The sequence below is a fragment of the Orbicella faveolata genome, unplaced genomic scaffold (assembly GCF_042242905.1).
Source record: "Orbicella faveolata isolate gen_17 unplaced genomic scaffold, um_ofav_v1 contig_25, whole genome shotgun sequence".
In the NCBI taxonomy this organism is placed as follows: domain Eukaryota; kingdom Metazoa; phylum Cnidaria; class Anthozoa; order Scleractinia; family Merulinidae; genus Orbicella; species Orbicella faveolata.
The window spans coordinates 16,210,585-16,353,507 of record NW_028301553.1 but is presented as its reverse complement, the minus strand read 5'-3'; the positions used below and the strand labels follow the sequence as shown (position 1 = coordinate 16,353,507).

General features: G+C 39.7%; 9 protein-coding genes, 1 long non-coding RNA gene and 1 pseudogene across 15 annotated transcripts in view; 5 read left to right on the top strand and 6 right to left on the bottom strand.

Annotated features, from left to right (window-relative positions):
• The window catches only part of LOC110068884 (uncharacterized), an 8,141-nt gene extending 1,430 nt beyond the window's left edge, over window positions 1-6,711 (bottom strand). Inside the window, exons 1-2 of one of the 2 annotated variants that reach the window (XM_089293899.1) lie at window positions 6,401-6,711; window positions 1-1,740 (exon numbers count right to left, since the gene is read on the bottom strand). The exon at window positions 1-1,740 is cut by the window's left edge and continues 1,430 nt beyond it. In XM_089293899.1, coding sequence (XP_089150025.1) covers window positions 1-1,740; window positions 6,401-6,410 — 1,750 coding nt within the window. In that variant the 5' untranslated portion in view covers window positions 6,411-6,711. Of the gene's footprint in view, window positions 4,058-6,400 lie in introns of those variants that run through there. The other variant, XM_020776306.2, reaches the window with a different exon arrangement.
• An 854-nt stretch (window positions 6,712-7,565) lies between these two features.
• On the top strand, window positions 7,566-13,489 carry LOC110068936 (uncharacterized). The gene is made up of 2 exons (XM_020776359.2): window positions 7,566-8,172; window positions 11,122-13,489. The coding sequence occupies exons 1-2, from the start codon at window positions 7,694-7,696 to the stop codon at window positions 11,717-11,719; spliced, it is 1,077 nt and encodes a 358-aa protein (XP_020632018.2). The 5' UTR covers window positions 7,566-7,693; the 3' UTR covers window positions 11,720-13,489.
• Window positions 13,484-32,444, bottom strand: LOC110068926 (gamma-aminobutyric acid type B receptor subunit 2-like). The gene is made up of 17 exons (XM_020776348.2): window positions 32,004-32,444; window positions 30,564-30,701; window positions 22,222-22,392; window positions 21,622-21,723; window positions 21,317-21,382; window positions 20,701-20,898; window positions 19,910-20,146; window positions 19,049-19,112; window positions 18,783-18,866; window positions 18,452-18,602; window positions 17,496-17,736; window positions 17,258-17,380; window positions 16,613-16,939; window positions 15,863-16,033; window positions 15,161-15,303; window positions 14,639-14,724; window positions 13,484-14,173 (listed from the first exon to the last, which is right to left on the bottom strand). The coding sequence occupies exons 1-17, from the start codon at window positions 32,250-32,252 to the stop codon at window positions 13,608-13,610; spliced, it is 3,117 nt and encodes a 1,038-aa protein (XP_020632007.2). The 5' UTR covers window positions 32,253-32,444; the 3' UTR covers window positions 13,484-13,607.
• LOC110068947 (adrenocorticotropic hormone receptor-like) lies at window positions 24,196-30,557 on the bottom strand. Its single transcript, XM_020776370.2, has one exon. It carries the CDS (start codon window positions 26,987-26,989, stop codon window positions 25,964-25,966), a length of 1,026 nt encoding a protein of 341 aa, XP_020632029.2. The 5' UTR covers window positions 26,990-30,557; the 3' UTR covers window positions 24,196-25,963.
• Window positions 32,445-33,210: 766 nt separating the features above from the next.
• Window positions 33,211-45,895, bottom strand: LOC110069481 (uncharacterized). The gene is made up of 16 exons (XM_089293900.1): window positions 45,775-45,895; window positions 42,929-43,330; window positions 42,263-42,676; window positions 42,023-42,100; window positions 41,500-41,658; window positions 40,939-40,957; window positions 40,705-40,771; window positions 40,353-40,587; window positions 39,748-39,858; window positions 39,004-39,188; window positions 38,469-38,591; window positions 37,966-38,036; window positions 37,255-37,295; window positions 36,428-36,524; window positions 35,149-35,248; window positions 33,211-34,761 (listed from the first exon to the last, which is right to left on the bottom strand). Exons 1-16 carry the CDS (start codon window positions 45,839-45,841, stop codon window positions 34,669-34,671), a joined length of 2,262 nt encoding a protein of 753 aa, XP_089150026.1. The 5' UTR covers window positions 45,842-45,895; the 3' UTR covers window positions 33,211-34,668.
• Window positions 45,896-52,672: 6,777 nt separating this feature from the next.
• On the top strand, window positions 52,673-79,368 carry LOC110069268 (uncharacterized). 2 transcript variants are annotated; one of them, XR_016208808.1, is made up of 4 exons: window positions 52,673-53,349; window positions 69,179-69,235; window positions 73,842-77,934; window positions 78,490-79,368. It is a non-coding gene; the product is annotated as an uncharacterized LOC110069268 (long non-coding RNA). The 2 variants fall into 2 exon arrangements; XR_016208809.1 differs by having other exon boundaries at window positions 52,674-53,349; window positions 78,539-79,368.
• Window positions 54,971-85,779, bottom strand: LOC110069245 (uncharacterized). 4 transcript variants are annotated; one of them, XM_089294840.1, is made up of 23 exons: window positions 85,698-85,775; window positions 79,888-80,198; window positions 68,609-68,716; window positions 67,300-67,695; window positions 66,392-66,655; window positions 65,657-65,932; window positions 65,173-65,457; window positions 64,568-64,852; window positions 63,815-64,120; window positions 63,416-63,505; window positions 63,108-63,167; window positions 62,626-62,763; window positions 62,109-62,169; window positions 61,806-61,866; window positions 61,084-61,564; window positions 60,653-60,763; window positions 59,904-60,091; window positions 59,456-59,578; window positions 59,164-59,234; window positions 59,032-59,072; window positions 58,710-58,806; window positions 58,096-58,195; window positions 54,971-57,549 (listed from the first exon to the last, which is right to left on the bottom strand). In XM_089294840.1, the coding sequence occupies exons 3-23, from the start codon at window positions 68,676-68,678 to the stop codon at window positions 57,484-57,486; spliced, it is 3,570 nt and encodes a 1,189-aa protein (XP_089150966.1). In that variant the 5' UTR covers window positions 68,679-68,716; window positions 79,888-80,198; window positions 85,698-85,775; the 3' UTR covers window positions 54,971-57,483. The 4 variants fall into 4 exon arrangements, with proteins under 4 accessions (XP_089150966.1, XP_020632416.2, XP_020632408.2 ...); XM_020776757.2 differs by lacking the exon at window positions 79,888-80,198 and having other exon boundaries at window positions 85,698-85,779; XM_020776749.2 differs by lacking the exon at window positions 85,698-85,775 and having other exon boundaries at window positions 79,888-82,070.
• A 2,150-nt stretch (window positions 85,780-87,929) lies between these two features.
• On the bottom strand, window positions 87,930-109,881 carry LOC110069236 (uncharacterized). The gene is made up of 9 exons (XM_089294841.1): window positions 109,563-109,881; window positions 108,837-108,957; window positions 107,697-107,822; window positions 104,136-104,306; window positions 100,008-100,063; window positions 99,324-99,373; window positions 95,384-95,493; window positions 89,795-89,851; window positions 87,930-88,692 (listed from the first exon to the last, which is right to left on the bottom strand). Exons 1-9 carry the CDS (start codon window positions 109,860-109,862, stop codon window positions 88,613-88,615), a joined length of 1,071 nt encoding a protein of 356 aa, XP_089150967.1. The 5' UTR covers window positions 109,863-109,881; the 3' UTR covers window positions 87,930-88,612.
• A 7,364-nt stretch (window positions 109,882-117,245) lies between these two features.
• LOC149109156 (uncharacterized) lies at window positions 117,246-119,612 on the top strand (annotated as a pseudogene).
• Window positions 119,613-124,176: 4,564 nt separating this feature from the next.
• Window positions 124,177-126,334, top strand: LOC110069347 (uncharacterized). The gene is made up of 2 exons (XM_020776863.2): window positions 124,177-125,190; window positions 125,382-126,334. Exons 1-2 carry the CDS (start codon window positions 124,879-124,881, stop codon window positions 126,012-126,014), a joined length of 945 nt encoding a protein of 314 aa, XP_020632522.2. The 5' UTR covers window positions 124,177-124,878; the 3' UTR covers window positions 126,015-126,334.
• A 355-nt stretch (window positions 126,335-126,689) lies between these two features.
• On the top strand, window positions 126,690-141,887 carry LOC149109155 (uncharacterized). The gene is made up of 3 exons (XM_089294116.1): window positions 126,690-127,009; window positions 138,124-138,434; window positions 140,168-141,887. Exons 1-3 carry the CDS (start codon window positions 126,982-126,984, stop codon window positions 140,783-140,785), a joined length of 957 nt encoding a protein of 318 aa, XP_089150242.1. The 5' UTR covers window positions 126,690-126,981; the 3' UTR covers window positions 140,786-141,887.
• Window positions 141,888-142,923: the final 1,036 nt, after the last annotated feature.

Genomic DNA, 142,923 nt, shown 5'->3' with positions numbered 1-142,923 from the left:
TGCACACAGGATCATATAGAACGTCCACTCCACGGCCGTTTGGATCAAGCTGGTTACTGCAAACGGTTGCTCCAAGTTGGAGTGTTGAAAGGCAGTCGCAGTTGTCATCGTCAAGAAGCACAGACTTTACTTTGTTTGCACTTCGATACGTGAATGAATCCTGGTCAACAGCAGATGATTTTCCTTGGAGAACTTTGGGATTCCAAGGAATCTGGTTTAAAACTGCACCAGCCGCTGTCTCTGTGTGGCTATGAAACGCGTTCCATGCAGCGCTCGCTGTTGGATTAGAATCATTGAACTGCCACTGGTAGACGTTCTTTTGCGAGTCTTTCGCCAAGATCACAGTAGAATCCTCCTCGAGCCAAGCAGGAAGTCGCTGAAAGCAAAAGGGATCACCGCCCGAGCAAGTTCCATATGGGTGTTCTAGTACATCATCTTCTAATTTCTCAGACTCACAGGCGGACCACTCTACACCAGCATTCCACCACCAGAACGCTCTCCATTTTCCACCAAAATCGTGTAAATCTGGACGACGAGCGCGATAGTAAAGCGTTAGACCAATATTTGGCACTGGACCATGACAACCATTATCAAATAGGGCGTCAACACCAAAGACATTTGCTTTACTGAAGCTAGTAGAATGGCCATCGTTACACATACCATGACCAAGATTAAGGGATGAGTAACAGTCGCAGTTGTCGTCATCGAGTAACAGCGATTTCACACCGTTTTGTTCACGATACATGAAGGAGTCTTGATTTTTGGACGGTGCAGTTCCATTGAGCGCCACTGGATTCCAAGGGCTCGAGTTGAGGACATCTTTGTTTTGAGATTCTTGATGATCATGAAATGCAAGCCAAGTGGCATGTGACACTGGATTCTTGGGATTGAACGCCCATTTGTAAACTGTTCCCAACGAATCTACAGCTAGCAGCTCTGTGTCATTTTCCTTGAGCCACGAAGGAAGACGCTGGAAGCAATGGACATCAAACTCTTTGCAAGATCCATAAGGATTTCCAAGGATGTCTGTGACATGTCCTGGCCAAGTTGAGTCTTTCTCCCACCACCAGAAAGCCCTCCAACCTCCGCCAAAGTCCTCCATTGTGAGCTTTTTGACAGTTCGAAAGTAAAGGGAAAGCCCATAGCTTGGAGATGGTCCATGACAACCTGGGTCGTACAGTTTATCGACACCAAATACATTAACCGAGCTGTACTTGGTAGAGTGACCTGCTAGGCACATTCCATGACCCATACTCAAAGTAGACAAACAGTCACAGTTGTCGTCATCGAGGAGAAAGGACTTAACGCCATTCTGATCCCGATACATGAAAGAATCTTGAGTTGCTTTGGGCTTGGTTCCTTCCGTAACCAAAGGATCCCACGCCTTGCTGTTTACGATTTTTCCAACAGGTGTTTCCAGATGATCGTGAAGAGCTTGCCACACGGCATGGGCAGTTGGGTTCTTAGAGTCAAACTTCCACTGATAAACAGTTCCTTCAGAGTCGATGGCAAGCAGTTCAGTTGAATCTTCTTCAGCCCAAGAGGGAAGTCGCTGGAAACAGTACAGATCGCCGAGTTTACAAGTACCATGGGCGTTCTTCAGGACGTCGGTTTCACCTGATGGCCAGGTTTGTCCCGGTGACCACCACCAGAAACGTTGCCACGAGGACGTGTCAAAGGCGGAGGTCGATAACACAAAAGCAAACACCACCGTTTGGATGCATAACACTGAAAAGGCTCCTGTAGAAAAGACGACACGACAACTCATTATAAGAGGCTAGCTATTGTCAACACTGACAGGGTCGGGCTAATCTTTCTTTGTGCCATCCCCTCCACTTACAATTTCCCCCTCGTTTGTTTGTTTGTTTGTTTGTTTTTAGAAATATAAGCTGATCGTGGGAAAGTTAGTTAACAAAAAGCTGTCGTGTATAACCCTATCCGTATTAATTTATGCTGGTAATCGTGCAGTATTAGTTCAATGGTTGTCAGGGTAAGTTCTTTTTAAAAACTGGAACAAAAGAAAAATTTATTTTCTCACCCAGTTTCTGTCGAATTAGAAATCAGGTCAAGGTGGCAGTTAAAATTCTCACCTCGTTCATTGCAAGCCAGCTGCTAAGTTTCCCTACCTTAGTTTAGACCATTAATGATTCGCCGATCACACAACTTGGGGCTGCATAACCGTGAACTTCCCTTTTTATCAATGGTTTTTTTTTGTGTACGTGACATGCTTCGCCATAATCTGGTCATTGCACACTGTCTTGACTGCCTTATTGGCTCAAAAAGAACCGGAAATATCCGCGCATCAAATTAATCACGCACTGAGTTAGAAAAAGTGGCTGTGAGTCACTGAACTTGGAAAATAAATTATGAAAGGGTGTTATGAGGCATTGCTCAATAAGGAACTGCTTGTGATGTAAGGGCAGTCTAGCTTTCCAACAAGCACATAAAGCCTTTTTCCATTCAAAGGTGTGTTGTGATATTTGCAAAATGAAAAAGTTCAACGTTAAGAAACTGTTTGTTACTCAGGCCTGCCTACACGCTTTACACTACAGTAATAGCCCACGTATAAGAACCTGAATTTTTCAATTTAGCCTAAATAGGTTCTTATATAAATGGTACTTAAAGCAAATTTAGGCTACCAAGGTTCTTAAAATAGGTTCTTATATTTTCATATGAATTTCATCTGAATATACTATATATAATATAAATATCATCTCATAATACAGTACACTGTATAAATCATTTATTTGTACCATAGAGCAATGCCTATAGGCAGTTCAGTGCAGGTACAGTATATGTCCTTAACAAAACATAACAAAGAAACTCATGTTGATACCAAATTCATAATTTGATATTTTACATTTAATATTTTGTGATTCTCACAGAGTTGGAGATGGTCAGAAAGCTTTCCTTGATACTGTAGTAGAGTACAGTACTTGCAAATACTTCGGGAATTATTTGAATGGCAAACACAATCGACATACAACATGGTACTTAAGCTTGAAATAAAGTTATGTCAAGTTACTTTTAAATAGATGATCTTAATTCAGCAGTTTCTACCTATACACTTTTACAGCAACTGCACTGATAAGAACCTAACTTAAAATTTTAGCCTTAATAGGTTCTTATGTGGAGGGGGCTTAAAATTAAAATTTTAGCCTAACAGGTCCTTAAAACCCAGGTTCTTATACGTGGGCTATTACTGTACATTTATCTGTACATGTCTTCCTTGTGCTGTAGTCAAGAAAGGCAAGATCATTTTGTCTGGGCAAAAGTGAGGTATAGACTGAGCAAAACACTTGAGCCTGCGGTACGTAAATAAAATATTATTTAAGTGACTTCTGGTTATTTTTCCTTTTCTTCTTCATTGGTTTTTCTTTTTCTGTCAAGAAACCATTTACCGAAAGGTAGCGTTTGTCTTTCCGTTTCTTGTATTGTTTAAAAAATAATCGTCTGGAGCCTTTAATCATTCGCTTATATCGATTGCTTTCGAACTCACAATATAACGTAGGTTTGTGAAGGAAAAGCCACGAAGACTTTCCCTGAGTCGAATCGCTAAGGAAGAAGCATAAGTATTTCCTTTCAATGAAAAAATCGTTATACCTTCTACCTTTCGAAAATAACTAACTTGACACGGTGCAAGCGACTGTAAAACGGCTTTAGACGGCTGATGTTCGAAACCCGGGGGTGACTCTTATATGAAAAGGTCGGGGAAGCCGCCGTCTTGGGTACAAATCAAGGATTCTGGTCTCACTTAAGGTGTTGATGACGAAACGTCACCATTTTTTAGCGGTCAAAGTATCCTTTAGGGTGCATTCGAGGAAGTAAAAGAAACGCGCTCATTTAATTTCTGTTTTCAGGCTTGATTTCCGCTCTCTCGACTACACGAAATCCTTTCTTGAACAGTGTCTGATGATCGAACCTGTTCCGTTTTAAATGGTATCTTTTAGGGGTCTAATGAAGCTCAAGCAACGTCCACATTAGTCTCCCTTAGGAGTTCAATTCAAATTTTCCAACGAGCATCCCTTGCCTTTTCATATGGGAGTCCTCCCCCCCCCTCCCCCCTCAGGTTTCCGAATGTCTAACGGGAAGTGAAGGAGTGAAGGAGTGGTGGAGTGGTGGAGTGGTGGAGTGAAGGAGTGAAATCGTGCCACCACTACAACTTGGAAAACAAATATTTTCCAAGGTAAAAACGGTGACACTGCGGAATTTAACTGGGTGATTTTTATTTCCTTTGTATAATAGACACTTATGTACTTGTTTTCCTATCTCCGCAATTTTAGATCCACAACATTAGAGTTAATTAAATGCTAGGAAAGCAGGTAAAGATAAACTTCTCTCTGTTGCAAACGTATAAAACTAAACTAGTGATTAAAACTCCGCCTTTTCCCGCAACTTTTAAGCGCAACTGTACGCGTGGAATAAATAATTGACGCGTGCAGTACACGCGCCGGCGGCTTTGGAATGTGATCCGTACGTCTCACCATGCCAGATATTAATTACAAATGAAACTGAATGACTCGAAAATTATGGCGGAACAATCTTGGTCAATTAAAGGTAGATATCGTGATAATCAGACTTGATATCATAACCTGGCGGGCTACTGCGGTGGAATGTAGATATAAATCATGATATTTGCTTGATATTTAGGAGAAACGTTATATGTTATTTTGAACTGATTAACTAATGCCGAGTGACTAGACCTTTTAATATTCTTAAAATTGTGATGTCAATAATCTGAATTGACAGTTGAAAGACACTTCTTATTGATTTATTACCAAAGTCTCAGGGGTTGGTTGATCAATGGAAAGTTCATGAAACCTTCACGGGAGATATCATTATATTATTGTAAAGTTTCAATGCGGGGGGTTGTGTTTAAATGATTATGTCTGCCTCTGGAATGGGTTAAATATGTGCATAAATATAAGTCCAAGCGCAAATAATGAAGTGACAAGAAAAAGTGACAAATTAGATGTGTTTCTTGACGTCATTTCCGATGGCAGAGCTTGCTTTAATGCTTCTGGCAATTAATGCGTTGAAGTGTCGGTGAGTGTTATATGGCCACATAGTTCCGGACATATCATCTGAGTTCGTGTTTAAATGGCTGTGAGCATGAAGCTGACAAGCGAAAAATAATAAAGTGACAACGAAAAAAGAAACAATTCTAATAACACTTTTAAAATAGGTAAATAATAGTTCTGGTTTAAGTTCAATAACAATTATGGAAATAATTACTTAGACATACTTAGATAAACAATTTTGCTCTGATCGAGTCTTTTAAGCAGTGTTGGTTCACGTTCCGTGGTATAGAGCATTTCATATCAGGTAGTCTAGCTTACTCCTGCGTTTGGTTAGGATGGTGGACTGACTTTCACCAAATTAATTCTCGTAGCTAAAATTCAAGTCTTGTTTGCTAATGGATGGCAAGTGTTTAAATGTTAGTGATGTGTCTCATTCTGAAGAGTTGAGCAAAGCTTGCTAATGAACGTGTGAAAAAAAGTCTGTGATAACAGCTTGAAATCCCCCTCATGAGTTGATCAGGTGATCGCTGTATCGTTTGTTTCCTCGTAAAAAAAATTGTTTCAGGTTTTATTTTATTTTATGTATTTTTTGTTACTCGGTTCCTCAGTTGTCTTTAATATCTGCGCTGATTCCGACATTTCTGAACTCATTTGTGTTTCAATATTCTTCTACTTGCTGAAAAATAAATAAAAGCTTTAATTTTTCTCTTGTATTTCTTCCACGGCCATGAAAAAAGACAATTAATATTACTACTTTATTTCGTATCTCATCACGGTCATTCAATATAGAATAGACAGTTTGACTTATAGTGTGATTACGGTGAGAAATTTAAAGGTTCGTGTGAAGGGAAATGTCTTTACAAGTGGGTGTTACGAAATCAAATCTATGCACGTCTTGAAAAAAATAAAACAGCACCCCAGCACTAAAAGTGAAAAGGTTAGTCCGTGTTCCAGTCTGAGTTTATAACGCAGCATTCCATGTAATGTCGTAGCAAGTTACACGTTGCTGAAAAAGAACTAAACTTCTGGGAGAGAAAATTTATCTTCTTAAGTCCGGCGTCTAATGAGATTAGCGGATTTCATATCTAGGAGAATCACGTCTGTCGCTCTCAATACTTTCGCGGGGACGTTCGGCGTAGCAACGCAGCAATCAAAATGTGGAACCCGCGAAACTATTTTTTCGCCATTAGCATGATCATACACAAACTGGGAACTACTAGACAACATTCTAGAGATCCAGATCATACACGGACCTTCTGAAGTGTTGAAAACTTAGGTTATTTGTTTCTTATCCCGGGTTATGGCATAGCGTGAATTGAAAGCGAGCTCTCCGATTAATCTCAATTAGCCGATAGTCAAAATACAAGTTCTACACTCACCTTTCTGCATTATCGTTTAGTCACAATCGAGACAGAGATTAAAATACTGCTGTGTCCTTTCCAATGATGAGCTGCACGGAAAAACACGTACTCGCCCTTCAGGCTAATGCCTTTAGCACTGATTAATTAATTACACCGCAAGTTGATTGGTCTTTTGGAAAACCGGAATGACAATGGAAAACTGTGAGCTAATGACTATTAGTATCACCCAACTAGTGGACTAATGCAAATCCTGCATTTTAATTGGCTACGCTACTAGAGGTCTATTAGTAATAGTCCTCGAGTAGCGAAATTGGCGCAATCGAGCGTGACGCTTTTTCCAAATAAATATTTCTTCAACTTGCATTTGCTAACTTTATTATTGTCTTTTCTGTCCGACTAGTTGGGTGATACTAAAACAATTAGACCCTTCGCCCTCAAGGGCGCCCTCAAGGTTTAGATCTGTGATACTTTTATTTCTTATTTTAGATTTTAATACTTTTTGTTTTATAGAGGACCTCCCTGAAAACCACGTATTTACGTGACGGGCGCTTCCTCTTTAAAGATTGTTTTTATTATTATTATTATTATTATTATTATTATTATTATTATTACTATTATTATTATTATTATTATTATTATTATTATTATTATTATATAAGACGTAAAATTTAAATTAATAACCGGAAAATTAAATGTTTTAGAATGTAATCCTTCGCTGTATATAACCTTATATGTAAATATAGCTGTCCCATTTCTGTAGTCTTTTAAGAACAATGCTGTTATTGTTAGTCATTTCTATATTCCATGAGTTTGGACAGGATCGTGTTTTGGTCTTTCCCCAGCTGCACCCCGTTGCGTTTTAGTGCGTGTATTCCACGCGCCGGGTTATTACTTCGCTAAGCTTGCGATCTCGACGAACTCAAGGCAAAATAGAGGGTCTGTGGTCAGTCTAGGCGCACTCTACTTCCTCTTATAGAACGTTAAGCGTGAATAGAAAAAACAAACACAAGCGGAAAAAATGAACCCACGTACATAAAACTTTATAAATCTATAGTCCATGTTTCACAAGTCCTGTCCATTGTCAAAGAGTGAGATTATTGCATCATTTGTTTACCCAGTCAACTTCCTACTCCCATAGGAGTATTTTAACCAATTAAAACGTTTCATTTGTCGTTGCACGTGAAAATCAAGATGGACTATGAACTCGACGTGACTTCGCGTCTTGGCGAAACATAAATAAAGTTAGGCAATAGGCCATACATTTCGTCTTTTGTTTTCACGTTTGAACTGGTTGGATAGAATCAACTTATCATGGACGGCGAAGAAGAAAGAAATGGCAACGGCGCCGAGGCATTTGAAGAAACCGATCTCAATTTGGCTTACCGGTTTCTGGATTCACTTCCAAACGATGTTCATGTGTTAAATAACCTGCCTGATCCGCTGAAGATCATAAGGATAAATCTAGCTGGAAACCACATACCCGTGCTTCCTGACTCTATAGGGATGTTTCTTAACCTTAGAGAAATGGACATCTCAGCAAATGGCTTGGCTTACATAACTCCTCGAATCGGCGAACTGCGACATCTGAGAACCTTAATCGCAAAGAACAACAATCTGGTGGACTTGCCGAAAGAGTTTGCTCGACTGGTAGCACTAGAGAATCTCAACTTGAGTGGCAATGGATTCGAGTCATTTATGCCGCAAATGTTTGAACTAGTCTCTCTGAAAACTCTGTTCTTTGGAGGCAATAGGGTCGATGTAATTCCACCAGATATCCAGTCGCTACAAAGGTGGGTATTTTATGTTAACTGTAAGCGTATAAGCTTACCTCGTGTAAATTGGCTTTGTCGGACAAAATGTGCTACAATTTTCGCGAATCATTACATGGAAAAGATCAACAGGAAATTTGCTATTCGTGTTTTTTTCTTTTTTCTTTCGAAACAATCACTTAAGCTTATTTCTGTTAATATCGTGCCGTACGAAAAATATTTTCTTAGCGTGCGTTCTCATTATCTTGCAGATGCTTAGTCATGCAACCATTATTGTTTGAAATGAATCTCTTTATCTCAAAATCTAACGTTAATTTCGCTGACATGTGAAAGTTTGTAAGAGGAAAAGTGCTTAGACCACGTTAAAGTAGAGTGCCTGCTTGACATTTTTATGACCCAATGATTTACACTGTAAAAAACGCTTAGTCACAAGTAAGACTTCCATAAGCTTACATTCGAGAATGATTAATTCCAATATATTTTGTGCCAGTGATATATTGGCGGACTACCCAGAAGTTCTTTTCAATTTTTTTCAATATGATGTGAACAAAGTGTTATTTCTTTAACATTGGTACATGTATAAAAGTGATATTGAGCCAGCCGGTATTAGATATTAATCGTAGCTAGAACAAAATTCTCAATCTTGACTTAGGCCCAGGTCACACTAGAGCCAATTTTGTTTTTATAACTATTATCCAACTGCAGCAAATACCGTCCAAATAACAGTACAAATATACAACAATATTGTACAGTTATTTGTACAGTAGAAAACCTGTTTGCCGTACATGTGCTGCATGTACTCAAAACTGTCACACTCCAGACACTCTCCCTCCAGACACTCTCCCTCCAGACACTCTCCCTCCAGACACTCTCCCTCTTTCATTGATAAATTTAGTGATTACAGCAGCTGGATAATAAATGGCCGTTTTTATACTAAAGACGCATTATCCATCTGGACTAACTTGGGGAAACATTTGTAGTTCGTCTGGTTATGCGTCTCTAGTATAAAGATGGGCACAAGACGTATTATGCATCTAGAAGAACTATCTCTCCTAGTTCGTTGTTCAAGATGAATTTCAAAGTATAGTTTATCTAGACGCATAATACATCTTGTGCCCGTGTTTATACTAGAGACGCATAACCAGACAAACTACAAATGGTTCCCCAAGTTCGTCCAGACGGATAGTGCATCTTTAAAATAAAAACGGCAAGGACACATTATTCTTCTGGACAGATAATGCGTCCTCCAGTATAAAAATGGCCAATCACTTCTTAGATGTTTTGTTGTGTAGTATCGCTTTACATTGTTGCTCGTTGTTTGTATTTTGACTCACCCAACAGACTTGTGTGGATAAAATAATATTACGGCAAGAAAATAACTTTGACAGCTAGTACAGGTTGGCACGTGCGATGGCAGGACAAAATCCTTTTTTACCCAGTCCATCTGATGCTTTTTACAGTTATTTCAATGCAAATGAGGAATATATGGCGTTTTTATTCAAATTCTTATGACTCGTACCCTAGATCCATTTACTGGCAGCAATTTGAAGAGATGGCTTCAGTGGCGCAAGCAACAACACAAACCCAAGTTGAGCAAAATCTACTCTTCTAATTATGGGCCGAAAATCCCGAGGTCTTGTAGAGAAGAACATGCAGCGTGGAGAAAAATCTGTGAAGAGTTAAACTCTCACATGGAATCAAATAAAAATAATACTTAACTGAGAAACATAGATCTTGTGACATATATTTCAATCAGTAACGTATTGGTTCCAACATGTTGGTCTAATGAGACCACTGCCAAAATTTGGAACTTGCAAAATTTTTGCCAATTTTTTTCTTTGCCAAAAATCGGAAATATTTCAATTTCCTACAGTGCGACCCGGCCCATAATCAGCCTCTGGTCACATGGGTATCCAATTACAACAAGTGTAATTCGGTACCTACACCATTTGCATGTCAATTATGCATGCTTTAATGGCTTTATTAGGAATGTTTACTTCAGTTTCTAAAGCCTGTGGAAAGCGCTAACTACCGACTTTTTGGCTCAAAAGATCTCATAATAAGGCCTTTTTTAATTTTGAAATTTTTTATAGATACAACTAATTAGACGGACTTTGTGTCATACAATTCAGGGAATAAACATGCTTGTAATTTTAAAGCAGCCTCTTGCTGTGCACTCCTCCAATTTTGAAATTATTTGCCCTGTTATTCCCTGAATTGTACTCCACTCGGTCCAGTTACTATTGCATATTATTTAACAATTAAATTCCAGGAGCGTGCATTGAATATGATTTGGCTATAATAATTATCTCATATCCAACAAGTCTGAGTGGGTAATAACCTATGATGGCATTATCTAATAATCCAGTTTTTAATGAGAACAATTAGAAAATAGAGCAGTTTTCAATAATTTGAGTGTCATAAATTCAAAACCAAACCAACTGCTTACCAGTTAGACAACTTGGCCAATCTCAAACTGTAGTAAAACCAAAACCAAAACCAAGTAACTGCCTGATTACTTTCGACAGTCAATTGAAAACCGCAAGAAAATACATGCGCTCACTGGGTTAAAATTGTGTTTCTACATGTATGACTCGATAAACACAGAACTAGCACAAGCTGTTGACGTAATGATGGTGCAAGCAAAGAGAATTCACATTTTGATGATCAAAGTTATCAAGTTGTTTTCTTGTTTTCGAGGCAGAATTGTCTAAAATAAATACAAAATGCCCCAAAACCTGTACTCTTTTCATATTGGTAGAGCAGGGTTTAATTGCTTATATAGTCTATACATACCATGATGGCTAAGCCAAAGAAAGCACTTGAATCCAGTTTTTTAGTGATGACTATCTTGTCCACTCAAGCTGGCTTTTATCTTGGGTATTTGTTTGTTTGTTTTCTTGCACATCACATTTACATTGTAAAGATGAAACAGCCTTTTAACTGTGCTTTGAATCTTTTACATTGTAGGTTGGAAATTCTCTATCTTGGTGGAAATGAATTGACATCGGTACCAAGTGAACTGGGCAGCCTGCGCAAGCTTAAAGCTCTAAATCTCTGTGACAACAAAATTGAATCCCTGCCATCTTCACTGGTAAAACTGACACATCTACAGTCTTTGAGTCTTCACAACAACAGACTGACATTGCTTCCTGTTGCGCTTATAAAACTGCGAAATCTGGAGGAGTTGAGCCTGCGGGATAATCCTCTTGTTGTACGTTTTGTTCGAGACATGAGCTTCAATCCTCCTTCCTTATTAGAACTGAGCGGGCGCTGCATAAAAAATATGGGAATCAAATATGGTACAGAAGACCTTCCCGTACATTTATTGCAGTATCTTAACAGTGCTCACCGTTGCGTGAACCCATGCTGTAAGGGAGTGTACTTTGATGCCCGTGTGAGGCATATCAAATTTGTGGATTTTTGCGGCAAGTATCGACTGCCACTTGAACAGTTCCTTTGTTCGCCGCATGTTGATGAAAGATGGGAAGATTGTTCATCAAGTAGCAGTGAAGATGAAAGTGTTCCTATACCTCGTGAGAGATTGAGAAGGGTTCTACTAGGGTAATAATCTAATATATTTTTATTATAACGCGAATAAGTGTGTAAATGTACTAACATTAAGAATATAATTGTATAGTAGGTAGGAAATTCCAGATTTTTTCTTGTTCACTCAATCATGAAAAATACACTGTACTTCTCCCCTGCATAGCCTTTGCAGAATCAGACATCAGACTGTACCATTGCTTTTTTGTTTTGTTGTTCAAACTAATTAAGGTAATCCTAAATGTAATCTCTGTGAATATCATTGACTTTTTTTCATCACAAATAGCAAGATTCTCTCAGATATGCAGAAACTAGCAATTCCAAAGAGAGTTAGCATGCGAATGCAGATATATTTCTGGCTGTCACTTGTCCCTGCCGAAACAAGTGACAGCCAGAAATACATCTGCATTCACTTGCTAAAAGAGAGCTTGCCTGCCTCTTTTGAGTAAATGTCCTCCTAACTGGCTTATTCGAAACATTGCGGCAAAAAACACTGGCATACATGGAAATAATCAATAAATGAACTTAATAAAAAGGGAAATATTTTGTTACGACCTATTTAAAAGGATCTAACTTAACTGATATGAAAATATTTTTTCATTCATATGAAACAATGGATTGTTTTAGTAGTAGATTAGGATAGAGTATTTTGAAAAACATTCACAAAAACATATAATTTTGGTGAAACAGATCTCTTTGTCACAGTCTACATATTTTATATATTTTTAGAAATGTAAAGGTTATATCCAAAGGCTTGAGATAAGTTATCGGACTTGAGTTAAGGACTTACTGAAAAAGTACATGTTTATGGGATTGGTAATAGTAGGCATTAAAAAGATATTTACTGCAAGAAGAAAATTAATGAAAATTTAGCTCACCTTCCCTGAATGTAGACATTTAGAGGAAGGATAGATGTTTAACTGTCCTATTTTTAATTGGCTCTAGAATAGTGCTTTTGGTATGTGATGAGTCTTGGACACAGTGTGGACACAGTCACTTAAGGGTGGGAGTGTTAGATTCTGGATCAGATTGTCCCAGTTTGAACCCTGGCTGGGATCACAGTGATGTGTTCTTTTGCAAGACACTTTACTTCCACAGTGCCTCACTCAATCAGGCCAGAAGTATAAAATTAACAGATAATGAGAAAAGTTTTGGGTGAAGCGACTTATGATACATGTATATTTGAAAGGGAGGGAGAGGGGTACCTGTGACAGACTGGTATCTTGTTTAGTGGGAGTGGCTACTGGCGATACCTCTTAGGCTTTGAGTTACAGAAACCAGGTCCCAGTTTTTTGAAGGCTGGACAGCGCTATCCACCAGAGAAAGCGCTATCCAGTGGATAAGTGTTAACAAAACAAACCGGATAGCATTATCTACCCATCAAACAACCTGGGCCAGAATGCCGGATGTTAAACTAATGTGTTTCCAACCCTCTTACTTATATTGTCTATTGAAATGTTGAAGAATCTCACTTACATGTAATATTTAATACAACACAACTTCAGGTAAGCTAACTGGCTTTCCTTCCAAAACTCTGACAAGCTGTACTTTGTAAGGTCAAAATATAAATTCCCCCTACTGGCTGACACACTCCACTTGATTTTAGTTGTAAGAAGAAACTAGATGTTATCAAGCTCGTTAGAATTTAAGGGTTATTTAGGACTATGTAGCTGTGGTTTTCAAATACACAGTATGTGGGGAAAAAAGAAGAAAAATCTGTACACGTGGAATACAACTATTAAGTAAGAGCTAGTGATGCCTGGGGAATAAAAATGCTAAGTTAAAATTGCCACTCGCATTGACTTTTATTAAGTCTTCTAAGCTCACCAATAGTAAAACAAAACACCTTTTCAAGGCATAGAAAAACAAACTAATTTTTCAAAGGGGCGACCATTGTTGCTATAACCAAGTCAAACGTTGAATTCTTCGGAACTTTGTATTTTCTCTTTCCCTGGCTTTTTTCTAAAGTCTGCTGGAGTTTTCACTTGAAAACAAGTTTCTCCTGTTTGCGATTTGGATACCAGAACTACGCTTCCCTTTCGTTGCACTTCGTCCTTTACGGCTGGTAAGGCGTTGGCGTTCGAGTCCATGACCTCTCCCTTTTTGCGCTTACTGTATCTTGCTCTGGCAGAGGGGAGGGGTTGGACGGAAGCTTTTGTCGTGGGCTCTGTGTAGAAAGGACTTTCTAGCCGGTTAGTGAGCGACAATTTCTTCCTTGGTGTCGCTTCGTCGTTAGTTTCGGTGGTGATTGCGAGATTGTCATACGCTTCTTGAACCTCGTTGTCGACTGAGCGCGTCCTGGCTCTAGTCTCGATTTGAGGAATATCTTTTCTGACCCGTGGAGGTAGAGAGTACTTTTTCGCTACGGCTGTGTGAGCTTTTGCGAGGTCATTTCCAAGAAGAACACCTTTGTCTATCTTAGATGACGAGGGAGGGTATCGTTGTCTTGGTGACGAAGGTTCCCGTTCAGCATTATCTACATCAGACGAAAATAAATAAGCCAAACCATGGGAATGAAATAGTACCTCATTCAGGGGTGGATCTAGGATTTTTAAAGGGGGACCTAGTACTTTGGGGTTGAAAAATCAATGAAGCATGCCCCTGAAATGTTGCAATTTGAGAAGTGAAGCCTAATTCAAAGCTGTCATACCAGAAATACTAGCAATATCACAAACTAGAAATTACAATGAGATACATGTCCAGAGTTTTTAGCTTCATTTCTTCCCAAATTTTCAGAACCTTTCTCATTTTTTGCTTCACCACGAGGGGAGTGGCTAGCCACCTAATCCAACCCCCCCCTCCCTAAATCCGCCTGTGTAATTTAAGTGGTCAGACCAAGGTTTTATTTGGGTACAAGCATAGGAATCTAGCTCTCGCTAAAGCTACAGGAAGGCAGTGTTGAAGTGTCCTAAATGTGCTATACTTGCTTGGAATTGCTCACCTTCAGATTTGTTTGTGTCACTTGAAGCCGACACCACTCCACTGTCTGCTACCTCAATATGAACACTCCCACTAAGACTATCATCCCTAAGAAACACAAAGGAAAACAAATTACAGGACAAGTCCGTTCCAACTCCATAGTGATTGGCGTTTATTGCTGGCGCTTACCCTATTGATTAGGGTACACCCTTTAACCAGTGCGTGGGTGGAGAGATCGAAACGCTGTGAGAGTACCTTTCGTTCAGGGGCTCTTTTACTCCCGATGGAAAGTTACTGCGATCTGAAATTGGCCCTTTGGCACTCTTGGACTGAAAATCTCAGCACCGGTGATCAAGTACGCTCATGTTACGTCAGAATGACGCCCCAAGGATTCCAGGGGATTTTGAATACTAACCAGTGGTACTGTTTGTTCTCGCAAATAAGATGAACTAGTAGAAAATGGGACAAATTAACATTGCATTCCTTCTCTTTCTGCTTTGAGAGGACTTGAGAAACGTTAAAACGTTACGAGCTAGGTGCTTACCTGTCGCCTCTGATATTCAGTCTGGGAGTAGATTGTGGTATGGTATCAGGCCGTTTAGCGGTCTTTGAGATTCTCCGAATGTTCTCCATTGGTACACCTCGTTTTCTCAAGCGAGTCTCGAGCTGAGTTATTTCCTCTTCTTTCTGAAAGGATCGAAAACCTAAAGTTAGTTTTAGCAAATCTATCTTCTCGCTTTTTTCGTTTATATAGTGAACGGAGGAGGGGTACGCTGGATAAAAACAGCAGAGTTTGAGAGCCGTCAGTCGACATACATAAAGGAAGCCCGGAGGTTACTCCCTTTAATGGCCTATACGGGGAGGCTCTGTCCGAAACTGAAGGTTACCTTATTCAGGCTTCTTGTATGTAAAAGGATAGGAATTTCACAAGTTGAGGCATATGAAAGGGGTAGGTAAATCTGTCATTTAGTTATTTAAAAGGACCTTTAATTAAAATATTTCAAACATGGCTGTATCATTTAATTTATTATGCATCACATGAAAATGATAAGAAGATTTCTTTTTTTTTTTTTTGGTGATGTATTCATAATACGGGCCGGTTGTGAAAGCATGTGAAAGAGGTACCTTTTCTGTCAAAATGGTAAACAAAATGGTAAGGGGTTGGATCTCGGGGCGGAGCCTCCCGATATAAAAAATTTGTAGAGCAATCCCCATACCTCCTGGAAAAGAAGCTTTTATATCTTACCTCAGCTACTAGGTTTTTAAGGTTGGAGTTCTCTGCTGCCAAGGCGATGAATTTGGGACCTCCGATTCCTTTATCTTGGGAAGTTGATGACTCTCCGCTGCTCTGGCTTGACGAGTTAGTTGTCGCCCCACTTGTATTGAGCACGTTTGGATTGCGCTTCACTGCTATAAACTGTGAGCCGGGACCAAAAGATAGATTGTGAATGAAGTTAGATCGCTCTGCGGCTCGGTAATAAGTAGGGCATCTTTCATCCCCCAACCCTTTTCCACCACCTCGCACTCAACCTCGTTCCCAGGGCCTTTTCCCTGGCTTGGGGGCGGGGCTGGGAAAAGGCCCTGGGAACGAGGTTGCCTCGCACTCGGGAAGGGAACGCAATGGAATTTGGAAGTAGTCTCATTCCGTCACGTTTTCACTGTTTTTGATTTGACAAAACACCCTCATTTTTCGTATGAGTGCTACCATAAGCAACGTTTTAGCCATTATTGTAGCTAACAGCATTATTTAATAGGTACCATACTGTGAAGATGATGTGAACTGCGGCGGAATACAAATGAAAGGCAGATCGGACTATCGCACTTGAAATTGCAACTAAAGCAATTACAAATTAAATTCGACTGGATGACCATAACTAAGAGTGGCCCAAGAATGTGAGAAACATTACTTTGTACTTCCATTGCACCCTCTGTTACGGGCGTCTTGCACCCCTCACTGAGAGATCCTCCTACAATTTACTGGCAACTTATTGCTCACCTTAGGGACAAAAACCAAACACAGTGTCACAGTGGTGCAGAAGACAATAAAGAACGCTGTAAGAGCAAACGTGGCATTTTGCGCCTGTTCTATCATCAGTGCCGCAGGAACACCAACAACGCTCAAGATGACAACATTGTACACAGACATCCCAACATAGCGAGAGTCGTTAAGTGCGGGAATGTTAACGTGTCGTGTTTCCCACGCGAGGAAGACACCAAACAGCAGGAGGAGGCCTTTGGTGGCAAACAGAACGCCAAACCAGATCGTCTTATGCTGGCAGTCGCAGTATTCCCATTGAGGCAATGTGTCAAACTCGACTCCGTGCTGTAAAAGATCATCAGGATAAAGAGGAGTTTAATGTAAGTGGGGATCTGATCATCTAGGACCAGTAGCAAGAAGGGAAACGTACCAAAGGAAGTAAGGGAGTGAGTGAGTGAGTGAGTGAGTGAGTGATTCATTCATACATTCATTCATTCATTCATTCCTTCCTTCAGTCAGTCAGTCGGTCAGTCAGTCAGTCAGTCAATCAGTCAATCAGTCAATCAGTCAGTCAATCAGTCAGTCAGTCAGTCAGTCAATCAGTCAGTCAGTCAGTCAGTCGGTCTTAAGCCGTTCTGAAAATCCAACTCGATCTTGTTTTACCTCAATGGTCCCGTCTTGAAGCTTTCTTATAAGCGAGTCGACTCCCGTCCATACACTGAGAGTCAAGATATCAACCAACAGAAGCGCACCAACAAAGAGAAAAAGGCTGCCATCTTCAATAACCTATAGCAATTACAAATAAAGAAAAAAAAACATTCATAAAGTTCAGTGCGAGCTAGACTAGGGTGTTCCTTTGCTTAGATATCTTCGCAATACGGACAAACGATTCAGATCTAACCTTTTTTCGTAGTTTACGGTTGGTAAAGATGACGTACACCCTCCATATCTTAGCAAACATGGCGCCAAACGCCGTGGTGAATCCAAGAGAAGCGAGCCATATTCTCGCCTGGCAATTAGCAGAGTATCGACCGGGTGATACCAGGTTACCATCCAATCCAAACAGAAATACTGATAAGTACATGGTTATGCATCCTATAACAATGGTGTTATTCAAGCGCGGGCTGGACATCTGAATGTATCTGTCAAGGAAAGTGAAAATGTGCAACTGAACTGCAATAATTTCCTTAATTGTCCAAGGTAAGGTAAATGTATTTACTGTTTTGGCAGTTAAGTCGGATGCTGGAACTTTTGTTAGAGCTAAATTAAACTGGAAAGTGCTCGTCAAGTCCCGTGTTCACGGTTAGCTAAACGGCGTGTCACAAGTCAGGAGCTTCAATCCACCCGATAGTCTATCAGTCGGCTAGGTGGTCTCTCGATCGGTCGGTCAGATCAGTCATTCATTCAGCTGTAAGTCAGACGTTTCTGCACAAACGCGGTCAGTCAGTGAGTAAGTCATCTAGTTACTCAGTTACTCAGTCAGTGAGTCGGTCTGTCGGTCGATCAGTCGCGGGCAGTCAGTCAGTTTATCTGTCAGTCAGTCAGTCGGTCAGTTAGTAAGTTATTCAGACAGTCATTTGGCCAGATCATTCATCCAGTCGGTCAGTCGGACAGTCAGTCAGTCATTCAGTCAGTTTTCAGGATCATCTTTATTTACAAACATGTTTTCGCATTTATTACGATAGTGCTCTTCCGGCGAGAGTGGTCTATAAATGCCAATACTGAAGAAATTAAAGCTATCCGTCTACATTAGAACTATAAGGTCGCCATTATCTCTGACTCAGTCTGATAATCCTTCTTTTGTAACCTTTTTTCCACGACACCCGGGACTAAGAACAAAGCAGTAAAATAGTTTACCTGTAATTCCGAAGCTTGATGTTAAAAACCAAAAAACAAACTGCCAGGATAATACAAAGGACAGTGATGACACACACGACTCCATACAGAACCGAAGATATGGTCATCAATTGCAAGACGAGCTTTGTACGATCCGACGGCGGACCACTGCCTTGGAAAGAACGAAAGAGAAATTATTGCCACAAAAATAAACTTCGTGCCCGAAGACGATGCAGCCAGATTGACGCAAATCTAACGCGAACGTCACTAGCAGATCTCGAGTATGCTTAACTCTTTGAAGAGTGAGCAAGCATTCTAAGAATTCTTACGTTTTGCAAAATCTTAATCTTACCTTGCCAAACAAAGTTGGATTCCTTCACATCGAGTATACTATCATTTTGATGCAGATACAAAGAGACCGTGATTTCTTCTTCATCTGAAGTAATAAAAGAAAATAGGATTATAATGTAGGGATGCAGGACTCATGCAGAGCTGTTCTCATTCTTGTCAGTAGGCGTCAATTTAGACAGTAACTCAAAACAAGAGTTCAACGTACGTAACAGAGTTGTTCATAAATATACTTGTAGAAAAATTATTATTATTTTTTTAATCTCTAACCCTGAAGCTGTTCAATCTTCAGGTAACCCATTCGATCACCGCTAACAGTGAACTGTACCGGACCCTACCAAAGAGAAAATAAATAAGTAAGTGAACCGATGATGGAATACAACTGTTCGCTGGACATGTAAGCGCCCTAGTTTGCACTTTACAGACTCCTATTTTCTGGTATTTTTATTCGATCGTTGAACGCGCGGATAGAATCGCGAGAGAACTGGACGCCTGCTCAATACGGGAGACTTAACGGGGTTGGGAGTGGGGACCGACAAAAGTATTCTGTAATCTTCGTTTGGTTCGATCCACTCGCCTCTCCGCACCCACCCCCATGTGCTTCGCGCTTGCGCTCGCCTCCTTCACCTTTTTATTGGCACGAGTTGAGAAAATAGAGTTCGCTTTTTCTTTCGCGTGCGTTGAAAAGTAAGGAGGCTGCTGTGAACAGTCTAACTATTGGCCAGAGAAGTTACCTCTGTTCCTTGTTGTCTAACCTCAAGTGGTTCTGCTGTTTTACTGTTGCATTATTACTCTTACGAGCTAACATAACTTAACTTGTAAAGTATAAGGCAATAGGTTAAGAACAAAGAGCCTAAGATAGAGGCAAGGAGTAAGCAACACTTATCAGTCTTTTTTAAATGGGTTGTATCACAGACCCAATTGGTTCCCTTTGTTGATGATAATGAGCAAATCTCAACACCCTTCTTCAGAAAAAGCAACTTTGTCCCAAAACATAATTACCTATAGCTGAACGACGTTCTGCCAAACCAGTCATTTGCACTATACAAAGTTATAAGTTTTGCCGGTTCAACCACCGTACATACGGACCCCTTCCCCGTCACATTAAGATGATTTGTCTCGCCTACTCACAGTAACGCCTGTAAAGTTCGTTTCCTCCAAAGACCTGTTAAAATATTCCATGACCTCCGTATTGGAGTAAGTGAAATTATCTATCGATAGCCATGATTTGGTTTCCCTTAGGTACTCTTCTGTCCTGTTTAGAGCCATTGCTAGTGTCCAAACTGCATCGTATGCGAATCCAGCATCAGTGTCTTGTAAAGATTTCCCAGTGGCTTTCTCGTATCGAGCTCCAAACTCTGCTCGTGACTAAAAGCAACATGATGCGAATGAGTATGCAAGCAAATTTGACCAAAACCTCACTGAGTTATACGTTGTACAATCACGCATTCTTGAGGAGTAGCGACACTTGAATCGACAATTTTCTAGTTTCCTTTTGCCTTTGTGTCAAAACGAGTCTTCGCGCAAAACCATGCATTCATATGCTGAAAATGTGTTATCCTTACAGGTTCATTTTTATACAAATCAAACTCATGTTCATATAAAAGGTTTCGCTCGAGGACTTGCTTTGAAAACAGAGGTGCGAGGTAACTCGGAAATGGCCTATTGCGGGATTTGCACAACAGACTATTTCCGGGCTGCCCATTGCTTTTGCGTGATGAAAACGAGTGTTCGAGCGAAACAATCCATGTAAAAATATGTTCCCCCTACAGATTCATTTTTATGCCAATCAAAATCATTTTCATATGAGAAATTTTCGCACAGGGACTCTTGGACTTTTGAAACAGAGGCACCAGCTGGTAACCCGGAAATAACCTAACCCCCTTCTTATCAGTGAGTATATCGTAGAGACTATTGGTTACCTGTCCAGATACAGTAACAGTGTTATCAGGACTAATCTTGAGGTTATCACAGGCGATGTATCCCTTCACAGCTTTATTCATCTCGTCCTCAGTGCACGCTATTGATTCGTTCTTTAACCTTATCTTCCACCAGTTCTTATTAAACCAGCCTGGTATAAGCCAAGCATAGCGGGCGCCATACATGCCAGCGTGAAATGCCTGTAGAACGAAAAAAAGAGAACAGGCGAGAAAAACGTGGAAAAAAGTCGAATTGCGTGGGGGGAGGTGAGTGGTCATGAGGTGTGGAGAAGGAAGGAAGGGGTAAAAATTATTTCTAAGCTTCAAAGCAGAACTACAATAGTTTGTCTTTTCAAGACCTCAGTCCTTAACTTTCACACGCCGTCACTCTACTGGCCACTGATATACTTAATCAGATGCCGAGTGTTAACACATGGATGTAATGTATTTAATTTTGAATTCAGTGCGACAATTTGTCTACTCGGCTGCTTAGATCAGTTATAAAGGAAGTCATGAAACGTATTAGTTTCTCCCGGTCCCGGTCTTGAATCGTCGCATTCATGGCTAGTTAAGACTTGAACTATACGTGCATCAAGGTTTTATTATTGTATATATTTACCTGGCAAAAAACTTTCCTTGCGTATCTCTCGTCAAAATTTCCAATTATTATCCTGGCTTCTTTCTCCTATTAATAAATTTAAACCAAAACAATTATTACTAACCGTACTCTTCAACTCATGTTGGCCATTATAATAATTAATTTTTTCTTTCTTTGAAAGAGTGTGAAGGTATGGCGGTATGAAAGGGTCGCGTGTGAGGCTCCAAACGTGAGCCCGCTTGTGACATGCAGTTACACTCAAAGGAGTGCGCACGAGCAGTATGTTACATCAAGCATACTTTGCTATAAGGTAAGTGGTAACTAACCTTTAAGCTCTTGACTTGGGCCGTGGGATCGTCGGCAAACGTCTCCGATGAGAGAATCTGAATATTTTCCTTTGCAAGTTCGTTATGCAAGTCGGCAGTAGTCTGCAGAAAAAAAGGATTAAAAACGCAATTGCGATTTGTATATGAGCCTTGCAGGCGTGGATTCAGGGGCTCTGAGAGGGTAAAAATGGGAGGAGGAGGAGGAGGAGGAGGAGGAGGAGGAGGAGGAAGACGAAGAAGAGGAGCAGTAGAAAAAGGTTAAACTGAGAAGGAAGAGGAAGAGGAAGAGGGGGAGGACCAAGAGGAGGAGGACGAGGAGGACGAAGAAGAAGAAAAAGAAGAAGAAAAAGAAGAAGAAGAAAAAGAAGAAGAACAAGAAGAAGAACAACAAGAAGAAGAACAACAAGAACAAGAAGAGGAGTAGGACAAGTTCAGCCTGAGATTGAAGAGGAGGAGGAGTAGGAGGAAGAGGTGGAGGAGGTGGAGGAGGAGGAGGACGAAGAAGAGGAGGAGTAGAAAAAGTTCAGCCTGAGAAGGAAGAGGAAGAGGAGGAGGAGGAGGAGGAGGAGGAGGAGGAGGAGGAGAAGGCATTGGTCTTACCTCAGAATCAATAATATCGCTATGTCCTATGAGTCCCACTTGCATCCAGTTGAATTTCTTTAGGAGGGCGACACGAGCTTTGTTACATGCCGCATCTGATGGTATTGTTCTAAAGAACAGGGGATATTTGTCTTTCTTCGTTAAAGTTGGGGATGTCGACCCGTACGATACCTGTGTGAGGAATACTTGATTTAAAAAAAAACATTGTTTTAAAAAAGGAATTATTTTGTTTAGTTTTTCTTATGTATATTGTGTTTGTAAGTTAATAATATAAAAATTAAATATCATTTTTTGAAAGATCATGTGAAATAAAATATTGCGTGGAAACAAATTTAAGGGTTTCACCTAAACAAACATGAAATTTGCAATTTGTTAAGCTGGGAACTATTTTTGGCGGTTTAGTAAATACAGTATCACAGTGTCGAAATAGAGGTGTCAGGATGATGTTTTGCGGTGAAAACCTGCCAGTTATCATGGCGCCAAACTGTAAACGTTTTCCACATTAAGAACTTAGAACTGTAAATAAGGAATTTAGTAGAAACAGAGACCCATATATAAGCTTCTGATAATGAGTCATACCTAGCTCATAGTTTCTCTGCTCAATTCTAAAATTAGTGGAAATGTCTTTTAAAGATAACTAGATATTATTTTCGCTCACTGCTATTAACTTTGCACGGATGTTGTAACTTGACTCAACGCCGTATTCCGGTTTGAATGCCGCATTAATGGATCTGAAGATTGTCTCAAGGACATGTGGTATCCTAGATACACAGGAAGCTCGCAGGCACCAAGCTTGAAACCTGATCAAACCACTCATGATTTCCACGAAGAATACCTTTCACGCATTGAATCTGGGGGACTTAAAATTGAATTTGGACTCTTAAACACTTAAGGAAGCTATGAGAGCACTCGAGACTATCATAAATCTGTTAAATGAAAGATATATGGCTACATATCTCTCCAAAACCTTTTTTTAATTTGCAGTCTCAGTTAATTTGCTTTACATCTTGTTCACGGGGGAAAATCACAGGAGAAAATTGCAATTAGCATTCATTCACTCTCGCTTAAATGGCAGTACCGAAAATTCATTTGTGCACCACATTTGCATGCCTTGTTGAGATTGAATGAGGACGATATTAAAGATATTTAGACATGAAAAGCAAATTATTAGAAAACATTGTGATTTACATGGCTTTGCAGATGTGCGCTGTTTCCTCTGAAACAACAATTCAAAAGAAGACTGAAATTACCTAAATTTGTTTTCATCGCCGGAGTAAAATGGGTTTTTACGACTTGTAACACAACATGGTGGCATGAACTAATTGAAACTAATTGAATCTTTTTTTCCAACCCCGAGGCATTAGATTTTCGGATTGAGTAATCTTCAGGAGTAAACCTGGAGCGGTCGTCTTTTTCTTTCGATGTTAGAGAGCTTGAACAAAGCACGACGGCGACGGCAACGAGAACGTCACCAAACAAAAGATTTGATGGGCAGGACAATGGCTGTGCACGTGCTTTATAAATCTTGGTACATTTCTTTTTTGTCCTCTGCAGAACAACGACGCGAAATGACTAGTACGTTCTGCGTATTTTGGAAAACGCAAACAATGGCGGCTTATTTTTCGTATTTCAATTTAGCTTGAGCAAGTTCTGAGGCCAGCAGGCGCACTGAACAGATGTAGCAGGGTGTGTAGACAACTGCGAAATATCGAAGGTAAAACATAAATTCATATTTTACTAGGAGTTGTCCTCGGAGTCGCCGTCGTCATTGCTTAAGCTCTCTTTTATTTGATGCGAGAAGTATCAGAGACAGGTGAAGCTATATGTATAAGACATTGCAAATTATACCACTTGTCACATAACTGAAATGAAATACAGCACTACTGGAAGCCTAAAGCAATAAAATATGAAGCAAATAAGGCTGTACGTTTACAATCCATAGCTTTTTTCACACACAAAAAAAATTGCTCAATCTGACTAACAAACATTGGTTACTTTATTTCGTTAATACAATGCTTCAGCAAAATAAACGTACGTGGTACGTTGTAAAATATAAAAGAAACAGTCTCTTTTCGCTGAATTTGCAAAACAACGTCGTTAAACGATTCTTTGATGCTAATCACATGTTTGCCTTACAACAGAGAGATCGTTTTACAATTTTTCTTCTCTTCAATCACGCTTTTTGTTTTTACAAATTTTTAGCCAGTGACGGTTAGGGAAGTGTCTAGACAATACAAAGGATACAGTCAATACATAGAGTTGCTGTTCATGCTTTTGAGAAAAGAACCATCAGTTCTCGTTACGTCAAAAGCCGCTAATTTAAATATCCTGCAACAAAGACTTTATACAAAGAATTCCGGTCAGGAAAGGGGTTTGGTCCACCGACGGTTTTAATTAATAACCAGTATTTCAGGCTCTCAACAGAGTATAGAATATAAATGTAGACAATGTAGTGTTACACTGGTTGGATTGATTCGCGAGTTCGTGTGACTGAGTACGATGTGGGGTTTATTTCAAATGCAGAGTTAAGCGCGGTTTGCTGTCAGAAGGTGATTTGTCAATGCAGTTAAAATTAAGTAATTTATATGTGAAGCAAGGTTTGTAAAGAGCTTTCACTTATTGACAATGCTCTGTGGTATGTTGAAATAGAGCTCAGAGTGATTAAATATAATTTCCACTTGTAAGTGCGATTGCCTACCAAACTTGAGTTAAAATGCAATTTGAAGAATAAAGGTTCCTTTTACCATGTTTAGTTTTTATCATTTTGAACGAAGGCACATTGTCAACATTTTGCGACCTGAAGCACAAGTTCGAGCATATTTTGTAAAATATTTATTTTCACTCTACACCGACACACTAAGTCATTAGATTATCTTTTCTGTCTACCTGTTTTTGCAAAGCTAATTCAACTGATGGCATTCAGTTCAATTAAACTGACCTAGAGGGCAACGAAAGGCTACTGTGAAAACAAAGTCAAAGTGTTCGGCAACCTTGGAAGGCTTTTCAAAGCAGCTTAATGGGTATTAGTATGTCAGAATAATGAACAAAAGCATAAGAAAGTGTACTCCTAAAATTCCGTGTGTGTAATGTTTGCCCCCGGCCACAAATAACCAGGACTGCTTCAAGACATTAAAAGTTGTTACGTACACGGCAACGTTATTCACAAACGATGTGTTGAAATTTAACTTAAAAAAATAAATACTCTTTATGAGTTAATCCCTGAAGTCACACAAGGACATTACATAGCCTACTCAGTTTAATAAAATAAGACGTAACGTATATCTACTTATCTGCATTTAATACGCAAGAGCAGGAGCAGGAGTCCAGTAAATGCGTAAATAATTCTATGACCTCCTGTTCTGATACTGCCCCCGCAAGTTCGGTAGAAGCTAGCTGAAGCTGACAGTGTGATCTATCAAGATCATTTGTTGGCCAAAGACAGCCAGACATCAATATTTATCAGAATCTATGACATATAAAAACAGACATGTTTTAAGTCTGGTCAACCAAAAGTGAAACCGTTTGTGCTGAACATTCAATTATCAATTCAGGAATGCGATAATTCATCGTTTCGTGTAAACCACACTTCCTTTACATGTCTCGTCTCGTCAAGAGATTAAATCTCGTTATCTGACTTGTATCATGTATTCAGTCGCGACATTATTATCACAGGAAAGAAGTTTCGAATTATTTGAAGACTGCAGTTAGGTTAACTGTCAATTAAATTTCGATCACGTTGTGTTTATGTCTGTCGTACTGCCATTTCAATCTCTAACCCTGTCGACGCTGTGGGCCCGGTCTGAGCGCGAACACGGTTCGACTGGCGTGAAAACGCCACTCGACCGTACGACACCTCGCGAAGACTCGATCTGATTTGGCTACTTCGAAGCACGTAAATCATTGGGTCGAAAACAGGCGTCATTAAGGCGGCCAAATCTGAGAGAGGGTACAGCAAATGATAGAAATAATTTTCATCCACCTTGCCTGTTTGATAGACCGCTGCAATGACAAGGGTTGGAAGAAAACAAAGAACGACAGCCCCTGCCAAGTAAGCCACTGTTCTTGAAGATTTCGTCTCTTGGATGTCCTCGGCATTTCGAGGAGCTGTTGGCCCATGACCTATCGACGCGCGTACCCGCCGCGTTAGAAAGCAAACTTTGCAGTAAACAAATAAAGTTAGCAAAATGCAGGGAATTAACAGTACTGCCGCTATAATGCTGTACAGACCCACACTAGCGCCCGGAGAGAACCGTGCGAGTGTTATAAACGAGATCCATATAACCCAGATAAGAGAAATTGTGAGAGCAATTCGCCGCTTTGTCATATAGGCTTGGTATCTGAAGGGATGGAATATGGCCAGATATCTCTCCATTGTGATTAGAATAATCGTGATCGCGGACAGACCTGTAAAGATGAAGTTAGTGAACGTGTACATGACCAAGGCGACGCAGGAGAAGTCATGTTGGGGTGTAGTCAGCTTGCTTCCTTGATACACCACGAACGAAGGTAGTGTTATCAGCCCCGTTAAAAGGTCAGATGTGGCGAGGAATAATATTGAAGTGTTGTATACGTTACGAAGATCGGGTTTTCTCAGAACGCCCAGAAAAACCATCAAGTTTGCCACGATAGCACAGGGACATGCTAATCCGATGAATACACAAGTAAATACGGTCACAATACTAGTTTTGACGTCCGGTCTATAAGGAACAGTATTCACCGGCAATGGAAGATCTTGGCAACTTGTAAGACTGACGTTTGTCATGGCCATTAATCCCAGTTGTGATGCCCTGGTTTTCCTCAGTCGCTCAGCTGCTTTAACTGAATCTTGTTCAAAACGTTACTCCGTTGATGTTCGTATCGCAAACAAAGCTCAATGAGTTTTGCTGACTAAGTGACAGTGTTGCTTGACGATGGAGTAAATTGACAGGAGAACAAATCACTTTCGACAGTTCATAAATGGCAACTTCGAAACTGGCAACTTATTTGCTTAGTTGATCTTTTTATACCACTCGGAGATAACAGTTTCCGCGAATTTGGCCTGTACTCATTTCCGTCTTGCACTGAACTGAGCACGCGAGAACGGAAAGCCGTGTAAGGTTAAATAGCGCTCGGGCAGTTAGTAACACAATCCAATCTAAAACATTCTGCACGGGCAAATAAAACTCAAAGATAAAATTTGATTGCTTTTTTCTGTGTACTTTTTGCGACGTTTGACTGTTTTTATATAAACATGAATTTTCCCAACCTTGCCGTATATTTGGTTAGCTATTCACATAAGAGTTAGCTGGAAATATTTATTTTTTTGGTCAAGCTACAAAAACTTTGGATGAGGATAAAATAGCCATTAAAGCAGTAAACGGTTCTTTTGTAATTCGCTCAACACAACGTATTTTTTCGTATTTTGGTGAGGCTGATTGTTTTAAAAACTCGGACATTGTTTTTCAATCAAATGAGGTTCACGACAAATTACTTTCTGTACTGAAAAGTCAACTTAATAAAAAAACAAGATTTTTCGTTTCATCGACCGAGAGCAGAACAGAACAGACTAGTGAAATATGCAATGGCTTTTAAACCTGCATTTTTATAAAGCCTCAAAAGATAAAATCTACAGAATTCTTATTACAAAAATGGTCGTGTAGATGAGATTGACGATATTTTATCGCTTATTCACAGAACGAAGAGATATTGCAATTATGTTCTCGGGCTTTGTTCGACTTGTTTACCCGTCATAAAGTAAAACACCAAACTAAAAGATATCACAGAAAGCTGTTTTCTTGCTTGATACTTCGTTCATTTGTTAATTATTTTTCCTAGAACGAAGCATTGCTTTAAATGCAGTATTTGGTTACTCATCACTTCGCAAAGCGAAACTTATGGCCAAACTGTGTCATCGGCACTCCATGTAAGCGTATGCAAATTACCCAACAATTGCCAGCGTGAATTATTGTGGGAACTCGAAACTAAACCAACACCCTAAGGCAATGTAAATTACAATCGTGCATCACAAAGGAGTTATTAAGTTGTGTCGATTACCCGTGGCTTGCATTTAAGGATATTAAATGTCAACAACGAAATGGCAAAAACAAATCTTGCTTGGAAAAACATTTTACATGCAAATTCTAGTTGCGTTTAGTACAGGTGCTAGTCTGCGAGCAGAGTCTCCTTCGATCTTCCAAGAAAATTAGGAAGATCAATCAAGACTTTGCTTGCAGAGTAGCTAGACAGGTGCGAAAGTTCGATCCGAAAGTTAAATGCAAGATTTGCTCGTGCTCGGACTGACAAGCCGTAAGAGGGGTTTTGTAAGGGAGCGCGAATAAAATTAATCTGATGTAGTGACTTGTTTATAACATGAAAAAAATCAAGACATCGGATCTCTTTGGCAATCTTTGGGCAGCTGCTGTTGAAAACAATTGACGGGAGGTTAATTCTGCTCACAAATCTTCGGGAAAACTTCGAGTCATTTTCGGGAACCTTCGATCTGATCTCTTTCCGGCAATCATATAGTTCTACAGAAATGACTCTTATTGAGTAGCAAAAACCATCTAACCAAAAAAACTCTTGACATGCCGCTAAATCAATCAGAGCTGACTAAAGTTTTCACTCTGCGTTTTGTTGCTGCGTAGCGAAACGAGGCAGCCCGTAGGTCTGTCTCGTTTTCATGTCTCACTAGATATGGAAACGAGATTACACGAGTTTGCATTATCACAAGAGTTTTTTTGGAATTTTTATCAGAAGGTTGACTTATAGCTACGATGTTTGTCTTTTTCACTTCGAATACTCTTACCGCGACTTCGAAAGACGGCTGTAAAAAATTATTTATCGAAACGTAAGACAAGTTCTGAAGTGAAGAGCTGCGAGCCGGCTGAGTACTGAAGTTCGAAACTACTTGACGAACGCTAGAAAGATAAAACGCTCCACATGATTCACGGCCAGGAAAACTCTGCGGTCTGGTCAATGTTTGCTAAGAGTTACAGCTGTGACGTTTTCAATTTCTCTTCGGATACTATTCCAACAAAAGCTACAGATGAACTTCTAAAGAGCTTCGACTGCTGCCGTGAGTACCGAGGTTCGAAATACTCAACAAAAGCTCCACGTTATTTTTTAAAGAAAGGAAACGGTAAGGAGAACTCTGCGTTTTGGTCAATGGTTTTCTAAAATAAGAAAAAGTAAACAACAAAAATTGAAAAAAAAAAAAAAAAAACTAAATTCTAAAGGGAAAAAAGGAGAAAATAAAAATAATTATCCGGCCCTTCAGAGCTCGAACTAAGAACTAATTGTGATTACATTGCGCCACATCCACGGTTATGTGACATTAAACTAAATGTTCTCCATACTGCTACGTAGCATTCGCTTTCTAATTACTAGTTCCATTTAATTCATTATAGTTTCTTCGTTTTATACTGTCATACGCTGGTTTTTGCAGGAACTGATGAGGCTATCCCGCCCGTTCGAGATTGCCCACTCAGTGATCCGATCCCGTGAGAAAAATGGTAACCCTGAGGCCACATAGGAAGTCATGATTATTGACCAAGCATTTCTTTTCAGTTACTTGTATATTGGTCTCGTTTTCCTGCGTGACCTTGGACCGAAACGCAGACACGGGTTCCATTAAAAGGCACAAACAGCGACTTCATGTACCCATACAGTGACTTCATGTACCCATACAGTGACTTCATGTACCCATACAGTGACTTCATGTACCCATTCAGTGACTTCATGTACCCATACAGCGACTGCATGTACCCATACAGTGACTTCATGTACCCATACAGTGACTTCATGTACCCATACGGCGACTGCATGTACCCATACAGTGACTTCATGTACCCATACAGTGACTTCATGTACCCATACAGCGACTTCATGTACCCATACAGCGACTACATGTACCCATAGAGTGACTTCATGTACCCATACAGGGACTTCATGTACCCATACAGTGACTTCATGTACCCATAGAGTGACTTCATGTACCCATACAGTGAATTCTGCTAAAGCTTCCGCTGTGGACCCTCTGAGGCTGAGCACCCTAAGAGGTACTAAACCTGCTTTTTTAACCTCTAAAAGGTACGACAAGCACCCCCGTCCTGTGGAAGTTCCCCAGGACAGCAGTTGTAAATATCGAAGCATCAAAAGTTAAGTTGCTACCTTTTTGGCTGCCGAAACAACCTGGAAGTGCTATTTACAAATAGCACTATTATGGTTGATCATCGCCGATCCCTGATAGAAATTTGTTGCCGTGTTCAGGGCCAACCGCCATATTGGTGTTTTTTTTCGCCGGTCAAGACACTTCAATGTCTTAAAAATGTCATTGCAATAGTTGCTAATGTGAGTCTACTCACCATGAGAAGATTCCACGTCTTGGCCACTTCTGCTATCCTCTCCGACACTAAAGAGCAGCCCGCCCCTAGTAGAGCTATTTTGTTTGGTTCTTTGTTCATCATTTCAAAGAGAACACGCGATGCATGGTCTGCTCTACACTACAAAAACAACAACAAAACATTTTTGGGTCACGTTTCCGTTGGTTTCTAGCTTCCAGGATACATAATGCCGTAACAATTAACAGAAGTCTATGTTATCGGCATCACTCCGCAGTAATACTGATGTCCGCTGTACATTCAACTCAATGTAAAGTGGCTATAGAGTGAACTAAAGAACTCAAAACTTACATATCTTGTAAGGTCAGTGCCCGGGAGGTACTCCCAGAAAAGTTGGGTGGGGGTGTGCGGCCTACTTCCCAAAACACTTACAATAATCATGATCAAATCTGCGATTTTTGCTACCGTATTTATGACCTGGCCAAAAATTCGATGCCCTATTTATGACTGTTGCGGCTGGCACAGTTGCCCTAAACATGATGAAGGGCTTTTGTTGACGGTCTTTTTGATAATGATGAAAAAGTAGCTTCTTCTAAGAAACATACACAATTCAAGGCTAGAGTGCTAAAACCATACCCTATTTAAGATCACCAAATGGCCAAAATCGATACCCTATTTATGACTAAAACGGTTGAAAAACCATACCCTTTGGGACCGCACATACCTATATAGCCCATATAAGGGAGTAGGCCGTCGGGGGAGGGGGCGGGGGGGGGGGGGGCAGAGTTAAGTTAATCTTATAGCTAGCCTTGATGTACTGATCGACGCTGAAAGGTTACAAGACTGCACCAAATTGAAACAACAGTGTATGTTTAAGTTGCTTCCAAGCAAAAACGTGGCGAGGGGTCGGGCATGCGTCGAACTATCATTTCAATTCTTGGATGTAGTAAAGAAACCTCCGTTACTCTGGATCTTCGAGAAGTTTACATTTCGAAAGAAATCACTTACATTTCCTTTCTGTTTCAATCATATAACTCCTGTGGTCAGATAACGAATGTTGGGGCGGTTTCAAGGGGTGCGTATGGAAGACCGTAAAAATATTTTCCAATATTAGGATTGCACTGTAACAAAATCATCAATTTTCCACAGCTGTTGTTATAAGAATGTATGCAGGAGTAAGAGAAATTTATATCGATTAATATCTTCTTGCTGACTCTTATGTGATGACTGGATATATTGTTACATGTTTGTATACTTTGTAACTCAAATTACTGCTCTGTTTGCTTTTTGTCTTGAACGGCGTTCTCTAAACTTTCTTTTATAATAACTACGCATGATAACACGACATTTCTTTGATTTACACCAAGGTTTATAATCCCTAAGGTTACAATAAGTCTTAATTGTTATTTCCTTAACGATCTTGTCTTACTTGCACTTCTAAGGTATCTGCAATTTGCCTCTTACCTGAGTGTCATTTACATGAAGTTGCAGCCGATATCCCGGCAAAACAGCTTTCTTTTCCACGTCTTCTATAGCCATAGAAACTGCTAGCTGTATTAGTTCACCTTTCATAGAAGACTGCCTGCCAGTGCTAAGTCCAGTGAACGGGTAAAGACCTCCAATATATAACGATTGAAACGCCAGAGTTTTAACTTGGAATCGAAACATGTTTGCAACTACGAGATATAGGAATGCGTCAAAAATACTCCTCATAACGATTTCTTTGTTGAATCAAATCTTTTGTATGAAGATGATGATTGCCAACAAGGCTTAAAATGGCCCCCTTAAACGGTCGTTGTGTTGTAGGGTTGTAACAACTTTAAACTTGCATATGGCAGTTGCCAATCAGAAGCTAAACTTTACCTTTGCTTCGTTTCAACTGTTTACATTTATTAGCCCGCAGAATATAATTAGCTGATCTTTGGTCGTTAATGTTTCTTTAACATGCTAATGCGATTGATATGTTTACTTGTGACAAGATGACGCGCCGTATATACAGTATTAAATGGAACTGTATATGCCAAATACCCAAAAGGCTAGCCTCATGCAGACCCCGTCCACACTACACCGGAGGAATTTGAAAATGCAGCTTTATTTGTATGGTTTAGGCCTACCGTCCACACATATCCGACACGAAAACGGAGCTTTTCGAAAACGCTCTCCAAACTGGAGGAACTGATTTGAAAACAACAGCTTTGCGTTTTAATGTGGACGGAAAACATTTTGAAAACGAAGCTTTTCGAAAACGATGACATCGCGATAATAATATGGTTTCCCTAAGCAAGTTTTCCTCAAACACAAAACCTGAATGACCGGTTATCGTTGCGGTTTTAAGTTCCGCCGGGAAGAGTTGACGGAAACATTTGATGCGTTTTCAGAGTGACGTATTCGCTTTCAAATTCCTCCGTCGTAGTGTGTACGGGGCCGCAGCTGACACGGATTAGTTCGTGCTCAATTTGCAAGATTGCATTTTTGAATATTTGTCCGAGGCTCTCAATTAATAAGAACGTCGTGCACGCGTTGATATATAAAAAAGAATTTAAGTCAAGTACTTATTAAGATTTGAGAACATTGATAACTGCACAACTGTGGCGATATTTTGGGGTAGTTAACACGTAGTAACCTGAAATGAAATTGGATGGTGCACACAAAAGGAATAAAAGACGAGAACGAAAGCAAAAATACATTTATTTATTCATTTATTTATTTATTTATTATTCATCTATTTATCTATTTATTTATTTATTTATTTCTGTCTTTTATGACGAAGCTGCTGAAAACAGATGCGAGTAAAATTGTTTAGAACTTGGCTAACAAAAGCCTAGTGTCGAAAATGGTTACTGAGAAACTTTTTAGTTATATATCTATGGAATGATACTCATTATGTACCAACGAGCAATAATTAAAAAGAACACGACAGTTGCTTTAACGCAGCGGAAAAGGTGCTGCGAACATCCTTGAAACTTACAACATTATATGCTAAGATTTAAGACTCTAATATTTAGCAAATTACAAAATTAAATTATCTAAAACTAAATTTAGATTGCAAACTGAAGATAAAATATGAATATAATGGGGATTACCAGAACATTTTGCAAGTTGCTTTCGCTAACGGTATAAATATACAGACTGAGCCCGGGTTGGGGGGAGGTACTTCCCGCAAAGTTTTCAAACCTACGTTATAATTAGTTCCCTAGTTCAGACCGGTGTTAAAGACATTGTGAAGGGCTTTTGTTAATGGTCTTATCGATAATAATGAAAAAGTAGCTTCTTCTAAAAAACCTACTCACTATTTAAGAATAAAGTGCAAAAACCATAACCTATTTGAGACCAAAATGGCCAAAATCGATACCCTATTTCTGACCAAAACGGCTAAAAAACCATACCCTTTAGGGCCGCACATACCTATATAACCCTATATAGCCATATAAGGGAGTACCTCTCCGGGCCTAAACTATACAGTTGACGCTCTCGTATGCGACCATCCCGAGGATTTGGAAGGAGTAATCGTAACTGGGTGATTTTGAATGTTAATACACATACAAATGTTATTCTTGAACGTTCCTTACGCGCCAATGAAGATCATTTTGGTGCTAATGAGAGTATATTGACCATAATGAAACCAATTTGGACACAAATGAACGGATATTTTCTGTAAATGAACAGCGAAAGGTGTACTATACCTCAAAGCGACCACCTGTGAAAAGTCAGTACAAGTTGGTCTGATAATCTGGTACCTATATAAGAGAACACGGTATTTTGGTGCAGTGCTACAGATTCATATTGCCCTCATAGTCCCCCTGAACGGGTGCATGTTCATCTCCGTACTCAAATTTTTTAATGCAGTTCTGAATAATTGCAACCAGTGTTTTGCAGGGACTCCCTTATCGAGAACAAGTTCGTTAATCTCAGAGGAGGTCACGATTGTTTACCGCGGAATGGTCGCTGGCGGGAGCTTTAAATTAAGCAAAGTAAACAGGGTTTCGTAAGGGTCACGTGCTCTTAACTAGAACTGCTCGCTAACAACAGAACTTCAAGCAGAACGTAAGAAGAACTTCAATGTATGTGGGTATTGTGTTAAGCTGTTTTCAAGACTGAATTATTTCGAACTGCGTTAAATCGATAGTCACTAGAAGATGGCTTCGTCCCTGACTTTGTCTCTCACTGCATTGTCAACATTGACATAGGTGGCGTCTGTAAACGACTGAAGGTTTATATAACCCTGAAATGGATAGAAATAGTACAATAGGTATTGAAATTCTTTTTGGTTTGAAAACAACCCGCTCTTTCAGTTCGACGGAATACATTTCAGCAAAAATTACACACACATGCATGTGTTTGCACTAGCTATGTACTCGACTATAAAGAGACTCCATTTATAGAATCCCATGGAATCCCCGAAACTTTTATACTCCGAAATAACAAAAATAACAAATAACAACGTTGCTATAATAACACGATTTAAATTTCGCAGGAGATGTCACTAAGAAACTAGCCAGTCACTAAGAGACTGTCTGAAGGCTGTCAACAGTAAAGAACCATTTTACATTTTAAAAGTCAAATTTTAGTTAACTGTTCTGGAATAAAGTTATACAGATTTCCACCATACCGTTTGCTGCTTTTCCAGTTTTTCCAGTGTTTCTTGCAAAGCCTTGAAAGTGGGTCTCTTTAGAGGATCTTCGTTCCAGCATGACGAGATAACTGCATGCCTGCAACAAGGAAATGAGACAAACAGCGTTCAGTTGCACACTCACCCTCTTTTACTTTAACAGTCATCTAAAAATGCCGTGGAATGAATTGAATAGAGCGTATGTGTGATGAGTTTGTTTTCACTAGCGCATAATCGTAAGCTTAAGTAATATGGGTAGACACTAGTAATTAAAGGTGTTGCGCCGGTTTTGCTATAGGCGAATCTTTGCTGACGTCATTGTTTACATTTTCCTCATTAGCATACGACTTGACTCGTAGAAGCCGTGGCTGTATATATGAACTAAATGCAAAAGTTGAAAAAGGTGATTAGCATACGACTTGACTCGTAGAAGCCGTGGCTGTATATATGAACTAAATGCAAAAGTTGAAAAAGGTGATTAAGTTGAGCAATTTGTGCAATTTTCAGCTCTTTGCTAGCAATATCGAAGGAAATATCAGCCATCAAAAATTGCGAAATTGCTGTGTGGCAAAGAAGTTAGTGAGCCATACATTTCTCTGTAAAATTTCGAGTTTTTAGAAGAGAATTTCTCCGAAACCATTCCGTGTATTGGGCTCAAATTTTCAGAGATAACTGAAACTGTTATGCCCTTTCAATATTCAGAGTTTTTCTTTCATTAGCGTCATCAGATAGCGATAAGCATATGTTAATGAGGCAAAAAATGTAAACAAAGATTCGCCTATATAAAAAAGTTTCCTAACCAAGGTTCTAACTATCAATATCTTACCGCTACTGCGTATGTTATTTATGGTTAGAGCGGTTTTCATATGATCATGAGTGTCGCAAAGCAATTGGTTTTGCATTAACTACGCTACACGATTGGCTTAAAATACTCCCGCCACTTTTTCGTCTAACCAGAGGTAAAAGCAAAACCAATCGTGACTCACTCGCACGGTTTATCCCGCGCTTTGTGTCAACTTCATGTAATTAGTTCGAGTTTTGATTGGTTCGCTGTATTGCCTATGTCCTTTGTGATTGGCTAGAGTGATTACTTTGGTTTTGGTTCTGCAGCATTCAATTGAAAACAGCTCTATGCTTATGCACTATAATGAAACCAGTCTCAATTAACGTTATTAACCTTGAAGCCAGTGTTATCTGAATATAATATTTTGATGGTTTCAAGAGTTTTTAGATTTGTAGGGCAAAACAATTGCTGGATGGTTATTAGCTATGTACTTACAGCTCCTTATCGACGTGTTTTGGACGTCGCATTCTGAATCCTTTTCCAAGTAAATAAACAACGTCGCGTGTTTTAATCCCCGCATATGGTTCACCACCTTAAAGAAAAGCACAAATTTTCTCCAAAACGTTCGTTTTCGCCATAAATCGGTCCAATTGACCATTCTTAGCCTCTAACGAGCAAAATTTGGCTCGATGAAGGAATTCATACATTTTTGGTTAACAGGAAAACGCGAAAACAAAGTTGTTAGTGTGCTAAACGTAAAATGTGAAATTAAAACCCACGGGTTGCTCGAGAACCTTGTCTGTAAGACTGCTGGCAGTCTGTTTTTTTCTCGAAATTCAGCAGGGGTTATGGGGAATGACGTTTTAGCGTAAAAGAGAATGGGACGAGACATGGGCACGTCTCGCCTTCTTCCCCACTCGGCCACCGCCATACTGCCCTTTTGCGTTCGTGATGACTCAACACTCGTCTGAGTGACCCTAAGAGAAAAAACCGGCTGCCAGCAGACTACTTGTCTATTTGAGTGCCGTTTTTTTTCACAACATTCACCATCAGGGAAATGTAACAAACTTATTTGTTCACTTTTGAAGACATTCTTAAGAAAACAAGAAACAGTCTTGCTGTACTCTGCATGCCTCCGTATCGCTTTAACTGACACTTTCAGATAACGAGATCGTCGAGTTTTGCAATAAAAAAAAATAAAGATTAACTCAAAACTAGCTTTTTTAATATGGAAATCAGTGCAGCCAAGTACACTCATTGTCTCTGTGATAAAACGAAGCTAGCTGAAAGACAACAAGCTACAATGTTTTAGTCAAGCTTACCCAGAGTGAAAATTTCGTACATGACAACTCCATAACTCCACCTATAAGGAAAGATTCCATAATAAGTCAAATTATTACAAGTAAATATATGAAAGATCATATATTTGAACTGCGGAGAAAGATATGAAGACTGCATTGGTATTGCAGAGGTCATGGGTTTAACTCCCGTTCAGACCTGAATTTTTTCAGGCTTTAATTTCACAATTGCTTAAGTTGTGTGCATAACTGCGATGATCAATCATGTCTTCAAGTCAAATTATTCTTGCATTTTAATTGGTTCTTACTTATGATCTATCTAAAAAGGGATAAGAACATCAGTGCTAAAGGCTTCTGTCCCACTTGTGAGTTCTTACACAGTTTGGCGTCATCGGTGATCTTTTCAGTAAACGCACAAACGCACGGCAACATTGAATTTATCTTTTAAATTGACTATAATAAGGTACTGTAGCAACAACAACAGCTGTGTCGGGTATGCTACAGACGACACCTCAATGATAAGAGCTGTAGCTAGGGTAACTACAATCAGGCAGCAACGATAGCAACAGCAGCCGCTGCCGAATCAACAGTAGCCGCCGTAGGAGCAACAGCGACACCTTCGGTGAAATCGAAAATTATAACAGCTGCAGTAGCAACAGCAGCGCGGAATGGTTATGCGATAGGTCTAATAGTAACAGCCATAACGGAGTAGTAAAATACTGATTTTTCACTCACACGTCGCTTTGAGTTGTGAAGACGCCATACAGAAGTGCCTCATACGCTGTCCACTTTGCTGGCACCCGACCCTCAGGAGAGAAAGAAACAAACATTTACTGTAGAACTCTGCAGCAGAACGCAAACTCATGGCACTCGGTTTCGTTTGTCCGGTCCGAAGGATCAACTTGTCTCACATTCAGGTTAGAAACGCCGGGGGCAGGATAGAAGAAAGAACATTATCTCCAGGTTTACTTGCACACATTTTTCTTTCTGGGTGGAGAGAGGCACTGTGAAAGTAAGGTGTCTTCTAAGAACACAACGCAATGTCCCAGGGCAGGGCTCGAATCCGGACCGCTCGATCTGGAGACGAGCACACTAACCATGATGGCATTGCGCCTCCACGATTTTAAATACCCACGTGTTACAAGAAGTCTAATTCGTAGACGCCTTTAAACATCTATTGACATTTACACCCAGTTGGAAGTTAACCGGCAAACAAAATAATTTTAAATCTTACTTACCCCAGCTGTCATTGTATACATGTCATTTTCGTGCACTTCTCTGGCCAGGCCAAAATCTGTAATTTTACAAACATTTCCAGCTGCTACCAACACATTGCGTGCAGCCAAATCACGGTGGATCACCTTAGAATTCATAAACAAAAAGAAAAAAATCACTTTATTGAGGTGTCGAAATTTTTAGCACTGCTGTACTAGTTGGGGACAATGAAAGAGGCAAACAAATATTGTAAATTGAACAGAAACTTGTTCAAAATCCTAATTGGAGGCAGGCTGACCATTTGGTAATTTACAAAGCGTGAAGGAGTTGAAGCTGGGATCATCAAACACAAATCCATCTTGTGGCAGGGAGGAGGGTTTGATCTCGGAACATCTGGATCGCAATTCCACGCGCCCTAACGATATAGGAATGGCTAATGTGGAAATAGATAGAGACAAGATCTGGTGGAACTCATTCACCCTCTTGTCGGCGAACGATGAAATTTAGATGCGATTTCCCCTCATTTTGTCCTATGTAATTTTCTTTCGCTCTCTTTACCTTATTTTCGGCGAGAAAATTCATTCCATCAGCAATCTGCCAGGCGAACATTATCATCTTCTTTGCCGTAACTCTGGTGAGCTTGCCAGTTGTCTTGTAATATGTGTCAGGGAGACCTCGGCTTTTTAGTAGATAACCAAGCAGATCACCATGACAAGCAAACTCCACAATTACCAGGAGATTAGCTGTCATAACGGAGAGAAACACATTGTGTAGTTCCAGTAAATATCTATACCTCACCCACGGAAGGGATTTTTTCTAAGACCCCTAGCACCACCCCTCTGGAAATTCCAATTAAGTTTCACACATTTCTTAAAATGTTTTGGTCTTACTGATCCCCCCCACCACCAGGGCTGTTACTGGAACTGCACATTTGAATCGGGTTTGTTTTCAAAATGCTAGTTATCTCTTCATGTAAATACGCTGCTTATCGTCTCCATGCACCTCACAATGCTTGACTACTGCAATATACGAGTTATTGACCAAGCGTGAGGTCTTAGATGTCTTAGATGGCCGGATCAGTTGCTAATTTATTGTTTTGTGTGTTCACGGCCCTCGACTGCGTCTCCAGATCCTTAAATACGCAATAAACAGAGCGAGCCTAATATTCAGCCGTTTTGACCGAATAGACTTGGTCGGCAAATGATTTATCAACTGAGGTTAAATACATCATTGTTCTTGTGGGACACAACGGGCAATTTTAATTTCTTAATTTTAATTTTTTTTAATCACTGGATGAAATACCTGATGTAGTGACGCAGCCTAGAAGCCTGACCACGTGTCGATGCGGAGGTAGCTTTTTCATGATTGACAGTTCTGACAGAAGGTCATGTCGATCGGATTCTGAAGCGTGTTCTAAAAGGAGAGGATAAATCAGACAACAGCCTACTGTATCGACTAGCTTATTGAAACTTTAGCATTGTAGGGACTTAATGGATAGTTTCATTACAAATTTAACCCCACGCGTATAATCTGAAGTAGTGTAATTTATTCATTTCAATTAATGATCCTCTTTTCCTTCTAGAAGAGGCTCTTTTCCTGGTATTCGCTGACGGGAGAAAAGCGAACACCAGGAAAAGAGCCTCTGCTAGCAAGGAACGATTCTCTGTTTTTAATAAAACTTTTTTTCTGGTAAAAACAATCTGGTTCTTTTGCGTGGCTACCAAATTATACACAATTTTAAAGGAGTGACGTCGTCCTTACTGTGAGGGTTACTCCAGGTATTCCAGTTTTCCCGCTTCCATTAATACCAACATTCCTAAATTTCCAATTCGATCGCTACCCTCGCTAAATACACCTTGACAAAGTCCATTATCCTCTCATCAGAAAACGTTTCATCGCTCACAAACCTTTGAGCATTTTAATTGCCACCATTGTCCAGCCAACATTACCAGCAATCTCAAAAGCAAGTCCTTTGACAACTTGTCCGAATGCTCCCTGGCCAAACACCTCACGGACCTGAAGTCTTTGTTTTGGAAACTCCCAAGAGTGTGACCGAAGGGCCCTGGGCGATAGTGGTGGTGCAGGCTCAGTTTCTTTGAGGGAATTAGAATCTGTGGACTTGCTGTTGTCATTTCCGGTGCACTATTTGTTGAAGAACAAAACAATGTAACGTGAAATAATATTCTCGTAGATAATTTTTAATCTTCTCTCTGCTTGATATTGCGCAGATAGACTAAAACACTCAATTAAAACCTTTACCTTAATAGCTCTGAACATCCTGACCTCTTCCTGTGGTGATTTATACGTCACTACAACTTCTTTTGGCCTTTATAAAAATTTTAATAACCAGTTAAAATGCTGCTCAAAAAGTAATTTACAGAAGGTTTTCGGTTAGCATTATACAACAAAGCAATGAAAAAGTTTACAAGAGCGCCTGCCAAAGTGCCTTCAAGTTATATACTTAACAATTATTTTAGACTAACATAAACTTACTTTCCTCGACGTTTTCTCCCTGTGGAATAGCAACAAGAGGAAGGTATAAATTTCCTAAAAAATACCTTGGACTCATAATTAACTACTTGCAAGAGGTTATTTTCTCAGATTGTTGTTAATACCCCATCATACCTAGAGAAAAAAATCAGGGATGAGAAATTTAGAGAAGAGTCGAGTCGAGTAGAGTAGAGTAGAGTAAAGTAGAGTAGAGTAGAGTAGAGTAGAGTAGAGTAGAGTAGAGTAGAGTAGAGTAGAGTAGAGTAGAGTAGAGTAAAGTAGAGTAGAGTAGAGTAGAGTAGAGTAGAGTAGAGTAGAGTTGAGTTGAGCTGAGCTGAGTTGAGTTGAGTAGAGTAGAGTAGAGTAGAGTAGAGTAGAGCAGAGTAGAGTAGAGTAGAGTTGAGTTGAGTAGAGTTGAGTAGAGTAGAGTAGAGTGGAGTAGAGTTGAGTTGATTTGAGTAGAGAAGAGTAGAGGAGAGTTTGCTTGCTTTACTCGGGTGCGTTTCCTTTTTTCTCTCTGAAGATTAATGTAGCGTAGAATTTGAGACAATTTTATCACTTTACCTTGTTGGTCTTTTGGTTTCCATATTTTGCAGTAAAACGTGATAATGATAATGATGATCACAATCGCTGACGTCACCGCTGAAATTAGGGCAATCTTGGTAGCTTTCTTCAAATTAGTGGAATCATCTTTATCCGACTTCTTTGTCATACCGACGGTCACTGCATTAACAAAAAGGCATTTTTAAAGCGGTGTTAAAACTGAGAAAAGGCGAGTCTTACTGGTTAAGCTAGGACTCAAAGCTGATTCGTTTCAATCCTGCATCTATAAACACCAGTAAATCCGGGAGGGGAGGGTGGGGAGGGGAGGGGAAATGTCGGAGAACCACAGGGCATAACGTATTTATAAAAATATATTTAACCATGGTTATGACGGTTAACTGTAATATAATTGTTGAGGGAGGGAGCTTAGAGGGTAGGGGACATGTTCCGTATCCTTGTGAAAATGTTAAACTACAAAGCTCAATGAAAAGTCCACTGCTACTGTTAGACTAATGATCAGGGATTACAATTTCAAGTCAATTACCTTTCAGTGAAGGAGACCCGCGGTCGCTCTCGCTATTCCGTGTCTCAGATGTTGGCATGCCAGTTAATACCATTGAACCTTAATACAAACAAAACAGAATAAAAAAGTGCGGAAGACTGTCAATAATGAATACAGTTTAAGGATTAGATGGTTTGCAAAAAGACAAGTTGGTCATTCTCATAAATACGTTGCATCCTTCAAAGAAAATATGCAATGGTATTTTTAAGAACTTTTAATTACCTGGGACCTCAAGGTAGGTGGAGGTAAAGACAAGGATCGCTTTGTACGGCTCTAAGTATTCTTCAAAACAAATCACCAGGTAATATTCTCTCTCGTCTTCAAAGGAGACATTGGTCATAATAAATGAAAATAACAAATCTCTCAGGTTTCCAACCCAGGTTATCCGTTCCTCGTGTGCCAAATGTTCATCATTCTGAAATGGATGGAAGTTCGTTTTATTTTCTGCTTGTGCTACGAACAGTTCCACAAAACGTTGATCTTTTTGTTTCCAAATAGCGAGAGAAGCCCTGATTGCTGTCAAATTCTTTAAAGATGCCGAGTCGTTATTCTGGAAATTCCATTTGAAGTTGACACTTTCTCCGAACGGAGCAGATCGTGCTGTTTTGCTGGTAAGTCCTTTATAACTTGCTTTTTCTAAAATAGAAAGCGAATAGGATTGAGAGAAATCCCTGAAAAAACGTGGTGACTTAGAGATCCAACCAGTTAAAGACCTTAAAGTAAGTAGCAAACTTCCAAGCTATTGCCAAAAGGAAATAGCTCCCGTCGCAAGCGCTCATCAACTACAAAATCCAAAAGCGACTTAAGCTTATCTACTTCTTTAACGTACTTCTGCAGTCATTATAGATCAATATTTACGTGTAATATGTAAATTATCGTGTTTATTACCTGCTACTTTCACTCTCAAATAAGACTTGCGATGCACAACGGTGACAGAGTCATTTTCAGGGATAACCAGTCTTAATCTGATTCGATACAACAAGTCGTCTGAACGTCTCACATCATAAATCACAAATGACAATTTTCCCTGGCTCGCATCGCCTGTCCACTGGATTCGCCCTCTATCTTGCATCGGAGTTACCTGTATATTTCCAACAAGGTTCCGTTTCAAGGCTAGAAGAGGCCACCTTGAGGCTTCTGAATCTAAGAAGAGCGACCAGTAAACTTTGTCTAATGTGTGATTGGCTTGGGTGTGGCAGACCCATGCCAGGGTTACATTAGAGTCCAAAGCTGTTATTATAGACGATGAGCCAAACAGTGGTTTGACTTTGTAACGTGGAATAAACAGACCTGAAAAGCAAAGGACGACATGTGCTCTCATATAAAATTAAATGAGACGCAAATAAGATGTATAAAATTCCTAGCATGTAGCCTTTACAACCGTGTGTTCCATCCCAATGGATAGTAGAAAGCTAATTAAGTCAGGCTATAAAGTGCAAGCACATGGCCGCTGCCTGATGTTTCCGGTAGCATGAACTCGGCCGGGCGTTTCAGTAGAAAGTCTGCCCCTCTCAATTTCTAATTTTTGAGGCAAAAACGCTAGAAACGAGGTTAGGCACCGGCTAAAACTATTTATTTACTGCTTCGAATTCTCAAAGATGGACCTATAGAGACCTGTGCACGGTGTTGCCTTGAGAGTGAAAATTATTTTTGTGTATATGCTTGTTTTCATTCACGTAGATCCCGCTCGATTTCATTAGATTTGACACATGTGTATAAGAAGTTTCCGTCATTGTTTTGGAATTTTGAGACCTCACAGTTCAGGAAAGAACTGTCTCTTAGGAATCAATAATTTCCGTTGTAGATAAAAAGCGGAAATTTAATTATTTATTTTTTTCAAGAAAAAAAAAATACATTAACAGCAATAAGTTATAAGAAACTGTACGGACACGAGCGATGGGTCAAAATCGAGCCGTGATTTATGTTGCTTTCTGGAAGGTGGTGGGTTTAGTGATAAATAGAAGATAACGGTACAAAAATATGAAGTTTATCTTGGAGTGAAAATCAGGAGGATTGTATCGATCGCCCTTAAAAGATAACACTAAATGTTCAGTATCGGAAAGGATCGAAAAGGAAGAGATATATATGAAACGCACGGAAGTTACTGTAAGCTATTGTTCAGAAATTATCCCGGAATCTGTTTTCGCGAAAAGACGTCAGTAGACATGTGTGCATCGATAACTCATACTTACACGCAAGATCATGCGCTCTGGTTTTAAGCTGTTATTTACGTTGTCAGCCAAAGATGTTCGCTTGGAAAGTTAAAAAAGATATGGCCATGTAAAACTTTTAACAAAAGAAACGAGTTCCTCTAGTTGCTCAACAATGAGCACTTCGTCTGAGCTAGAGTCGCTTCTCGGAAACTTTAGCCGTGTAATGCATTTGAAACAATTGAAATGACATAGAATTAGGTCTCCAAATGGTGGCCAAAACAAATACGAAAACAGCACACAAAGACTTTGGGAAGTAATCACTTTTGAGGATACCAAGAAACTGGTTTGTCCACAGTGCACCCTTTTCCCTAGAATTCGTTTTCTCAGAATACACTTAAGTCTTTTAAAATACCTGAACAAGCCCTAAATTTGCTACAGCCTTTTTCGGACTTGAATTTACTTAGCTTTTTTCCATTGAAGTCGCTTGGACTCCCTTATATTTAAGCCCGTTGGACAAACAACTGTTTCCACGACATTTCCGGCTATTGCTTGCTTAGAGACTTGAATATTTGCTATCGAAAACACTGTCATTGGGTGTGTTTCTCAATGGTATTTCCTGTTCACGTCGAAAGCAAGGAACCAAGATATCGCCTAAAGACAGAGCAGGAAACAGTAGAAAATGTACCTCACCGCTATGAACCGACGAGTTCATGTTTTTTGGGGGTTGTCTACCAGTTTTGCAACAAAGCATAGTTTTGTTTGGAAACATCTACTTAGTACCAAAACTATAAACAACGGCGCGCAAGAACAAGTAATTAATGGCGAACTCTCTCACTTAAAGCTATTAACACTGGTCAATGGCGAAAACCAAAACAACAATCATAACAAAAGGTGTTTCATAATTCTGCCGACATTTGTCAAAGTAGATAAGTTATTTTCAAAAAGGGGTTTTAACAACCAATACCTTGTATTCATGATTGAAGTCCAAATTAGCTCAAGGAGCCCGAAAAACGGCCGATAACGGTCCGTGTTAAAGCACTATAACAGGAAGTCTACGCAAAACGAAAGCAGGCTCCGCGTAAACTATCTTGTAAACAACAGATTACTATATTGCTGGAAATCACGGGGTTCCCTTGTACTCAGTTATTTCTCATTATAGTTGTTTTCTTTGCTAAATTTATACAGGTTGAATCGGCTGAACTTACACCTTGGTTAAAATATTTCTTTTCTAGGAATGAGGTATTTTTCATACGATCGATTCACAGAATACACTCATTTCGCTTTAGTACGCCCGAGTTGTTTCGAACAAAGCCGAACAGTTAAGCAACTGATCCTACAAACCAAAACTGTTTCGCAACGTTTACCTCCGTCTAGCTTCGTGATCATCAATTTCTGTCAAGTATAGGATTATCGACGAGCTATTGTAATTTTGTGCTATTAGTAACAAGCCCTTTTCAAAACTAATCATCCGAGAACTGACAGAGCTTAGTCAGATAATGAGGCACATCGGACCCGTATTAAGCATGCAATAACGAATTCCATAACTTCATCTTTTCACAACAGAGAAAGTTGTTTACTTACCGGGACATTCAACAAATGCTGCACGAAAAAACATACAAGAAAAGACACAAGTAAGAGCCCACAGCATGTCTACGTTAACGCTTTTGTTGGTTACGCCTTCTGTGTTATGTGGCTCAATGAATAAGGTTAGGTTTATATAGAAAGAGAAATATAGTACCCATACCCTCACGACCACCATGCATATATAATTGATTGCCCTCAGGCATTTTGAATTTGTACCTGAAACCACCGGATACTCGTGGCTGTCAGTTGTTCAAATTAGAAACTGAAAAGAGTAAATGGATCAATAAATATAAATAGAAATGACAAAGAGAGTTACAGAGTTTTTACAGAACTGCAGGAAATCATTCGATCGCTATCAATAATGGGTGGAGTGGTCGAATGGTATGTAGTCTATAAACAGTTGTTGTTACAGTTATCAATGATTTCACATAAAAACGAGCAAAATGATCAATAATTTATTTTGCTCTGTATTGACCCGTTCACCCGGGCGGTTTGTATTCCTTTTTTAACAAAAATTTGAATATTTGACCGTAGACTTAACCGTAACAGCTATTCTGAGAAAATAGGGATTGCCTTGTTTGTTATTCGTTTTATTGTACTGAGTCCATGGAAACCTGCCGGAATTTTTTCACGTTGTTACAGAGCAATTCAGACCTAGGAAAGGCTGCAATGTTTCTTGCCCAAGGCCGTGTGTTAACAAAGTAGCTAATTAAATTATAGTTGGAAATAATGCATTCTCAGGAAGCAAGAAACGAAAAATCTCAAAAAACTTCCAAAGAGTTGTCAACAATAAGAAATATTACGAATTTTGAGAAATTTACTCGCTCAAACCTACTTTCAAGTTTGTTTCAATATGGCAGAAAAATTAGAAGCTGTGTTGGGACGCCAATAGACCAATTTCGATATATTAAAATTCAGTCTAAAACAATAGACCTCAGTACGAGGCTCTGGGGAATAAATACAAAGATTGTGGGGTTTATTCCCCAGAGCCTCGTGCTGAGGTCTATTGTGTTAGGCTGAATTTTAATATATCGAAATTGGTCTATTAAGTCGTTACACGGAAAATCAAATCAGGAACAAGGGAGTAGCGAAGAGTCAGTTTATTTCTTAGTTGGCTTTCAGTTGAACGGAGTGAATACTGAATAATCCACCGCTTCAATACGACATAGCTTAAATGATTTTCTAAATTTCTAAGTAAAGTGGATCATGTTTTCGTTTTGACTTTAATCTACACATGCAAAAATTGCAGCATGCTGATTTGCTGAGAGCACGTCAATTAATCCCAAACAGTGCAGACAGTTGAAACTGAGTGCAAAAAGTTGAAAGGGGTGCAGAAAGTTGAAATTAAATTTCATGGTTTTTTTTTAGTCAAGTGATTTTTCTCGTGCAATTTGGAATAAAAAAGCACTAGTAAATTTTTCAACAACCACAAAATTTTTAATCATTAAAAAATTTGCTTGTGTCTATACATTCCAAATTTAGCCTGAAATGTCAATGTCCCGGGCTATTTCAAATTGCGCTTGAAATCATTCATTTGATGAATCTGATCACGTGATTTGATCAAAGGCGGCAAAATCAACGCAAGTGACGCGATGTTCAGTTGGCAAGTTGAATGAAACACAGCTATGAAGGTGCGAGCGAGCCAGACTTTTCTTCCGAGTTGTCTTCGCTCAATATCCTCCAGAAGTCGTTTAAATTGAAAAGCAAATTAAAACTTGCCTAATGATAAAGATGAAAGACGGATCCGAATTATTCGAACACTGAACTCTTCAAAAAAGCAAAAATGGAGCACGGATTTTATCGAATTGGTGTCAGTCTGCCAAGCTCATCCTCGCTCCGAAGACTGACGACTGTGTTGAAACCGACAATTGAGCCCAGAATTCAACTCTTCATATTTATGCAAAAATAAACGGAGAGAAGACGAACTGTGAACACGGGCGGAGTGGAATAGAGTGGACTTTGCATAAATATTCTCAGTCGTAGACAATGGTGATTGATTGTGCCGTCGAAAAGGTTTAACACCCTGTGGGGAATTCAACACACTTCGAGGAGAGCCGGGTCGAATTCCAAAGTCTCTTTCATATAAAAGGTAAGTTAACTGAATAGATTAAATATAAATCTATTTTCTTGAAGTAATTATCAAACCTCTTGGTAAACTACATTGTTTTACAGCCTAATTTTGCGCTCCTAAGTCGCTTTAATTTGTAAACATGTCCCACACTATCATGCGAATTTGACGAACAACATAACAAAGCTTCGGTTAATTTGTCTTTTTCACGGGTAGTTGCGAGATATGAGGTTTACCACCCTGTGGGAATTCAACACACGTCGAGGGGAGCCGGAATTCCAAAGCCTCTTCGATATAAAAGGTAAGTTTAATGAATATATTAAATATAAATCTATTTTCTTGAAGTAATTCTCAGACCTCTTGGTAAACTACATTGTTTTACAGCCTAACTTCACACTCCATTTGTACGAATTTGATGAGCAACATAACAGAGCTCCGGTTTGTCTTTTTCGTGGGTAGTTGCGAGATAAGAGTTTAAAACACTTGAAATACTAATCTGATCTGAGGGACGACGTGTTAACGTGAAACTTAAGGGTCTAAATATCGCATAGGACAAATTCGAAAAAACTTATCATCAATGAATATTGAAATTCATGTCGTTTTCAACTTTTGCCATGCTGATGCAGGGACATTTATCGACGCACAATAAAAACGACAGAGTGTTTCTGTATCAGGCCGCTTTAACCTTGCTCTCGGTCTAATGTATGTTTTTTTTTTTATTGAAAAAAACATAACATTTCCGCGGAAACTATTAGGCAACGGGCTGATAGACTTTTTCACGGTTTCTGACGCCATCTTATTTGGGGGGCAAACACGGCAAAAATTTCAGTAAATGTATTGGGCAAATAGAAAATCTTATGTCTAAATTCTCATGGAAAATTTGAGTTATGAAGTATTTATAAATTACAAACTAAAGTTACAAGTTAAAAGAACTTACTGATCACATTTGAGGGAAATAGCCTCGCTAGAAAAGCCACAATTAAGGTTTTTGCTGATTTTTCTATACATTTGTCTGCAAAACCGAGTCGCAATATTGGCGGGAAACTTTGGAGACATTTGTATGAAAAATTAAAAGTGCAATTTCTCGCCTCACTGCAAATCTATGCTCTTCAAATTTGTCCAAACTAAAAACCCTCTGCTGTGTATCTTTCCCTCATAACTCATAAAATACTCAGAAAAAAAAAAGGAAAAAGCAGCCATTTTTTAATGCGCGCGCGCTAATCATGCGTGAAATTATACTCAATAGAGATGCGCAAAACAATACTGGGGAATGACCTTAAAGGGGAGAGAATTTATTTATTTATTTATTTATTTTAGGATTCGTACAAGTACAGGTGCTTAACAATAGGACATAAGTCCCCTACTTGGTTAATACACCCACACCCAACCCCCTAAAAAAAATATCCCGAAAAAACCCTTCCCTGACCCGACTAAACTACAAATCAAATAATCTAAATAACACGAATACAATCTAAAATATACTAATCAACTTAGCAAGTACAGACAAAGAAAATATTAGCACGGCGACACTTAGGACAAATTAATTTAAAAGAACGAAAATTGTCACCATCAAAAACATTTAAAAGTCTAGTAAAATAAAATGACTTAAGTTTACTTTTAAAAGAGCTTATAGTGTCTGAATCCTTGATATTTTCAGGTAAACTGTTCCATATCAAAGTTATTCTGTTGAAATAAAAGTCTCGGAAGGAAGACGTACGACAAGCGTTAGTCTTTAAATGCAGCCCTGATGAAGCACGACGCGTGTTGCCCTTTAGAAAAGAAAAATAATAACTAAATTCACGAGTGAAATCTATATGCCCATGAAGGCACTTAAAAAAGAAAACTAAGTCAAGATATTCTAACCAGTAATTAAGCGGTAATAACTTAAGCTTGATTAGACGAACCTTATAACATAGGTTACTAGTCCTTAATATAAAACGAGTAGCTCTCTTTTGTATGTTCTCTACAAGTAATAAATTGCTGATAATTGACTGAGGGGCCCATAACTGAGAGCAAAAACAAAAATGAGAGCGCACTAATGAGCAGTAAAGACGCAAAAGCGCTGTACTACCAACAATACCTGCGCAGTTTCTTTTGAGAAAACCAAGCATCCTATTAGCTTTAGCAACAATCATAACTATGTGATCTTTTTAAGAGGTGTCATTTGCAATCACAATACCTAAATCTTTTTCAGATATGACAACCTCCACATTAATACCATTTAAATTATAGCTACGAGGTGGACTAAGGCGTTTCCTAGAAATGCGCAGGTTACTGCACTTAGTAGGCTGAAAAAACAACTCATTTCGCAACGACCAATTTGAAAGCGCATCTAAATCCTGCTGCAGTTGCAAGTAATCAGAATGATGATTTGTAACCTTGTAACATTTTGAGTCATAAAGCGGGATAACCTAAGAGGGGTGGGAAGCACCTGCTATGACGCTGTTGTTTTCTCCGATTTTCTCGTCCACCGTAAAAATCCTGATTGGTCAGAATTAATTAAGTAACTTAATCGACAATCTCGTTCTTAGAGGCTGCGGTCCTTTTGGTCAGCACCAGGAAATCGAGAGGTCCGGGAGAAATGGGAAGGCCAGTCTCTCTGCGCATTCTCAGAAACCACGCATGCGCACGGTCAAACCGGAAACAGGACTTTTGGCTCCGTTCCTTGCACATGGTGACTGCGCCCGCAGTACGAGCGGCAGCCAAAACCGGCAAAGTTTCCGATCCGGCGAAACGACACGGTAACAGTCTTTTTCTTCGCAGCTTTCAAAAATAAAGACAATTCTAAAGTTGCTTTGGCCTCTTCTAATATTTAACTCGAGATTTCTGGGTTTAATTTGATGAGGAAAAACATAGTTTGTTCGAAATAATACAACTATTTTCCTTCCTGGCGACACTCGACGAACTACGAGTGAGTTGCCTGAGGCGAGCGACCCATTTTTGAGGCCAAATTAAAAGGTTGAAGCTGCAAAATGTTTCATATTTTCCCGGCACTTTTTACAATCTGATATGGTTTTTGGAATTATTCCTTTTCTTGAATATTCATTACCGCCCCCAGTGTGAAAAGTTGCCTGACTGCAAGGCTTTTCCTGTTAACATACATTGACCAGGACGGTACAGTCTTTCCCGCCTTCTGAACCCTGATTGGTCAATAGGCCATATTCAAGTTGCTCTTACCTCTGTTTCTAAACGAGTCACAACCCTTCTTATTGAAACGAGTTTTTCTTGCACGATCACCGTCTTGCTAATCATGTGAATGGTTGTGCACCAGTACTCTTTATGAAACAGAAGTAAAAAACAACTGGAAAATGGCTGATTCAAATTTCAGGCGCGCCAGCCGTTTGGAAGGCGGTTTTTGATTTCGTCGCGCATTCGACCAACGCTGACCGTAGACACGGGGGCTCTGGGGCCGGATTTTCCTTATCGATTACTCTGATTGGTCAGTAATGCTGTAATTTAAGTACTTTGTTGTACTTTGTCCTCTCAAAGACATAAACATGGGGAGATGAATCGGGAAAGGAACGTTTTGGACGACTTCTTCAAGAGGCACTCAATATACTGGAAGGAAACTGTTTCAAGTACGAGTTAAAAGTAGAGCAGATGAAGGAATAAGACAGCTCTTGGAAGAGAAAGATCTACCAGCCGTTTTGCTCACAAGCTATGAAAAGAGTTTGATTTTTCAGCGGCTCGTGCCGGTTGGTTGTGAGAGGAGCCAGGAAGCTAGAATCTGCATGTCTTCAGGTTAGAACGCCCCAAACAAACATTGTAAACGACCAGATTGTCCAAGTCGAGGCCATGGATTCGTCTGCCCGTAATTTGGCGGGAAAGCTGGAAAAATTGAAGGATGTCGCAGAAGAAAATTCGATAGTACGTACCTATTCATCATCGGAAAGTGTAATAGATTAACGATTTCTCCAATCGCTGACGAAGGACTCTGCCTTCAGTAGAAGTTTAGTGGCTTGTGTAGTCGACGAGCCACATACAGTAGAAACATGGACCGGTTTAAGGTGAGAGGTTTAATATTTTCATCCAGACATTCCACAGCTTACTGGGTTTTGCATACTTAATTAAGGGCGGAATGGCAAAAACAACTGCGTCATCGCAACGTTCCCCTCCCTCCCCCTCTGATCTCGCTTCGTGCTACTCGTTTTCCCCAGTCCCTCCCCTTTGAACGCCTGCCACGCAGACTTAGGACTAATATTTGCTTGTTTTTTTTTTCTTTTGAAGATAAAATTTCCAAGGGTTAACTATCACACAAGCGCGAGACATAAATATTCTATTGTCTTTATTGTTCACGTCCAAATTTTCTCGTAGCGGCATGCTTAAAATCTAAGAACGACATGGTATTACTGAAATTTCCAACCACTATGGACCGCGTGGAGCTGGAGCGTAAATTACAGGCATCCTTACTGCGCATGCCATTCGCTCATAACATAACGAGGGCTAGTGCGTGCATTTATGTCATAATACAAACTCGCGGCGATTTATAACAATACTAGTGGGAGCTGCTACAACTTAGTGTGGATTTAACAATCTTAGACGTTCGGTGACCCTAGTTTTCCTTTGATAGATCACTACCTCTACCATTTTTCTACGTTTTGCGAAAGGTTGAAAAAATCTTTCTGATAGAAGTATACTGAACCTTTTGCCCCATGCACCATCGAATTCCGTTCTTTTGAGCTTTTTGTTTAGTTTCACGATGGTTTGAAAATTTGGAATTACTGACACTCCAGACCCACTTACAGAAAATATTTCAAAGGTAGCTTGCCTCCGTCAACTCATGTTTGATATTTTTGACCAAAAAGCCCGGAGATAATGTTGAGTTATCTGCACCCGTTCTTACTGATCGGATTATTCTTTCACAGTAGCTTCAAAACGAAGTCGGTGACCCCCATTTTGTTTTGCATTTGTCGCAGCACTTCCTTATTATGTAGCCGTAATAAAAGATTGTAAAAAACTTCTACATAGCTAAAGATTTTGGCACACACACTCTAGAGGTACCTTATTTGGGTTAATTAGAATTAAGCGTACAAACAATTTTCTATATATACGACAAGAAATTCAAACCTAACCTCTGCCCGCTTGCCGTGACTCGTTCAAATCCGGGTACTAACCGTAGTGGGAGTGAGTTGTGCTTGGTGGCCAGAGCTTTCCCGCGGCCTCCCATAGATGGGATTGATTTAGTCCTCGACCCGGGGTTGTTTTATCGTCAATCGCAGGCGATTCGTAACCAAAGTTGCGAATATTCAAAAGAAGAATTCGCCGTCAAAATTCGTCTTGTCAGGCGTGAAATAATACATTAGAGATGGACATGTTCATTACTTTTGTGACGTGGAGGGCTAAGATTGAGCTGTGGCGGGTTTAAAGATGCTTATAGCGAGCTTTTCGAACTGGTCTTCATCCGGTTGGTGATATCTCCTGTGCTGCTTTGTCTCCTCTTTAGTACGCGTCGGATCAATCAAATGGCATTCAGAAGTGCTAGAACGGCAAGAAAAGAACACCAGGTAAGATTTTAAACTTTAGATTAGCTTTTTAAAGGAAATAAGGCGATAGACTGGAGAGTTTAAAGTCGAATTCAGTTCAAATCCACACCCCGCCCTTCTTACCTAATTCAACATGGCGGCGAACCTTGTCGATCGCAAGCTAATAAAATGCGGATAACTCGCGCGCCGTCTGAAAATGCGTGCACTACACCGTCTACAAAATGATTTTATCCTTCTTGGCCTGGCGCATGTGTTATCAGCGCGTTATAATTGACGACGGAAGGTTTATATGGCGTTTGAAAATCACGAACGAAAACAAATGAATGGAAAGGGTCTTGAAACTTTGCCAGTTTGGAAAACTGAAAACTATCACTCTAATCTTCAACAAGTATCAGTTATCAACTCATTAATCTTGTTGATACGCGTGTTTATGAAAGTTTTTTCTTCTTCTGAGAGTTGCCACCAAAATACTCGTCTTTGTACATCAATATTGGCCTTTCTTCTACAACTGCAATCTCTCCTCTATCTCCGACGAAACTCCAGCTGAACAGTTATGTATTACAACCAGAGACTTTGTTAATTGTAGCTTTAAAAATCCTGAACTTTCTGAGCTGTATCATTTGTACGTATATACACCGACAATGAGAAACCGTGATCCCGGGATGAAGTTGTGTTATGTGTGTCTGCATGCGACCATGTAGCTAAAGATGAAGAGTGTTATGAAAACATCAAAATCTTCAAGGTATTGCCCCCTCCATCTGCCTTCAGCATTCTTTAAAAACGTTATTTAAAAAGGGAACTTGTAATAAGCAATGATAACGGCGATGCTAGGAGGACGCCTAAAAAAATAAGTCACCATAGTTTACCTTTGAATGCCTTCAGATCCGTTTCGTCGTCATTACGTAATGCAATTTCCACCCTAAGTATGAGCTCAAAGAGTGGAACACTCCATAACAGTACTTCCCCCATTTGGTATTATTTTGATTATTTCCTCGTCATGCAGCAACATAGATAAACCATGAAGAGGCCATACAAAAGATAAACACTTAATAATAAGGATTGTAATATGACTGACAAAATTACTTCTTTGTAGCTGAGAGCAGGCAAATTTAATTTATCGTCAAATTTATATTTTTACTGCAGCGCAACTTTACGCGAGCGTGTTCTTAATTTTCTCAGTCATCTAACAAATGAGTCAACGTATGAAAGCTCGAGCAATTAAGTATTTAAGCTACTCCTGATATTTGAAAATTCTTTCAAATTATACTTGCCGAATTTTGAGAGAATTTTCAAATGCCACTCGTAGTGTTAATTCTTAATTACGAAATAATTTGATATGTTCCCTTCGTCTCTGGATAAGCGATTTCCATTCTAATCGTTCGATGATGGCATCAGTAGCCAATTCCTGAGAGCTTTTGAGGACAATGCGACTAGCTCTTCTTAGCAAACAATCGATCTCCAGTAAGTTGTCATGCGACCACAGCCAACTCAGGTGATGTCAGACCACGCCAAGAGTAGTATTTAGAAAAGGCTAGAGACTTTCGCTGGTCTCGTGTAAAATACAGGACGCTATTTCTTGGCAGTTCTGCGAGACGTCCGCAAAGTGAAGAAGTCAGGAGAGCCACTACTTAGGACACAAACGTTGCTTTCCTTCATTTTAATGTACAACCTGTTTTCTCTGATCCTTATTAAAATAATATTCTTTACAATAATACTTGTGCTAGTCGTTATTTTACCCGATGTTACAATAAAATAGAACTGGGACATTATATTTCGATATATTTCCGCCTGATTTTGGAAAGTATTGAGTGTGGGTGCGTTGTTGAAGGTAACGGATCTCGATTTTTCGCAAATTTAAAACTGGCATATCATGTTTTAACCACAACATTTCAACACACCAACAAATCGTGTCTCGACGAATTCCCTTCAAAACTTTCACTAACAACAGACAAACAACGGGGACTTAAATTAAATTTTGACCTGAGCATCTTACATTTATACGGGCCCATCTAGATACCCGTTTGTTTTGTAAATACTTTCTTTGTCACAAACAATAATTACATTAATTTCAATAATTACAAAAAAGTTATTTCTGACATCTCCTATTTTAAAGAGAAGACGCCACCACAAAGATGATTACATTTAACTGCTTGTGACGCTACAAGCGAGTACTTTACTTAAAATCTGTATCAGCTATAATTTGTCCTCAAATAATCATACTGTAAAGCCACTGTGAAGAGGGACTTGAAACTGGGATTTGCCTGTTTTTTTTTTTGTTTCGTTTTTGTTTTTGTTTTCCACTGGAAAACTAGAATCTGGATCACTGGTCACTGGGACTGGGAATCACAAATAAAACGTTGGGATTGGGACTAAAATCTGGATAAAAATAGGCTGGAAAATGATTTTGGGTATACCTTGGGCTGGGAAATGCGAATTATTCTTCCCTACTTTCAGAACTTTTTATGGGAAGTAAAGTGAGCTTGGGGCAAGCAGAAAGCAGAAAGGTGATTTTGAAGAAAAGAAGTAAACTGAGGACAGACAGATGACGGTGACTTACTAACATATAACGTATTTATTTGTCCATGCAGACTTTGTGTCGATATTTCCTGCTTATTAGGCACACTGAGCAAATCCTTAGTTGGAAAAAAATCACTGCTTAAAACTATCTATATGGATAATATAAATATGAATTTAAAGTAAAATATACATATTTTAAGTGAAAATAAAATAAAGTGAAATACTGAAATGTTTCTCACTTTACTGTTTCCCACTGCTTGGAATTCATTTCGGGTAATTGTTATTCTGTTTTGTACTTTCTACACGTTCTTAAGTTACTTTCTATCAAAGTTACCGATTTTTATACATTCACTGAATGCCCAACACGTATATATTCGCTCTTCAGTTCCAAAATGAAATCTTAATTGTCCGGGTTAACTTTCATACATTTTTTAAATGTTTTCAAGACTTTTAAAATGCTCCAACTGAGGATTTCATTCTTTATTCTTATCACCTGTCTAGGAATGTAAGGAAAAATTAAACTCTGAAAATGAGTTAATCAATTAAGTAATTAATTAATTAATCAATTAATAATGAGCGGAATTTGTTCTCTCTTTTGAAAAAATAACCACAAATTTAAACTGCGCATGAGGTCTTTATGTTAGACTTCGTCAATAATTTCAACTTTAGTAGTAGCTGATACTCTAGTTTGTGTTGTGGTTAATTCTTGAAAAGAATGTAAGCTTCTATAAGCAACATTCTAATAACAGTGTATATCATTCCATTGAAAACTGAACGTAAGTTAATCATTGTCTAGAACATCGCTAATCGTTATTATTTTAAATCGCTCTATTGATAAAAGAAGCAATATCACGAATTATTAAAAACTGGATCATTGGATAATGCAATTTGAGAGTTTTCATTGGCTTACGCCATCATGGCTTATGAGCCATTATACCATGCTCTACAGATATGGTAAGCCTAAGCGTGATTTCTTGGGGCGTTTTTAGTTTTATTTTAGTTCAGTTTGCTATATTTTTGGGGGCGTTTTTAATAAAACAATTATTCCACTCGCGCTTGGTGATATGAGATGATTATACACCTATCTACCATCTCATATATCATCTACCATCTCATATCCAACGCTGAGCTCGTGGAATAATCGTTAAATATTACTGAAGATTCATTTTCCAGCTAACAAAAAACCCCTTCAAATCAGGTTGGCAAGGTCACAAAATATAATTCTCTCAGCTGGACAAAAACTCCAGCAAGACAACAGTATAAGATCAAGACGAAATACGAGCGATGAACTTGAAAATTTTAGTCTGCATCCGTCAAGGTACATTGGAGGTGACTAAGCTTATTTAACAGCAAGTAGTTTTAACTGAAAATCAATTGTTTGGCGGCTTCTCTCCTTGGTGATAAGTTTATTGATTATTATATTACATGTATGGCTAATAAATTATTTAATTAATGACTTGCCGGTCATTGCAAGAGTGTTAAATCACCAGCTCTAGTTACACCGACAAAACAGCAACAGTTTTTTTTCCACAGCTGGTTATAGGTAAATTTGAGACTGCAAACGGATGGCTTCCGGCTTGCAAATAGAGTAGGCTTTAGTTCAACCCAGTGCAAGTAGGTCTGTTGGATCGTTAAGCCTTAGTTAGAAGGCATTTTGAAGTCTTCATAGAGTTTTCCATTATAGGTTGCCAAGTTCACGCAGTTCTGAAAGGTAAAAAATATAACAATAATTAAACGAATTGTTGGATGAAGCAGTGCCCGTTTTGGACCTAACGCTTGGCTGTGCGCCTTTAACTCGGGGACAAAACTCGGACCCCAAAGGGTATGGTTTTCTAGCCGTTTTGGTCTTTTTGGTCATTTTCGTCTCAAATAGGGTATGGTTTTTGCCTTCTAGTCTTGAACTGGGTATGTTTTTTTAGAAAAAGCTATCCTACCTAATAAAAGCATATAGACGTTGCCTTTAACATTGGTCTGAACTAAGGAACTAAGGTATTGATTTAAGGGTCCGATCTCAAATAGGGTATCGGAATTCTCGTCAGGTCATAAATAGGGTAGGCAAAATCGCAGATTTTGGTCTTAAATATGGTAAGAGATTTGGGAAACAGGCCGCACACACCCACCCAGTTTTTCTGGGAGTACCCCGGTGGGATAGAGGCGAAATGTAGTTGCTTAAATTTCGGAGTTTGGACGTTTTTGTTTTAGCTTCTGTAGTTTCTGTACTCAAGTTTACGTTCCGTTGCTTGACTGTACCTGGATTTCCTTGTCTAGTTTATTTAAAGCCCTGTGTAGCTGTCTAAATGTTAATCTCTTATCTGGGTCTTCATGCCAACATGAGCGCATAACAGCATACCTGAAACAGAACATGCCCAACGTGATCAACTGAACACTAACAACGGGACAAGGTATGAACTTTAAACGGCTCGAGACAAAAACGAGTAAAGAGAACATGTCTTCGACTGTCTTTCTTTACGAGTTTTTCTTCTGAGTATTTTAAGCTTTATTCAATATTGAACCTGTCAAAGGCAAAAAGGTGGTGTTTTGGGTATTCTTCTTCACGAGGTTATTAGGTGTTTTTATTAAGGACCAAAACAAGTTGTGCTCTGTTCAGTATTGAACCTATCAAAGGCAATGAGGAGGTATTCTCGAGTGTCTTAACATTACGCATTCCAAGTAAGATATTTTGTTAGCAAAGAGGCACGAAACGAGGATGAATTTACCATTAAAAAAACTGTGGTCAGAAACGCGAATTATATTCATAGACGCAGTATCTATATAAAAGGTAAACACTCTAAAGTTACGAGCTCCTGGCCAAGTTCAAACACGCACGATAGACTTGACACAAAAGTGAAATGGGATTTACTCACACTTCGTCACGTAAATGTCTCGGTTTTTCCATTCTGTAGCCACCTGCCAATTTTTCAATCAACTCTAGTACATCCATGCCAGGGTACGGAGAGCCACCTTATGAGAGGGGAATACAGTTATCTCTGTCAGTCAAGCTAGCGTTTGGAATCAGTCAGTAAGTCGATAAGTTAACGAGTCAATCATTCATTCAATCAATTATGCAATCAACCAATCACTCAATCGATCTGGCAGTCAATAATGAAAAAAATAAGTAGATAAGACAAATATTCTTGGGAACTTAGAATGAGCTAGTTAATTAAACATAATAAAAATGAAAATTACCTATAGTGAATATCTCAAACAGGAGCACTCCAAAGCTCCACCTGGTTATCAAAGACAATGGAAAATTAATATTAAAACGAAGTTCAATTACGGAATTCATGCTATCCGGACTAACTCGAGTTTAACACTCACACGTCGCTTTTTGTTGTGTATCGTCCGTGTAGCAAAGCCTCGATAGCTGTCCATTTTACTGGAAGGCGACCCTGAAAAAAAACAAAAAAAAACAAGCCACCAATCAGTCATTTTAGTAGAACTGTGGTACTAAATGTTATTAATCTACGCCTCCAGTCCTGCGCTTCCTGACTTCTTAGTGATCTGGTCAAGTCGGAAACGAGGTGTAGGTTAGGTAAAGCAGCAAACAAAGGTGTTGGGTAACTGCGCACGAGCTAAATAAGAAGTAGAACTAACTTATGTTATCACTTACACCAGAAGTTTTTTGGTACATGTCCTGTCCCTGAATGTCTCGCGCCATCCCAAAGTCTGTCACTTTACATGTCAGATTTTCACCCAGCAGGATATTTCTGGCTGCTAAGTCACGATGAATAACCTATAAATAATAAATATAAAAATAAAATGCATGATATTTGTGGTACGTTTTTCGATAGAGAATAAAACAATCAAAGAAAAAAGACTGTGGTAGCACTCCGGTTCTGTCGGTTACTAACTGTCAAGGCGCTCCCACTGCACCTTCTCTTCCAACCCCCTCCCCGGGCACCGGCCAACCTACCATTTCGGTTTAAGCGTTCCTCCAATTTGAAATAAATCCCTTCACCACAGAGTAAAAGCATGAGTTTAACTCATAAGAACAACTGCATTATAAGCGCATTCAAAAGCCTATATTTTACAACTGGCGGACTCCAAGCGCAGCTTACCTTCACAGAGCTCAAATATGCCATTCCATCGGCTATCTCCCATGCAAATCTCATCAGCTGTCGGGATGTCAGGTTCCTTTTGGGGAGATGTTCAATGTTGTAGTAGTTGTCTTTTAAGCCACGTTTCTTTCGCAAGAAACCTAGCAAGTCTCCATAAGGTGCAAATTCCGTAACTACACACAAGGGCTCTGAAAAAAAAAGAAATTCCTTCATCGACTAAGATTCATATTAGAAACAAGACTCATTGTTTCTTAACGTTCTCGGCATGGTAGCTCATAGAGCATACGCTTTATCGCCAACATTCCAATTACAACAGGAAGGGAAATCTCAGAAAGGAAATCTCAGAAGCTAGTAAGTTGGAGTGGAGTACTTTAGAAATTTGGGCAGTAACAGGAAACATTTCTGATAAGTTGTTAAGCAACAAGAAAGCCATGACAGAGGAACAGGACAATTCGCGAATTTGTGACCCTTGCAATAAATAACGGTGTAAATTAACTCGGCTGGGTAGTCTCTGGGAGTAGAACAATATCGAAACTGACGAGCAAGGAACAAATAAATCGTGTATAAACTTTATGTAAACTGGAAGAGAAACTAGACTGTACCCTATAAGTGCCACATGGATAGAGGGTGGATGTCTTTCTCCATACAAAAATCTAAGATTCAAAACTCTGCGATTTTAATTTGGCTGACACGCTGCCACTATGATGTAATTGCGGAATGATGGGCGGGCCATTGAAGAAATTTCATACCTGATTTAGTAATGCAAGCCAGTAGTTCCACCACGTGTTTATGTGGTGCCAGTTCTTTCATCACGTTAAGTTCTGATTGCAGGTCTTTGCGCTGAGATTCATTTGCACCATCTAAAAATAAAACAGTATTAGCAAAATTAAATTTCGGTAGGACGAAAAGAGTGCTTTGTAACATTAAAAAATTGCCAGTTTAAGATAACACTGTAAAATAGGTCTATTTTCTTGAAAATCGCCGTAAAAAATAACATATCAGTGTTTCCATTGGCTGTGAACAATCCCTCTATTTCTGCGAGAAAATCGTCTGGCCATCAACCGCCATCTTGGATTATTTTTGCGAAAGAAATCGGAAGAGGACGTTACTACTCAGGAAAGAGGTGATTAGTCTATGCTCACAGAGCGGAGTTTCAGGAATACAAGAAAACTTGACTTGCCTTTCAGTGTTTTCACCGCAACAACTGTCCATCCGCCATGTTTGCTGACGTTCAATGCGCAACCCTTTTTAACAAGTCCAAACTCGCCATTACCTATGGTTCTTTCGATTTTAAGCCTGTCCCGCGGGATTTCCCACTTGGGTGTCGGAGGAACTATGAATCTTGTATCTTTTACTGCAGGTGGTCTGTTGATTGGCGTATGCCCGTGTTTAAGATGTGAATAGTGGTTTTCAAACATTCCTAGTCCAGATTTCAACCCTCCATTTTCTTCTCCCAGTTTGTCAATAAAACTGGATTCTTTCGTGTATTTACAGAGTCCAGCAGGTTGTTCATATAGATGATCGTAGGCCGAAATTTTTCCTGGGCCATAGGGTTGTGTCCCTGGTGACCCAGATCCATGGCTTTTCACATCTTCGATTGATTGTCCGTGGTTATAATGAACCTCTAGGATTTCCGTTATAGTTTCGTATTCATTCTCAGCCTGCAAAGGAATCATTAAGGACAAAAAAAACTGTTATTGCAAATTAAATACTACTTATCCTATTATTGAAACAAGTAGTTAATTTTCCTCTTTGCGAATTGTTATCACAGTCTCCGAGGTTTTACATTTTGGACATTTTTATTTGTCGTAGTTGCCTTATCCTCCCTTTTTACCCTTGTGTTTCCACTCTGACAAAAAGCTTCTAGAATTATAATTTTCTGTAAGTTGAAGAAGTGCTTACCGTTCTTTCCTTTAGTTCCTCCATTGTAGAAAGCGAGGAACTGTTACCGAGTTCACTGTCTCTGTAAGGAGAGTAAAGACTGAATAAGCTCAAGGTCTAATAAGTACGCGAAGAAAATGTAGCACAACGTCAAACGAAAATATACTGGGTTACATTTTAGTGCTGAGTTAATTAGAAATCTCTTGGCGATGTGACACTAGGAATCTGAAATATGTTGTTCTTGTGGAAAATAATTTTCATGTTGTCTTTTTTTGTGATTTACGTTCAGTTAAAAGTGAAACAAAAAGAACTCGAGATACCTACTTGTCAGGTTGTGTCGATCTCTTACATCTGCATCCCCTTTTGCAACAGGAAGAACCGAAAACTGAAAGCATGAAGGACCATTATATGTTATTTTAATTACTATACAATTAGAAGCCATCATAATTTGGTTACAGAATTATGGCATTAGAGAGCGTTTTAGTCTCACACAGACCTACTCAATCACGAATCCCTTAAATCGTATGTTTACTGTTGCAGGTTTAAAAACGCTATTTAAACGGATAGCAAGATATGTAGATTAAATGTTGACCACCAACCCCCCCCCCCCCGAAAAAAAAAACCTAACCTAACCCTAAGAACCTACAACCTCCTAGACGAGGAATGCTTGCTCAACAAGACTTACTTTCCACAATTTATTAGTTTCTGTCAGATTTCCCCAACCTCAATTCAACGCTTAAAAGGAGCAACGTTTATCTATACCCGTATATACCTGGGTGGAGGGAAGCACGGAGGACTAAGTGTCTGGAAATTCCAAAACTAGATACATATCGTCACTTACATTTCTTAGTGGCTCTCCAAATCATGAACACGGTAGTTGGTACAGCAACCGCTAACATTACAATCCAGAGCGGAGTGAGGTACGAGAAACTGCTCTTTCTGCTTTCACTCTTGGAGCCTGAATCCTTTGTTGCGTCCTCTAAAGAAAACGAATCCGTGAAATTATAGTTAATCAAACGCTGACACAGACACATGGCTCTATAACAAAACTGACTCGGCAAGTTATTTGCTATAATCAGGATTACTGAATACTGATTGGCTTAAACGATAGCGTAGCTTTCATGTAAAACGAGAACAAAAACGTGACAAGTGCAAAGATGTAATACAAGCTCAAAGTAAAACAAATTGCAGTCATCCCACGAGCGAGAGGAAGTTGCTTTTTAAGTACAGTTGGAATTCGTTTTCCGTGTTTTTGGATTTAGCAAAGACCATTCGGAAACGGTGGCAATCTTAAGCGTCATGTAAGCGTCACATAACACCTACCTAGTGTTACAGACGGGAACTCTGTCAGAAACACTTCAGTACCCACTGTGGAAGTTGACTCTGCAAGAACAAAAATTATGTGAAAAATCTTGCCTATACTTTGCTAAAGCAGACAAGACTAAGTTCGAGTGTATATTGTTCTCGAGAATGCTGTAAAATGGATTTGTTAAGGAAAGCAATTAAACAAAATGTGAAAGTTTTATCGCAATATTTGATTGGACGGAAAACCTGTTGCTCAGCTCCAATCGTTTGAGTTGTTTCTGCCATGGCTGTCTTTTAAGTGCTTCTCGAAATAAAAACAGACCTACCTCGTGTGTAAGTAATAACAGGAGAGTACGTGACAACAGCGGAGTCCGTTGAAGTGACTGCAGTACTAGTCCCTACTGTTGTAGTTACTTCTACAAAGCAAAATGACAAACAATAAAGATGTTTGAGAAAGTACGGATTATAGTTCGTTACTTTGGTTTGAAATTTAAGCAGGGCTCTTTAATTTTCCAAATCGTCAAGACAGTTTGAATGCCGAGAATAAACAAATACAATCCAACTCAGTTCCTAATTCCTTCTTAATTGCTGAGTATTTCACTTTTGTTCTGTAGCATCAAAGATGCTAGTTTGCTTTGTGATTTGTCTGAAGCAGGAATGCGAGATCAGGGCCCATCCCTTTCAGACCCTGTTACGATAATTAGTTAAACAGACAGCTCAGTTACCTTGTGGAACTTGTCCAGTTGTAAAGTTTCTCTCCAATCCAGGAGAACTCTCTCCATATCTGTTCCATGCCGATACCGATACTGTGTAGTTTTGGGCCCATTCAAGTTCCTTAGTATAATGTGACTCCGTTGTATTCCAGGAATTCACCCTTTCCTTGTTGCGCGGGCCTCGCGTGGTTGTAGATACCCAGATGTAAACAGTGTACATCACGATAGGGCTTTTACCATTGTACGGCTTCAACCATTGCAGTGAGCATTGTTTTCCATCAACAGTGATGTTTGTCACAGAAGGAGCATCAGGTGGTCCTGTGGGGATAAAAGGAACAAAAAACTTAGGAACAATTTTTTCCCGAGCAGGTGGGCCAAAAAACAACGTTATAGACATATGTGTCCTCAAGTTGTGACTTAATTGGTTGATTCCCTATTATGATTAAAATTTTTGACCAAGGGAGCCTTTGCAGTAGAATATTATTATCTTACAAGATAATTGCTTGTTAGTAAGATCTCTGGCGAACACGATAACAGGTCTAGCTGAAAGTGATTTTCCACCGGTTTTGACCGTTTGAAGATGAGGAACGAAATTTCCAACCCGTAAATTTAATTGCAAAGTCGCTCCAAAAAGATAATAATCCGCGTACACAGGCACGCAAAAACTATCAATTTGGGATGATTGAAAATAAATAAATCAATAAATCAATAAATCAATAAAATCAAGCAGCACAAAGTTTCAGCTAAGTGAGTGATTAGTTGTACCTGCTAGAAGAGTTGTTGCACTGATGTTCGCGGATTTCCCGTAACCGACTTCATTTCTTGCTTGTATGATCACGATGTAAGTCCTGTTTCTTTTTAAATTCTCAATAACTAATGATGAAGAGGTTATCCTGTTGTATTGCCGAACCCGTTTGAGGGTAATATCATCGAACACTTTAATTCTATAGTCCAATATCCTGATGATGTTTTCTTGAACTGAAGAGCTCCAGGTTACGTTCAACGACAATACACTCGACACAACTGTCATATATGGCGGGTCGGGTGGATCTGTAAAGAAAACATGTATGAATGAGCACATAGCGATTTTCTACATGGCTGAGTGAATCTAGTTGACTGACTGACTGACTGACTGACTGTATGACTGACTGAATGAATGAATGACCTTCTGTCTGCCTGCCTGCTTGACTGACTGACTGTCTAACTGACTGATTGACTGCCTGCCCCTTGTCTACCTTCTTACCTGACTTATTGCCTGCCTCCTTGCCTGCCAGCCTGACGACTGACTGACTGTCTGTCTGTCCATTTGTCCGTCTGTATAAGTTAATGCTCAATCAACCTACCGATTCAACAACAGAGCTATCCTTTACCTGCTTCAAGTGTTGTAACACTGGCGTTTGCAGACTTTCCATAGCCAACAACGTTTCTCGCTTGCACAACAAATATGTACGTCCTGTTCTGCTGCACATTTTGAAGGGTAATCGACGTTGTTTTTATTCCTCTGTGTTGCTGAAGCACAGTTCTGTTCACATCAAGTAATGTTGTGTTGTAATCCAATATGCGGCTACCACCATTGTCAGGCGATGGACTCCACGTGACATTCAACGCCAATACGTTTGCCGTGAATGTCGCTATTACAGGTGGGCCGGGAGGATCTGAAATATGAAAAGGAAATCCTAATTATATAACGATCACTGAAAGCTTGCAATTTCATTAAACTGGCATATTTTACAGCTGATCACCATTCTTGCCATGTGCTTTGTTTTGTCTTCAGATATTGATGAATATTGAAAGACCCTTCCATTCGATCAGTTATTTCATTCTACTGCAAAAAAATAATACTCAAGTACTTACGAAGTTGCTCCATTGTTATGTGATACCATACTGTTCCTTTGCTGTTTGTAGCATTACACGAGTACAAGCCAAAGTCGTTCACAGTTTTAGGCACCAGCGTCAACGTACTTATTTCATTCGTAGAGTTAACACCATCTAATATTACTTGGCCATCTTTAAACCAGGTGATTTTAGCCAGAGGATTTGCATTCACTGCGCACTTCATGGTCGTCACTTGGCCAATCCATGATTTAACAACAGCATTTGAAGAAGCGCTTTTATTGAAATGGGGTCTATCTAATAATAGGCAAAACGAAAAGTTGAATGAGTGGAATAGCGTTACTATATTTAACATGTTTAATTTGATTGCATATCAAAGCGTATCCGGTACTCGTAACTGCGTCAACTGGAGGCCAAACGTTGCAAGAAAAAATATGAAATGAAAAATATGAATTTGTACATTGATATCAAGACAGGACTTAACCAGTTGGGTATGTGTGGCAACGTTGCGTTTACTAGTTCTGAGACGAACGAGTCTAATATTCATAAACCTTCTATCAGCTGGGAAATTGATCTTTCGCCTAAGCGATATACTAGCCTCGATGCATGTCCAATATACACACCATGAATGATCGACTAACCTGATGTGAGATGGAAATCATAGTAACATTGGTAAAAGGGACGAAGAGAAGTTTTAAAGGTTAAACTAAGAATCTACACTGGGTAATCTAGACGGGACAAGGCAGTAGTACTTACATCGTATAACTCTCACCAAAATACTCTGAGAAATCGACCCAGCTCTGTTTTTGGCAGTGCAAACATAGGTACCAGCAGTTCTCAGCTCGATGTTTGTGAGAAAATAGCTCTTCGTTGTGTTGCTCTGTTGTAATATTTGACCATCTTTCTTCCACGTCACCAAAGGTATAGGGTCACCATTTGCGTCACAACGTAAAGGTACATCATGATCTCCTTCCTCAACATCTAGAGTCCGATTTCGTCCATTGTTTATGGTTGGTCGTTCTAAATAATTAAAATTGGAGTAAATGTCCCTTAAATGCCTAAACAGACAGTCACGATTTTCTCCCAATGAAGGGGCAATGAAATGGCTCTTAAAAGGCCCTCAATGAATGGCCCCCTCAAATGTGCTATGGGAAAAAATCGTATAATGATAAAAATGACAGTCCCATTTGATCCATCTGTTATGGTTGGGATAAATATCCGAGCAAACGGTTATATATTTTTTTCCTGTTGATTGAAGGAGTGTTGAATGGTACCCTAAATTGTACTATTGGAAAGAGATGCAAATCATGAAAAACTATTTGATTTCGATTACTTTAAACTATTAATTAATTGTGATTGATTAAAGTTCTTCAGATGTACGAAAAACTATCTGATCTGGGGATACAACAATATAGAAAACTTTTCCTTTTCTCGTTTGTTTCGGCGTCTCTCGGCTGGTATAGTCCTTTTAAATGCGAGAGAAACAGTTTATCTGATCTGTTCGCTTTCTCTACCCAGCATGGCCACTCATGTTCATTTTTTGTTGTTGTTTAGTTCAACACTTTTATTCTTAATGCCCTGTCATTTTGAGACTTCCTTTAGTTAAATGCTAAATTCAAACATTGCGAAAAAGTTAGTTCATACATCAAGTCATGCACACTTACCTGTAACGACCAGATTTATCGGACCATCTTTGACAGGCTCGCCAGCAAGGTCAGTCGTGCAACCATATGTAGTTTGGTCCGACTTAGACACATTTTTTAAGATGAACTCTATTTGACATCCCTGTTGCTGAGAGATATTTCCATTCCACTTAGCTCTGGATCTTATTGAATAGTCAAGTGCGGAATTGAAAAAAACACCTCCATCTTTGATAACTGTGATGTATTTTGTCCTCATATAACTGTAACTGTTGTCTGTTTTGCCCCAAATGATCTGGAAAAATTTACCCCAATCTTTGGAATCACCAAACGTGAACTCCCACTTAAACCTGGCGGTAGAGCCTAATGGCACATACAACGGGTTTGGAGGTGTCTTTGTAAATTTTGTTCCAGGACTCTCTGAAAAAAAGGATAGCTAGTTATATTAACGTGTTGTGCTCCTAAATCCTTGCATCCTCTTAACACGTAATGAAAGGACCAGTTCAAGAATTTGTCCCTTAATGTTTGGGAAGCCTATCTACCCAGCTACCTTTTCGATCTCGCTTAGCCCGTTTACAGATCTGTCCAATGGCAATTTCTATGGGTCCTCCTGACCTCTAGCTGTCTCCAGACGGTGTGTGTATATAAATATATATATACGTAAGTTTATTCTAAAGTACAGTTAACGTAGCACATATCAAAGTTTGTAAATTTAGCGCGAGCACTCGGTGCGACTTAGGTTTTGCAAGCGCGCGTGCTGTTCATTTCAACCGTTTTCATCACGCGAGCATATTATATATATATATTTAAGCAATAGACCACAAGTTTTCATGGTTTATAGGCTGATAAACCACGCGGGATGTTGGAAGAACACGACAAGAATTCGTAACTCACGAGCCGCAGCGATTTACGAATTCTTCGAGTGTTCTTCCAACATCCCAAGTGATTTATCATGCCTCTAAACCATAAAAACTTGTGGTCTATTGCTTTTATATAATAATTCAGAAGACACGCGAAATTTCCACGAGTTTACTGGCACAATAAACCATAGCTGATTGACCAATCAGAGAGCGCGCATTCATTTAATTATTATATAAATATATATATCTTTCATCTCAACTCAAACTTGTTTGCAATTCAAATCTATTTGCACACAGCCGCTTGCATAAATTGCTTCAAGAAATCTTTCACAATCGTGCGTGTTTAATAGTGAGACATAAGGAGTATTGATGCATAATTTACTTAGAATGTTTGTTTTTGGAAAGAAGGCAAGTAAAATGGTCGTCATTCACCTATTGAGGTAATTAGTTATGTTAAAATCAATGCAACTTACTGCCGTTGGTGAGGCTGAATTGTAGAAAATACCAGGACGCAAAGAGTGTGGCTACTTGAAGAAGAGCCATCTTGCTTTCAGCGTCTTGATGCCAAACACAACTAGATTCTGTAAACAGCAATCGAAACAAATTCACATAAGTATATGTCCACGTTTTCGAAATAGTCTTTCTTTTCCTGTTCTTTTTTGGGTCATCCCGCTACCCATGATGTCCTGTTACCTGACAAAATATCCTAATGATCTCTCATGTTAAAGGAACGACATCAAGGGGACCAGTTGCTGCATGTCTAGTCAAAAACGTGCTAAAATGATGATCAAGGTTTTTCGCTCAAGCACGTACGAAAGCTAATAGCTAATAGCACCAAGCTAAATTGAAGAATAGTCATAACGTTTAGGAGATTTTCCCAACACGCAAGGGCAAAATTTGAACTGTTTAATTCAAGATCCTCTACTTTAATAGCTTCAGTGCTGTGGTATGGTAGTTTTATTAAAATTTTTAAAAAACATTTGACCATTATTTTATTGAAGTTTTCTTTGATGTAATGATGTTTTCTGGCTTTTGCCTTTTAGAAATCATGTTCATGACATAGCCCCCTTAATTACCAGGATGATGGTCTGATCCTTATGGTGAGTACGCCGCTTGATTTGTACGCGGATAATTGTAAGTTACAAAAGAGTCCCTAGTTTCATCCTTACATCGCTGAGTGACAGAGCGGTAAAAAAAAGAGAGGGTGCTGAAATATAGAAAATTCGTTACGATAATGACAAACATTAGGATGAGCCAGTTCACGATATATTTAGAAAATGGCCTATTGGGGTCCACGTAGCTTGGGAAAGATCTCGTGATTTTATTGACTGTTGCCATAGTACAAACTCCAGTGTATCAAAAGAAAGTCGAGATATGTGAAAAGGGATTCAATTGGCTCACGAGTCCTTAGAACCTGAGAGATAAGTACAGTTATAAACAAGTGCCAATGAAACAAGCGCTCTCATTGGTTTGAGAGGCTTGCATTATGAGAGTACAAACTCGTGACACCGTTCGCACGTGAAGCTTTAGATTGTTACCGAATTCACTCCTCTCGCGAACAAAAAGAAAATTCACGAATACAATTGGAAAGACAAACGTTAATGCAATCACGCACGACCCTTGAGGCCGTCATACTCTGCGGCCAAAACAACCTAAGAGTTATAATGGTGTGTGGCCAATTTCTCAGAAAAAAAAAGTAACGCTTAATTATAAAACAATAACAAAAAAAAGCTTGGCCGTGCTTTGCTCTATTATAAAGTACTCGAGGAAGTGTCAAATGCACTTAGGAAGTAAAGAGAAGCACACGCGTCCGGCTCGTGTCTCACCAATCCTCTTGTACTCTCGTCGCTTCCTTGCGCGTGCAGGATAAGGCACGTGTAGCCTTATATTATGTGTAAAATTTTGTCATTTTGATCCAGAGTAGTAGTCATAGTGATCAGCAGGTTGTCTATCGCAGGCAATGGACAGGCTAGCTTCAACTTTTGAAAAAAAAAAGTCCACAGGCAAGCTTAAAAAATGAAAAAAAACAACACCGACGATAGGAATAAAAGCGTCGTCCATTACCGATGAGCGATACTAACCCTAATAAGAAAGAATCATCGGCAGAAAATTAAATGAATTAATCAATAAATAGACGCTTTATGTTCAAAGGGTGACGTGTGTGATTTCAGCGCGTGTGTAATTTTTTTCTTTTTTTTTTAAAAAAAAAAATGAAAGCCAGGTTGACGAAGTTTAATCGTAAGTACTGTGGAACCAGTTAGATTTTGGTTTTACTTTGTTCATCTTCTCTAGTTGTTTAGCGTGCGAATACGGCCGCCTCTCAGGGCCAGTTGTAGGCTCGGTTTCTGCCGCTCTCTCGCGTCCGGTCACTTTGCTCCTCCCCGTGAAGAACGGCTGGAGAGGGCGAGCCTAGGCCAGCTGTATTCTCAGGATACTGCTTTTGTCAGTTTGATTTGTTCGCAGATTTTCCTTCATTGGATTGGGCAATCCATTAACAAATAGATTTTATCGGTATTACATGTGTTCAAATTCATCAAATGTTAACCACTGGCAAGCCGGCCTTTGGCAAATGATCGATCCTTATCATAGCCATTCAAATAAAGAGTGAACACGTACGTTAAAATTTGGCGAGGTGACTACATTTTACTCTAGATACAACTAAAGAACAATAAAATAGAGCTACTGTACCCTCGGTGATAACTCAAGTCTTCTACGCCTGTTCACCCTGTTCAGCTCCGCACCCCGGCAATGTTTCACTCGCTCTGTGCAGCCCAGCACCGATATTTAAATGAGTCTTATAGAGTCATAGTCTGGGAAACGAACTTTGTTCGACTGATCACACATATGCCAAAATTGCGTGTATGGATGAGCTAATCTCACAACTGACAAACTTACTGACAATCTTACTGACATCTTACTGTTGAAGCAAAAACGGTCTTATACAGTCTGGTCACCCAAATTCTGACAGTTAAACGGAAATAATGGCCCAATGATAAATGACAGAATACCCCCAAAATATGAAAATAGAGAATTATCTACGATTTATAAAAAAAAACTATATAGGAAAATAGAACAACAGAAATTGCTTAAGGAAGCGCCACCGAATCTTGTGTATTCCGTTTTTGGTTTTTCGCTTGTTCGAACATCACACGCGGGCAGAAAGGGAGGATAAATTGAAATGAATAGGTCACGCCTTTTTGGCTAACATTTACATTAACGGACTGCAGAGAGCTCAGGTACACCAAAGTGGCGCATGTGCGTTTTTCATGAAGAAAACAACGTTTCGGTTAATACCGTATATTGTGTGCTAATCTGCAAAACGTTTAGTTCGTAAGTAACTGGGCCATTTGGCCATTTGAAGCCACATATGGCTAACTTACTGGTGAATTTACCAATAAGATATAAGGCCTTAAGTGCATATGGTGCTAAACACCAAGCCATTTGAACCAGATAACCAATGTTTTACATTAATGCAGCCGAAAATTGTGCTGCTGCATGTGCAGGAGTTGTTTTCTTACCTAAACTAGGGTTCGAAGCGAAAAAGTGGTTGGTCGGAATTTGCTCTTGTGTAAATAAGATTTAGGCTGCATTATGAAGCGATAGGAGACTTAACTTGGACTTAAAAGTTAATACGAAATCTGAAGAGATGAAAATTTACTGCCTGCTGGGTGAAAACAACTCATCACTAGATGTTTGATACTAAGCATAGAAAGTCCGTCAAGTTTAATAACAATCCGGACTCAGATAAAATACAAGTCTCTTGACTTGTTACTGATATTCAACCGTACGGCGCAATCCGATAATCATTTGCCCGTGAACTACTGTAGTCAAAGTTCGTCAGGACGCAAAATTAATCCTAATTTTCTGGGAGAGTTTTTGGTTCACGTGTAAAACATGTAGGAAAATTAAGGTGATCGGCTTAATACGGCAAAATGTAGACAGACTGATTCAATGCAACCACTCAATCACATCGCTTTTGATTAAAAACACAACTGAACATGTTACGGAAACAACTGAGCAAAATGTTACCATAGAATGAATAAATATATAAATTATTGTAGCAACAACAATATATTGGCAAAACTGCTATGTATTATGAATTGAAACCTATATATGCATATGTCCTCTGGTTTACGTGCATTCTCTAAATTTTTTGAAAGGTACAAGGGCTCGCGCAAGCCACTCGAGCACGTTATCAATTGTGTGGTTCTAGAGCTCCACGCACGCAAACGTGTAAGATAGTCCCCGGACGATAAATGTTCTGTCGTAAGTCTTTCTAACAACCAAAACCCCCACAGAGCTGCAACAAAAGCGCAAAATTTATATATCCCGGTGTTCGTATGTTATAGTTTAAACCACATGACAGACCGTTGTCACGTGGCTCTCAGGTGCTGAACGCGACCGTATCAAATGATAGGCAGTTATCACGCTATGGGCTAATAACACTGATTTACGTCACAATAAGGCACACGTGAACACAAAAGATCTTTCGTTTAAGGTAGGCATGACCATTTGCACTAGGCCGACAAACAGCTACTAGCTCTTCCAAAGTCTCGCCATATCTTGTCTCCACCAAATTCTGTTCGAACTGCCAAAAAACGTGGTCTACTTACAAACCAGCATTTATTTTTTGCCCAAAAATGTCAATCACAAAAGAAATTGAACACCTCTTCGCGGAAAAATGCCAACTCAAATGATGTTTTGCTTTAAGATGAATTGAAAGATCTGTCAGTTTTGACAATTGGCAAAAATTGCTCAGATCAGACTGAGAATCTTCGTTCGTTCAATGGAGGTGATGACAGCCTAACATTTTGTCGCGTGGACCGCCCTGATGAATTTTTTAAAACATCTTCCGCCTTCATTTCCACCGATAATTGAAAAGTAACATGCCAAGAAAAATGGATAATACCTTATGAAAAGAAAAGGTTAAAATACGAAAGAAGTAAAGAATTACAATCAAAGTAAGAGAACGTCACATGAAACAGCCGATACATCTTTGAAATTACCAGCTCTTGAGCGACGCGTGATGTCTATTATTTTTCTTCAGTATTGCTGTAGACCTCTCTAACGCCCTCTTGGCTTAAAACAAGACGAGTTTTTTAAGAGGCAATGTCACGATATCTCAATCACTTCTCTCTTCACTTTTACATTGAAGGGAAATTATCAATAATATTTTTCTAAGGTGGAAGAACACCAAAGAAGTACAAAAATATAAATAAATAAACAAGGATATGGCTTCGACTGAGAAACCTTAAAGGAGCAGTTACATAAGTGTTACTGCGAAAAGTCACAACCTAGACAACCTAAAAGACATGATTGCATAGATTGAAACCTTAATATAATGCTTATAAGTTTCGTTAGAAATTACATTGAAAGTGCACTGAAGTTATAAAAAGAGGGCTACAAGGGACGGTTGTGATGTCAAATTAAAAACGTCTGGGAAGGGGTTTCAAATTTTGTTGTCGTTTCTTGGAAAATCGCTTGATTAAACCAATTCCAATTTGTTCTCTTGTTATTAAGTCCGTGAATATCTTCATCTTGATGATCTCGGTGCAGTCTAGAAACATTTGGAGTACAAGCGAAGGCACTCTGTCATAATTTTACCGCTTCTGTAATCACTGATGTAGCAAATTGCCATGAACGTGTCCTTTTAAGACGGATTTCGACAAACTCGACAAATTTGGCCAATTTTTTCCTTTTTTTAAGGTGTGAGTTTCATGACGCAGCTCCTTTAATGTGCTTCAGTTCTGCCAAACAGTACGGATGCCACTGAGCCTGAAAGCTATCCTGTGACGTACTAACACGCCACCTATGGATTAGCAACACATCTAGTCGCTTCATGCAAAAAAAGGCACCGGCAGTGGTAAGACATCTGGCTCCGTCATATCGTTCGGATTGTCAGAATGAACTTAGCGTGTGAGCAGTATGTGAGCAATATTGGCATGGTACAAATCACTGTAAAACGTTGGCCATTGGCTTTTGGTAACTTCCTTAAAGCTCTTTCAGCGGGTAGATCGAGCACAAAAGACAAAAAGTTTGAATTTATAACTAAGCAAATGATTCTTTAATTTGTTGAGTAAACATCCGAGTGTTAGTTATCAAAAGATGCCCCGTCATACATTGCATGCCGCGTTGACTAAGTATCTTTGTTCAGTCGCACGCAACACGCATAGAATGTGGATTTATCACGTAGAAACGTATTGTTGAACCTCAGAGTATTTATTTCAGAATGGTCAAAAATATCAAATCAACAAATAATTTCATGGGCTTTATGATCAACAAGAATAATTATCGTTTCAAATGAAGAGTTGAAAAAGCACTCAAAAATTGGATTGATCAAAGGACTTCATGCTTTCATAGTTTTTCGTTTTTTGTTGTTCCTGTTGATTTTGCTTGTTTTTGTCGACGGCAAATCAGTGAGCGAAGTTGTTGTATAAAAGAGTCTGTAGTGAATTCCAGCTTGTTGTAAAAGGAAAACCCTTGCTCTTAGGGAAGGTTTTGTGGAAATATGAACTGTGATTTCTATATCATCAAACTCGACTGTTGTACAAGAGTTCGTAATAGTCGTTTTGCTTTATTTAACCGTAAAGTTGTAACAGTAAATGAACTAGTCTTTGCCGTTTGTTATTCAATTGACGTGATCACAAATGTTTAAAGCGTGATTGTATCCCAAAATTTTTGCCGCTTAACTGCACAGCAACCCGTTCAATTATCGGATTAAATCAGTTTCATCCCAGCATGATGCAGCTAAATTCCCATGAAGGGGTATTGGTTTTGCAGTGCGCGATTTTACCACAATAATCCAAATTATCGAGATAGACACGTGCCAAAAATATATATCTGCTGCATCACCTTGAAACACCGAAGATAGTGAAAGAAAATTTGTATGCAGATTAACATGTAGAACACAACACCCAAAACTAACATATTAGTTACCAATTATTAAATTAACACGCAATTGTTTTAGACAATAACGATAATAGAATGCAAGAAAAGCAAACAAACCTATTCAAAGACTAAAAGTAACTGAACACATGATTAATAAGTGGTCTTCTGTAGAGTGCTTTTGATACGCAAAGACTGCACGTAAAAAGCCCTTAGCATTGCTTGGTTTGTCAGTTAATACCCTTTCGTGGACAACACCGTGAAGGAGTATGCAGTTTACCCCTGAAGGAATTTGCCTGCCACACTGATGCTCTGTACTTACGGCTCAGCTTTCGTTCCCCTCTTTTGTCTTGATACACAATAATTACATATACTTAGGCAATTCTACGGGGTCGTGATCTTCTGTTTTGTTACGCTTTGTCCACGTCACCTAATGGAAGGATTAACGTCAAATCTGAGGGGTCAAAATACGTAGGAGATACCCTGACGGGTTAAATGGAAAATGAGCATTGTAGAACGCACTCAGCACTCCTTATTTTCCATGGCAACCGTGTTTTGACTTCTCAGACGCCAACACGTAACAAATTATAGAATTAGACGACCCCTTAGCTAATAACACGTTCTTTAGGGAATGTAAAATACATTTCTCTTGATACACTAGGTTCACTGATAGGGCTTTACACATTATGTTCAGATTTTTCACTATTATGCTAATGCTCGATGCTCAAAAAGTCCCACTATCATGCTCAAGAGGAGTCACTTTTATGCTCCACTATGCAAACATCAAAAAGATAATATCTTCACTTAAATTATTGAGGCGTGAGCGCTTCAGTGTAATTCTCCATTGCTCTGGCTTGACTATTACGAAATGAGTTTTCTAGTAATGAGAATAACTTGCTCTGGTGCAGCAGAAGAGGGTTGAATTAGCAAAATGTTCTTGCTTGCTGAAGCCCAATTTGGAAGCTATCTTTCATGTTGAGACCACCAAGTAGTAACAGATTACTCTCAGCTTGCCGAAGACCCAGATCATCAGCCTCCTTAGTCTTGTCACTATTATTCCGACATAATTCTCAATTCTTTTACCTCACTTTTATGCTCAAAATAATGCCGGCGTTATATGCAAAATCCTAAATGTATTTTCCTGCAATTAGGTTATTTCGAGCCGGTGTACTCTTTCCAATTATTGGTGTCTAATTATGTCCTTTTTGTAGCTAAAATGTTTTCAGAAATTCAAACGAACATTCTTCTCTTTTGCTGCTTCGACTAAACGTTATTCCATAATCATCATGTTTAGAACGAGATGTAACCAGATCGCGGCGCATTGAATCACTTTGGTGGAGTCTTGGTTTTGCACGGTAGTTTCATTACGGAAATAAAAACAAGAAATTCACAACATGGTGTAATTTACGCCGAATGGATTAAAACAATATTCCAGCAATGAAACGTAGAACACAAAACACAGCAAGGTTTCACATATAATTGGACCATTGTGATATTAACTCGCTGTTCCTTTGGTCAACATCCGTGAATTCGATTGTAGCGTGAACTGACAGTTCTAGTAAGAATGTCACATGATTAATTAGAATTTCCTGGTGATTTGACAATCGCAGACCTTATGTTGAAAGGGCTGAAACATCGCTTAGCCGGTTCAAACTTCCGACTTTAACACAAATACTAAACTACAGTGCCTAACATCATTAATCCTCTCTTATTTCTGCATTTTTTTTGTCTCAGTTATAAGAATCTTATTGTAAGATTCTTATACATTTGTAAAAATATGAAAATATCGAGGATGAAATAGTAAGTGACACTTATATATGAATTGTATACCCAAGGCAGAGATTTTGTTAAGAATTTGTTTGCGCATTGATGAACAAATAGAACACAATTAAGTCACATAACGTTTTTAAATAAACTTTATTTTACCCTTGCAAAAGAGCTAACGCAACAGTACAAACGTAAGCACGTTTAAGTTGAATCGATAAAGCAAGGGCACAATAGATAAATAACATCAAAGAGTTCTATTTGACAAGTCAATCATATTCCTGCTACGTTTTACCTAACTTGAATAAACGTACAATCGGCTCCGCAGTCTACGAATGTACACAGAATATTTTGAGCTGTAGGTCGAAAGTAATATAAGACTATTCAGCCTGGGCATGTTAAGAAAATATCATTCTTTTATAAACAAGTGAACAAGGCGCTATTGAGTTTGCTCGAAGAAAACGAAAACGAGACGTCTAATTGTTTAAGGGAGAAGTATATAAGAAACTGCGATCCAAAAACCTACGTTTTATATATTTCAAGCCAAAAATCAAGTGTTATTCAAGTTTACCCAATCATGGGCAAGCACGAGCTATGAATAGAATAGACAATAATGAGACAACTTCCTGTTGCCGGGATGTTTTGCATTTCTCACGTCAGATTATTATGCTAGCGTGCAAGTATTTCTGGTGTTTGGCGGGTTTAGTTCGCAAGGTCAAAAGTAAAATGTCAAGAGTTTTAAAGTAAACAAAAGAGCGCTGTGCGAGTAACAGCGTATATCCGACTTTCTTTAACTTTTTTTCGAGCAACTCCTCTTTCTACAAATTTATAAGGTCAAAGTCAACTTTGTTTTGCTCAAAAAAGGTTACCTGATTCAAAACGTGACAGTTGCCACGCGATTCGCGTTATAATTACAGTCTAGTAATATCGATTTCAAGGTCAATCGATAAATCATCATATATAAAAAGTTTGCTGTTCGGTTTATCATATTTCCAACAGTATTTTCATCTGTGACCTGAAAGGTGATTAAGCGTAACGTCTGAAAATTACGCTCGTTTTTAAACGATTATTCGAACTTTATGGCGCCCTCGATTCCAACTCAGATGGGCGTCTTTGTATTTGAAGACTCTTACATTCTCGCTAAAGCCAGGTAATTATTCTTTGCCTGAAATGTCAGCCGTCCGGCTCCCGCCGTGTGGGTGGCGACTGACAATTCAAGCTAATATTTTTTTAAAAGCCATCTAAAAACTCGCAGGTTATTTTTGGTGCCACATAAGTTAGATTGAATGCCTCTTATTGTTCATTTAACGCGTTTCTTGACTGAAGTCATCGGTGGTCGCGAGCTAGCAATACGATAGCGAGTGTTTTTATTCGTGTGCCGTGTGTTTTCAGAACATAGTGGCTTTGTGATCATATCGTTGAGACTTGACACGGTGGAATTTCAGAGGCGGCGAAACGCCTGTTATCCATGTTTAATGACGTTCACTAGGCGTGGAATGCAATTTTTTTTTTCAAATCTGGCAGAAATCAATTCAAAAGGCGCTTTCTTATGGTAATGAGGCAAATGACCTTTTTTAAAAAAATGTTACAAGGTTAGGTCTAAAACGCATATTACAAAGGGAATGTAAGACATCGGAAGCATGCATTCTTTCTTTGATCTCTTCTTTAAAAAAAAGTTAACCTACTGTATAAATGTTATTAACAGAAAAAGAGTTGACCAATGGCCAACCTGTTGTTCGCTTTTTACTCTCCAGCAACAAGTGCTATGACAGGAGCTGACCTAAACTGCAGCACAATATTCCTTTGACAGTCCCAAACGCCAAAACTGTCAGTCAGTGCAAAGTCGTCCATCCATCAAATATGGGAGAACTGTGCTTTTCTGTACCGCTCATGTGCCTATGAAGCTGCAGAAATGGCAATGCTGCCAAATGAAGCAAGGTATCACGTGACATACCACATGACTTTTAGCAGAAAGCAACATTTCATGGACTGCTGGCGATTTTTCAGTAGAATCATCAAACATCTGCTTAAACATAATTTTGCTCTAGAGAATTCCTGACCCTGGCCTTTAAGAGCGCTCGAGGGCTTGAGTGATGTTTGTAGACTGTTCAGTCCGCAGTGTCACATTGAGAGTTTGGCTGAGATCCCAGCATGGCATAAAATGACGATTCGCCGCAACGTCTGACTGTGTTTGCGTTAGTTTCAGTAGTACAGTTCTTCTGTGTATTTTGTTTTGTTTGTTTTGTCTTAATCACAACTCCCTCGCACCCTCCCTCTCTCCACAGTACATATCCTGGGTCGTAATCTTAATCAGCAGAGACATGGAGGTCGGTTTAGTTACCTTGATTTGCTTTCTTTTTCATTCCGGTAATTGTTTATAAGCTTTTCGGTTCTAACCAAATTAAACAAGCTCTGTTTTTCTTGTAATCAATTTAAGAGAACATCATGTCCCTCGTACCCCGCCATATTCGCTTTTGGTCTTTCCTTTTAGTTCAGAACTTAGCAAGGTAACCTTATCATGTTATATCTGATTGATCTGCTTTTGAAGTGACAAATACGAAGATATGTTGAGGATCTTTCGCAAGTCAAACGTTTTTTTGCTTCAATTCAAGACGTTTTTGACTGCCGATAGACAAATCAAAGGAGCATATGAATTAGGCACTGTAAAATTCGACACGTCGAATTGAAGCCTTCCGGGCTCACATGACTGTGAACTGGTCGATAGCCAGCTTTTGCGCAAGGAATTCTTCGGGGAATGCAGATTATTTACATCGCGGCTTCATTACGGACAGAAAGATAACAAAACCTTACTGTATCGCTGCACTCATTGTTTCTACAATCTCCTGCATGTGAACAACGATGCCGGGGATCTATCGTCCCCGGCAAAGCCTTCGTCACACCTCCGGAAATAAGGGCGCCACATTACAACAACTTACTCCGAGACAGAATGAATTCGAACCGCGGGAACACTTTGTTTTGACGAAAAGGATAAAATTGCTAGGAAGTTATTCATTAATTTTGAAACAGAAAAAGTCTCAGCTTTTGAAAAGCTACTATGTGTTACCAGTTTAACTATAGACGCAAGAATCTTAAAACCCCTCACCTGTTCGAGAAATTTCCTTGTTCCGAAAGCTCGTGTAAATGGAGCCGCGGCAGTCGATATGCTTTCTATCAACAAATGTTTTTCTTTACCAAAACCCACAAATGATCAGAAGCGCAACACTTGTTACCAGATGCTTTTTGAAGCGTCAAGAAGCTCCCAGCGTACCAGTTTATTTCTTATAGCGACAATTGCCAAAATGATCGTGATCAAAATTAGAGAGCGTGTTGTTGCTGTTGCGTGCTGATGTCGTCTTGGTGGGAGTTGTTGGGGGTTGGGACATATCGCATTTCCCTTGCACTTTCAAGATAAACCTGTTAAACAGCATTGTAAAGGAAAATAAACAACCTTTGCAGCGATTGGACGGATCAGTTTACACGGCGGTTTAAGTTACGCAACTCATACCCTTATGTGCTAAAATTTCCTTGTGTATTTTCCATTCTTTAGAGGCAATCAAGCGTGGCAATGTTTTGGAAGCCTCGTGTCTGTCCAATCGAAATTCTGCCGACTATTTTTATTAAAACTCAGCAACCTAGGTAAGCTCGTCAAAATATACCAAGTTTGTCAATGGCCTCAGCCAAATAAACAACAAATTACGACATAAAATGGAACCCCTTCCTGCTAGACTCAAACGCTTTCAGATTTCTCATTTTTGTGACGGTGTTATTCGCATTCCTGACGTTTCAAATTTGCCGAACAACTCCCAGCCATCCCGATATAGGCCTACTATTCTATAACAGAAATTCTTTAAGTGTAGAGCTAACTGCATGAGTTATCTTATTTCTATGATTTTGAAACTCTCAATATTGTACCATCCGCATATCCCTGATCATGGATAAAGGTAAATTATATTGACCTCCATTGCCAAACGTTCGATTTATTGTATATTGGTCAGAGCAGCTTTTTTGGATGGGGGGTGGAATTGCCAAAAATCAATGCATCTATCCCGACGAACATTTTGCCCTAGGCAGCACTGAAACAAACTGTCCCAAACAAGTATCGAAGCCACTAGATGCAGTGAAATACTACAGCAAAAACGGAAATGACCAAGCGAAATTCTTGGACACGTAAACTTGTCGGGCATTATCTGCAAGGGAAGTTCAGCAGGTTGTCATGGCAATTACTTTTCAAAGAGTTAATTAACCAAACACAGGCGTTTCTTGAGAGAGCGGGGTAAAGAATGTCTACGTTAGAGAAGTCTTTCTCAGGTGACTGCTAATAAAGCTACTCCTGCGCGATGTCCCGTATTTAACTAAACAATTTGATTGGTTTTCTAAAAAAAAATTCAGCCACTTGATGCAATGAAAGACTAAATAAAAAGCGGAAATGATAAAACAAAATGTCGTGTTATCGGGAGCCCTGATGTTATCTTAGTGAAAGCTTCTTTACTTATTCGGTGGATTTTCAGATTTATAAGTTAAGCATTTCCTCCTTTCCAGTTTTGTAACCATGTCAGTCAGAGCTTGATATCGTCTCTGCCAATATAGAGATGACGTTAACTTTTGTTTACTGTCCAACTATTTGCTTGTTTTTCGCACAGTTCCGGGCATGACAGGTTTTGCCCGGTTATCCCACGCTAATACAGTACTTATTTATTCCCCTGGGTGGGCAAATGGCCGGATGAGTGCCCTGTCCCAGAATGCACCACGAGGAAAATGATGCAGGCTTCGATCACGCAACTTCTTAAACATTAATTGCCGGTTGATGCAGTGAGCCAAAGATTTGACAGTTGTTGGCAAGGAAAGATATTTAATTAATTACGGAGTATTCCACTCCGCTCGGAGTTTTTTCATTCAACTCGGCAGCTTGTCCATAAACCACGTCTTCTCTTTTAATCCAATTGTTCTTTCCCAGTTGTACATGTAAATTGACTAATGCGCTTATTCGCCCGACCAAATACTGCAACTTGTTGCCCTGATTAAACGACAAAACCACTGATTAGTCTGGCGAGTTATTTTAACCTCATGAAGTGTTATTTTCTTTTGACTCTGGGCCATTAGGGATTTCGTCTCGTTGTTCCGTCTCCTTGTTGCGTGTATTTGTTTACGCATCGTTTGCCGAGTGTGGTTAACCTAGGTATTCCGTGTTCTTAAGCTCTGGATGGGAGTCTATCAAAAGGTCAAATAACCAAGTAGGGGACGAGGAAGTGCAGCCTTAATTTATTATTATTATGGTGAAATTGTTTAAGTAAGTACTATATCGTGTAGTCAAGGAATTAACAAATGTCTGATTGATTAAATTATATTCGTCGCTGTTTTGAACCCTTTAAACTCTGCCAATGAGATTGCAGCGTAATATTTAGGAACGGTAGAGCATTACGAAAACGCCGCAAGTCTTGTTATGAACATAGGGAGCTGGGATGCTATCGGTTTTATTTTTATTTCAGGTTATGACGAAAAAGCTTTTCCGGATTAGAGAGCTTATGGATTATGGTTCTCAAAAATTGGAGATCCGGTCAAATACCGGCAAATATTTCATTAACATTAGTAAATAAATGCAGTATTCTTGCTAGCAAGGGAAGCCTTCACTTCTAGGCGCAAAAATATACATTTTCGCAGTCGATAAATATATAGCAAGCTACAGTCCAATTTCTTATTAATGGTCTAAAAGGTGCAATTTAAAAAACAAATCAAATGAAAAAAAAAAAAGGTTTTGTTTTTTTCAACAAGATTAGTGATTTTTTTTTCCCTGTACACTGTACACCTATAAACCTGTGCACCTTCTACTAAATAAATCGAAGCCAAAACAAAATTGCTGAATTCAGTAACTCTTTTCGCTTTCCTCGTCCTCCCCTCCCCTCCCCCTCAACTTTCCCACGCCCTTTTTCGTCTGAAACGCTAGCATAAATTCCTGTGTCTGATATCCTATCCACCGAGGTTCTGCGCATGCTCGGTCAACGGGTAAAGGTTAACATAAGCAAGCATGAGAACGGTTTGCTCGATTTGTGAATCAAATTTTAAGTTTCAAAATATATCAATTATCCTCGATGACACCTTAACTACTGACCTACAGCGGCATGAAGACGTCAAAAAATTTTGAGAATCCCCCACACCCCCCTGACCGACGCATTGTTCCTGTGAGGTAAGACTGTCCCAACTTCAAGAGATCTGCTATGGCTAATTATCAGAGTCTATCATAATATTTGTTTCTAGCCGGGAAGGGGGTGGAATATATTTCTGTTCGTTAGAAAATCTCTCGAATCGAAGAAATTTAGCGTCTAGTACTTTTTGATCGATGCATGCGCCTCAAAGTGACATTCTTTATTCCTTCTTCCCCTGCAGTTGATTTTCCCGAAACTGTAGAGTCAGGCAGTGTGCACGACAGATGCTGCTGTTACGTTTATATAACGTGGAATTTTTTTTAACTTCAAAAAAAAAAAAAAATGCCCATTGACCAAAAAACCGCAGAAATTCCGACACCGGAAATTGAAAAGAAAATAACTGTATTTTGACTGCCTCTCGACAATGCTTATCAGTCTCAGGCTAATTTCGGATTAATCAGGGAATCTTTAAAAAGCAACGCGACAACATTAAAATTGGGTGTGTTGCAAATTAGCCTTCAGTTTCGGCCGGTCTTGTCACAAAATCCGCCATATAATACATAGCGGCAGTTTTTAGTCTGTGTGAGATGCATCGGTGTATTCTGAGCAAGCGCCTGAAAGTGACATTCTTCATTCCTTCTTACTCTACTGCTGATTTTCTCAAAACTGTAGTGTCAGGGAGTGCGCATGGCAGATTTCGCTCTTAAGCCAATTTAGATAAGGTGGAATTTTTTTGAACTTAAACAAATGCCCATTTAGCAAAAAACCACAGAAATTCCGGCACAGGAAATCGAGAAGAAAATAACTGTATTTTGACTGCCTTTCGACAATGCTTATCAATGCTTATCAGTCTCAGGCTAAAGCAACGGCGACAACATTAAAATTGGGCGCGTTGCAAATTAGCCTTCAGTTCAGCCGGTCTTGTCACAAAATCCTCGATATAGTGCATACCGGCAGTGTAAGCTGTCTGAGATCCAAGTTATTGTAAATCAGATTTCGGTTAAGTCCGAAAATTGAACAAACTTTTGTTTTTCCGAAATTGTGAATTGTAAATTTTCTGCTATTTCCCTAGTTCGGGGCCACCTTGGAAGTTTCATATATAATTCCGCCCTCTCTTCTCTCGTCTCCCGCAAAGTTCCCAGACGGTAGCTTAGAATTGGTCCAAATTTGAACTGTCAGCTGAGAAATGACCCGGGCTTTTTTATGACGGTAGCTAAGAGCTACAAAGTTTCCTAATAACCGAGACTGAAACAGGCTGAAATTTGAATTGATAGACGAGACATCGCCGAACATATTTCACTGATAACAGAGATGCCCACCCCAGTCACACCCAATGCAAGCCCCCCCAATTTATCACCTCTGCCCTCGCTATAACCATATTAAGGATCGAAATACAAAACAACAACCCGTTAGAATAATCTCAGCGCCAAAACAAAAAAAGAAAAAGAAAAAAATGCAGAAAAAAAAAAAGATTGAAAACAAACAGAACCGTGTGGCTTCTGTACCATGGAAAGCTGTTCATTAGATGGACATTTTACTTGTAGAAAGTGTCCGTGAATTTGTCGCGAAACGTAACAGACCTCCTACACAGTCTTGGTTTTACTATTTGCAAAACTAATTGTGTAATAATCAGGCATAATCATTAATTATAGAATAATAGGATTATAAGATTAGATGAATTTCTGACCGAATACCTTCATAAAGTACTATTTCATTCAGAAAGTGAGAAGGGATTTTCGACACATGATTTGAAATTAGCTGGGAATTCAATAAAGTTTGTTATCTTACATTTGATCTCGCGCTTAACTTCATTGAACTTGATCGCTTCTGGTCACAGTTTCGCTTCGAAACATTCAGTCGCCCTGGTATACAGACCTATAAGCCTGTAAACCTGAGCTTATTTGACTTGCACTGGAAACAAAATTAATTTTTACTAAGCAGTTATTTCGGATCTTCACGCGAACCAGTATCGTTTACGGAAAGAGACGTTTTTAGTCGACCTGCGCGAGGTTAAAAAAAAAAAAAAAAAAAAAAAAGACAGTCACGCGCCTTACGCACGCCCTCATTTAACTCACAAAGTAACCAGCCCTCCACAAGTTTGGTCGCTTTTTTACGCACCCTTACTTCCTTTAGATAAAGTTGTAACGTTCCCATCATCCGAAGTCGATTTCAAAATTAAGAAGAATTGAATAACACAATTATTCCACTCGCCCTTGTGGATACGAGATGGTTATATCAAACTCGGCACTACGCTCCTCCTTTGCTATTTATCTGACCTTCAGTATCCAACGCTAGCTCGTGGAATATTTGTTATTTGACAGCTCTATGTCTCTCTGAAGATTAAGAGAAAATCTTATTTAAGAAGTATTTTTGGCAACCCAGTCAATAGGAAAATTGATCCAAGCTTGAACTCATTCGCGGCAATGCTGGCACAAACATTCAAGATCTACTTGGTCGAGTTTTCTTCAGAATTTGGCGACAAGTCAGTAGGCGTTGCTCCTGTCCATCGGACACGGCAGTTACATAAAGCGCGTCAAGAGATTTGAAATTCTGGAACTTATAGTGCCATTTTGAGTGACTAGCAATAACATCTGTATCACATGTAAAACATTTAACATTAGTCACGTTGTTCTTTCTGTATGTATTGTGGTTTGTTATTAAGCTGCCTATAAAACTGACCCGCGCGGTGTAGGGCTTCTTTTCGAGTTTAGAATTGCAAAGCACAATCAAACCTAACCTTAAAAATGTCAGCAATATTATTATGCACAATTACCTTGGGTAACTTTGGATGGAAGTACTTCCTTTGAAAAGCTGCAAAGTCGCGTGCTATTAATAACAAGTAGTTCCTTTCGATCAAGAACAATGTTTAGTCACGTGCCAGGGAAGTAATGGAGAAGCATGTTAAACACGACAGATCCACTTGAGTGAGATTAATTGGAAAGCGAAGGCGGTATTTGTATAAGATAAAGCAGATAATGGGAGTTTTGAGGGTCAACTAGAAAATTACAAATTTTTCATGAGAAATCGCAGGAACGGCTGCATAAAGAGCGTGGGTTGGAGGGTCAGTCTATAATAAGCTCCGCGGAGCTTTTCAAATAACCGCTGAAAAAAACCCTAAGATTCTGACTTTGTGGGCGTGCTAATGGTGTAAAATAGTTGGATTGCATAACCACTGAACTGAAATCATCAATCTACACTGCTTTGATTTCTTTATTATTTTTTCTTTTGAAAAAATGTTAAACTTGAGTCAATGGTACGTCAAGTGTTCAGTTTTGTGTCACTATTGCAATTAACTTACGCACATGTAACTATTCAGAAACCTGATTTAGGGCAACTCAAACCCTCTTGGACTGAGATGTGCATCAGTGTATCAGCCAGGGTCCTTTGCGTTGGTCAGCATCGGAAAAACATTATGCACTTTGCCAATATAAACTTAAGTCGTTTCATAAAAAACAAACAAGGCTAAAGGATGCCAAATGATAACATTTTTGTGGCTTTTTATAAATTTTCCTTCAACCTCTTCTTTACCGAGTTTAACGTTAATTTTATTATTGATAGGGAAATCATGAGGCTTAAGATCAAGCACACTCGCTCCAGGTCGATGCAGTTGCCTTTTACGACGTAGAGCTTTGGAAACAACTCAACAATTTCTTGTTGCTTGCTTAGCAAACCGCTGGGGTTTTCTTTCTCTTTCCGGCGGGGGCGGACAGGGGGCGGGACCCAGGAGTGACGCGGGGCGGGGTCTCTATGGGAGGCATTTAAATACAGTAATTGCGTAGTGTGTTTGTTGTTTTGCAGTTTGATACTATTAATGTCGTCTTAAACTTCAAGGAGGTGATAATGATAGCGTGATGACATAAGGAGGGCACAAAAGGAAAATGCCGAGGAAGACTGGGGGCGGGAACGTTGTAGTGCGAGTAATGGGGGCTGGGACGGGAGTAGAGCGTACGAGGACTCTACGAGAGGCGGGAAAAGGGACGATGGGATGTAGAATTCTCAAAATGGCAGTAAAAGAAATGGCGGAATGTGGGATTCTCAAAGGTGGGAAAAGAGATGGCTGGATATTGTAATGATAGTTTTGAAATAATAGTTTTGAATAGCTTTAATCAGTATTTAATTTGTGATTTTACCTGATGAATTGTGATATCAGCGCTGTTTAGTTGTTAGGTTTTCATTAGTTATTAGGTGGAATACCTGTAAACTAGCCCTCAAGCTAAGCGTATATCCACTTTTAATAAAGCACTCATTCAAGCATTCATTCATGCGGCGGACGTGGGAGAAAATGGGAGGAATTTTTGCAGTATTCCTTAAGTGATTTTACAAAAGCAAAAAGTACCCAGAGGCGCTAAGAAAGGGGGCAGGAACTGGGTTAACGGGTGCCGGTGCAGGCAGTTCTCAATTTTTTATATGGTTTATACATTTTCTGTTTTGTTTATTGAATTGTGTTCATGCATTTATTCCATTATTCGTTTTTCTATGTAGTCTGACAAGTATATTTTAACCCTTAAAATACAAATTTAGAGGTAAATAGTATTAGTTAACAGTTGCTAAGTTACCACAGTCAAACCTTGATAATACGGACACCAAGTAGACATGTCACAGAGTACTTATTAACATGGCTCTCAGGAAAAGCGTCACGGACACATGTCACGGTATCGATACAGACAAATGACTTTTCTTAAAATTTTTAGAAGCTCTCACGAGGGAATGTCCACTATTGAGAGACCCTGCGCCTAAGAAACGACCGATGATTTCCGACTAAAAAATAAAATCGGCCGATTTTTATCTCCCAAGTAGAGGTTACCGAATACTATTTAAAAATGAATTTCTTTTGTTTCAGTTTCGCTTTAAACCAAAAATATTGAGCCGCAAACTTTTTCCGTCTGATAGCAGCAAAATCAGGCCGAAAATAAGCCCCCGCAAAAAACTGTTCAGAAATTACTATCGCAACGCAAAATAATGAGAAAACTACACAGTGTTGAAGAAAAAGGCCTTTTAATGCAATATCATTCGATAAACAAAAAAACGCGTCATCTGACTGAGTATTCCCCAGCTAAAACTGGGGAAAATCCGAGGATATTCCCCAATTTTCAAAACTGCGCGTATTGCGAAAGACATTGAAGGATAATGAAAACAATAGCCTCCATTTGGCGCGAAAATATGCTCGGATATTTGTCCTTGAACATTATATGTTCCTCAAAGCTCACAGTTTTCCACGAGTTACGCTCTCGAAAAACTGTTTGCTTCTTGGAATAGATAATGTCCGCGGACAAATATCCGAGCATATTTCCGCGCCAAATGGAGTCTATTGTTTATACTACAGTGGACTTTGTCATTATGTTACATCTGTCTGTAAAACTTCAGCTGTTCACAAAGATAATGATTTCAGCAACAGACAGCTATTTAAGTTATATCACAGGCGTAGAAGACGAACGCACTCATAATCTTTGATTATTACTAGTTTATAGTACTGTTAACACTACAAATTCAGCAACGAACACAGTGGAAATCTGAATGAAATATCAGTAAAAGTATAAATATACATTCAAAGGTCTACAGTTCTCAATTTACTACTTTGTTCGTTTGTTCGTTAGTTAGTGAGCTTGTTTGTTTATCCCATTGTCCATTTTGTAGTCTTGGATGTTGGAAGGTGAAGTATGATTCTTGATCACTCCTGCATGGTCAGGCTCACTTTACAAAAAGTCGGCCTTGCAGGTTGTGATGAATTCCATTAGAGTGACAATAGCCATACAACACGCGATGAGTATCTAAAAAACACAACAGATACAAAATTAAAGGATATGAAATAGAGTCAACAGAAGCTATAAACAAAGGTTTTCCAACATTAGCAAATACCCGAGACGTGTGGTTTATAAGGCAGTGTGAAAATAACTGATAATTATGTATTTTACCGATCCGTTAATAATGCCCTGTTTGGCTCGCGTTGCCTAATATTATCAGTGGATTTCGATCTACCGTTGATACCTAACGTAAACACCCGGGCACGGTGATAAATTGAGGATATCACAAGGCGGCGCAAAAATACCCGAGATATGACTTTTATTTTCGAGTGGTGAGAATAATATTTTACTCTCTCGCTGCGCTCGTTCGTAAAACATTGTTAATAAATTCAAAACCTCAAGCCCAGGAGGAGGGGGGGGGGGGGTACTACCTTATATGGGCTATATAGGTATGTGAGGGTTTTTCAGCCGTTTTGGTCATCAATAGGGTATCGATTTTGGTCATAAAGAGGGTATGGTTTTTGTACTTTAGTCTTGAATTGGGCATGTTTTAGTAGAAGCTACTTTTTCATCATTATCGATAGGACCATCATCAAAAGCGCTTTATAAATTATGTTTAGGGTAACTGTACGTGCCAGCCGCAACGGTCATAAATAGGGTGTCGAATTTTTGGTCAGGTCATTAATAGAGTAGGGAAAAATCGCTGTTTTTGGTCATAAATAGGGCAAGAGTTTTGGGAAGCGGGCCTCAAACCCCCACCCAATTTTTCTGGGAGTACCTCCCCGGGACCTCAAGCTACCGTGTAACTTTCTTTTATTACATAGACACGAACCTATCGCTCGCTATGTTCACTGACAAACAAACTTGAAAAAGCAGGGGACGAGGTTATCAATATCCATGGATACTACGCCTCTTGGGTCTCGGATGTAGTTTCGTATGAATTCTACGGGTGATGTATTTTCCACTCGTGTCTATATAACAAAACCATTATTAAAGGGCACAAACTCTAGAGCTTGAATTGTGAGACACTATTAGAAAGACGCAGGCTGTGGACAGTTACGGTGTATGAAATGCAGACTGGGAATTCCGTGAGGTATTTAAAGTAATATAATTAGTGTTGCAAACTTACAGTATTTAGAGGAGTACCAGGTACTGCCGCATTCACTGTTATCGTGTCCATCAAACACTGTACCAAATTAAAAAGTACAATAAGATAGTTGAGAGTCATGCCAAATCAGTTTAGTATCGTATGGCTATTCGATTCAATTCAATTCCTTTTTTACAATATAAAGGGCATTTGCACACATTTTATAAGGTAAAGTAATGAAAATAGTAAAATATTAAGAAATATAAAAGTCGGAAAGAAATAAAATCTATTTGTGAGCGGTGACCAAAGTAGCAAGAGCTTTCAGTTCAGCTAACCTAGCTCTGTGAGCGGGCAAGATGAGCCAAGTCTTGCGCTGTGATTGCTACCCGAGCGGGCAACCGAGTTATGTTACCCGTTCGGGGTTACCCACCTTGTCCAGCAAGAAAATAGTGTTCTCTATTCTTTGTCCACCTTGTTGATCAAACTATGTGTGGGACAGTGCTGGATATTCTGAAGCCTGTTCACTGGGCGAGATAAGGTAATGGAAAAACACCAAGCTGGAATTGAATGGCTATGCACCAAGGCCAATAGCCGCGTTCTGTTTTGGCGTGTTTAAAGACCTCGACTCCGTCTCGGTCCATAGACACGCAAAAAAGGAACTTGGCAATATCCATCCATGGCCAATAACCCATACACAGTGAAACCTGTATTAAGCGGACACCCTTGGGAACCTCACTAGTGTACGCTTAATACTCTTATTACAAGTTGTCCGCTCAAAACAGGTTCTAGTATGTTGTTCAATAATAGTTAATTATTAACCCTAGCTAAGACTGCTCATAGTACAATGTCTAGTCGATCAATTCATCAATCTGGAATAATCACTTAGCTTTAAAACGAGATCGATGAACAATGTCAAGGAGTCTTAGCTGAACCTTTAGAAGTGAAATGAGCCCTTAAAGTGTCCGCTTATTTCAGGTTTTGTGCAGCGAAATGGTTTAATATTGGTGTCCGAGTCCGTTTAATAGAGGTGACCGCTGAGTGCAGGTTTATTTTACAGTAAGTGTGGGAGGAAAATTTTGGGACTTAAGCTGGTGTCCACTTAATAGGGGATGTCCGGCCGCTTAACATGGGGTCCGAATGCTCGAATGCGTGAGTGTTGAAATCGGAATGCAAACCCACTCAGATTGCATGAAAAACAAAAACTTTTACAGTTCTCACATCTAATGAAACTGCTATAATCCCAAAAATAGTTGTATTGAAAGCTTGCCTACTCAATGACTTCTATCAACAGTCTCAATCTATTATAATCTAAAAGTTATTAAAAGGAAAAGTTCTTCCTTTCATGGTGTTCGTTCAGCTTCATTTCCCTTATGAAAAGGAATATTTCCCACAACTGCGGTAAAAAAATCGTAAAATTTTTACGTCTGTCACGTGACATGAGATGATTTGTCCACTGGGTGTGGTATAAAATAAGGTTATTTCCAAATAAAGCCTGTAAAAAGCACTGAAAATGTAAGATTTAACTGTCAAAACTTAGGTTCATTGTACAGAACAAAACAGAAACTTACACGATATGCTTATTTGACAGTCAAATCTTGTTTTGTAAAAGAGCAGGAAGTGTTGGCATCAATACTGTAAAACACTACCTCAAAAGGCTGTGGCTGGTTTCAATAGCAACCATTTTGAGTAAAACTCTCAAAATTTAATTTCTCTTCTTGAGTGCAATAGCACACAAATGATCTTTCTTCACCATATTTAAACAAACTTTTTGGTCCATTTTAGGTACCATATATACCACCTTCATAAAGTGCTAACTCTCTGAAGAAACCACTTGACAGTCCAAAGACTCCTGGTCGGGCGTCTAATCAGACAGAGAGTCTTAAAAAAGTACCTAACTAGAAACGGTATATGTTTACGACTTTTGAAAATTACGCCAATAGCATTATTTTGTAGTGTTTTCTCTTAAGTGACGTGACCCTAATCATGGGCTTTTTGCCCAAAAATTTACATAATTACTCATGCGCAGTATGGCGCATGAGTTATAACATGGGCTCCGTTTCTCCGTTTTGGTGTCACATTTGTGCATGCAAATTTATTCATGCATACATTTATCACGCTCTTTGGAGCCCCGTCCGCCATATTGGATTCTTCAAGAAGGTGCCGTTTTTCGCAAACGTTGTGCTTTTTCCCCAATTGGGTACGGTGTGAAAGTACCTATCAGTACTTAAGTTCGTTGTTAAGATTCTGAACTGGCCTGTGAGTATGCATGAACAGCAAGAAAGTGTTTCTGGGGTGGTAAGCCATTGTTATGTCGATCGCCATCTGACAATATGACAAGTCTCAAATTTTTTAGGGTTTTGGAGATTTAAGGACATATTACGAAGAATCACTTACTAAAAACGTGCTCTGTATACTTAATATTTTGGTCAAAAAATGCTTCCTTTTCGTGTAAATGGACGTGTTCAACAAAACGGGCAGGTAATAGGCCACGCTCGATATGTCAATATTCTAGCATGTCTCCGAGGATTTCAGGACAAAATTTTCAAGTTTCTTTTGTCTCTCAAATCCCAAAAGATACTCGGTGACAAAGAAATCATTTTAAAAGGAAAATAAATGCTATAACTTTAACGTTTCGGCGTTATCTTGTCGCTATTATCAAATGCAGATTAAAGTCGTTCAGTTCAGTTATAGTTATATAATAGCTTAGGTGTTAAGAAGGAATCCACCAAAAGTTCGAGTAACAAGTGGACTAAACTTTTTACCGAGATTATGTACATTGTATTGGAAACTTCTGTGCGACTCTTTTAACTATCTTCTCAAAAGAAATCATTTCTAACAACACCAAATGTAGAAAATAAATTTTGAAGTAAAATATGAGACACTTGAAAGTACTGGTGAAATGAAATTGATGATGAAATTTTACCTATGTTTTACCTGACAATTTCTCTGAACTTTGAGATTTACTTTCTCGAGCTCTCATGAGAAAGTGTTTTTGGTGTTATTTCAGACAACTGTTTATATCTTTAGCTTTTAGAAAATGCAAAAAGGACTGTAATATACTTAAAGTTATTCTGGTACAAGGTTTGTGTCCATTAAAAACTGAAATTGCTTGATTTCCTATTGGGATCGAGTCAAGAAGAATGTGACGAACAATGTCACGTAATAAAACACTTGCGTGTTTAATTTTTTTTCTTTTTTCTTTTTCTGCTTCTTTGTTAGTCTAGTACACCTTGTATTTTGTATCGATTATTGAAACCTATTACATTTTTAGAAACACGTGTAAGGATATGTATATAATAATATTTTAATTCTCGGAAATATAACATTGCATGATATAACATACTAAAACGCCAGGTGCTTACTGAGGAGTACTGTTATTTAATCAAGTTTCAAGTATACTTTAAAATCAAATTACAAATCTAATAAAAATAAGGCAAAGTTTACATTTGTTACAATGGCCCAGTACTGGAATATATTCCTAACAACAAACATAAACAAGTCTAACACTTGAACAAAAAATGCCTCAAAATATGCTTAAAGTTCAGAATTGCTATGAAAAAGGAAATTTCATCCAATTCGCAATTCTGATCGTGTGTTAATTTTCTATCTATAATTTTTCGACTCAGCTTGCTTTGTTATTCGCCTGACGATATCCTTGTAATAAAGATGGCATATTGCGTTACAGCACTTATCTTCTCTCCTGCATCTTAATTATCTATATCTTAGATCTTTGATGCACGTTTTTAAAATAAGCATTTCTCCCGTATTATTTCTAGTTGTCAGATGACAAACGTTTTCAAATTGCTTGTCTGACTATGTACGCGTTGCGTATCTATTTTATACGAGTTATAACCTCCTGCGTATGAGTATAGGCCACTTGGAGCCTTTTCTTTCCGTAGCCGGGAGGTGGGGGGCTACAGCCCCTCCCTCCCCCCCTCGTACGCCTGTGTATATCAATACAACTCAGTTGAAGTTGATAAAAGTAAATCAACCGCTGCAGCGAGTTTTTGAAGATGACCTTTTGAGCGTTAGCTTTTTGTCTCAGCAAAGTAGGGAGTATACAGTCATACCTCTCTACAACGGTCACCTTGGAGACAGACGAAAGTGGCCGTTATAGAGAGGTGGCCGTTATGGGAGGTAGGGGTGTAAAATGATACCCGTTTTTTGTTGTTGTTGTTGGGATACAACATTTTTATATTTCAAAAACGCTTTCTGTAGCATGGAAATACCTAACACAATCAAAATATATCAATAAAACAAAAACCAAACAGAGACCAACAACGCGCGGTACCGATCAAATTTCGCGACCTTTTACAATATAACATGGGGTTTGGTAAACATCATTCGTCAGACGTTGATTAACTGGCCGTTGTCGAGAGGTTCTTTTGGTAGTTTGGGATGCGCTTTAGTGGCCGTTGCCATTATGGAGAGGTGGCCGTTGTGGAGAGGAACAATAAGAGTGAATGATGGACTGTCCGTCGGGACGAAAAAAAGTGGCCGTTGTATGGAGGTGGCCGTTAGTGGAAGTTCGACTGTATGTGGGTTGTGTGTGTTTAAGAAGGAATCCACCAGAAGTTCGATTTACAAGTGGACAAAAGCTCTGTGCCGAGATTATTTGCATCGCATAACAAATTTCTGTGCGACTGTTTTAAACATCTTCTCAAAAGAAATTGTTTCTAACAACACCAAATGTCGAAAAGTTCATAAGAAACACTTGAAAGTATTGGTGAATTGAAACTGATGATGAAATTTTACCTGCATTTTGTTTGCACAATTTCTCTGATTTTTAAAATATATTTTCCCGAGATTCCATGAGAAATTGTCTTTGGTGTTACTTCAAGTTCCTATTTATATCTTTGGCTTTTAGAAAACGCAGAAAGGTTTATAATATACTTCAGTAAAACAAGAGATTATGATAATGAGCAGGAGAATATAATCTGAGAGAACACATCCCGGCCATAGATGGGCCTCTTCCTGTGATAATCTTTTTCAATCTAATTTTAGCGCGTGGTCAAACTGCGAGGCTATTTTAGGAAAGACACCTGTTTGGTCATTATAAATGAAGTAACAAGGATCATAATCTCTTGTCCTGCTCAGATCATATTTTCTTGAGTAAAACTATTCTGGTACTAGGTTTTTGTTCACGGAAAACCAAAATTGCTCGATCCCCTATCGGATTTCGTCTTAAATCGTGGAGCTGGGAGTTGCGCTAGTGGAGGAAGCTAGGTAACAGGAAATATCTAAGTGACGGAATTAATTAAATGAAAACGGTCGTTGATCCCATGGGACCGAGGTTGTGACTTGAAAGTTATAGTGGATATGGCTTGACACGACAAATCATAGACTTGAACACAAGTCGTGTTGTGCCGGAAAGCCGAGCCCGAAACGAAAATTATATCAGCTACTCCGAAAACCTGAGTGAGTGGAATCGGGGATCGGAGGCTAACGGTTGAATGCAGTCCCGAGTTTTTCAGTTACAGGCTCTTTTCTTCAAACCTGCGCGCTGTGACTAGCATCAACTCCCTATTCTACCGCCAAGGTTTCATTCCGTAGCGGAACTGTTGGAGTCTTGATTGTGATTATTGTAAATTTCGAGTAAATTGCACAGTATAATCACTATGTTTGGCTTACCCTTATAACAACTTCCTGCAATACGATATCCCTGGCTTATCCCATCGCAGCGGTTGGATTCCCACTGGTATGGATACGAGTAAGAAACAACAATGCGAGGACACGAGCCTCTAAAAAAATATATAGAAACGTAATCACATTTTTCATTTGATTGTCACTTGATATACTGTATAAACAAATAAGGAAGCGATAAGTATTTATAGCTACAAACGTATTGTTGACTCCCTTACAAACTTACCTGTGGACAGACAGGCAGATAGACAGACAGACAGACAGAAAGAAAGAAACAACAGGAAGACAGGCAGGCATACATGCAGACAGACAGATGTTGTGTTAGCTCACATGAAGTATTGTTCAAGTTAGTTACTTGCGAGATGCATGTTGGTTATTAAAGATGGCGTCTTGAAGTAAACACGTGTTGTTCACTGAAGACTTTTGTAAGCCAAAATAACTCGACATGGTGGCAGCGGGAAGTTCCCAATAGCCTTTAAACTGAAGAAGAATCAGACAAAACGGAAATATGGCAGACCAAGTTCCTCCATGTTGGAGGCAGGTGTCATATCCAGAGTTGACCAACCCACTGATTGGTGCGCTCCCATTATGGTGGTGACCCCGAAAAGCAATGGCAAGGTCAGGGTCGTCAAGAGGGTCTGAATGAGTACGTCAAGAGGGAGAACCATCCACTTCCAGCAGTAGACACAACTCTCGGAAGATTGGCAGGCTCCAGGGTGTTCTCTAAACTTGACGCGAACTCAGGATTCTGGCAAATAAAGCTAGCGTTGGAATCAAGACCACTGCCAACATTCTTCACTCCATGGGGCCGTTTCTGTTTCAATGTGTTGTCCTTCGGAGTCAGTTCTGGTTCCGAGAAATTCCAGAAGAATATGAGTCAGATCCTCTAGGGATTAGATAGCATGGAGTGCAACATAGATGACGTTTTAGTCCATGGCAAAGACCAGACTGAACAAGATCAGAGGTTAGAAGCAATACTCAAGCGTCTGGTTGAAGCTGGCGTGACACTCAACCTAGACAAATGCCAATTCAGCACAGACAGAGTCAAGCTCCTTATACACGTTATAAGCTTCAGTGGAATCGAGGCAGATCCTGAAAAGTTGCAAGCAATTGCAGACCTACCGCCACCTCAGAACGTGCAAGAAGTGAGAAAATGTCTTGGCATGGTGAACCAACTAAACAAGTTTTCCGAGCACCACGCTGACAAGACAAAGAGCATCAGAGACGTTCTTCACAAAGGAAACCAGTGGACATGGGGAAGTGAGCAACAGAAAACATTTGAGCAAATCAAATTTGACCTCACACGAGCTCCAGTACTGGCTCTGTACGATCCAAACAAGGAAACCAAAGTGGCAGCTGATGCTTCATCCTTTGACCTAGGTAGGGTCATTCTTTAACTCCTGACAACCTGACAACTCCTGGTGGCCAGTCTCATTCATATCGCGAGCGATGTCGCCCACTGAAACCAGATATGCACAAATCGAAAAAGAAGCCCTAGCGCTCACATGAGCATGCGAACGATCCTGGGAGTACATCGTGGGAAAGTCAATCTCTGTGGAAACAGACCATAAACCCCTGGTGCCTCTCCTGAGTACTCACACACTGGATCAACTTCCACCAAGAATTCAAAGATTTAGAATGCGACTGATGAGATTCTATTTCAAGGAGATCATGCATGTTCCCGGAAGATGCACATAGAAGATGTACATAGCCGATGCGCTTTCGAGACTCCAAACCCGAAGCCAAACATTTGAGTCAACAATTGACGTTGACGAAATGCATGCACACATTGGAAGCGTGATCTCATCACTGCCTGCCTCAGACGCACGATTACAGCAGATCATGGAAGCACAGGAGGAGGATCCTGTCTGCAGGCAGATCAAAGTGTACTTTTCTGAGGGATGGCCTGACAAGTATTCATTTAACGACGCAATGATACCTTATTGGTCAAGCAGGGGTGAACTGTCTATGGTGCAGAACATTCTACTCAAAGCATCCAGGATCGTAATCCCTTCATCCATGCGTCTTGAGATACTAGATAAGATCCATGAAGGACACCAAGGAATCACTAAATGCCGTGAGCGGGCCAAAAACTCTGTTTGGTGGCCAGGACTCAGCCGAGGAATCCAGGATCTGGTGGAACAATGCAGGGTTAGCTTCAAAGGGACAACAAGCCTGAACCGCTTATCACGACACCCTTACCTGACCGTCCCTGGCAAATCGTAGCCACAGACCTCTTCGAGCTGAAAGGTGTTGACTACCTTATTGTTATAGACTACTTCTAAAGATACGTGGAAGTAGCAGCAATGCAGAAGACTACAAAGTCAAGTGAGGCCATTAGAGCACTTAAGTCGATATTTGCCAGACATGGGATCCCAGAGCAAGTGCGATCAGACAATGGTCCTCACGTTGACAGTGCAGAATTCTCTTGCTTTGCTAAGAAATGGGGATTCAAGCATAGCAAAAGTAGTCCTAGATTTCCCCAAGCAAATCGAGAAGTTGAGAGGGGAGTTAGAACTGTGAAGAATCTTCTAACAAAGGAAAAGGATCCTGCTAAAGCCTATCGCTCAACACCACTAGCATGCAAGTTCTCTCCTGCCCCGGTTTTCTGTTGGGAAGTCACATTAGGAACAGCGTTCCGTTATTCCACACCCAGCTGAACCCACAGTGGCCTGATTTAGATAACATGCGTGCACGAGAGAGCATGAGCAAATTGAAGCAGGAAACAGTGTTCAATACCAGGTACAAGGCCAAACCCTTGCCTTCAATCGGACCGGGCAAGAAGTTTTCGTCAGCGGTCAGGAAAAGTCATTGAAGCAGCATCAACACCGCGGTTGTATAAATTTCAAACACCGAACAGCACGATAAGAAGAAACCGTGTTCACCTTACTCCACTGCCAAATCAGCAGGAGCAACATGAGCGACCGACACGAATAGTGAACCAAGTTCCCGCAGGGGACAAAGCGGCAATACCTGTTCGGAAGGACATTCCCGTTACAAAGGGAGAAATTCAAGTACCCCCTGTAACATCCATTCTAGCTACTAGGCCAAAGAGAATTATAAAACCATCGCTGAAAGTTAGAGAGAATCTAGGTTTAGCTTGAGATGACGCTGTGTTATAAGATTCCATAGATCGTTTGTCAGTCTTCTCATGCTCTGTTAGTTTCCCTAGATACTCTTGAACAATGGGGGGAGATGTTTTCTTAGCTTACATGAGGTATCGTTCAAGTTAGTTACGTGCGAGATGCATGTTGGTTATTAAAGATGGCGTCTTGAAGTAAACGCGTGTTGTTCACTGAAGACTGCTGTAAGCCCAAATAACTCGACAACAGACAGACAGACGGACAGACACACCGACGGATAGATGAACGAACGGTTAGACTGAAAGGCGGACGGACGGACGGGGAGAGGTGATTGTCACTTTCTTATGGAATTCTTCATAGTGCAACCTTATTAGTAAGGACTTTTTCTGATTGAATCTCAAACTAATAGAGGGCAAGGGAAAGAATTACATTCAGTGTGCGAGGACAGTCTTTCCTTGACTTAGGCATTCCTTTACTTATCCAGTCATAACTGACTGAATTAAACCCTTTCACACCGTGGGGGCAGAGGTTCTTTAGGATGTCTCCCTGCACTCTCTGTCTTGTGACTGTCTCTGCAACTGTTGCCAGTTATAGCCTGCTTTTCTCGTATCCTCCTCCATTGACCGTTGCAAGCTGTTCGGCTGTCTTCCGTTTAACCAGTGGGTTCCATCATGAGCGGATGAGTGTTGACAAAACAAACTCGCTATCCACTGGATAGCGATTTATCAATTGCATTGCGTTTTCCGTCCTTTAAACAACTTGGCCGTGAATTATGAAAACTAGCAACAACTGCATGGAAACCCTCATATACATAATGATAATAAGCTGTTGGATATCTATCTCACCCATTTCCACCTGTGCAGGAAGACTTAAAATGTATCGCTCCACTTGGTATCTGTAGGAGAATGTAAAAGAAAAAGCAACTATGAAGTAAAATATAGCTCTCATAAAGTTTATTACTTTGCAGCTAAATTTTGGTAAGCATGTGTATTTGATATTCAATATTATATAATGAGTCAAATTATTCTCGCATTTTGATTGGCTTTTACTTATGATCACTTGGACGACAGAGGCATAGATGACGTTGCTAACACTCTTTTTTGTTTCATCACTATATAAAAGAAGCAGATTCCATGTTGCAATATCTGCACTGCGTCTGTTCAGTAATCAGAGATCACAGAAGATGTCAAAATGTGGCAAGAACATCAGTAACACACTCCCCTGACTTTTATGCCACGTTTTTGTTCTTACCACATTTTGACATCCTCTATGATCTATTACTGAACAGACGCACGGCAACATGGAATCTATTTGTTAATGATTAAACATCAATACAACGCAGAATGGCGCCAAAAAAGATATATTTCCAATAAGGAAGGGCACACTTACAACAACAGTAATTTGTATTAAATAAAACTATTGAAAAAGTTAATAGCTACCCAAAATAACCAAAAACCCAGAGCTTGAATGGGCAGCTAAATAAAAGAAAAAAGGTGACATCGACCTTTCTTATAGTAGGTAATGTTTACCCTGTAAAAGACTGAATAATTCGCCGAGGGCTTCAAAACGTCAACTCTGAAAACTCCTGCGAGAAAAAGAAAAATTGCAGATAGAAAAGGCAAAAGCATTAAATTTAACCATATTTAAATGTAACTAATCAATGCAAGGCCGATTATATTTAGCCTTGATCGTGGTGCCCTTATGCCGTTGACAAAAATATTTGCCAGAGAAACTATCGACAGTGTGATTAACACGGCTGCTTGTACGGTTAAAGCTATATGGCTGCGGAGATAGTAATTTCGCCACTTGGTGGAGTTAAAAAAATTGAAATACATGTGAGAAAAAGTCTTTTAAATCAAAATTATAGTAGCGATTTATAAAGTAATCTTATCCAAAATATATTGGAACCATGTTGGTAGTGCTCAGGTGGTGTTGGACACGACTCGCAAAACGGGCCGGGAGAAATGTTCGCTCGGGCTCATTTTCATCTGATCGTTGAACGGCAAACATCTCCGTGCGCTGAAGGTGATATGGAAACATAACTTAAATGAGGATCTCTCGCTTCCGACGCTGAAAGAAATCTAGGAAGGCATCCATATTAAATCTTTCGTAAATGTCTTCTGCTCGATTCACAAACCCGCCATTTTCAGTACGGAACAATTGATTTCAGGAATCGAAGCTTCGCAGTACGTCGAATCTCTACGGTTGAACTGAAAATTATTCCCGTTTCTGACATCTTCGAGTTCGATCTTAACTGTACGGAATTGAGCTTAACCTCGGCACTTTCTTTCTCAGATATCTCGACTTATGTATGAAGTACATCGGTTTATCGCTGGTCAATAAAATGTGCACTTTCTTGGTTTTTTGACAGATATTTTTTGTTCGACTCTAAGAGAGCTGAGAAAACTTACAAAGTAAAGGAGAGAATAATTCGAAAACAAGCAATGTTTTGTCCTTGAAAACTTGTGTAAAGCTTAATCGAGTTTCGCCCGCTGTCTTTTCGCATTGATCAAAAGTAATCACTGATCAACAGCTTGCTATTATATGTTGTAACAAAGTAATGGTTCTTTCAAACTAACAAAAACAAATTAAAATAAATGGAATAAAAAAAACATAGTGGTAAATTGATAATTGTGGAAGTAGAGTATGGTTTTCATCAACAAACCCTAAGTTGAAGGTAATCAATGTAAGTGGCAAGAAATACTTGCACTGGCCCCCTGTACCAAGATCTACCTAGTCACACTTTCAGCAAATATTCTTGTTTAACTTACAAATTCAAAATTACTATATATAACTATGTATCTTGTAGACAACATAATAAACACGATTTTGGTCTTGATCAATTGTTTAAAGTTAAAGGCCTACTAATGAATTTTCCCTAGAGTGGCAATATCAATGCTCAAACGGATGACTGAGATTTCTCTCCTGGTCTCCTTGAGCAAAGGTACTGGATGTAACTTGTACTTTGCTCCGAGTGTCCATTCCTGGGTCCTCGGTAAATGTAAGGCCATGTAAAGGGAAATAGGGCTCAATGGAGAGACGGCCTATTTGAACAACATGAAATTAATGTTTTGGCCAAATAATATACCTCTTACTAAGAAGGACATCATTATGCAAAGTAACCACAAAATGGAGAAAAATGGGGAATATAATATAGACATTTCTCAAGGCATTCCTTAAAACATATGTAGAAGGAAGTCTTTACCCAAGACAGTGCTATGCAGGTCATTTGAAGTATCTCCAGTTTAACATTCATTCACTGCAAGTCTTGGTCAACAACACAGTGATCATGTAAAAATTTTTACATTTTCTTCATTGGATGTTAAATATTTTGTCAGAAACCGACTCCACAGCACGTCTTCGCAATGACTGTAACCAAGTTTATACATACAGCTGTATCACAGGTCTTCTACAAAGGGTTGTTTTGAATTGAGATAACTAAACTGCAACAACATTTTGAAATAAAAACAGATGCACTCCATGGAACACTTGCAGTAGCTCTTACAACTTGGGATTGCTATGCATCTTTATAAGTCAGTTGAAATGTCATTAAGTGCCTTTCTTGGTCCAATCTATTTAACAAATCGAATGTGCGTCAGCGTTGTCTGTACTCTTATCGACAACGATATGCGTCATCACAGTGGTTAAAATTTGTTGTGGACCGGCACTCGGCTGCGCCACGTGAGTCCACAGCATTTGGACTACTGTGATGACGCGTACTCGTTGTCGATAAGAGTACAGACCACGCTAAACCAAATTTCGATTTGTTTTTTACCACAGTATCAAAGTCAAAGAAAATGTTTTAAGAGCGTGACACATTGACGCGAGCAGCGTTGTCTGGACTCTTATCGACAACGGCAAATTAGCCAATCAGATTGCGAGATAAGTAGCAATTGTGGTAAAATCTAAATTTGATATCGAAAACAGCAGCACCCTGTAGCTTTCCTTGTTTGGTAACTGTTAAATCTAGTAAGTTCTTTGGAAATAAAGCAAAGTTGAATCCAAGCCCATAGGAAATTTTCATTTGCTTCAAACATAATGGGCTGGCTGGTTCTTGTTTAATTGATCTTTGTATGTATAACAAATTATACAAAGTTTCCGTTTGTCCTCTTGTTGAAGATGTATCTAGGTGGATTGACAGTTATGTGTAAACACTTATTTATTGATTTACAAATATAAAGAAGTGGGAGTGTAAAAATAGCCAGCCACAGATGACTGAGCAAGAGTAATAAATTTCTGTGTGAGATAACAATTCATGATAGTGAAAATTTACTGTGATCAAGATGATACTTTACAAGTGATCCAAAGCAGGATCCAAAACTCTTGCACATTTAGCTATTTGCTTGTTGGTCGTGTTTTTCACTAGAGGGCCCAGAGGCAGTTTTGTTGCTACGCTGAACGTCGAACATTGGCCACACAAACGGATAACATGCATACGCATTACAAAAACAGTTACTGACAAGGAAACATTAAAATATAAAAGGAACAAACCGAGTCACAAAATTGTACACTTATCGTGATAAAACAAGAGCAGGAATCACACCACCAACTCCCGCGAAATTCCGCGAACATCTGACAAATCAAGTAAAAAGCCACAACTTCAAGTCCGATTTTGGCCGTTGAAACGGCGGGGCTCGTCTGGGACCGCCGGATTTTTCTTACATTTCAGCTATCGAACTAAAGTTTCACGCAAAAAATAATCCAGAATACTGATCCCTGTTTCCCTCCAAACGACCAAAAGAATATCCGTGTCAAACAAGTGTGGCAAACGCTTATTTTAATATTCCACGTTTTCGCACAGCACATTGTGGAAAACATTCTGTGCGATAGTTTGGGCCCCATCTTTGGAACAAATTACACCATAGTGATAGAGAGAAACCTAATGTTAAGAGTTTTAAAAACAGTATTAAAAGCAAAGACCTAACACTCTTAATAGGTGATTGTAACAAATGTGACAGTACATGTGCTGCTATGCTGCTATAAATTTTACATTTTATATATATTTGATAAATTTCAAGTTTTTATATCATACTATAAGTTCACATATTTCATTTACTTATTTATTCTTTATTTATTAATTAAATTGTAAATAATTTTAACTTTATGTAAGATATGTTTTAATGTGTAAATAGTGTCCCCAATTATTTCTTTTAAGCTAAATACAATTAACACTTAAATAAAGTCATTCATTCTTTCATTCATTCATTCATTCATTCATTCATTCATTCGTTCAACAAATGTTTTCAACATAGCATGATTTTCATTGACTAGTTTTGATACCAAAAATACTTACCTGCAATTGAGACTTGGCAAATAACTAACCTACAGATATTACACTAGCAGCTCCCAGATGAGGTTCGTTTGATTATCTTGATGAGCACAGAAATCGGTCGAGAAACGGAAATTGCCCACCATTGCTCCTGCTGAGACGACATATGATCGGCCGAAAACTATCACATGAAGCGTGTCCTACACCCCACAAGGTGCTCAAGGAAAATGACTGGATGAAGTTTTTGGGGGGTGAGGTGGAGGGGGGAGAACAATGGTGACGGAAAGTGGCCAATAGCGAAGTCAGATATAATTAACACGGTGGGTGGTAAAAGGGCACAATTCACCAGTGTTGCTCTATTGATTATTAAGTTAATATTTCTATATACCATCGTGTGGAACAATCCAGTGAATATCTTCGTCTTTCATCTTTCGACTGGGTATGCTTGCCACATCTTCGTACGGTACACATCTGCTTGACTTGAAACAGTTATGTTGACCGTCTGTGATATGATTTCTGTTTAAAGAGCTGATGCTTACAACCAAAGTCCATCCTCCACCTGCGTGAAAAACGACGTTTCAGTCGAGAATGTTTAGAAAATAAAATAATGTTTATGTCATCAGTCCCTATAATATCATGAAAGTGAAGGAAAAAGCATCCTTAGGGCTGATCAGAGAATTTAGACCAAAGACCCACAAATACCGGCGCTTAAGGGACATGTTACTGTTAGCAGCATGAAGGGACACACTGATTAGTATGAATTCACCGGTATCCGCGAGCCAGAAAATTATCGAGTAACTTGTCTTGCTCAAGAATTAGCATAGCACCATGACCCACGGCCAGCGTGCAAACTAGACGCGCCCAGGCGCCTTATGGTTGCTACAGGCAGCTAATATCATTTTATAAGCTTCAAATTATTGCATTCTTCTTTCCTTTTTTTGGTATAAATAAATGTTGTCGTTGATGTTGTTGTTGAGAGTCAAACTCTCTCATCATTAGTCACCGCACCTTAAACAGATTATATGTGTTTAAAAATAGATAAGTAACCAGGACAAGACATTTGGAAAAATAGAAAAACGATCTCTGGTTAAAAATTTGTTTAAAACGAGCTTTCGACTACCAGTCTCTAGTCTTTAACGAATAATAGATAGAAAGCGCGAACGTTAAAACATATACTGAGGAAAGTGTGAAAAAACAAAATTATAATAAAAAACAATAGAAATGCTTGTGTGCGAGTACAAAGGCTAATGTGAGGTTCAAAATAAAATTGAATATTGTCTTGGTAATTGTTTCGTATTATTGTCAGCATGGTTCGTAATTGCTGTGTGCCAGGATTCCAGAGTTTTTCTAACACGGAAATTTCCCTTGTCAATCACGCGTGCATTGTCAAAGTCGATGGAATGGTCGTTCAACCAGGCATGTGAAGCAATGTTGGAACCTTTTTTAAAGGTTTTGTGTTTCTTATATGTTCTTTCTTCCTTGCTTGTAAACATCTACCAGTCTCGCCGATATAGCTCCACGGACAATCGGCGCATAGGATCTTGTAGACGACATTTGTTTGTAGTTCCGTGGGTGGTCTTGATTTCGGAGAAACAAACTCTTGTTGTAATGTCTTATGGAGTCTGCTTGTAGTTTGTATTCCATTGTTTCTTAGGAGTCTTGATAGAGGTTCAGTTAGGCCTTTGATGTAAGGTAAAACTGCCGAGCCAACGTGTAAGTCAGAAGGATCAGCCCATCCAAAGAACATTCCTACCAATTCTTCTGGAGATGGTGTGATTACCGGGGGTAGTTTCTTCTTCAAGATGTTAGATATGACCGATGGTGGGTAGCTGTTCGATTTCAAAGCATTAGTGACGTGGATTAATTCTTTCGCTTTTCCCTCGGGGGTACTTGGGAGATTAGAAGCACGATTCAGGAGAGTGGTGGCAGTACTCAGCTTGTGTTTCATTTCGTGGTGTGAATAAAAATCCAGATATCGGTCTGTGTGAGTAGATTTCCTGTAAACATCGATGGTTATGACGCCGTTGTTCCTGGATACCAGGGTGTCTAAGAAGGGTATCTGTCCATTATTCTCAGGTTCAATGGTAAAGGCTATCTTTGGGTCAATTGAGTTAAGAGTGTCATGAAAGGGTGCGACAGAATGTTTCTTTATTATGACAAAACTATCGTCGACGTAACGCTTCCAGATTTTTGGAGGTGTCGAGGAGGCAGTGATGGCTGTTTCCATGCGGAGATTTGTAACAACAGGGCTAACAGGGCTGCCCATTGCGCAACCATGGATCTGTTTGTAGATGGAGTCATTGTAAACGAAGTAATTGTTTGAGAGAGTAAAGTCCAGAAGAGAAACAATATCATCTGTAGTGAGGCTGGTTCTTAGATGTAGGGTTGTATCTTCATTGAGTTTTTTTTCTGATGTATTCACAAGCTTTCTTAACTGGGATGGCAGTAAAGAGTGAGACGACATCAAAAGAAACCATAGCTTCGTCAACAGAGATTTCTATATTAGCGACTTGGTCAACAAATTCAATTGAGTTGGAGACAGAGTAGCCGTTACAGTTCTGGATAGGTGCCAGGATGTCGGTGAGAAATTTGGATGTGTTATAGAGAGCAGAACCAATACAGGAGACAATGGGCCGAAGAGGGTAACCTGGTTTGTGATGTTTAATGGAACCTCGTATGGCGGGTGGAACAGTGTCCGTGGATCGAAGTTTACGATGAGTCGGCTCGTCAATCTTATCCTTCTTCTTGAGATCTAGCAACATGTGGTTAAGTTCTCTTTCGATTTTGGCAAACGGAGATTTCTGGACGAGCTGGTAAGTCAAGTGATCACTGAGTAAGGCTTCCATTTTCTCGTTATAATCAGATCTATCCATAACAACAAAACAGTTACCTTTGTCCGCTCTCATTATTAGGCGAGTGTCGTCTTCCTTCAGGTTTTTAAGGGCTTTTCTTTCAGCTTTTGAGATGTTGTTTTTGACCGGCAGACGAGCTCTGTAAAGGATGGAGGCGGTGGACGTTCGGATGGAATCTTTGGTGTCATCCGGAAGTCGGGCAATGGCTGCTTCTACCTCGGCGACAATGTCTTTAAGCGGGATCTTTCGTGGAGTTGGTGCAAATTTCGGGCCTTTTTCTAAGATGAAACGTTCGTCAGTCGAGAGTGGCTTTTTGGATAGATTAACAACCCAGTTATCTTTGTTGATAGGTGTGGATTGGTTCGTGTCAGTCTCCTTGCTGAGGTTAGTAAACTTTTTGGCGTGTCTCACTTCAATGGACTCCTAAGAAACAATGGAGTACAAACTTCAAGCAGACCCCTTAAGACATTACAACAAGAGTTTGTTTCTCCGAAATCAAGACCACCCACGGAACTACAAACAAATGTCGTTTACAAGATCCCATGCGCCGATTGTCCGTGGAGCTATATCGGCGAGACTGGTAGATGTTTACAAGCAAGGAAGAAAGAACATATAAGAAACACAAAAACTTTTAAAAAAGGTTCCAACATTGCTTCACATGCCTGGTTGAACGACCATTCCATCGACTTTAACAATGCACGCGTGATTGACAAGGGATATTCCCGTGTTAGAAAAACTCTGGAATCCTGGCACACAGCAATTACGAACCATGCTGACGATAATGCGAAACAATTACCAAGACAATATTCAATTTTATTTTGAACCTCACATTAGCATTTTTACTCGTACACAAGCATTTCTATTGTTTTTTATTATAATTTTGTTTTTTCGCACTTTCCTCAGTATATATTTTAACGTTCGCGCTTTCTATCTATTACTCGTTAAAGACTACAGACTGGTAGTCGAAAGCTCGTTTTAAACAAATTTTTAACCAGAGATCGTTTTTCCAGTTTTCCAAATTATATGTGATTAAGGGGAAGGAACATCACTTTATCGATACTTCAGGTTAGAAAGTTGCACTGTGAATCAGATCCTACCATGGTTATCCATGTCACAAAAGACTTGCGTCAAGTTGTGTTTCCCTGTGATCCAGTAATAACCACTTTTTGCTTTTTCAAGTGCGTTATTTATTTCTGCGCATGAGCGGTACTGTACTCCAACTCCTGAATGGATAAAGACACTAACAGTGAGTACAAAAGAGTTCACCTAAGAACACTAAAGAATTGGTTCATGCTATCGAGTTATGGATGCACGCGGGAAGTTTGGAGAGCACGAAAGAAGCCAGAGTTGCTCTCGGCTATCGCCTTCTTAAGTGCTCTCCAAACTTCCCGGGCTAAGTGCGTTCATTACTCGATATACGCACAGCTAAAAGCATGAACCAATTCCTTTATAACATGGCAAAAATAACTTAGACGCTAAAACATGTTTTATTTGTGATTGACTACAAAGTTCTCAAGATGCACGGTGAAGGAAAACAAAGGTGATTAGGATCCTAACACGCCACAATCAGCTCAGAAACAGTTGCAAGAAAACGTTTAACCTTGTTTCTAAACTTGTCAAAGAAAAATTCGCTTGTTCGAATTAATTAGAATGAAAATGTCGGTAAATAAAATCAAGAATACTCAATGAAAATGTAGACAAACAAAGTTAAAATACTCAAGTTTAAGTAAACATCTTAGCTTGGCAAAAGTCAAAGGCTCCAAGTAGGGTCTGGATTGTTCAAAATAATGTTCACATGGCCGAATCGTAAACAAAAGGAACTTGCACTAAACTCGACGGAAATTTTGCAGCTAAATTGCAACCGCTCACGTCATGTTATATACGCACGACCGTGCGTAGATATAGAGATTATTTCGTTCATGATGGCTCAATAGGAATTAGGTACTAGGACTAGCGCGCGTGCTATGTGACATAACCCCTCTAACACTTGAAACCAGGAGCGCTCGGGATCCGATCACAGGGCACGCAGTTTAAATTGTGTTATTACGACAAACATTGAGTGTGCGCAGAGGAAGAAACTGGACAATCTAGTTGTAACAATAAAGCTTGCTTCATTCTTTTTACTTTCACCAAAATAATTCCTGGCGAAAGAAGCTTTAGGCATTTCTCTTCTTCTACTCGCGTGCGATGGATTTTCTATGTTAAGAGGCTATCCATGACTAACAAGAATTCCTTACCAAAGTTGTCTAACATTGCCATGTCACAATAGACCTGCTCCATTTTGTTTTTCACTGGGATCCAGTAAAGACCGCTTTTTGCTTCTTTATGGGCGTACTTTATTTCTGCGCATGACTGATACTATAAAATTAAAAACAGCAACAACAACAACAAGAAAAAATCAGACCAGCCCAAATTGGCAAATTAATAAATTAAAATTAACTAATTGTCTTGTCGCCATTTTTTTCACCTTCTTCTGCCCTTTTAGCATTCTCTAGCTAGTTCCTGCTGACCGAACGCTCAACCAGCATACGGAAGGTCATGGACAATCGTGGACTCTAGTGATTGTCTTTCTTTGTCTCATTGCAAACTGATTTCAGTTACTCACTGCATCAATGCTAGTCTTTGAAGTATCGTTTTCCACTCAAGGAAAACCGATCGGAATTCGAAGTAGAAGGACAAATGGCATTTATCAACTAAAAATGATAACATAGGGTTGAGGTTGAGGGTTTGGGCGAAGAAGAAGGTCGTAAAACAAGGTGGGCTTGATGCTAAATCGATTATAGAAATGGCGGTAAATTTGAATAATAGGCTGTACATTTAATACCTTAGCCTCGCATTGATGTGCAATATCCTTAGTCTGGAAACATAAGCAGTTTTGCTAAAAAAAAAACTTCAGTTACGCACGCTGGTAATAACTGATCAGCAAGAAATTAAATTTCAGCCCGATTAACAGCAAATCTAACCTCGGGGGTCTGGTAAGGGTAGTTGCTGTATACATGTCCTTGCCTTGGTCCATAATCCCACGGGTGCGTTGATTTATCGGCGTCATTCAGCTCACAGAGCAAACCTTCTAACCGAAAGTTAATACTTTTACACCGAGGTTCTCTCGCACATTTGCCCAAACACTCGCCAATATTGGCTGCATTTCCACTTGATATCACGTGACCCTTCAAGTAACTTCCTCTTGCTGACAAGGTCTCTTTACAATGCTGATTGGCATGTGTCATAACAACTGAGACCAGTAACCACAGTAAACAATTCATGCCGTGTTGAAAGTGAAACGTCCTGTAAGTAACAAGGCAAGGAATCGTTCCTGGATGATTATCATTCCTTACATAGTTAATAGAGGGAAATGGTTAGGAAGACCGGTAAACATCAAAGAAGCAAACATAATCGCAATGCTGCTGTTGGCTAGGTGTACGCGCACGCATTGCTACCCGTGCATTTTGTCAGGTTCTGAGCAGGGTCAATCCCCAAAATAGCCAACAAAATAGCCAACAAAATAGCCGACAAAATAGCCGATAAAATAGCCAACAAAAACATACAACAAAACAGCCGACAAAATAGCCGACAAAGTAGCCAACAAAATAGCCAACAAAATAGCCGACAAAATAGCCAACAAAATAGCCAACAAAAACATACAACAAAATAGCTAACAAAAACATACAAAATAACCAACAAAGACATACAAAATAGCCAACAGAAACATACAACGAAATAGCCAAAACATTAAAAAAAACTTTGCCACGTTTCCTATCCATGTCCCCTATTACACGCGACCAGGAGGGAGGGGGCGTCTCTAAGCAAAACACTGGTTGAGTCATGGCTGCCACTGTGACGTCACGTTCCGCTTGGATGAAATTCAAAATGGCGCCCAAGGGGTTGCATTGAAGAGGTTGATGAAAGTGCAGAATTTTGCTCTGATATTCTGCCCCATTTGCTTAGTTTCGCTAATATTTTGATTTTTATTATATCGAGGAACCTTTATTTGGTACTTTTTTGTCAGCCAAAATATTCAAAAGGAAGATAATTTGATAATTTTGTCGTAACATTTGTCGACCAAAACTGTTAGCCGATTGACCTTTCAAGTACACATGAGGAGATATTCCATGTTATAATCCATCAAGCACTTTTGCCCGCGCGCGATTGGTCTAAAAGCGTCATGTGACTGAATATGCCCCAGCTAAAGAGGGAAATATCCGAGGGATATTTTTTCCCCATCATCAAAACCACGCACGCCTTTTGCGAAAAATATTTGAAGGATAACAAACACAATAGCCTCCATTTGAGGCGAAAATAAGCTCAGATATTTTTCCTTGAACGTTATCTTTTCCTCAAAGCTCGCAGTTTTCACCGAGCTACGCTCTCGGAAAGCTGTTTGCTTCTTGGAACAGATAATGTCCACGGACAAATATCCGAGCATATTTTTCCGCTAAGTGGAGCTTATTGTTTATATATACCACGAGAGAGCATTGCATAACTATTTTATACCATGCCATGGAAAATCCAGTGGCCAACACGGTCAGTGCGACATACGCGTGGTGCATGATGGGAAGGTTGGATGTAATACCGTCGAATATACAACGGCTTTCCTGTATTCTGATTGGCTGTATTTTCTATAGTACGGTATAAATAACTGTATCATGCTGTTTTCAAATTATTTGTCTACTGTTGAATTGCCGGCGTTAGCATTAGTTAAATCAATTAGTGGTTGGCGCACCTGAATGTTTTATTCAATTTCTCAGGCCGTAATGCATCGTTTACAACTTTTCTGGTGTGTTACGTACAGAAAAGCGTTTATTTCAGCTATAACCTTATTCAGACCGTGCTTCCTTTGAGCTTTCACCGCCGATTGGGAGGGGTAAGGGATTTTTCCACCACCCTCTCTGTAAAAAAGTATTATTATAAAAATTTAAGCCAGTGGAATGAAGCTTGAAAGGTGTTTCGTACATCCCAAGGTCTCTTAGATGACGTGGAAATTACGGCTGTTGATACACGACAATCAACAACTTTCAATTATCTTTAGACACTTAAGAGAGGAGAAGAAATCTGGGGCACGTCTCTTGTCAGAGTCCCTTAATTGTGGAACCATTCGGGGGTGGCATACCCCCTATAATGGCCTATACGGGGAGGCCCCGCCCGAATGGGCTACCTTTTCAAGGCTTCAGGTACATAAAAGAGTAGGACCGGGATTTCACAAATTTAGGTATATAAAAGGGTAGGAAAATCTGTCATATTAGGTAGAACGTGAACAGGAACTGAATAAATGGTACTTGTTCTTTGCTTAACATCTCTTCTGGTAATGTTTGATGTTCTCCCGTAGAATTTTTCATTTACTTTATTCCAAGGGCTTAGAGAAGGTTTTACAGTGTCCTTAAGTAGGTACATGAAAGGGGTTCCTTTTCTGTCAAAGTAGTATACAAAAGGGTAAGGGGTTGGACCGCGGAGCCTCCCCCCCCCCCCCCCGTACAAAACTTTGCAGAGCACCACCCCTCTGCCCCCTGAGGAAAAACAAGAAAAACCAGAAACTAAATACCCTTTAAGGGAAGCGGGGTAGCCATGTAGAAGACATTCAAGCCTGTCCACCTTTACGGGCGTGACCGGCCGGCTGTGCAAGACTTGATCCATTCTTGGGGAGAGCGGCATATTTTTGATTAACGGCGGAGCACTGGCTGGCTGGGTGCTTGGCACCGCATTTGAAACAATTATGTTCGAATTTGCAACCACCACAGTATCTGCCTGAGTAAAATAACCAGCAGGTCCCTTTGGGAAAGGACTGTCGAGGCCTGGTGCGTGGAGACGCTATATCCGGCTTAGGTTGCCCGGGTTTGGTACGAAAATTTATAACCGCCTTAATCCATAGTTCTCAATGAATGGTATCCCAAGGGTACTGGTCAGGGGCTGACTGTCGTATGTAACGAAACTGTTCGTCGTAGAAATACCAGTCGCCGGGTTTAGTAGAAATGTCGCGAACAATCTCACTACGTTTCATTAGCCTTGGGGTCTCTTTCGGGAATTTCTCACTGAGAAAAAATCGCAACAAAGATATTAAAGGCTGAAAGCCATTGCAGAAAGGTGTGAATTTTTTTGGAGGGTTGGCATGGCTCAAGGGTCAGAGGAGGTTGAGTTGGCGTCAAACAGACAGAAAATCTATCCTGATTAGGGGATGATGTGAGAAGGGACCCAAACTCGATGAATTCGTTAGCCCAAATTTTAGCCCTAAGCTTGGGGTTCACCATACTACCTAGAGCCACCGCGATACTGGCGAACGGTTCCTTATTAGATGGCAACGAAAGCGGCTGTGCCGTGAACGTGGTGGCCGTACCTTCGGTGAGCACGGAAACTTCATCCTGTACCGACGCCTCTACCAGCTCTTTCTCTGTGGCGACCGGAGTGGGTGTTTTGTTGACCTGCCCCAGTGCCTGGTGGACAGCTTGGGTGAGAGCGAGAGATATCGTTTCGGACAGAGCTTGCACGTCCACCGTCATTAGGTTCTGTGGAGGCGTTGTAGTAACTGATTCTGCTGTTTCTTCCGTGAGCTCTGAAGCCCTCGGCCTTTTAGATTTCGAGCGGGTGGTGGGTGCGGAACGCTTCTTGGGCGGCATAACTTATCGATAAGAACATGTCAGATAACTTCCTGAGACTATCAATGACTAAATTAAGATTGCTTCGGGGGGCGGTACCGGAAAAACGCGATGGCAATGTTAGCAAAACTATCTAGACAAGATAAAGGGTGTGAAAAGCCAAGTTCCAGGGAGGAGTATAAGTATAGTGCCAGCACAGGATACCGAGTGAATAGGGCACACCCTAATTAATAAATTACGGCGGCCGGATTAGGATTGTACACTTGCACAGCATCTGGCGGCGAAAAAATGAAAAATAATACTCAAGCCACATAAAAATGAAATCGTAATATTCTGGTTCCTACCAGAACCAAGCAACTAGAACAGTGTACAGCCAGTGTCGTGCGCAGATAAGCTGCAACACTAAACAATAAAATCAAAGGCTGTCACGCAGCCAATGCCGTGCGCAGATAAGCCGCAACGACTAACCAGTAAAATCAAAGGCTGACACAAACAGGATTGGGCTTGGTCCACAAATTAACAGCACTGCATAACATTTGATTGAAATGAAAAGTAACAAAAGAAAATAACTGGTTGCCATCATTAGTAAAAACTCGAAGAGATTTGAGTACAGCCCCTCGAAGGCTGCGATATAACTTATAGTGCCCCCTACTATTTAAGTGAATGCCATCCGGAAAAATAAACTATTGCGGGCCCTCCAAAACCCCTTTGGCCCCAATATATGGCGTAAGGGATAGGCTCCAAAACCACCCGAAGATATCGTGTTAAAATATCGACTCTTTGGTTGAAAATCACGGCTGAGCGTCGACGGATAGTCTGGCACACCCATACACCCTTTACACCGTACGAATCATGCAGCAAGTGCACGAAATCCTCCATGGCAGAGCCTACTTGCAAAGGAGGACAAGATGTTAAATCGCTAGTGCGAAGTTGCACAATAACTATATCTGGGCGAAACGAGTGAAGGATGTGTAGGTCGAACTTGACCGTTTTAGCGATTGCGCGCCCCCCAACTCCATGCCAACTTATGTGAGCGGAGGCCGTCAAATGGAGCCTTAGATCCAAATGCCCGGAGTCAATTTCAATGAAATCATGTAAGCGACAAATAAACGAATGGCCAGAATTAAAACACGAGGTGTACCCATAGTAGACTACCCGTCGGAACAGCTCCGCAATTAAGCACAAAAGGAATCAAAGTAAATGAACTCTAGAAATACTGCAAGACAAAATAACTAAAGGGCACTTGCCTGAAAGAACATATACGTCTGAACGCTAACAAGCAGGAAAGTTCTTCTTGCGATGATGGCAATAGTAGAAAGGGGCCGCGTGTACGAGATAACCAACCTTTTGTACTTAACTTTGACACGCGCCCATTTTTCATTGGACAGGAGACTTCCATTGTTACCAGATTAGAGCACAACCCGCAAACTGATAAGAAATACTGAGGAAATGCCTCGCGATAAAATAACATTACGCTTTCGCTTATCGACATAATGTTTGTATTTTTGATCACCACAGAGGTGTGCGTTGTTTCATGAATTGCGAAGCTCAATGTGAAGATCTCACGACTTGTCAACATAAAACACAATGCCCTACAGCTGCTTCAATGTAGTAAAACTACCAAATCCATAAATATCGGTTCTAAAAGAGTACACTTTTACCACACGCATTTCCTTTGGTGTTAGTTTGTTATGGTAGTGTGAGGAAAAACACAAGCAAAAACAAGAACACAAATTAAAATCTCAGCTTGACATAGTGTGCTAAAAATATCGTGTAACAAATTATCAGGCAGAGTTTCGTCAACCCCTGAAGAAATAGATTGCTTCGAACATTATTAATATGCTTTCATAAAGTTGGAGGAGCTAACTAACTCATGGGCCCCAGGGCATGATGGATTGCTTGGACAACTTTTTACCTACAGAATCGCTTTCATAAATTTGGAAGAGCTAATTAACTAACTGGCCTACCCTGTTTTCTTTTGATAATTTAAAGTTAACTTAAGATGGCCCATGCTTCTGGGAAAATATTGGGATAATTCATCTGTACTGGAAAGTTTCGTTTACGACAGGAAAAACAATGTTATACCTAAACACAATATAATTATGAAGTAGTCTCTGTCAATAGCCGGTTTTAATATTTAATCGACCTTCTCAGTATTTTTTTTCTCCTTTCGGTTCAACTTAATATTTTATAGCAGCGCATAAACGCTTTATAAGAAGCCTGATATCACTGGATTGAGTTTTATCAGTCAAACTTTTAATCAGGTAGGGACACTTGATTTTTACTTAGGTTCACTGCGAGTAGCTTGGCTTTGAATTTAGATTTATCAGTGTAGAAATTAATTATAGGGATTAAAAGGTTGTACTTTGAACGAAGATTAGTTCTTATGTCTTATTTCCTTAGTTGCGCAAATGTAGCACTAAAGAGTATTATTTCTCACATGTGAAATGAAATTATTTTGACTTATCGACTTGGAAAGTAATTGGAAAATGTAGCAATTAGGAATAAATTAGAGGTTGGCCTATGAGTGAACTTTTGAGAAGGCAACAGTGAAATCAGATGCGAACGATATAGATTTGTTGAAATTTTAACTTTATATTTAAAATTAGAAAGTTAAATTTCATCGCCTGTGCTACCTCTGAGATAATTCAAAATGAATTCTTCCATCACAAAACTTGCATGAGGATGTTTAACATCCCGGTTTCAAACCAGTAAACCCTACAATTGCTTGTCGTCAAACGATTGCGATAACAGTTGTCCACCACAGATTAAGTCTCGCCGCGCGCTCGTTTGAGCCAGCGCGCCAGGTGCATCGTGCTCTTTCATGGGCTCCCGTGCAATTGCACTCACTCGGGACCTGCTTGAGTCTTCATGAAGGTCAACTTCACTGAGAATTTTCCCTCGCTGCATGCTTTCACTGGTGATTAATGTTTTCAAGCTTTATGCACTCGACACATTTGACAGAGTTGATGATCAGCAATTTGCGTTAAAGAAAATGACTCTCGTCTGCCTATTATCGCCAAAATCTCGTCGACTTTCGTTCTTCGTTCAGGCATCCACCCTTTACACTGCCAATGCTATCGGTACCCATGGCAACTTGTATAGGTAAGAAAATCATAGCCGGTCACAAAAACACTTTCGAGGTCAGGAAACAAACAGGGAATTCAGCGTCAAAACAGGACGTTTCTAAATGACTCAGTTGTCAGAGGAAGGAAGCTCATTGTAAGGCTGCTATCGACGAATGTTGTCGAAAATTACGAAGCCACTGGCCCGGGTCGCACTAGAGCCAATATTATTTTGTTTGTATAAGTAATAAATCTGTCAACAAGTAGCGTAAAATAAGTGCGACCCGCAGTTTCAAAAACTTGCCAAATTTTTGCGGATTGCCAAAATTTCGCCAATCTTCAAAGAAGGCGAAGTGCTGCCTCAGGGGCTTCCAAATTTTGGCAAAGCAAACAATTTTGTTATTTTAACCATTTAACTGTCATATTTTTTAAAACATGCCTGGATAAAATTACGGCGAGAAAATAACTTTGACGGCTAGTCCAGTTAGGCGCGTGCGATGGCGGGACAAGATCACTTTTTACCCGGTCCATCTGAGGCTTTTTTCAGTTATTTCAACGGCAAACGAGGAATATGAGCGGCGTTTTTATTCAAATTCTTATGACTCGTATCCTGGTTCTGGTTACTGGCAGCAATTTGAAGAGATGGCTTCAGCGAGACAATCTGCAAGTGGCGCAAGCAACAACACAAACGCAAACCGAGCAAAACTGCTCGTCCAATTATGGGCCGGAATTCACGAGTTGCGGTATAGCCGAGAGTCAAGAACATACAGCTTGGATAAAAATCTACGAAGAGTTAAACTCTCGCGTGATTACTTGTTAAGTATATTTCAATCAGTAACGTTTTGGTTCCAGCATGTTGGCCTAATGCGACCACTGCCAAAATTTGGAACTTGCGAAATTTTTGTCATTTTTTTTCCTCGCCGAAAATTGGAAATATTTTAAACAAACAAAATTGGCTCTAGTGCGACCCGGGCCAGTTGAAAAAAATTAAGTTTTATAACAACAATTCAAAAGGTAAAACAAATACAGTAGAATCCCGTTAACTCGAACTCTGAAGGGAAACCAAAAACAGTTCGAGTTAGCGGGGTTCGAGTTATCAGGGTCGATTGAATATCCAACTTGCCATGTTAATAATTGATAGTTTACTGATTTTTCAGCACTTCAGTGTACATTGACAGTTAAAGGCATCGTATAGGGTATGTCTCATAACATCGGGAAATGACTGCCGGTCAAATATGTGAACGGTCGGTTGCAGTTGCTGTAGTGTTAGTTTTGAGTGTTTTTACCGATTACACGACAAGAAAAGCTAATGGGATGACATCCCTGGTTAGTTACATGAATCAGAGTTCGAGTTATTGGGGTAAATGTTTATCAAGGGAAACGAAATTTAGTTCGAGTAAGCGGGGAATTCAGTCGAGTTATCCAAGCTGGAGTTAACCGAGTTAGAATGACTGAAAAGTGAGGTCAAATCCGAGGGAAATGGAACTTGGTTCGAGTAAGCGGGGGAGTTCGAGTTATCCGAGTTCGAGTTACCGGGATTGTACTGTAAATGATTTAAAGCTACCATTTTGGTGTTCCGTACTTTATTATGGTCAGTGAATTTCAGTTTCTTGTCTTTCTTGAGAGAAGCCAACCATGGAATATTTTATTTTCTTCAGTTATATTAGACTTCATTAAGTAGCTCACACGGTTTGAGATAGGCTGAGTTTAACAAATTGACGTTACTTTTTCATGCGTTTGTCTTGTTATTGACAATGAATTTCGTCATAACATTGTCAAAGTAGTCTGCGGATCCACTCGGCTTTTACAAATTGTCAAATTGTCTGCTCTCGCTCGCTGACGTATCGCATAAATGTCCGTGTGAGAGAGCATGCGCGGGCTGACCGACGACGGCCACGTTTTCTTGTGAAGGAAGGCGTCTTCCCTCAAAACTCTTCAGAATCAGTGGAAAAAGCCTTGCAACAGCATGGAAGTAGTGTAAAAGATATGCCCCCTAAAAGGATAGGTGGTAAAAACAAGTGAGGGGAAAGAGGGTCCACCGATGACGAAATTGCATATCCTAAACGTGTCAACATGGCGTCCGCAGACTTTCAGCCTGCAGATGCAGTGGAGCGGGAAAACGACCAACCCGACCTCTCGGATATCCATGCAATACTGAAAGATCTTCTAAAATCAATGGACAAACTTTCTAATGAAGTTGCGGAGCTAAAAGCCTTGTTCAAGCAACAGCAATCTGAGCTAAGAACTGCAAAGAATCACTAAACGCAGCGCTCAAGTACAACGACGGACTCAAATTGGAATCGAAAACGACTAAACAACGGGTGAAAGAGCAGGAAGAAGAAATCGACGAGCTTTACGAAAATATGGACACGCTCGAACAGTATACAAGAAAAAATTCCCTCGAGATTGAGGGCATTCCTGAAAATGTTTGCAACGACAAAGATGCAGTTTTGAAAGTCGCAGAAGCCCTGAACGTCAACGTTAAGCGAGAAGATATCGACATCTGTCATAGGATCAAAAGAAAAAAGACGAAGCCTATCATAGCAAGATTTATTAGGCACAAAGTTAAGAGGGCACTCTACAAGCAACGAGTTCAACTAAGGAATGTCAGTTTCTCGCAACTCTTCCCGAGCGCATCTGCAGCAGCAAGGGCCTCTTCAAACCGCATATCTATTAACGAAAATTTGACATCACACAGGCGAAACCTGGTGCGGATTGCCAACGGAGGAAGGAAGACGGATTACTTAAAGGAGTGTGGACTGTAGACGGAAAAATCTTTGTCAAGACTTCACCTGAGGGTAGGCCGATCCGAATAAATACAGAGGACGATTTAAATAATCTTTAGCTTAATATAGATTGCTGGTAGGCTACCACCAGTACTGGAGCTATGTAATAAATGAGGGAAGTCTCAAGGTGGTCTAAGAAAGCGTAGCGAGAAGCCTAATCTCTAATTTTTTTAGTTTATTTAACCTACACAATTACATTCCAGTGCAAAATAACTTCATGTGCAAAGTCACCTCACTCAACGTAAGGGGGATACGCGATCAAGCGAAGAGAAGGAACATCTTTTCACATTTAAAAGATCAAAAAGCAAGCATTTACCTTCTTCAGGAAGTTTACTCTGAACTAAAAGACGAAACAATCTGGCAAAACGAATGGGAAGGCAAACTGTATTTCTCCCATGGGTCTCGACACAGCAAAGGCACTTGAATATTAATAGACCCGTCAATAAGTTATAATGCACAATACTCTTTTAGTAACAAGTCAGGAAGAATTGTTCTTATTACAGTCAATATAAATGGGTAGAAAGTTTCATTCTGCAATATCTATGCACCAAATAATCCGTCGGAAAAAATAGAATTTATCCAAGAACTGAATAATTGCATCATTGATAAATCTGAATTGACCAACCTCATCGTCGGAGGTGATTGGAACTGCACATTAACAAAAAAAAAAAAGATAAAAAAGGTGGAAAACCGTGAAAACCAACACAATTCAGGCATTTATTTGATGACAATGGAAATTTTTGATTTAATAGATATACAAAGAGCTCGCTACCCAAATTTGAACACTTATTCCTAGGTGTCCAAAGCCTTAAATGTTAAGTCTAGATTGGATTTTATTTTAATCGCAAAGAATCTTTCAAAACACGTCAAAAGCACCGGAATTAAGGCCTCAATAACTCCGGATCACAAAACAGTTAATCTTTGTTTATCCTGGCCAAATAACTCGCCAAGGGGACCAGGATTTTGGAAGTTCAATAACACCCTATCGAAGGAAGAAAATCACACAGGTGAAAACTGTGAATTAATTCCTCGAATACGTGAGAAATACGAGTCTTTGAAGGACAAAAGATTGGCATGGGAATTAATTAAAATGGAAATTCGCGACCACACCGTGTCCTTCGCGAAAAGAAAAGCTAGAGATGTTTTTAAGCGGGAATCTGAAATTTCTAAACAATTAGAAGAACTTGATCATAAAATATGTAACAGTGATAATTTATCAAACATAGATGATATTTTAAATGAATACGAGAGCCTTAAAATAGAAATGCAAACAATATATGAAGAAAAAGGACGCGCGGCTATCTTTCGATCTAAATGGCGATGGGTAGAGAAAGGAGAGCGACCGACCAAATACTTCTTCAATTTAGAAAAACGAAACTACAACAGGAAAACAATTACCGAACTCCAAACAGACGATAACGAAATAATAAGGAAATTGATAAAGGAAAATGATAAAATTTTAGAAACAATAGAGAATGTTTACGAAGATTTATACAGCTCCAAAACAACGGGGTCCCAAGTGGATTTTGATGAATTTATTGGGGATATTGAAATTCCAAAGCTTGATAACGAAGAAAAGAACGAGCTGGAAGGGCTTTTCACTTTGAAAGAATGTAAGAAGGTGTTAGAAACATTCGAAGACAATAAATCTCCAGGCGAAGATGGATTTACTGCTGAGTTCTATAAACACTTCTTCGATCTAGTAGGAACTAATCTCATAAACAGTCTAAACCAAGCCTTTGAAGTTGGAGAACTCTCCATTTCACAGCGAAGGGGCGTTATTACTCTGATAGCCAAGGAAGATTCCGATTTATTAGACCTACAGAATTGGAGACCTGTAACTTTACTCAACATAGACTATAAGATCGCATCTAAAACTTTGGCTAAAAGAATAGAGACTGTACTTCCAAAATTAGTGCACTCTGATCAAACTGGATTTATGAAAGGTCGTTATAATGGAGAGAACATACGATTGATAAACGATGTAATGGAGTACAGCATGGCGGAGAAAAAAAGGGGAATTTTGGTGTCATTGGATTTTAAAAAAGCTTTTGACACTTTAGAATGGCAGTTCGTAAAGAAGATATTAGGGCTTCTCAATTTTGGTGAGAATGTCAAGAAATGGGTTAGAATCTTTTATGCTAATATTGAAAGCGCAGTAATGAATAATGGTTTCGCCACCAACTGGTTTAAACCAACAAGGGGGGTCAGACAAGGCTGTCCGCTTTCCCCGTATCTCTTCATACTTGGGGCCGAAATATTGTCGAACAGACTTAGTCAGACAGTCGAAATCAAAGGGATTAATTTATTTGGAAACGAGGTTGAAATAAGTCAATTTGCAGACGACACTAACCTATTCTGCGCAGATGTTACTTCTGTAGAACACGCTCTTAACACGGTCAGTAGATTTGGTGCCATCTCTGGTTTAAAATTAAACGTGAAAAAGACTAAGGCGATATGGTTAGGAAAGCGGTCAACGAACGAAACCAAGCCATTACAATTAGAATGGGTAAACCAACCTGTTAAAATCTTAGGAGTATACCTCTCCTATGATGAAAACAAGAACAAGCACTTTAATTTTGATTTAAAAATTCAGAAATTACAGACAAAACTGGATTTATGGAAAGCAAGAGATTTGACCCTGGTTGAAAAAGTTTTGATCATTAAATCGCTCGGGCTATCACAAATAGTCTATGCAACGTCTAATGTCAATGTCCCAAATGAAATCAGATATGCCATCAAAAATAAGTTATTCGGTTTCCTTTGGAACAACAAAAAAGACAAAATTAAGAGAAAAAGTATTTATCAAGACTATGATAAAGGCGGAATTCGTATGACTGATGTCGATATAATGATAAAGGCATTAAGACTTGCCTGGATCCCAAGACTTATAAATCCCGACAGCCACAATTGGAAAACAATACCAGACTATTTTTTAAAAAACTTGGAGGATTAAATTTTCTGCTCAGATGTAACTATGACACAAAATATTTAGATCCTAAATTGCCAGCTTTCTACAAGGACATTCTATCCTTTTTTTCTGAAATTAAATCTCAGTACAAGTATGAACAGGGGCAGGAAACAATCCTTTTTAACAATAAAGCTATTTTAATAGGAGAGAAACCCTTCTTTCTTTGGGAATGGTTTTTCAAAGGAATTATTTGTATTAAAGACTTACTTAATGAAAATGGACAACTTCTTTCCTTTCAAGAGTTTCAAAGCAAATATGACTTTAGAAGCAATTGCCTAAATTTTTATCAATGAATTAATGCTATTCCGAAAGCATTAGTAACTAAGGCATGTAGTCAAGACAATCCTCTTAAAGAAAATTATTTAGGAAATCATAATACTAAGATTCAATTAGCTGAAAATATTGCCATCGATTTACAGAAAACAAAGGCAAAGGATTTCTCCTGGCTACTAAATAAAAAGGTAAATTATTCATTTCCCACCAGCCCGAAAAAATGGAGTAATACTATGAATTTAAATTCCAGCGAATGGCAACATATCTTCAATTTGGCAAAACATATTTGCAGAGAAAATAAATTAAAAGAATTCCATTACAAATTCCTACATGGAATTATAATCACCAAGAAAGAATTATGCCGCTTCGGTATCAAACAAGATAGTGCTTGTTTATATTGTGGAAATGAAGACTCCATCGAACTTACCTTTATTAACTGCCAATTTTTAAAAGCTTTCCAGCGAAGAGTTATTCAATGGTTCAATAACGTTAATTATACTAATCAACACCCATCTGTTAGAGAAACTTTATTTGGTCTTTTCCCCACCTCTTCAATTGAAAACAAAACTCTGTTAAGAAAACTCAGTTATACCTTGTTGTATATGCGCTATTACATATACACCAGCAAACTCCACAATAGGTCAATTACTCTCTCTGATTTTGTCAATAAATTAAACTCAAAATATAACGTTGAAAATATAGATTAAAATTCATCTAATAGTTAAATATCATAAAGAAGATGCTCCTTCAAGGGCATCGTTCTAGTCTAATCGGTTAAGTTTATTTATTTAGTGTTTTAAGAGTAGATATCTCTTTTCCCTTGCGTAGATGGTGTAAATAATGATATTAGAACATTTAAATAGAACTGAATTGGAATGTTATGTTTTTTGGTCTTGTAAGTGGTTTGTATGTGTACTTGACAGACACACCATGTTGTAAATAATGCTTGTATTTTGAAATAAAGCATATGCCGTAAAAAAAAAAATTAAACAAAAAATTAAATAAATAAATGTCCGCGTACTGACAATGAAAATTAGCCAATGAGCGCGCGAGAATTTCTGCAGTTATCGTAAAAAGTCGAACTGGTAAGTAATTGGTTCGATTTGGGTTTTACGACACTCAATTGAAAACCACTCTAATTTTGCATTAATGTGTTAGTTAATCACTAACAAACCTGTGAATAATAGCGAGTCTATATTTTTAGCAGCCTGAACGTAAACCGATTAACAATTATTGGACGAGATTGAGCAAAATATCGTGATTTGTCAGTGGCGAGCAGATCAATTGCCGAAGCCGAAGGCTGAGGGACTGAAATAATTGATCTGTGAGACACTGACAAATCACGATATTTTGCTATAACCGAGTTCAATAATTGTTTTATCATTCGATCACCAAGTTTGTTTTCATATTTAAATCACTCTCTTACAGCTCCGAGAAGCGATCTGCCATTTTTCACACAAGAGCGTGGTTACAGTTGCGCACGAGCAGAATATCATTTGCAGCAAAACACATTTAGACGGTACTACGCATGAGCAGACCATTAATTGTAGTCAGTTATTTGCAGGTTGCTTTTCTGTTTTGTTATCTTGTACTCGAAACAAAAGCCTGACATGGCTTAGTTTGATTGATTAGTTGACCTAACTTGTATTAAGTCAGTTACCTTATTTAAAAACTCTTTCAGTATAATAGTGGAGTTGAATAAGTAATGCTATGTTTTGTAAGAAACCAATAAAAAGATCATGAATAAAATATTGCATAATGAGTGGGTGATAAAAAAAAACTAATCAGTAGCTGATGTATTAAATTTCTGTTAAAGTAAACAAAGTTTCTGCTTTAAATATTTATTAACTCTTCCAATATTTCTCACCTTTGTCAGCTAACGTTCGTTACATTTTGCAGATAATATCTGTTTGCCTTCTTGTCGATCGTTAACTACTTCTTATTTCGTGGGATGCAATTTTGTAAGCCGAAACTTCAGACTGGTAGGTTATTTTATTATGTTTAGGAAGAAATGATAAATACTGAGTCTTACAGCTTTCTGAAAAAGAACTAGTTGACCCCAAGGGAAATGTGCTGCAGAGCAGAACTTGTAATATACCGCGCGACCAAGTGACATAAGCTAGTTTATCAAACTCCGCGCGGATCTGTACAAAACAGGTTCTGCGTACGGACCGAAAACGAAGGCGTAGAAATAAAGAATAGTATTTCATGCCTCGTTTGATGCAATTTTAGAAGTCTAGATAATGCCAGCAAAAACCAGGTACGTTTTAAGTAAAACCGGTTTGACTGACTACTGCATAACCCTGCATTGAACTTACGAATCACAGGGGCGGATCTAGGGGGAGGGTGCATGGGGTGTGTATCCTCCACCCCCGAGATGAAGCCTTCTCCTTCGTATTCGCTTTTAATATTTGTTTACCTCACCAGTCAGTTACGCCATTCCTTAGTGGTGCACCCCGTCCTGAGCAAAATCCTGGATCCGCTTCTGAAACATATATACACATTATCGATAATCTTGCTAGTCGAAAGATCACAAGTCATTTACCATAGAGAACAACGATGGTACACGGAATGACCAACTTCAAACTTCTCACTAAATCATGTTTTACACTTTTACAGAAATGTTTTGGCTTCTGCTATCAATGTCGTTTCTGGCTGTCGTCCATTCAACAAAACAATGCAAAGCCACATACTCGGTATGGGGGCGTTACCTCAAAGGTCATGTGATTTCGTCAGAAAATGTGAAAAATATTGGCGTGTGCTACATCCAATGCTCGATGGATCAACGCTGCATGAGCATCAATTTCCACTTTGGTGACTTTATTTGTGAGCTGAATGATGCAGATCGATACACACACCCCTGGGATTATGTGCTGATAAAGGACCAAGCCTACAGTGATTACCCCGTCAAGGTTTGTTTCCGTTATGCTTCTATTTTCAATCTTGTCATCACAATTGAACATTGCGTTAAGCCAAGGCAAGTTGGGGGGAGGACAAGGCGGGGGAGGGGGGGGGGTTGATTCAGTTTAACAGCTTTTAACGTAGAGTACCTTGAAGACCCATGATTATGGATAAGTCGTTAGAACAACTCTTTTATTCCCAGGCTGCTTTTAAAGAGTACTTCATGACACCATTGTGGCTCGAGACACACGCGTCCTACATCAGTAGCAATCGAGACACAACCGCTGACCAGATAACGTTCAACGGAGGCTCACTCTTCGGTGCAGCGCTTTTAAAAGTTCCCTTACTAGCAGCTGATGTCTTGGGGGATGGAACTCCGCTGACTGTTGAAATAACAGTGGCTAATGATGTCAGTATCGGACAAACACCAGGCAGTGATAGTGACATCACATATGGCGTGTCGGACGGAAACAACTTTATCGGGTTTGAAGCAGTTGACAGAGCAAATTATCCATCATGGGCTCCTTGTAGTGGGGCGGAGGCAAAATCTGGGGAAGTTCTGACTGCCGTAAATACTTTTGATAAGAAAATTCCTCTCCCAGGTGCAAGTTTCTATCCTCCGCAGTTTGTCTTCACTCTCAAGCTAGATCAGCCATGGGGCTCGTGTTTCACTCCGCATGGCGGAGGCTTCATTAAGACAGCCAAGTACACGAAACAATTGATGTTAAGCCATGGTCTTACTCTGGAGGTTTATAAAAAACATGAAAGGGAGAGTGTTGGCATCAAACACATTACGATCACCGTTATGAAAACGGATGGCCAAGAAAAAGTATAGTTTTGACTCGTTCACTGCTGTTAAGATCGACCCCGAGTAACAGTAGAAGAACCACGAATAACGGAACACATGGAATGATTTATTTTGAGTATCCTACTTCATGTAATACAACACGCGATACAGCATAGTCGTACGTCATGTAGTATAACACAGGATATAACAAATGCCAAAAACGCTATTTATTACGGTACTTGTTAGATTTTTCCATACATTTGGGTTTCCTGTACACTACAAGTATTGTTTACCACGTGACCCGCTTTCCCCATTCGGTCTTGTACACGAGGTTCTTGTTTTTGCAATTAAAATAGTTTATACCGCCATCTTGATTTGGTTTCACTGTGTTTGTCTGGCCTTTTTATGAATATACAACAGAACTTTATTTCGTTTTCTGGATTTCGCTGAAAAAATTGGCCCTTCTATGTTTGTGTGCAATCCGGCTTTATCACAAGTAGAAGAAGAGGAAACTGTTTTTTTCTGGTGATTAAGAATATTTCAGACTAAACTTTAGTAAAGCAATAAACAAGAATATATAAATGTCGCGTGTTCAAAACTTCCTTTTTTCGGCAAAATTTAATTTTTTTTCCTGTTTGACTTAGAGGAAGTATTATTTCTGCCGCACAGGAAGAACAAAAATTGGAACTTGTCAAAATGTAAGTGAGGCTTGAAAGCTTTCTGAGTAAATTTGAATTGAATGTAGATTGTTCGAGCAAACTGTCAATCAATATTGGAATATTTTGCTTCAGTTTTGCAATTGCGCCGGAAAGAACAACTGCTTTGACTAAAATCGCTAACCGCATGCAGTGTTCCTTGCTTTCAGCCATACTTTGTATGTTTCCCCCAAATAATCGCATGATCGCTTGCGCCAATACTTCCGACCCAGACTTTTACACTTTTTCCTGGTGCGTTGTTATCATTTAAGTACGTCCACATTAGGGAAGCAAAGCTGCTTGTTTTTATTTGCAAGCTAATGAAGAAGGATCGTGGTCCCTTGCAAGGTAAGTTGACGAAACAGAATGATTTCAATTTATGGAAAGGTGGGGGAACATAAGTGATTTTAACTATTACTATGGCCTGCTCTAAGCTCTTGGAACCGAAGTTCCACTGGTTATCTTAAATCTAGTATAATTATGATGGTGTCATTTCACGGTTATCAAAGAAACAAGTTAAAGTCTGCAAGAAATTCACAAATGCACTTTCTATTAGTTTTCATTATCAACGTTTTTAAAAGAAATGCGATTACCAAAAGGCACCAAATATGCACGCAGATAGATCGAAATTGCCACAACTGATCCAGTTGGGCTAGCAATACAAAAGGTTAACAGTTCCAAAAATTACGATCAGAACTTAGTTCACCAGGAAACACAGGCTCGGCTACAAGGTTACATTTTAAAGCTAGTAAGTAAAATTTCAATCATACTATACATGCACTCTTTTTTTATGTAAGAATATTGTGTTTCCGTCCCAGGCTCAATATTCTCATTTTTCTGCCGATTTTAGACTGAACATTATCTTATGAATATTCTTAGATTAAAGGAGTACAAAGTGGACTTTGCCGACACAACGTCAAATTATCTGTCCTGTCATGTTTTTGATGGCGTTGAAGTAATTTTGAGCCAGACTGCGGGCAATGAAGCCGCCTTACATGACACACAAAACTTCTTGCAGAAATCTTATCAGCATCGAACATGCAGCCACCGCTATTTCTGTTGCGTTTTGGCAGTTTGTCGATTAAAGAAAGCAATATTTTTTATACGGCTCAGTTAAAAAACATATCATTGTATTGTGCTGTATCAGTATTTACAAATTTTCAACACACAAAATTATATTCTTTTCAAAATCTTAGTCTCAGGTTTATTCTTAAAATATTCTTAAAATTTTGCAAACTTCAGCCTCGATATTCTTATAATATATATTCTTATAAAAAAAAAGAGTGTAATGCCAGACTGTAAACATTAACCGTAAATATATAATTAAAAAACTGTCATCGCCAATTAACAGATATAAATTACGGTAAATGTAATAACCTCGTTATCACCTGGTTATATCTTAGTTCCGCACACAACTGTCTAACATCCTAGCTTCTTAGTTCTAGTTTTCTTCTGGTCTAGCTAAATAAAGATAATGAATAAAAATTTTTTGGCGGTTTTATGCGAAAGAGAAAAAAAAAACATTGAAACGTGCTCAAGAAGAAAATCTGTCGGATAGATATTAGAGAGCAGCTGCGGAAATTCGCAAAAATCAAGCATTTTTAGTTTAATCTATCTCTTGTAGTAATTGCCATGGGAATTGCCCTCATTCAAATGATAAAGGGAACAGCTTTGAAAACTGAAAACCTTCATAAAAAAGTGGAAAATTTATTCAAGAGAAATTAAACTTTTCCGTGTCTACACCAGAGGAAAAGTCCCAACACGAAACATTTAATATCTAATAGAAATATTGAACGGTTCGTAAATAACTTAACACCCACGAGGAGCTGCCAATAACCGCATTGAATGAAAAAAAAACAAATTTCCTTACAAAAAGTCTGTTAAGTTGAGGCACAAGCATTGGCAATCGGTTGGATTATCAAAGAAATGCCCTAATGGCATCACTATCATTGGTTTGCTCATGTCAGCAAGCGTGGCTTTGGTTACAATTGAACTATTACAGAGTTTCGTAGTTCCTGAAAGTTATTACGCGTATTTAACTCAGTTCCTTCCAAAACGGAAGCCTTTCTTGAAGGCAGGAATCGCCGAATCTCCCGTGACAGTTCAAAGATTGAATAATTGTTTGTCCGTTGGGTAAATCTCTAACCAATGGATAAGTGTCGATAAAGAATGGAAGTTTATCTTTCCTATGAACAAGGTGGGCCAGCTGATGGACATTAAGCCTGTCGAAAGAAATTGTGGCATATATTAAAGTGCCACTAACCTCCAAAATTTTTTTTCGCTACTATAAATTTCCTTTTTCTCCTGACCACCACTTCGAAAAAATTATCGTTGTAGCTATTTTCGTTAATTTTCTATCAAAGTTTGTAAATTTACCCTTTTCCATGTTCACGACCGAGGAATAGCGGAGAATGGGACGAGTTGGCTTTTGACGTCACTTCGGGAATAACAATATTTTGTTTCTGAGAAGAATGTATACGAACATGCGATAGTGTATGTCAAAAATCGTTGCAGAATGCAAGGAAGATATGTTGTTGAAGGCTGCAGCAATACAGGATGCGTAGAATAAAGTATTCCTCTTCATTCAATACCTCTATCTCGATGAAACTCTACCAGAAACGAGAAAAAGACCAAAGAAGTGGGCTAATCTGTGCGAAGCTAAAGCCGGAGAGCCATTGAAGATTTCTTCGATCTCGGGTTCGCCGCTATTGTAAAAACCTAGAGATTTTCATGGCCTGTATATTCTTCTCTATCTCTAGTGGAAAGATTGAAATTTCAAGGTACTGCATAAGACTCGAATTTGGGATAAGCTGGAAGCCATCTGACTATTTCGAGCACAAATGATCCTCCGAGTCCCAGACGAAACTATAGGCGACGAAATTACAAGGTAAATTAAACGCATCGCGTTTTGAAATAGGGACTTGTCTAAATGAATAGTAAACTAAGCCTACGTTCTACAACGACGCGAAGAAGATTGTTGAGGCTTCGAACTGGTGAACTAGCTATGTATTTGTGGATTTTAACAAAAACACACGCACGCCGGAGGTCGCCTGCAATCTGGCCGTCATTCGCAATGGCTATTCCGAATACAGAATTGTTTTGCTCTTTGTGCTTCGTCTTTGAGGAACGAAATACATCTAAATTACAAACTTAGAATGGATCAAGCATTTATAAATATATGAGGAAAGTGAAACAAACGATTAAGATTCGACACTATAGCTACCGACGGAGATTGTTGAGCTGAAAGAAGAATGCGCTTGTCGGTCAACCGAAATGCAAACTAATCGAGGACTCCCAGGTTATTAGCGTGCGTAAAATGGACATTTCATTCAAAATAACAGTGAATTAGAAACGTATATATTTAACTGACTGAAAGTATACTGAACCTCTTTTCAAGATCTTGTCAAAGGATCTTCCATGATTTCACTAGTACGGAATATGCAAATTTGCGTAGCTTGTGTTCGTACGCAGTAATTGAATATGCATATACTACGATCGGGCTTTTGAGCTTAGCAAGGCAAGTCTAGTTGGACTCGCTGTTTGATCCGCTGCCATCACAAGCAGAATCAAGTACTGATTGACCTAAAAGACAGGAGGATTGGTAAGTTTTAATTCTCGCATCTTTGCCGTGACCCTCCTAGGGACTCTTCTGACCTAACCTAAGGTAAGCGGCGTCTTTGCTTCTTTCCTCCGTTTTTCTTCTTTGCTCAACTCCGTTTTCGGCCGAGAGCTTTTTCTTTCGCACTCAATTGTGCCAGTTTCCTGGCCGTTGCGTGTTTTTGCCTTTTGTTAAGCTCGGTCACCCATCCGGCTGGGCGGGCCTTCTTTGTTAAGCTTGGTCACCCATCCAGCTTAACTTCTCATTTTTCTAATTTTGTGTGTGGCTTTTTTTGAGTGGACCCTTTTGAATTCACTTTTGCGCACTTCGCACTTTTCTGTGCTTTGTGTCTCTTGCTTTAATTTTATTGTAGCCAGGCTTGTCCTGTTGTCCAAATTTATCTTATAACTTGATATTTATTGTGTGCTTCAATTTTGCTTGAGCGTTGCTTGTTCTTAAGCTTTCGCTCTTCCAAATTCTCCCATATTTATTGCTGTAATTTTATTGTAGCCAGGCAATAGTCCTGTCGTCCAAATTCTTTTTTCTTCTAATAGTATTTATTGTAGTCGGGTAAAATCCCGCTAGCGTATTTAAATAATAATTAATTCTCCCTTATTTATTACCATCCGTTGCGCTTAATTCTATTGTAGCCAGGCTAAAGTCCTGTTGTCCAAATTTGTTTCCTAACTTTTTGTAGTCTAATTATCTAGTTATATATTTGTAGCCGGGTAAATTCCCGAGGTAATTTTATTATAGCCAGGCAATAGTCCTGTTGTCTAAATTCTTTTTCTCTTTAATAGTATTTATTGTAGTCGGGTAAAATTCCCGTTAACGTATCTAAATATTAATTAATTCTCCCTTATTTATTGCCTTTCGCTGCGCTTAATTCTATTGTAGCCAGGCTAAAGTCCTGTTGTCCAAATTTATATCTTAACTTTTTGTAGTTTTATTACTTAAGAAATACTTTTGTAGCGGGGTAAATTCCCGTAGTTTTTCCAATTTATCCTCTTTCCCGTGTGCACCTAATTTTATTGTAGCCAGGCAATAGTCCTGTTGTCTAAATTCGTTTCCTCTCGTTAAATTTGCTGTTGTTGGTCCATCATGCGTAAACACCGCAAAACCGTTAACTTTCATTGTGGCAAAAAGCTCTCGGGCAAATCCCGGGATGAAATCTTGACTGCCATCCTTCAAAAATATTAAAATGTTGTGGCAGTCCAACAGAACTTTGACGTCATCAACGTCACTTTCAAAGAGGAGGAGCAGGCCCTCGCTGCTCTGCATGAAAAGGGTGTGAGGCTTTTCGGCTTGTGGTGTAGGATGGACGGGGGCCCTCCCACCACTATTGTCCATCTCTTTGATTACCCGTATGAGGATCCTGCTGAGGACATCTCCGCCTTCTTTACTGACTATGGTGTTGTTAAGGGTGTTCGTCACCAAAAGTATTTACGAAATGGTGACATCGCCACTGGCACGAGGCTGATTGACATTGTTTTGTCTCAAACTCCTCCTAGAGTGGCTGTTATTAATGGCTCTACTTGTCGGGTTTGGTACCGTGGCCAACCCATTATGTGTAACATCTGTGCAACAATTGGGCATAAGTCGTTAAACTGCCCATATAAGAATAAATGCCGCCTTTGCGAACAGGAGGGTCATTTCGCTAGAAATTGCCCTAATCCTTGGGGCCTCAACGTTGCTTCTGACGTTTCTGGGGGTGATTAATCTGGCGCTCCCGCTAATGGTGGAGCTCAGGTGGCCCGCCCTGTGGATGGTCTAAATTCTTCTGGTACCACTGCTAATGGTGAGGCTCAGGTGGTCTCCACTGTGGGTGACCTAAATTCTTCTGGTGTTTCCGCCAATGACGGGAGTCCCTCGGGAGATCAAAATTCTCCTAGTGCTCCTGCTAATGGTGAGGGCTCTTCAGGTGCCCAAATTTCTTCTGGTGCTCCCGCCAACGGTGGGGCCCAATCGGGTTCTCGCGAAGTTGCTGGCTCTTCCAGTCGTTTAGCTTCTCCTCGGGTCGCCCCTTCCGAGGGGTCTATTGACTCTTTGGTTGGTTCTCATCAGCCGGCCCCTCTCCTCCCTCTCAACAAACTGATGCGGAGGACGTTTTTCAAGCTATCTCTGAGTTCTCTCAGAGCCAAAGTATTCTTAGCGGTGTTCAAAATGTTAAACAAAATGGTAGTGTTACTGGCGACGTCGTAGTCTCCGATGTCGTTGAAGTCCTAGAATCTTCGGATTTGCGTTCTAAAGCTGATGTCGACTCAATGGATCCATCTTTGGCATCGCTTAAACGCAGCAGGTCCAGAGAGCCCTCGTCCAAAAAGAAGTAAAGGACTGTTTCGGCCTCCCCCCATGGTGGTGGGCGGCACCGTGGTCTGCCGATGGTTTTGCGAGATCGTCCCACTTAGGGCTGATCTCCCTTCTTGACACTCTGTTTGTTGTTCGTAGTTGATGTTTTTTCTTCATTTACTGACTTGTCATGGCGTCTTTCTTAACTCTTAATACCAATGGGTTGCGGGACGCGAATAAGAGGATGGCTCTGCTTCATTGGCTTGGCCATTTGTCTTTGGACTTCGCTTGCCTGCAGGAAACCCATGTCACTTCAATTGCCGAGAGCAATTCCTGGTTTTCTTCTTACGGTTTCCTGTCTGTTGTTTCCCCCGGCTCATCGCACTCCTGTGGTTCTGTTATTCTCTTCCGGCCTAGATATTCGTTGCTTAATTCTTGTACTGACTCGGATGGTCGTTTTGTTTTGGCTGAATTCCAAGATCGTGATGTAATTTTTCGTGTTGTCTGTGTTTACGCCCCTAACCGGAATCCGGATAGGGATACCTGTTTCAGCTTTGTCTCCTCCAAAGTTGATCCGTCGGTTGCCACCCTTGTTTGTGGGGATTTCAATGCTGTTTTTGACCGGTCCATGGATAGGAGGGGTTCCAACGTTTTGGATTATTCCAGGGAAAGCAGTGCTTCCCTTCTTTCCCTTTTTCGTGATTGTGGTGTGGTCGACATTTGGAGATCTCTTCATCCTGCTACGTTTGCTTTCTCTTGGCTTAGGCCAGATAGCACACTGTCATCCAGGATTGACCTTGTCGGGTGTCCCTATTCATGGATACATCTCGTGCGGTCTTGTGACATGCTGGCTTGCCCTTATTCCGACCATTGTGCTGTTCTTCTCTTTGTTCCTATTCCGGAACCGACTCCTCGCGGCCCTGGCCGCTGGAAGCTCAACGCCTCAATCCTCAAGGATGTTGGTTTCAGATCTTCAGTCTCGGATTTCTGGGCTGGGTGGAAAAATATGAAACACTCCTTTTTGATTCTCTACAATCTTGGTGGGATACGGGTAAAAATCATCTCAAGAGCCTGGCTATCAAAGCTGGCGCCTCAAAATCGAAAGAGCGGAACTCAATTCGTATTTTATTGCAATCTCTGGCTCAACATTTAAAAGCTCAAATTGACAATGGGCGTGTGTTTATGAGTCAATGTTTATGAATCCACGCTGTCAACAATCGCGTCTCTTGACCATGCAGTGGCTGAGGGTGCCCGCATCAGATCTCGCACCCGTTGGGCCGAGGAGGGCGAAGCCTCCACCAGCTACTTTTTTCGGTTAGAGAAGAGAAATGGCGTTGAGGAATGGTTTTCTGCCATGCAGAATCCTGACGGTTCTATCGTGGCTAATGTTCCTGGCATCTGCGATTCATGGGTCTCTTTTTATTCTGATTTATTCTGTGCCTGCCCTACCAACACCGATGTCCAGAATCAGCTCCTAGATAATCTGTTTTCTTTCGTCCCTCCTTCGCAGGTCCCCCTTTGTGAGGGCCATCTTACTGTGGAGGAGACGCATAAGGCACTCTTAGGTATGGCTAGAGGAAAATCTCCAGGCTCGGATGGTCTTCCGGCCGCATTTTACCTGGCTTTCTGGGATATTTTGGGTCCTGACCTCGTCGAGGTTCTAAATGCCTCCTTTGACTCTGGTCTTCTTCCCTTTTCTCAACGGGGCGCGCTTATCTCCCTCATTTTCAAGAAGGGTGATCGACTATTGCATAAGAATTGGCGCCCTATTAGCCTCTTAAATGTGGACTATAAAATCTGTGCCAGAGCTCTCGCTGGAAGACTTCTAAGAGTTATTCATCATGTCGTGGCCCGTGATCAAACCTGCGGAGTCCCCAATCGCTTCATTGGTGAGAACGTGGCCCTCCTCCGGGATGTGGTTCACTATGCCAACGATGCGGATCTCCCGCTTGCCATCTTGTCTTTGGACCAAGAGAAGGCTTTCGGCCGCGTCGATTGGCCCTTCCTCCAGTCTACCCTCTCTCGAATGGGTTTTGGCCCATCTTTCATCAAGTGGGTGGTTTTGCTTTACTCTAATATTCGGAGCTCCATCCTCATCAACGGCTACAATTCTCGTTACTTTAAACCTTCTCGGGGAGTCAGACAGGGTTGCCCCCTGTCTCCTCTCCTGTATGTTCTGACAATGGAAGTCCTCGCGGTTAATATCCGGGCCCACCCGGCCATCAAGGGCTTTGTGTTGCCTCGTGCTTCTGTGCCTTTGCCGGTCTTATCTTTATATGCTGATGACACATCTGTCATTTCATCATCTGATGCTGCTACGGTGGCTGTTTTTGACACGTATGCCCTCTTTGAGGCCGGCACCGGAGCCAAATTTAATATGGAAAAGTGCAAAGGCCTTTGGCTTGGTGCTTCGCGTGATCGTGTGGATGCACCAGTGCCAATCGAATGGTCTTCCTCCAAGCTAAAAGTCCTGGGTGTTTTCATTGGGAATGGTAACGTTGATACTGCTAACTGGCACCCTAGAATTGAGGCCGTTGAGAACTGCCTTTCCTCATGGCCTTCTCGATCCCTGTCATATAGTGGCGAGGCCCTTGTTATTAATGCTCTCGCTCTGTCAAGGATCTGGTATGTCGCCTCACTGGTGCATATGCCGCCCTGGGTCCTTGCAGAGCTCAACTCCATTGTCTTCAAATTCTTCTGGAGTGGGAAGTGTGACCTTATGGCTCGCAATGTAGTAATCCATGACCGCTCCAAGGGTGGCTTTAACATCGTCTCTATTGCTCTTAAAGTTAATGCTCTCTTGGTGGAATGGATCCGCCGTTATCTGTGCTCCCCGAACGGCTGGGTCTCTCTAATGACCTTCTGGCTTTTTGACCGTTTTGGTATAGACCCCATGAGTGTCTTCTCGGCGCCTTCGGCTTTCTCTCCTGCCGGGCTTCCTCCCTTTTATGCTGCCATGCTGAATGCGTGGAAGGTTCTGAATGGCTCAGCCTCTCCAAATGGCTTGGTTGTTCGCTCTTTGGTCGAAAATGTAGACCTCCTGGCATCCTCCTTTTCTTGTAAATCGTGCTACCAGTTGTGTCTCCTTAATCATCCTTGTCGGCCTCATTGTGTTACCAAATTCAGACCTACCTTTGGTGACCTCGACTGGCCTTCTACCTGGAAATCTCTGTATTTCTTGCCCTTGGACAGGCAAGTCATTGATCTGAATTGGAAAGTAGCTCATGGGTTTTTGTACACCGCTGAACGGCTATCCTCCTTTGGTTATAACCTGCCCACCAATTGTTTTTGCGGTTATCACATGGAGTCCTCTGAACATCTCTTCTTTTCGTGTCCTCTCATCCAGAGTGGCATTGGCTTTGTTCAATCTCTGCTCTTTCGGGCCTCCCCCTTGGCTCCCTCCATAACTGTGCGGCACATGCTCTTTGGTTTTAGCAGCGACGAGCTTCTTTGTGTTCCTCGGGTCTTCTCCTACTTACTGAATCTTTGTAAGTTTTTAGTCTGGTGCCAGCGCAACGACTATCGCTTCCGCTCAGTACCACCCAGTGCTCTCAGGCTCCTGGCCTGTCTCAAGTCTAGGGCACATTTCTATTTGCCTCTGTACTTCAAGCGTTTCCTTTCCCAGCGGCGTCGTCGCCTCTTCCATCGTCAATGGGGCGCTAATGGTGTCGTTGGCCGTGTCTCTGACGGTTCCTTTAAACTAAGTTTTTAAGTGCCTGGTTTTATCTAGATCTTTTTGGTTCTTCGTTTTTATCACATCTATCGCAGTCTTTGGTCTCTTTCACTAGTCCTGGTCGCCTTTGTTGGATGTACTGAGCTAGTATATTTTTAACCAGTCTTTCCTTTTCTCGCTTTTATTGCATGGGCTAATGTTTTAAACCGTGTCTACTGTCTTTTGTCTCTTTATGGTGGGGCGGGGTTCGACTCCCCGGCGAAGTTGGCGAGCCGGCCTCGTATGAGGGTGCTCCCCCTCCTTGGCGGTACTTTTTCATCTATGCCTCTATGGTCGGTGGACATTGCACTGCGTCCATCGTACCGCCTTAAATACAAAAAAAAAATACTACGATCGGTCGACAATAACGAAGCGAAAAGTTACCTCACCTTCGAATATTGTTTGCCGACATCTCTGCTTATCTCTTATGTTAAAACTATTTCCAATCATTGATCTGGAGAAGTAGGTAGGAGTGGAGGACGACTGCATTGCATTTTAAGTTATATTTCGGGGGAAATTAATATTTGAATGTAAAAGTGTTTTGACACTCCGAAATTTGCACGTTCCGTAAAGTCAAATTACCAACTCTTCGTGTTCATTGACATCTTTGTAACTCTTTAAGAGCTGTAAGCTAACTCTTCGGCCATTGTTTGTACCTTTATTACCCAAATGGACCGGCAAATTGTCGATCCCGGCCTAAATATAATTGTACAACGCGGCGATCTCGACTGGCGACTCGCACTTCGAAATGGAAAAAATATGTACTTCGCAGCCGTCCAAATCGGAGCTAGACTCCGAATTGTAATGTTAGATGATACAGTTCTTTCACTTAAAGTTCTTGTCCAGTTTTGATATAACATGAATCACAAATAACCCGAAAATGTTTTGACTGCCCTCGAAGCTCAGTCAAAAGTCTCTTGAGTGTTTTAGCCCGGTTCCCGAAGTGACGTCACTGGTAGCCCGACCCAGATCCCACTTTGCGCGGTCGTGAACATAGAAATTACATGTTTAAACGCCTGTAGAAACGCAGGGATTTTATCAATCGAGATAATTTTTTCGCTGAAGTAATCAGGGAAACTAGTAGATTTTATTAGACGAAGAAAACGTTTGGGGGTTAATGGCACTTTAAGCTTAGTAGATACACATTGAGTAAGATACTATTCTTCAGTAACACAAGTCTTGGAAAATACTTCAGAGTTCTTCCAACAGAAGTTGAACCTATGGCCTTCCACACATTGAGGTATTATGTTCTTTAAATTTAATTTAATAATTTGATGCCTTATTTCATGATATTTTATTATGGCTAGTGAACCCTTCTGTAAATCACATGACGATACTGCTAAAGACAGCGTTCTAATTAATTAGCACTTATTAACCGAGCAGGAGGTCTATGTGGAAGAATCTTGACCCATCTCTAACCCTAATCCATCTCCCATGCAGACCGACTAAACTCGGTTGATAAGATGTTTATTATCTGGCAAACAAGAAAAATTTAATTCTTTTAATGTAACTAGTTTGTACTAACTGACATTGTGCTTGTGAACGGCGATGAGCTGAACTTAATTCTGCCAAAGTTTGCTCGTCCTCTTTTCTTTTTGGCTCATCACGCTTTTTGGTTCTTCGATAGATAATTATTGTTGGAAGAAAATAGTCAATATTTTGGCAACTTTTTCACTGCAAAACATTACTGGTCTAGATGCCGCTCTAGATGGGAAAATCTAGACCGCTTTCAATGCCGATTTCAGCCAATCAAATTCGTAAATTCGGTAGTTCCCAGTCCTCGTGAAACATAGCCATATAATTAAGCCATATATTAATTATATAACCGTTCTCGGTATTGAATTCATTTTGCTTTTTTTTCAGGTATGAGACAAACTGCGATGGTGGGTTTGACGTGTTTGCTCGTCATATTGATCACAACAAGTTCGTCTCAACAGTGCAGCAAACCTGTGCGCTCCATAAAAGGAAGTTACCTGACTAATCACGTGATATCAAACGGAAAAACAGATGGTTTAGGAGACTGTTTGGTCGACTGTACCGCTAACCCACGATGTAAGAGCATCAATTTCCGGTTTGAAGACTTGCTCTGTGAACTGAACGAGGCTGATAGATACACTCACCCGTGGGATTATGGGTCTAAAGAAGGACATGCATACAGTGATTATCCTTATAAGGTAAATTAACGTTTCCTTTTGTTCTCTAGGTCCTCAGCACACCGTATCGTACAGCAGGTCTTTTGACTGATAGGTGTCAATTAATCTACATAAAATTGAGAGTTCATGATACTGATGTCACTTCAAACCAGACTCTGTGATATTAGTTAAATAAATAAATAATGGTAATTGAACTGAGTGGAGTGCAATTTGGTCTGAAATCATACGCGTGATTTCAAAATCGAACGAGCGCGCAGCGCGAGTTCGATTTGAAATCACAAGTATGATTTCAGACCAAAATTGCACGACACGAAGTTCAATTGCCACTTTATTAGAACCATTTTGAAATCGCACAATTTTATCGCCTAAAATTTTAGATTTTTGGTGTATTGTTCCAGTAGCCGGTTTGTTAAAAAAAGCGGAACCGGAAACGCCTTTACGTCTAATTTAGTATGCAAAACGATGTCATGTGACGAAAACTCATTCGAACATGACAAAGAAACAAGCAGTTCTGATCTGATGTCGAAAATAGTCTACTTCAGGTATAAGAGTGCAATTCTCGTCGCCTGAATCAATTATGGAAGGCCTACCTTTCATCTGTGGTTGAGGCTGAGACTTTTCATTGTCTTTGGAGAAGGAATTTGAAGGTGCATATCCTGTGTAATTCTGCGATCGATTTCTTTTTGAGTTGTGAAACTCCCTCGAGTGCACGATGCCCAGTGGATAGTACGTTTTTTTCTTTTAAATACCGTTCAGTGGCATGATTTTAAGGGGTCCAGCTCGTTATCATCTCCGTTTCTTTTTGTAACCTCGGAGTAGGACTCAATACTCAGGACCTTGTCAAGTTCTTGCAACGCCATTTGTTTTAAGATATTTCTAAGATGGCGGGACTGGCACCGGCTTCGTAAGACGTTCGTTCATGCACTATTTTGTGCAGTGTGGCGTATTTTGCCTATGTTTATTCACAGCAACAGAGTTGAGCTGTTTTGTTGCTTCGTTTGAAACTACCGGAAACCTGGAAACATCTACCTTCTTGAGATGACTCTGAATTTGTTGTTGTGTGGTTTTCGTTTGTTTATGTTTTACTGGACTCAGTATCATACGGATCTTGAGCAGATGTTGAAGGAAAATCGCCAAAATATTCGTAAAAATGGACACTGAAAGTTGGGAACTTCCATTAAAGTAGGTCTTCAGCCTAAAGGAGCTCATAATCGTCATTCAGAAACTGTAATTAATTAAATTTGTCAATTTTTTGGAAAAAAAGCTACAATAACAACAAAGTTTTGGCAATAGTATTTGCAAAATTCTCCACACAGTGGCTTTTTGCCTTTCATTTTCCAGAAATTTTATTGATTACTTTAAACTTATCTTGAAATCTGATTGGTTGTTTTGTTTTACTGTCCCATTCTCATTGGCTGAGAAAAAGATGCGATTTAGAGCAAAAAATAGTGCGATTCGTGAATAAATCGCACCACTGAGAGCCAATCAGATCGCAAGGATAACCAGTGATTTCAAAATGGATTTAATAAAATAAATAAATTAAACTGATTTAGAGAGAAATCCACATCAACCTTAGCTCGTTTTCATTCGGATCCTCTATCCGGATTATAATTTAGACTGTTGGTGTTTTGTGGAAGGAATCAATTCATTAATGCAAGGTTGAGGGGTACGCTTCACATACTTTGTTCCCGCTGTAACTGCTTTCGTGGACATTCAAAACAAATAACACGAAACACTTTATTTAACACAAACAGGAGATATATAAAAAGTTTTACATGACGCCTCTGTGGCTCCAGACACACGCCTCTTTCATCGATGCCAATCATAACACATCCGCTGACCAGGTAACATTCACTGCAGGCTTGAAAAAAGACGCGGCTATTTTAAAAGTTCCCTTAGTGGAAGCTGGTATCTTGCTAGACGCAACTCCGCTGACCGTTGAAATAACAGTAGCCAATGACGTCAGTATTGGGCAAACACTTGACAGCGATATCAGATATGGTGTGTCGGACGGAATCAATTTCATTGGATTTGAAGCACCAGACAGAGGAAACTATGCCCAAAACTACCCCTGCTATGGAATTGAAGCCACGGCTGGAGAAACTCTGACAAACAGGACAACGTTTAATAAGAAAACTCCTGATCAAGTAGCAAGCTTTTACCCTGATCAGTTTGACTTCACTCTCAAGCTAGACAAGCCATGGGGCTCGTGTTTCACTACACATGGCGGAGGCTTCCTGAAGACAGCCGAGTTCACGAAACAAGTGATGCTTAGCCATGGTCTCACTCTGGAGGTTTATACAAGCAATTACGGAGAAAGAGTTGGCATCAAGTCTATTGAGGTCACCATTAGAAAAACTGGCGACTACTAATCAGCTAATTACGATGAGGAATGTTCTAGAAATTAGTCAGTTTCCTTTACCCTACCCTTTTAAAGTAATTCTCAAACGATGTCTGCAACATTTGTATCTACATCTACATGTAATAATTGATAACGCTTTCGAATACAATCAATATAAAGTAAAAATGATGACAAATAAATAAATATTGAAAAAGAATAAATTAATTGTAAAACGCTATAAAAACTAACTACATATTACAGTATAAATATGGAAAATGAATAAATTACTTGTAAATACAAATTAATCATTTCTAATTAATGAGACACAATGATATTGAGAATTCCAGTCTCTTATCGTGCGTGGGAAGAAGCTATAAAAATGATAATCATGATTGCAACTTGCTGGTGTACAGGACAATTTAGAAAATGGTCTAGAAATAAGTTGTTTGGGTCAAAAATCATCGGGTATTGGCAGTGCAATTAAGTTGTTAACTGCTGAATGAAATACATTCAATTTATGATTTCTCCGTCTGACGATTAAAGGATCTGTAGATCTAATGACTCTAACATCTCTGTAACAGAGTTTCTACTGTAGTCTCTTTTGATGAATCTAGCTACACGTCGCTAAACGGCTTCAATTGTATCAATCTGATCCTGCCGGTAGGGATCCCACACAGCGGTAGCGTACTCCAGCTTCGATCTGACGGTGGTACCATATGCAGAACACTTTGTACTCTCAGAACAAGGATATAGGTTACGTTTAACAAAGCCAACTGACTTTTATTTCTTTTAGGTGTTTATTTAAGTTACTTTGTATTAGTTCCCATTGGGATAACCAGATCTTTATATACCACTCGTTGTGAATATCACACCACTTAACACCGACCAGTTTACTCGAGGCTGTTTTTCCTTATTGTTAATATCGTTGTTTAAAATAGCGTGTGACATTTTCTGATATTCTCTGGCTTGTACCTGTATTTAGCGTGTCTCAGATTCTTGTAAATAGACTTGATTATTGCTGGCGGCACTCTCCACTATTTGTTGTATTATTTGTCCCCTCTACTTATAATAGAAATGTTTTCTATTCGGCTGAGCGAAGCGAAATAGAATAAAATTGTTAGCCTTATTTACAATATTACTAACATGACAGTTCCATCTTAAATCACTAGTTAACATAATTCCCAGCTAGGGATGCCTCGTCACCGGGGACATCTTATGACCATCAATAAAGTAATCTGTCAATACAGATTCCTTTTTCCGTGATAACCTTAATTTGTGACATTTGGTCACATTAAACTGCATTTGCCATGTCTCGGCTCAATAAGTTAACATCTCGATATCATTTTGTAAAATAGCACAGTCGTTCGTTGAATTAATTGTTCGATATAGCAAGGCATCGTCTGCAAATAATCACAGAGTGCTATCTACGTTGTCATAAATGTCACCTATAAACAACAAGAACATGAGTGGTCCCAAGTAGGCGCCCTGTGGCACGCCTAAGGTCACTTTTACAAAGCTTGAGGCTTTACCATCCACCACAACACACTGAGATCGATTTGTAAGCCAGGAATTAATCCATGAGAGTGTCTTTCCTTGTATTCCATAATGATGTAGTTTGGAGAGTAATCGTTGATGAGGCACTACTAATCTAACTGATTTGTGCTGTGCCACTTTTACCGTTAAAGGCATTAGAAGTTCTCATGCATTACCAACTGAACCGAACATGATCATATTTTTCATGCCCCTAGTGATTATGTAATGTTTTCAAACAAAGTTTAGACAGCGTTCCTCAGGTCTGCAGCATAACCTGTAGATACAGTTCAAGGTGTTTTCGAGCCCTTTAGCCGATATTTGTTAAGTCATGGACCGAGATGGGTTTCTTCAAGTCAGATATTCACGCTGCGCTCCTTCCCTTTCTCCTTACCCCCACCCCCTCTCCCTACAAGTAGCCGTGTGTACTCATCGATCCTAGATAAGACTATCAACTTCATTTTGGGGTTTTCAATAACATGCAATATGATAACTGTTATTTTTAACCTTCACGAACACTCCCCTAAACAGACAACTTTCTGAAGTGAGGTATGGTGGCCTCGCACTGAGTAAACCGACTCATTATGGACTTAAGGAAGGCGGCTTTTGTTTTTAGCACCCAAGCAATTGTATGTTTGT

Excerpts from the sequence above, each read along its gene's own strand:
- LOC110068936 (XM_020776359.2), top strand. The coding sequence starts at position 7,694 with ATGGACGGCGAAGAAGAAAGAAATGGCAACGGCGCCGAGGCATTTGAA. Across the intron at positions 8,173-11,121 it reads GATATCCAGTCGCTACAAAG|GTTGGAAATTCTCTATCTTG; the intron begins GTGGGTATTTTA and ends TTTACATTGTAG.
- LOC110069245 (XM_020776757.2), bottom strand. The coding sequence starts at position 68,678 with ATGGCTCTTCTTCAAGTAGCCACACTCTTTGCGTCCTGGTATTTTCTA. Across the intron at positions 66,656-67,299 it reads GATAAATCTGGTCGTTACAG|AACGACCAACCATAAACAAT; the intron begins GTAAGTGTGCAT and ends TTAATTATTTAG. Across the intron at positions 57,550-58,095 it reads AACTAGACAAGGAAATCCAG|AACTGCGTGAACTTGGCAAC; the intron begins GTACAGTCAAGC and ends TTTACCTTTCAG.
- LOC110069347 (XM_020776863.2), top strand. The coding sequence starts at position 124,879 with ATGTTTTACACTTTTACAGAAATGTTTTGGCTTCTGCTATCAATGTCG. Across the intron at positions 125,191-125,381 it reads ACAGTGATTACCCCGTCAAG|GCTGCTTTTAAAGAGTACTT; the intron begins GTTTGTTTCCGT and ends TTTTATTCCCAG.
- LOC110069481 (XM_089293900.1), bottom strand. The coding sequence starts at position 45,841 with ATGCTGTGGGCTCTTACTTGTGTCTTTTCTTGTATGTTTTTTCGTGCA. Across the intron at positions 38,592-39,003 it reads ATTTTCTCGCCGAAAATAAG|GTGATCCACCGTGATTTGGC; the intron begins GTAAAGAGAGCG and ends ATGAATTCTAAG. Across the intron at positions 34,762-35,148 it reads AACTGGAAAAGCAGCAAACG|GGTTATATAAACCTTCAGTC; the intron begins GTATGGTGGAAA and ends TATCCATTTCAG.
- LOC110068926 (XM_020776348.2), bottom strand. The coding sequence starts at position 32,252 with ATGAGGAGTATTTTTGACGCATTCCTATATCTCGTAGTTGCAAACATG. Across the intron at positions 17,737-18,451 it reads ATCAAGCTTCGGAATTACAG|ATACATTCAGATGTCCAGCC; the intron begins GTAAACTATTTT and ends TTTCCTTGACAG. Across the intron at positions 16,034-16,612 it reads GTTTGGTTTTTGTCCCTAAG|TTTATAGCAGTGAAGCGCAA; the intron begins GTGAGCAATAAG and ends CCCGGCTCACAG.
- LOC110069236 (XM_089294841.1), bottom strand. The coding sequence starts at position 109,862 with ATGAATTGTTTACTGTGGTTACTGGTCTCAGTTGTTATGACACATGCC. Across the intron at positions 100,064-104,135 it reads CTGGATTGTTCCACACGATG|GAGTTTTCAGAGTTGACGTT; the intron begins GTATATAGAAAT and ends TTTTTCTCGCAG. Across the intron at positions 95,494-99,323 it reads TCCTGCACAGGTGGAAATGG|AGGCTCGTGTCCTCGCATTG; the intron begins GTGAGATAGATA and ends ATATTTTTTTAG.
- LOC110068947 (XM_020776370.2), bottom strand. The coding sequence starts at position 26,989 with ATGGCCATGACAAACGTCAGTCTTACAAGTTGCCAAGATCTTCCATTG.
- LOC149109155 (XM_089294116.1), top strand. The coding sequence starts at position 126,982 with ATGAAGAAGGATCGTGGTCCCTTGCAAG. Across the intron at positions 127,010-138,123 it reads GGATCGTGGTCCCTTGCAAG|GTATGAGACAAACTGCGATG; the intron begins GTAAGTTGACGA and ends CTTTTTTTTCAG. Across the intron at positions 138,435-140,167 it reads ACAGTGATTATCCTTATAAG|GAGATATATAAAAAGTTTTA; the intron begins GTAAATTAACGT and ends TAACACAAACAG.